The sequence below is a fragment of the Amblyomma mixtum genome, chromosome 6 (assembly GCF_055824585.1).
Source record: "Amblyomma mixtum isolate Tamu chromosome 6, ASM5582458v1, whole genome shotgun sequence".
NCBI classification, from domain to species: domain Eukaryota; kingdom Metazoa; phylum Arthropoda; class Arachnida; order Ixodida; family Ixodidae; genus Amblyomma; species Amblyomma mixtum.
In genome coordinates, this window is record NC_143017.1 from 64849662 (window position 1) to 64993840 (window position 144179).

Consider the following 144179-nt stretch of genomic DNA (forward strand, 5'->3'; position numbering starts at 1 on the left):
AGGCAAGCTTAACAGCGGGCGGCAGAAAATCAATTTGCGAGGGAGAGTAGGAACTTTCCAGGGATAAGATAGCCGGAGCTGGCACAGCGCAGGGTTATTGGAGAGATATTATTGAGGCCTTTCTTGCAGTGGGCATGGTTGGCCGAATGCTGATGACGATGCTGTTTCCTGAAAGCGGTCAGAGCATTTAGAGGAATAGGAGTTGATAGGTTCGTTTGAGGCTAAATGTATAGGGTTTCAATGCCCCCTACATCCAAACAAAAACTGACTTCGGCAGCTGTAACAAAAATCAGTGCAACACCTATTGTCTTCATGTGTAGGCGATGTGATCTCATTAGAAGCTTTTTATGCCTTTACCGTTAATGAAGTCACTTCTGGTTTCACGATTTAATTATCTTCTGCCAGGGGGCGAGTTTTATGACGACGACACATTTTATTTTCAATAAGGCTTTCAATGCTGTCGCAGCGTAACCCACCTTAGTCGAAGCATCCATTAAAAGAACCACCATAATTGCAATACCTTAGGTGGTGCTTTCCCCTGTGAACCTATGATCATCGTGGCAGGGGACCATTTCGATAAAATACCAAATTCTTCTTAGCCCGCACTTCAAGGTGAGCGGCTTCTGCTGCCTCATACAGCGCCTTCGATGATATTAATACAGACACCGTGGTGGCTCAGTGGTTATGGTGCTCGGCTGCTGACCCGAAAGACGCGGGTTCCATCCCAGCTGCGGCGGTTCAATTTCGTTGGAGGAGAAATTCTACAGGCCCGTGTACTGTGCGATGTCAGTGCACGTTAAAGAACCCCAGGTGGTCGAAATATCCGGAGCCCTCCACTACGGCGTCTCTCATAGCCTTAGTCGCTTTGGGACGTTAAACCCCATAAACTAAACCAAACCGATATTAGTACAGAGGCAATTTCTCATGGAGCCTTTATAACAGAAGGGAAATTAAAATATCGCTGGACATCTTCCGGAGATAACTGGGATAATCGTTATAGGTTGTATTTTAGGTGTTTCTTCAAAGACGTCTATAAAACGTGAGGTCCTAGATTACGATAAAGAGAAAAGAGGGACGCATGCCAACCAAATTTCGGGCGAATGTCTGACGGAACCACGCCATCGCACCATACAAATGGATGCAACGCTATTTGCTGCTCAACAACAAACACCTCTTGTGTCGTAACTAAAGATATCACCGCTTCGGCGAAGCTGTCTTTCGCGCCACTGAAGTACAACGTTTCCAAGTGATTAAGAAAGAAAATATGGACTTGAAGAATCTCATCAGGAACCTTGTTGTCTTGGTGCAAACAAGTTGCACAAACAAGGTTGTCTTGTGCAAACAAGCGCCCGCGTACAGTATTACCGAAGCTCCGTTTAGGCAGTCGTCAGACTCGCCTTTTTAAGTTGACTCCGGAAACAGGCTGGTGCACGTCAACTGGAAACAAACCCTCCTGCTCCAGTGCCTGCGCTGACAGCTTCACAAATTGAACGACGCAGCAGCTCAAGCAGCAACGTCGCTGCAGAGTCGGAGTGCTCGGTACGCCTGCTTTAAGCACGTCTTTGTACAGGCAAAATTTAGCTTCTCAAAGAATATTTGAGCGTGCGCTATAGGGACCACAAGCTAAGCTGGAAATGGGCAATGTAGTGTACGCTAGGAAACACCTCTACCTACGTTAAAAATACAGGCAAAGATTCCGGTGCAAAAATCTTCTCCAAGATGTCACAGCCTGCGTGGTGTTGGAATTTTCAACCGTTACTCAGTAAGACATGACTAAAAAGGCTGGTAACACAAGCCTTTTCTGAAAATGGTGTACTTTGTTCCTAAACCAAAACAATGCACACGTCTTCGTACACACGGCTGACGACAAGAATTAGTGCACTGGGGGAGATGCCATCTGTTACAGCTGCGCAGGAAAGAAACAAATGTGATATTTATGCACTGCTTATCGTTGAGCCTCAAAACCAAATACAGATGTTGATGCCGAAGAGGCATCGTTAAAGGAAGGTTATCTCAGGACCAGTGCCGCGTCATCAAGACACAAAAAGAAAACGATTAACCCATGTTCTCTCCTTTTTTTGTTGGCTTTCAATGCTACGTGCACTTTTATTGAGTATGCTGTAGATACCACAGTAGCGCCATCCTTTCTCGGAAGCAGCAATCTTGCAGAGAATAGCAGGGCAGTTGCGGAGACCCAAGGAATATACTAAGACAGTGTTTCGCGGTTTAAGAGCAACTCTGTGACGGCTACATTACTTGGGCCTAAGTGTACGGACAAGTTCGAACATCGTCACGTTATTCGTATTACTGAGATCAACTTTGTGCAAAAACCGACCGTTCAAGAAGTAGCCACGTTAGAGGAAAAACATTAATATACGGAGTGTCTCCGCGAGGAGAGGCTAATTTCCAGCCGCTGGTGAGCGATAAGGAACTAGATGAGGTATTTAACACGCGGTGCTGTGTAGGGAAGCCTAAAACAAGTACAATTAAATGATTACGCTGATTACTTCGGCTCGGTATATTCCTTGCAGTGCTGGTCATTTTGGCAGCGTTCGACGCATTTGTACAACGGCAATTTCTAAGCCTCCGACGCGGAAACCAAGACGAGGTTCTTCATCAGTGAGGCCTTCCCTTATCGCAATGTTAATTGAAAGGTGCAGTTTAAAAAATTTTGTATTTCACATAGTCTTCTGTTGTTTCCCTCTAATCAGAGGGGAAAAGACGAAGCGCCGGACGGCTCTATTTAGGTGCCTTCAGAATGACTTAACATCTGTTTGCTTTAAGAAAAGCTACTTAATAAGACCAGTGTTTTCACATCATATATTCCTTTCTCACCGAAAGACATTTTTATTTGCATCAGAAATTTCTAATCTCTTGTGCACTAGCCGGATCAGACAGTCATGGATTACTTTTCTGGAAAACTTCAGATTGTCTATATAAGCAAACAGTGCGCACCGACTTTCTAAACTTCCAAGATTTCGTGTAATTCTGAAATTATTGTGCGAAAACTTTGCTTCCTTAGCTTGCCACTTCTCTATTTAAAAAAAAAAACTGCGTCTGCCGAAACGATGACGCCCTCGTTATTATTTTTTTTGAACTCTCAACCCCCGAATCTTAAGCGCCGCAAATCCGCTCGTTTGCGTAGTGAAAATTGTTTACGTTTCAGTGTGTGCACTCCTTCTTAGCATATCACCGTTCGTGATTTATGTTCTTTCAGAAACCATTTCTGCAAGTCGTCGCTGCAAAGTTAATAAGGTTTTTGAAAGAAGAAGGACAAGTTTGTATATTTAGTTTTCAATATCATTCATACGCTCTTTTCGTCCAAATCAGTCTTAATAACTTCGTTACTTTTTCAAACAGAACACTCACAAACAACACATCATTCGTGATTTATAAACCTATGCACTGACTGGGGCTTAGCACGTTCGGGTTTTTTGCACAAAAAGGAATATTCTGTCATGAAAACACAAATGAGATCATTTCTGAGAGCACAAAAAGCATGAAATGATTGATGTGTTCTAGAGGTTCAATATATATTGATTAAAGAATCCTTGGTTATTCTTTTATATACTTGCAGTGCTCAAAAGAGCTCCACTGTCCTTTAAAAATCCATCAGGTAACTCAAACTTCTTGTTAGGGCGCAGTGTTGGGGCGCAAAGTGCAGAATAATTCTACTGTTGTTACGCACACCAAAGCGCAATTTTATATATCTTAGAAAAGCCAATCGATTTTATTCTTTTTTCAGAGCCCTGGTAACTATGGCGTAGAGAATTTCCATAGCCTTCTTATAGGCTCTATTGCTTTCCTATAACTATTACTTTGTTTTTTGCAGCCTGTAGACAGAAGTCTACTAAAAGTGTATGGTCATATGTCTGGCGAGCATCAACAGCTACAAAAAGTTTTATTCTCTATAGACTAGTTTAAAGAATTTGTCTATAGAACATCTATAGACTTTATTGAAAAATGTCTACGGACAGTGTCTAGAGTGTCTAAAGCGCTTTTTTTTAAGTGCAGTACGGCTAGTGTTGTGACTGATAGCCTATTACCCAAAGTTTTCGAAAAACAGATGTGAAAGCATGGCACGTGCTATCTATGGCATAGCGTAGTCTCAGTTTTTATATGCGTTCATTGAGGAAGGAAAACAAGGAGAGGTCCCGTGTATACCAAATGCATTGCGGTAGGCGTGCGGGAAGAGACGTGACATTTTTAAGCGGTATTGCCACATCTTTCGCAGAACATAGAAAATGTGCTGTTTGCTATCCATGAACAACGATCAGCGCATGACATGTTGATAACATCGTAATGCAGTGTAATAAGCTCTACGTTATTATCTATTATCGTGCTATCGTCATGTTTTCTGTTATAGAAGCTCATTGACAGCGAAGAATTTTTCAACTATGGTGTGGAAGCCACAAAGCCAAAACGCACCCTTTCCCTCTACGAAGAGGATTACAGTCCTTAGTCCCAGTGATAAGGTTCCTCTTAAGGAATCATAAAAGTATCACATCATTATGGAAGACATATTTCTACACTAACTGCACATTTTAAATGTTAGGCAATCAAGGAAAATGCATATTCTTATTACAGATATTTTTCGGGGTATGTCCGGTGGCACGAAGCTTCCACTGACATCACCACCTACACCATCGACGGAGCAGGGCAAAGGTGTAGCGAGCAATGTTCCAGACCGGCGTCCTGCAGCCGAACTGTTTGGCGGAGTTGCACAGTTACAGAACAGACGCTCCAATCTTGTCCTTTCCTCTTAAATGTTGTCGCGCAGTATAATGTCCTGATACGTGTTGGAAGGCGTGAATTTTTTCAAAAACCCAACTAACCAAATTTAAAAGTAAAATACATATAGAAAAATCATGACAGAAATTACGAGAAGGCTACTATGTGATAAATACAAACCTTACGCCTACGACCTCTTCGCCCTTCAGTCCTGGTATGAGAGGCAGAACATGTAGAATAAAAGTTCCCGAGAGGTCCTGGCGACACCAGTCTGCGATTAGCCCAATACGAAAGTATCGCTGTGTCCAAAATACATCAAATATAAGTGCCAAGCTCACTGGCATTTTCGCAAGTTTTTGGTGTGCTATGTTGCTTTATTTCATTCATTCCCGAAATTTCTTGCGATAATCTGTATATTTCTTTCCCCTTTTGCTCCTTAAGAAGAGAAGTGGTGGGCTTTAGAAAGAGGTTCACAAACCGCCAAGCTTGGCTTAAAAGTAACTCCAGGACCGTAAACGCTGTGCAGGGCATTTTTCACTTCTGTCCCCCTCTCGTTGTTTCAAGCTGCCTTCTTAGCAATGCTTAGTGTCTATTTTCACTTGCTGACTCCAACGCAGCGTCGCGTCGGTGACTCTCAGTCTTCATTGCCAGAGGAAAGCTGTTGGGAGCCAAAGTGCGCCGTATGCAGGATTCGTGTTTGTGCGCCACTTTACTTTTGTTAGCACTGATACATCTAGTATGTGGTTCAGTGATGGTAGAGAAAGCCGCTGGAAGCCCTGGATAAACAAATTTTCAAAACTAGCGAAAACACGATCTCCATTGGCTCGTGCTGTGCAAAACTCGTATGTTCGCCTTTTATCCGACGGTGCCCTTCGGATGGGCGCTGCTGCAGTCGGTAGTCACACTAACAAGAGTAGCACCAGGTTAGCCGCTCGGGTCATTATTTGAACAGTCTGTTTCAGCTGTCTTCCTCCCGTTCTCTTGTTATAACGGCGTGAACGCGGTTTTGCGTAGGTTATTTCATAGTTACAAGTTGCGATGGTAGCGCAATTAAATAAGGATACAAATAGAATCCATCTAGTGCCAAACATCCCTTCCTTCAGTGCTTCCGTGGAAGAAAATGAACAATTAGAATTCATTGTCACTCTGATAAAGAGTTTCGTGCCCTAAGACAGCAAAAGCGCCGAAATTAAAGAAGCAGCTTTAGAGGAAGAAAGAATATATATAAATCTTATTTTTTATGGGAAGACAGGCTTTATTTAAAGTGCCGAATTGAACTTCTGTGACTTTCAATTCGGCACTTTAAATAAAGCCTGTCTATTACCGCAAAAAAAAAACAGTTCCCGAAGCGATGGCAATCAGTTTCTACCCAACACAATTTTTCTTTCAGTGGTATCCACAAATTTTAACCACCATGTATAGATTTATAATTAAAAATGCTGCGACCTGTCATGGGCTACGACAAGTTCCACGACTCTTTGTTTTATTAAGCTTGAGGCTTCAAGTTTTTATCATATCAAAAAGCGGTATTAGTAAGAAATTCAGGCTCAGGTGCGTACCGTACCTACGCATATTCTAGCTTTAAATTTTCTCGCCTTGGACGGCACTGCACCATGTAAGAATCTTGGGCTTGTAATCCCTCCTTGCTTGATAACAAAGAGGGACGGCCGTGGCTACTACCATCCGGCGCTGCAAAGAAAGGCAATGCTAAGACTTCCGTACTTCTACGCTTTAGAAAATCTGAGCCCCACGTTACAATCGTAAGCTATTTCCTCAAACCCAGTATTGCTTTGATGATATACATAGGGACACAAGATGGCGTGCACGTAGCACTAAACTCGGAAACATTTCAGCTGTTATGAAGTTCAGTCACAGACACGAGACTGCAAAGTGGGCATGCAACATTTTTCCGGCAAGAGAATGTCAGCTGAAACGTTGCAAAGCGAGATAGTTACAGAGGCCTTTTGAGTAGAGTGACAGGATGAAACGTTTAACGGGGTTGTAAGCTCAAGTCTTGAATAAAAAGCGCATAACGCAATCGAAAGCTGGTTTCATACCGGGATGGCAACTTGCGCTTGGATGACAGCTGTTTTGCGAAACAATGTACATCAAGCGCTCTATGAACCATGTTTTATGTCGAGACACTTGCATTATAATTTTCAGCGACGCGGCGCAGGAAAATTTTTCCCAAACAAAGAACATTTCCACTGTACGCAATTGAGTGATTTACGTTCAGTCTGCCAACTTTATTGCTTTTTAGTAAAGAGGAAACAAAAGTATAGACACCCAAATCTGAAGTCTATGATTAACCTGTATAGGCCGATTAAAACGACGATTCTAAAAATACCTTACTACCTTTTAATGGTTTGCTGTTTGAAGGTTCCTGTGGGTAATCGTTTGCCCCAGCGGCTACAAACTCGCGCACCGATGTGTTGTTGCGGGTGTAACTTTGTGAAATTTATTTTGGCGTAAGGGTCATCTCTGGAACTGCGTTTCAGTCATGTTATTGGTTCCTCTGAGAAATCCGCCTTCTGTACATTACGTCGCTTTTCCTATTGTGACAGTAGCAAGCGACTCTTTGGAGCAACCAATATTAGTCTGCGAACTTCAAAACGTCAATTTACTAGCAGGCTTTCATAAAGAGTTACCAAAAAAGAGATACCACTCTGGCATGCATATTCGTTCTTGATTGATGATTGATGAACGCACGTTCAACTAGTGAAAAAGCACTTTTAAAAATATAAAAAAACAAACCTGACTGCTTTCAAAGACAATCGAAGTGTTATTTAGGATCTCTCAACAAATCAAGAAGGAAGGATGATGGATGATACTTCAGCGCACTAAAATTGGCTGGGAGAAATACGGCGAAAGGTGTGTCGGGATGAAAAAAGTTCTCGGCTTATGATGTGAAAAAAAAACCTTTACCCGTGAGGATATCTTTATTAATATATTTAGAGGAAGTCGGTTCGAAAAAAGGCGTGCTATTGGGAGGCAGAGTCATTTTGTAGCTGAACCTAACACCCGTCCCGCACAAGATAGACGAGCACATCAAAGAAGCTAGCAGTTCTTGGTTCACTGGAAGTGCCAGACTCGGAAGTTTTACATATAACCATCCCGGAAATTAAAGTATTTGGGATGGTTAACACTCACTCTTTCCGTTTTCAGGAAGAGAGAATTCAAAGTTCTCCTTTTGTTCTCGTTATTCGTGCCAAAAAAGATACCTTACGCTATTTTTTTCTTCTCTTCGCACCTTAAAGAGGAAGCTTTTTTTTTACCACACTTTTTTGCCATTTTTGCCTGAGTGCATGTGCATGCTGCCAGGTGCTTTTAAATATGCTTGCATGTGCATCTTTATGCGTAAACCTTGTGTTAGGCGTGAGCTGACAGCCCCTCACAGATTCCTGTACCGTGAACAAAGTATTTTATTGTTGTCATGAAAAGCACATGCCAAGTGACAGCCACGAACACAAACAGACGTCGGGTCCTTTCTAAAGGCTTTCGGAACATCGACAAACTTTTAGCAGAAAATTGCTATGATAAGGTGATTCAAGCACATTGCCCCCGACGACTAAATCATGATGTTCCAGTTTCTCCTCGAACAAGATTATCATGTTGCCTTTTCTCAATGTATTCTCAGCTCGCTCAAAACTCTCACCACATCAGCAGGCGCTGCTCGAATTAAGACACAATCGTCTTAAAAAATTTTTCGCAAAATTTCGTCCTCTTTTTTTTTCATGCCTATCTATTCACGGTAATATAGATGCTGTTTCAATATTTGTTCTTTCTTTCACCGCCGCCGCCTCGCACTATCTGCATTTCGTGACAACTGTGGCGGCATCTCTAATTCTCGACGATGAGAACAGATGACGCATTGACCTTCACTTTCCGAACTCTCCTCTTTCTTCCCCTTCTTTCTTTCCTTTTTTTCGTTCAAATAACTTCTTATAACTATCTCTTAATGCTTCTTCCGTTTTCGTTCTACCGTTTTAAGTACCTAATCTCACAAGAAGGGCGACACATCCACTGTGAACCTTTGAATGAGGGCGCTTGAGGTGTTGCTACATCTTCATTAGTACATTATCATTTTAAATACAAAGCACTCTGTAACCTCTAGGTACTGACTACAATCACGCGTCCTATGAAAGAAGTAAGCACTGAATATTCTGCTTTTAGCTGAAAAGGGAAGCGCTGAACAGAGTTCACAAACAACTCGGCCTCAAGGAGCACAAAGAATGGAATCAATAACAAACCGGAACCACCACCATCCTTCATTGATAACGTGTGGCAACAGTGACGGAAGATCAATCAATTCATATGGTTAGAGGGCAGTATTAGCCGGTGCAAACACGTCCCCATTTGCATTGTACTGAATGTTCGGTTCGAAAAAATATCAGTTTAAACTATATGCTACTGTGAATTCCCGAATATTTTCAAATGTTAGGCTGAAATAGCAGTGCCTGGTATTTAAGAAAACTCTTATCTACTGCGCATTCAAAATAAACATTTGTCTTTTATTGCACGCAGTGAATTCTAAATTAGAAAACCGATAAATTCTTCTGCCCTTGTATCGTTTTCTTGCAGTCCGAGATGTTTGTGTGCCTTCTCCTTGCACACGGGAAGCATTCACCTTCGCAACATACATGAGAAGACTCCCGCTCTGCCGGCGAGCATTCACTCACAACCGCTGTAGACTGCCGTGCCGACCAAAGCCAAAGAAATGAAAAATCAAACCAGCACATCGAGAGTACACGCTTTGTTCTTACTTCTGAGTTATTTTCTCATTTACGGCTTGGGGGAACTGCAAATCCTTGCCAAACTAAAGGAGCCTTTTCGGTATCAACGTGCGGTTGCTGAGGTGAAAATCTGGACCGTGCTCGTCGCTCATGTCACGTATAAGCTTCCAGGTCCTTGCGCGGAAATCAGTAGGAAACATTGCTATCGTTCATAGTCTAAATGAAGTTATTACCCGAAGCACACGTCATTCGACGCAAATGCACGCACTCTGCGTGCTTCTGCTAGTCGAGTCCATGGATTGTGTTCGTACGCATGCTCTCACCTCCCTCGGCGAAAGGCACGAGGAACCACTATTAAAATCTACATATTTTATGCATATGTACCCAGCACTGGCATGTTCCCTCTGAGCTGTCACTTGGTCCGCCGAAACAACTGCGTACTGCTAGTTGTCTCACGTCAGTCATGGGACAGTTAGCATGCTGGAGCACCGCAATCACTTCCATATATCACAAGCTAATTCTTATCTGTAAAAATCAAAGCTCGACCGCTGTGGCCCGCTTGCAGTATCGCGTAATTTTTCCATTGCTGCCTACAGCGTTCAAAAGCAGACTCGCCTTGGGCGTAACAAGCTACCATTAAGGATGTATCTTATTCAATATAAATGAATGGGCTTTGTCACGCCCATATTGCCGGCATGTTTTAAGTACAAAGCATTTTTCAAAGGGAGTAGAGCTTTTAATGCACACAGACAGAACTATGCTTGCCCTGACATCTCATGGTCGTCGTACGAATGAAATGACATCACATAGACTGGTCAGATGACACAGCGCCATCGGCCGTCTGACTTGGTGTTAACGGTGGTGTGAAATGACTCATTAAACTCAAAACACTTGACCGCAGTCCCCTTACACTGACATCAGCCCCTTAAACCCTTTCATGAAATGAAGCTTTCACTGGAAGACACCGCTGAAGAAGTTCCAGGTTAGTTGAACGTCGCTTAAATTTTTTATCTGTTTCATTTTTCCCAGAACCACGTGAACACAAACACACATGTGAGCGAAAGTAAGAAACTTGCCGAGAGAAGGAAGACCAGTGCGGCTATATACACCACACCACTGCGTGAAAGCGGCTGGGTTTCGCAAGACAAACGACTTTGACAAAATGTGGATGCCCTCAGTCGCACTCCTCGTCTGGAAAGCATCGAGGAAGCCTCCATCTGCATTCCCTTCGGCGAGAAAAATGATGGCTTCGTTGCCACATGGCCACGCCGTTAAAATCTGATGAATAACCTTTAATGCGGATTCAGAGATCGACCACCGAATCGACAGCAAGAGCAGCAAATGTGTCTTCAAAAACGGTACAGATCGCAACTTGAATGCTCCATTCACATGCCGTTAAGAAACATTCAGGTCAAAGGACTGCTTGAATGCGAACTTTCTCAGCTGCTTTTTACACATACCTGCCGTTCTACGCGCTCTTTCCAGTCGTGGTAGTGTGAATGTCAGGCATTAGACGACGATATTCTGCACAAATGATCTTTCCGCCATCATGCATGCACAAATGACATTGTACCGGCATGTGGCCAATCAATTCTGCTTGAAGTTTTGTAATTCACGAAAAGTCAGTGCAGTCGTCAGTGCACAAGATGACATCTTCAAATCCGGCTGCATCCCGCAAGAGCCGTAAGGAAATGCGGCTAAAAATTTCAAATTTTTGTCACCCTGTAACACTCATTTTGATGCAACATTAGTTGTATTTCTCTAGGTGGGCCCCTTGCTATGTTTGCTTTCTGCTTTTCAATTTTTTTTCCTAACGCAAAGCAGGAGAAACGTCAAATCATCACGCTTTGTAACATCGCACTGAAAAGATCTTTACTATTCATTTATCTAACCTTCCTTTAAGAGCATAATCTTTTTGTTTCCGCTGAACTTTTTAAAAGCTGGAAATCAGCAGCGTTCATTTTACCCCAGACCACGGAGTTAGACAGGAGCAGTGACTCCAGCGTGCCGCAATGAATTTTGCAGGCGGAATCTCGTTGTATGAACAGCCAGCACGAGTCCCGCGCTCAGCCTTGCGCTGTACTCTCTCCCACCGCCCCCTTTTGCTTTCCGACGTGGCTCTGTGCATGCTTTTCCTTTTCCCTATCCTCCTTGCTGAAAAAGCAACATCAATGCACCACCTACTGACGTTGCCGCCACAAGAAATGTTGCGGCGGCAACGCCACAGCAGGCGCAGAAAACTCGCCAACACCAAAAGCTAATCAGAGCGCCTCATATCGGATGCTGGGCCGAGCTTTCTCAGATTTACCAGAAGTCATCATCATCATCCGCCGGACTACGCCCACTGCAGGCAAAGCCACTCCCATGTCTCTCCAATTAACCCTGTCCTTCGCCAGCTTCTGCCACCGCATCCCCACAAACTTCTTAATCTCATCCGCACACCTAACTTCCTGTCGCCCACTGCTAAGCTGGCCTTCTCTTGGAATCCACTCCGTTACCCTTAAGGACCAGCGGTTATCTTGCCTTAGCATTACATGCCCTGCCCAAGCCCACTTCTTCCCATCCCCTCTTATCGGCGGAGTCGGCGTTCCTGTCTATCTATGTCTTGCCACAGGCACCCAAGCCAAAGTGTTTATTTTTTTCTTTATACAGAGTACATTCCCTAAGAGTAGCTTTCCGTCAGCACAAAAATTGCACCTTTCTTGCCAGCTTACCCTGCAAGTAGGATTTACCTGCAAGCCTGACTGTCGGGAAGATAAGCCTGATAACTGTAAACACATTGGTTCACGTATAGAGGAATTTGATGTACATCTGATTGAAAAAGCTGAAAGCAACACTTGTGTAGTCCTTATGCAAGCGTGCTAGCTGCCCTATGCTGGACGTGAGACGACTAGCAGTACGCAATAATTCGGCGGACCAAGGGATGGCTCAGAGTGAACATGCTTGTGCTGGGTACATACGCATAAAATATGTAGATTTTAATATTGGCTTCTAGTCCCTCTCGGCGAGGGAGGCAAGATCATGCATACTAACATGATACATGAACTTGCCGCGACAGAGGCACTTAGAGTATGTGCATTTGCGTTGATTGACGTGTTCTTCCGGGAAGAGCGTTATTTATCAGCGATAGCAACGTTTCCCACTGATTTCCGCGCAAGGACCTGCGAGCTTATCTGTGACATGAGCGACAAACACGGCCCAGATTTTCACCTCATCAACCGCACGTTGATACCGAAAAGACTCCTTCAGTGTGGCAAGGATTTGCAGTTCCCCCAAGCCGTAAATGAAAAAAATAATAATTCAGAGGAAGTAAAAACCAAGCCTGTAATGTCGATGTGCTGGTTTACTATTTCATTTCTTGCTATTTCATGTTCTTTTACTTTTATCCGCTTTAAATTCCGCGCCAAAACGCAAAAGCGCAGAAATCATGCAAATGACCCTGTATCAAATGTTCGAGCGTCTTCTATAGTTTTTGGATGAAATAGCGCTGCTTGATGGTTTACAACACGCCGCCATTTTCATTTTTAGCACGAGCCTCCAACTAATGCGAATGGCGGCTGGATCTTCAAGAGATGATGTAACGGACGGAGAAAAGTGCACCATTTCTTGCTTGTGCCGTTCAGTTGTTTTTCGGATAACAGATTTCAACATTACAGCGGAGCCATTTTTAAGCCTTGACATATTGGAAAATGAGACCTCAGCGCCATTACTGCAATGTGACCTTTATGAGTGATACGGGAATAACTCACCTCCTGACCACTTTCTAGGCTAAGAGCGCGGTAGACGAAGAGCAACAAAGAAAAATACAGGTCCGAGCGGTGCGCAGGCCGGGCAACCATTGTATAGTTTTCCACTGTTAGCTAAAGATGTAGTACATGTAGTACTAACTCGCTCGCAACGAACTCGAGTTGCTGGCGCGTACGCGAAATAGTTTTTGGTAGTTTTTTACGAGCCTAAGATAGCAGTATGCACCCTACCGGTGGATAAACCGCTTTAGCGGCGTGTCATACCACCACACAAACTAACTTGCATCTAATCTGTCTACACGTTTTAGCACGTATCCTGAATGGGCTTCAACGCGTGATATCGGGTTCGTTCCGGTCAGCGTGCTTACGCATTTTCAATTCCTCTGGTTTATAATAGCAGTGTGCCTTGCGATTTGCACAGAGATTTTTTTGGCTGTTTCATTTTTCCTGATTATTTTTTTTCCTTCTCCTCCTGCTGGCTGTTCATGAATCCAAGTTCCTCCAATCCAGTGCATTATGTTTTGCCTCCCTCAAGCTGTTATCATAAATAACAAATTCACCATCGCATTCAACAATACGTCCACGCGTTCCGCCTCGGGGTTAAAGACCTGCTTAGCCCCTAGGCTGCATTCTGAGCACGTGTCGCAGTTCAAGCAGTAGGCACCAATGACGTATACTTTGTATGACGGTCACGTGGTTACAGTCAGCTACAGGCGCTGTTTTTTTAGCCCGCCAAAGCGGAGGCCTCTGAAGTCAGAATGGTATATTTTGCCCCCGAGCGGTGACGATGTTTCGCTGCTGATCAGTTCCGAGTGACACAGAATTGAGCTAGCTCGCACAGTGAGCGCAGCAGACATATATTTTTCGTTCTGTTCGCCTGCCCAGGAAACATTCGATTTGAAAACTAAACACTTTGACAGATTTACCTGTCTGCTTGGGTTTGAAGATTTATAATACACTCCAACACAACTTCACTCAAAAACTCGAATTTGAAACTCAATGTTTCGGAACCGGATCGTATCCTTCATCTCCAAACTTTAATTTGAAACGGAACGTTTCACAACATTGGGTTGCGAATTAAAGTTCTTGGTTGGAGATGTGTTAGAGTTTATTATAAACCTTTGGTTTGGAACGAATTTCTGCTCCTTTCGAGCCAGACTCAGTGAGTGAACTTTGTAAGCCAAGTTGCGAATCTGGGAGGTTCGCGATGGTTATGAGTGCTACGCTCCTTGAACGTTTCGCATGGCACCGGCTGTAAGTGACAGGTCGGGCGCTTTCCACCCACGCTTGCCTACCTTTACCTCATCCCACTCTCTCCAGCCCCTCTCTCACACTCACCTTTTACCCACCTTGACATTCTAGCCAGTCGAATTAACGTAAAGTATTCAATCATTTATTTATTTTTTTCAAAAAGATATGCTGGAAAGTGCTCTCAAATCAACTGGCCAATTTGCCATTTACGAATGTTTTTGTTTCTACTTGTCTATACTCCAGCCTACGCTATTTTGTCTCAAATTGTCGTATCGTCAATGGCAGAAGTATCCTTCTTTCGAGTGCAACGATTCTTTTTAAAGCCTTCTTGAAATGTACGAGTAAGTGAGGATACTAGCCGGAGTGATTTTGACCATTATATATGGCGGTTTTTATGGGACACTTGGAATCACATTATTATGTCAGCTTTATTAGGGGGTTGCAAAACGAAATTAGTACTGACGGCTCATCCGGCCACACCAAGCGCTAGCTTTACATATCAGACAGCGACAGCACGATATTTATTTCGCATCAGGATTATGAGACAAAATAACGACCACTTCTGAACTGCGAATTATTGCGGCAGCCATTCAGAAGTTCTAACGAAGAGAGAACATCGGAATATTGAAATGTTCTTTCGAAGCTCCAGCCTCAATTTATTTGTTTAAATGAGTAAGTGGATATGAAACACTAGTTAAAGTTTTTATGTTTTTCTCTCTTCTAGTACGGTTCTTCTTGCGCATATTCGGATCGAATTTTTCTCAACCTAATAAACCAGACTTCCTCGCTGCTTATAAGCGCCGCCTTACATTGACGGCTTCATAAGCAGGTCTCATGCAAAGAAATGCAGATGACACGTTCCGCTTCGTGGCCCGAGAATTACATTGTCCTGCAGTTCACCTTTCGTTTGATCTTCGTGCTTTGAAGACGTTTATCGACATTACTATGTTTCTGGCGCCAAGTAAGAAAGTCAAGCGCTCAAAGAAAAATGTACCCATTGTACTTAGCACACTAGCACCTGCTGTTACAGTATGCAAGCTTCCCTTTTATAGTTTCTTCGGATTCTACTGTGAGAAGGATACTAAATAAAGTAACTACATATTGCGCCATGAAATCTCCGCTTCACTCTATAAACGCACAAAAAAGCTGTCATCTCCTTGCTTGTTTGGCCTCCAACTTCTTGCTTCTTTCGCGTATTTAAAGTTTTGCGAGACCCAACGACGAACCTTCCTACGGCTACATAAACACTTGCAAATTTACCTCGTGTTAGAGTACGCCGGCAGGAAGACATCAATAATACCAATTATATGATTCCTCCCGTCATTTAGAGCTCAATATTAAAGCAGGCTGTCTTTACGGACATCATTTCTCGGCTTCACTATGACAGGCAGTCTGAGTTCCAGGGGACAAGTCATACGCAGCTTGCCACTCGCTATCTTCGGAAACCACGTCGTTAGCTAATTATAAACGCTTGCACTCTTCCGTCATATGTGCTCGACAAACAAAACAGAGTGTATGGTCTTTCTCCACAGCATCGTAGCAATTGTGTCAGGCGGTCGGGCTGCGATATCTTCCTGCGGTCTCTATGTGTGGTGTTGACAGAAAAGGCACAGGAAGGCCGCTAGTGTGGTAGATGAGCATAGTTTGCCTAGAAGCAGCTCACTTGTAAGCTGTCTGCTCAAGGCGGAAGTTGCGAAAACAGGGAAATGGCATCCTAGACAAGGAGTAATAAGATATGTCATTCATTAAAAAAAAACACGCAGACGTTCTCTGAAGTCACGACGCGTTACAGAGGCTAGCGTCGGTATCGGCTAAGAAGGCCAAATTCAAAACTTTGTACGCATATTGATGTTAGTTCACTGCACAGCGGACTGTTGGTTTCGTATCTCACGTAGTCAATGACATCTCTCCCCCCCCCCCCCCCCCCCCCCGGAACTTACAAATTTATCATTTCTGCACAATGGTTTGTGAATTTGGAGCCGTCCTTTATGAACATATATTGCTGTGTGGAGCAGGGCGTTGGGCCAATTGGTGTAACGACGTATTCAAGAAAAGTTTGCGCACATTAATAAAAGACGGAGGGAGAAACACGTACACACACACGAGCAACGCACAGCAATATTTACGTATTGCTGTGTATTTTGACCTCCACGCAAGACTAAGAAGAGAGAGCAAAAGGTGTGTCATGAACTTAATGCCTCCAAAAGCCAGAGTTTTAGCCGGTGGGTGTAGCAACCACTCTTATTTGTAATCGGTTGTAAACAGCAGTATAAACCGACGTTGAGGCAGAATAGGCTGTTTGTTGCATCAAATTTAGAAACGGCCACGTCCTTGTGTTACATTCTCTCACTTATATCGCAGTTTTCTATACACAGTGCGATTTGAAGATTTGGAAGCTCGTATTGTCCACCTCTTACATATGTCGAGTACAGAGAAAAATATCCCCACACGTAATACTGAAAGTTATTAATGAAAATATATAATTTGCAAAAATCCCTAGGCTTACCTCGGAGCACCGTTGAAACTAGAATTTCTAAAACCTTCAGGAGATTATTTGAGCACGCACGCAAAGATTCTTTATTTTCGAGTTCACGAGCCTTAGAGTGCCGGTGCTCTATCTAGCGCTCATTTGCGTTCTACGGCCGCACACTTGCGGGCTGGCTCGCCTCGCTTTGCCTGGTAGAGCAGCCTGCGCAAGCCATGTCGTATAGAACACGTTCGCGCTTAACGACCTCCCTGTCATCTGGGGAACGATCGAAGCGTGGATGTGCTGAGCCAGAGCTACTCCACGTGGCCGCATTCGATGGGCAGGCGAGGTTGCAGTGATAAATTTGTGAGCGCAGTGAATATCTGAGAGGCGGAAGAAAAAGCTTAGCCTAAATAACTCAAGAATGCGGGTGACGCTCATGTGTTCGAAGCACCCATGTTCAACAAGGGGAAGCTTTGGGCCAGTTGGTCAGACATGTTGGGGAGGAGGGATAACCGCAAACTTGACAGGACTGAAGATCGAGAAGAGGACCGGACGAGCGGTAACTAGCAACTGAAGTTTATTGAAAAAAGACATGTTGCAGCAAAGGTTGCATCTGCGCATAGCGTACGGGAACTAAGATAGTGACACGTGTCACTATCTTAGTTCCCGTACGCTATGCGCAGATGCAACCTTTGCTGCAACATGTCTTTTTTCAATAAACTTCAGTTGCTAGTTACCGCTCGTCCTGTCCTCTTCTCGATCTTCAGTCCTGTCAGGTTTGCGGTTATCCCTCCTCCCCAACCCATGTTCAACAGCACCTCCAAACAAATATAGATTGGAGCATTGGAGGGCCTGTTACATCTGATTCGAATGCGTAAATAGTTGTGTGCTCTGGTTCTTTGATAGAAAAATCCGGATCACTAAAGAATAAATTTAGCAGGTTGAAAAAAATGCGTGCACACTTCTGCGCGTGCGCAAAAAGAAAGCATTCCTTGATATCAAAAAATAATGTGCCCGACCGGCATATTAAAATGCGAATGCGACGTCCGCGAAATTGATTAACTATAGGGACGAAGCCTGCTGCGTGGGTAGTTTCAGATTCCATTTGGTGGCATTTCATAAAAAGAGCAGGCCTAGCATTGTCTGCGTCCCAATCTTCGGTGCGCTCTAAAGAGCCGGGATCCCAGTGTTCTGATGTTTCGTGATAGACGCTCACTTCGGTTCCCTTTCAAAACGTCATCTCTACTCCGACAAGCTTTTCGTGAGTTCGAACTGAGGCAGAGTTGCACTAGTCAAAGATTAAATTAAAAACATGAATGTATTATAATTTAATGCAAAATTCTGATTGCACTACTCCGTAGAAGACGTTCTTATGGCGACCAATATGACGACACTCGTCATATAAAGAGAAGATAGAAAGTAGTAGAGACAGAGTAAAGACGTAGTAAAAACGTCTCTTTTTCGTCTAGTCATCGCAGTACGTACCGGTGACTCGTGCAGCCTTACGCACCTGTTCCCGGACGACTTCGGCCAGTGACGCAGAAGTCAGTACAATCTCATGCAGACCAACCTTTGAAGTTCATCCATCAGGACCGACCACTGAAGTTTTGCGGAAGGCATCGTTGCTGCTTAGGAGAGCAGCCGAAAGACTTTAGTCATCAACCAGTTTCCATCAAGATTTTATTCTTTAGCTCGTTACTGAAGCATTTCCTTCCTGGTTCCCGCTTCTCTGGGAAATTTTTAATCATTTTTTAGTGGAGAACCCACAAACCGCGCAGCTGTAGCAGAGCTTCTTGTAATGAGCTATGTTCGCATCCCCAGGTTTCGAACGTAGAACCAAGATTTCAGAGTACATACCAGGTGTCCCAGCTAAATGTAACCAAGTTTTTAAAAAACACGGGGTGTCCTAGCCGTCTGAAACCGAATGAGGGTTGTTTAGAGTCGCGTGGCCTATTCTGCAGTATTTTTTTCGTTCTTCAAGGTTGACTAATTAGTTAAGCTTAATTAACTAACTTTTTAATTATTGACTTGAGCAACAAAATGTCAAAGAAAAAGTTGTAGATCGCTTTGAGAAGCAGCTTACTGACACATTTGCAGCAAAGTAATATTTACGTAAAGTAGTTTTTTTACCGGCCTTTCACCATAACCCGCACAATAAGAAAAAGCTTCCACATGACAACTGTGCCACTTCAACGTCCCAAGACGCGCCTTAAAGAATAAAACCCGTTTTTTCTGAAGTCCTCTCCTCGGTGAGACTTTGGGTGCACATTGGGGCAGAGAAGTGAGCGAGCAGCTGGTCACGTGACAACTTTCTTTTAAGGCCAATAAATGAAGCTACGTAAATCGCAACTTGACGGAAACAGCAGTACTAGCGGTTTTTTGAGGTGATCTAAAACTTTTGCATTGACACTTTCTTCATGAAGTCGATAATTAAAAAGGTAGCTAATTAAACTTCACTAATTAGTTAACTTTGAAGAGCGAAAAAAATATTCAAGACTAGGCCACGCGACTATTAACAACCCTGAGTTGGTTTCACGGGACTAAGACACTTCGGCTTTTTTAAAAGTTTGGTTATATTTAGCTGGGACACCCGGGTGTATACACCTTGATTTCGACTTGGTGTCTAGAATTAAGCGCAGCTTCTCCTTTCTCGCGATACGCGTTGGGGAATGTGGCGAACAAGTTTTCCTGTATCTAAGAAAAAACGGGGTTGAAACCCTATCACTACAGCCTGAACGACTGAACATAAGGCGGCTGCAGCGCGGCTCTGAGTTTTTATACGCACGAGTGAAGAGTGTGTGCCTTTTTCCTCCCCATCGAGGCGATACTACAGAGGTGGGAGCACTGGGATACGCCACGAAAAAAGTGGAAGTAAAAGCCTGTTTCCCGAGTTCTTTTCAACAGTATGCCGCTAGCATTCCGCTCCCCGGCTGTTGCACTCTCAAATGCTCCGCCTCGAATTTGCTAACGCAGAATTATTTCGAGGTAAGCACATTATCCGGGCTAGAAGGCGTATAGATGTGCTGTGAAAACTTACACTGCCGCATAGCTTGCAATGTGTCATCACACCCTTGGATGCACAAAAATATGCTGTTTTCTGTGATACTTTGTCTGTTGAGTGCTATGATGGGTACCGGCAATCACAGAAAAGAACCCTCTTAAATGTTCACACCAAACTTTTCTTTCACCGTTGGTCGTTTTTATGAAATAATTGAGAAGCAGATCTAAAACTTGCGATAAATATAAAAGACGGACTGGCATTTATTACTTCTAGATACTCGAAACACTATAACCACCATGAATGAAAGTATCGAAATAAATTGTAGGGCCTACAAAGTATAAGCCGGTTAGAAATTATCGGTTAATAAGAAATAACATCTGGTCAGAGCAGAATTTCCGGCCATACTTTCTTTCCTGACGTGTTTTTGTCAACCGCTTCTTTATCTTAATATGTTCACTTTCGTTTTTTCTTCTTCCCTCTGCCGTCATTTTTTTTCGCTTAGGCAGTTTTTGAAATTTTAATACGCCTTTTTCTCTGTTATTGTATCCATACTTCGTTTTCCTTGTTTGTTTTCTTCGCCTTAATGTTTTCCGGTTTTGTTTATGCAGCTGTTTTTTTATGCAGGTCACTTCATCATGTATTCTTCCCTATTATTCGCACTAACAGGCTTACCAACTCAAACTGAAGTCTTCCCAAGAATAAGTGCACCACCTTGCGGCCCTCTCAACTCAAACCGTTTCGTTTTCAGCAGTTTCGAGTTCGTCACACTACACAAAGTCATTCATAACATACAAAAACGCAATCGAAAAACAAAGGCTCCCCTACGGCAGGCAGCACAAAGGAACCCTACAATAATGAAATTCATTATGAAATGCTGTCTCATCTATCTGGACCCTCTGTAGAAGTTCTACCACAATTTTTTAACAATATATAGGTGGAAGAAAAAATAACAGTGGCTTGGAAAAAAGCAATTATTGTTCCATTCCTAAAATCAGGAGAACTACCAACCTACCCTGGCAGTTACAGGCTTATAAGCCTTACAAGCTGTCTAGCCAAATCTTTAGAAAGTGTTCTCAATATTAGGTTAATATTTATTTTAGAATCCCGTGAGTTTCTTGATGTCCACCAGTGTGGTTTTAAAAAAGCATGCCCCACAGTTGAGCATCTCGTCCGCTTTGAAAACGCGGTCCGAGAGGCGTTTATACACAGACAACACTGCCTTGCTGTCTTTTTCGATATGGAGAAGGCATATGATACAGCATGGAGGTTCGGGATTCTTTGGGACTTGGCAGAGCTTGTCATCCTCGGTAGGATGCTAAAATGTTTAAGCGCTTGACCGCGGCGTTGTTCCTGGATGTAAAGGGCGCATACGACAATGTAACCCACCAGGCTATTTTGGACGCTCTGGAAACTGCCGAGCTTGGTGGCCGCGTATTCTGCTGGATACGTAGTTATTTATCCAGACAGAGGAAGGCCCAACATCTTCTCATTTCACTTCCCGTGGAGTCCCGCAGGGTGGAGTGCTCAGCCCAACGCTGTTCAACCTTACACTTGTCGGGCTTGTCGATATACTACCACAGTCAGCGCAACTCTCAATATATGCGGATGACATCTGTATGTGGGCATCTGGAGTTACGCGCCCACAAGTTCGAGCGAGACTTCAAAAGGCGTCAAGTATTCTTGCTGCCTACCTTCGCCAGCAAGGCCTACAGATTTCAACCGAAAAGTGCTCGCTGGTTGCCTTTACACGAAAGAACATGTCTCCTTATACCGTATGCATAAACGGCACGTAAAGAGCCATCGGTTTCTGGGAGTAATCATCGACCGAAATCTATCATGGACCCCTCATATCTCATACATGAAAAAGAGACTGACAGCGATTTCTCACGTTCTCGCCTTTCTTGGGGGAAAGTCGTGGGGAGCGTCGGTGCGGTCGATGATGCAGCTCTACAACGCCTTATTCATGGGATTTCTTCGCTACAGCCTCCCTGTACTTGGAAATATTCGAAAAACAAACATACGAAGTCTGCAGAGCGCTCAAGCTCAAGCTCTCCGGACTTGCCTAGGATTGCCAAAATGTGCCTCTACGGCCGCATCTGTACTTATCGCCCAGGAGCATCTAATCCCTACCTACTTAACAGTTGACGCACTGAGGGCACATTTCCGGCACATTTCCCGGGTTCCGTCTCACCATCTTGCCAGTCTTCCTATTACCAGGCCGCGCACATCGTTTACAGACGTCATTGACGCACATCCCGCCATTCTGCCGTCCCAGTTTACACCTGCCTCTAGACCGTCCTCGCCACTTTGGAGCCTGCATAATCCCCGTGTGATTCTTTCGATACCTGGCATCAGTAAGAAGATAGACTTATCGCCGACAGAACTACAACAAGTCACCCTTGAATATTTACATGAGCACCATGCAAACCGGGTGCACGTTTACACCGACGGCTCAGTGAACCCTATATCTTCTTCTGGCTCCGTCGTCATACCCGCAAGCACTACAGAAATTAGAGTTAGGACAGTTCACCGCACTTCTTCGACGGGTGCAGAACTCACCGCTCTTCGTGTCGCCATTGAATGCATCAGTCAGCAGCGCCCTCAGCGGTGGTCTATTTTCACCGATTCGAAAGCTGCCTTCCAAGCCTTACAAGCTGCTCTTCGCCGTGGAGCCCATGAACAACTGGTCGCAGAAATTCGACAGCTACATCACTCTGCCATCAACAAAGGGCATGACATTATCCACCAATGGCTACCGGGGCACAGCGCCATAGCAGGTAATCACCGCGCGGATGAGGTCGCGCGAACTGCGCACGACGACGGCGATTTTGTATCGATCCCCATTTCGAGATCGGATGCAGCGAGCAGGCTTCGCGCACTTGCGCGGGACATCACGCTTGCCGCGTGGAATTCCGGCCAATTTTGCAATTCCCATTTACAATCCTTGGACCCAGACCTGAAGCTCCGGCTACCATCAGGCCTACCACGACGAGAAGAAACTTTGCTGTGTCGCCTCTGGCTTGGTGTAGCGTTCACCAATCACTACTCATTCTTAATCGGTATGGCTGATAGTCCTGCATGTTCCATCTGCGGGCAAGACGAGACCATAACCCACATTCTTTGTGACTGCCCTGCCTACACCACCGAAAGGCAGTCTCTCAGCCGTGCGCTGGAGCGCCTAGATACACGCCCTTTCACGGAAATGAAGATTCTCGGCCCCTGGCCGCGGCGGTCGTCGGCGGAGAAGGCCTGCAAGGCACTGCTCCGCTTCTTGAGAACTTCTGGCCTGCACGATAGGCTGTGACTTTAACGAACAGTGACGTTTTATAGTGACTTCAATTTTCTGTTACTCTCCTTTCTCTTTCTTTTTTTTATCCCCTCACCCCCTTCCCCCCGTGTAGGGTAGCAAACCGATTATTATTTCGGTTAACCTCCCTGCCTTTCCTCTTCTATATCCTCCTCCTCCTCCTTGTGTCGAACCGTTAGTTCCAAGTTCGTCTCGTTGCTGCCCTCTCGATGAATTTCATCCAGGAGAGTGGTGTGCCTCAGGGATGCATTTTAAGTACTACATTGTTCATAGTAAAGATGAATTCCTTAGTCAAAATAATTCCGCAGTCTCTTATGTACTCAGTCTACGTCGATGACCTCCAGATTTCATGCACATATTCTAGCTTATCAACTTGTGTGAGACAAATACAGCTTATCATAAACAATTTAGCAATCTGGGTTGACAGAAGTGGTTTTAGGTTTTCGCCGCAAAAAACAGCTGCCGTTCTTTTCTCGCTCCAAAAAGGACTGCAGATTGATCCCACCCTCCGCTTAAATGGAGCCGTAGTTCCAGTAAAACAAGAACACAAATTTTTAGACCTAACGTTCGACGAAAAGCTCACGTTCCTACCGCACATAAACACCCTAAAAAAGAAAGCAAGCCAATCCCTGAATATACTTAAAGTGCTGTCACGAAAACGCTGGGAGTCCGATAGGGTGTGCCTATTGCACATCTATCGGTCAGCAGTGCGCTCTTCCTTAGACTATGAATGTATAGTAAACGAGTCTGCGAGGGCATCGTACCTCAAAAAGCTACATCCAGTACAGAACCTTGGTTTGAGCCTCGTAACTGGGGCGTACAGAACATCCCCTGTAAATAGTCTTCCCCTAGAAGCAAATGAGCCACCTCTCAACAACAGGAGAATAATGCTTACCTGGGCATATGTACTGAAAATAAGGTCGTTGCCAATGCATCTGTGTTACCCCTTAGTTACTAAATGCCCATCCAGAATACTCTTTACCAACAAACCTCAAGCTTTCAGACCACCTCCTCGGCTTCGAGGAAAAATGCCAAGAAATAAACATACTAGACGCAATTCCTGATGTTGCACGGATACCTGATTCGTTGCCACCTTGGTACATGTTTCCTGAGGTATGCGATTTCGCACTAACAAACATTCACAAAAGGCAAACCTCAGAGGAATACATACAGCAAGAGTTTTTTGCAGTAAGAGCAAAATACGAGAAGTATGCCGATTTCTACACGGACGGTTCTAAAACATCACTATATGTAGGGAGTTCAATAATACAATGTAAATAGCTGGAAGTAGTCAGGTTGCACCAGTGCGCTACAATTTTCACAGCAGAATGCTTCGCCATTGCTGTAGCTGTAGATAAAATAATGAAGAAAAACGCAAAGAACACTGTTATCTACACCGACGCCCTCAGTGTAATTACAGCAGTAAAGCCCAAGAATGCAGTCGAACCCATAATAGGAAGCATAATACACAATGTGTTAAACGCTGAGACAGAAGAACGTACCATAAATTCTGCTACGTTCTTAGTCACGTGGGAATCAACGGAAACGAGAGCGCTGATGCATGTGCCGCACTTGCCCGCAATCGTGAGATAAAACGAGTAAACATACCACATAGGGACTGCATGAGGTTTGTTAAAAATAAACTGAGAGGAAAATGGTAGGCTACATGGGACAACGAAGTTAACAACAAGCTGCACTTGGTAAAGCCCGTCTTGGGAGAATGGAAGACCTGCAGGCACAAGGAACGCTTTTGTGGAAGTAATTTTATGTAGTCTCCGCATTGGGCACACACACACATTACGCATAATTTCTTACTAAAAAACAAGACAAACCTCTTTGTGAAGGATGTGGAGGCGAGCTCACAATAAAAAAATATGTTACTCTCATGTTCAGACCTTGGAAAACTAAGAAAGAAACACTTTATTAAGTTTTATAATGAATGTATTCCTTTACACCCTGCGTTGCTCTTAGGTGAAAATGCCATTGGTAACCTGTCATGTGTTTTTAGCTTTTTGAGAGAAGCAGGTGTTTTTGAGAAACTAAATTTTATTCCACTGATTTGTTTTATATATAATACACTTCAGCCTTGTTCTCATCTTCGAGAAGACTGAGCTCTTATATTTGATTGGTTCGAAACCTAAATTTCCTTGCCCAGCCAAGGACCGTGCGTGAGGTTACCCGGCCTCCTTAAAAGCTTTTACTTGTAGATAGTTCAAAAATTTCTTCCCTCTCTTATTACTGGGTACAACAAACTTTAGACCCTCTACACCGTTTTTTCCCATATTAGCAAAAACCTACACAAAAGAAATATCCTATACCTTGAGCTTGGCGCATGATAGCCTTAGCTGCTTAGGCGTCATTAAACCCAACATAACACAACAACTCAAACCTTTTCGTTACCCTCGTGTCCATACCTGTCCTTCTCATCAGAGTGAGGGTGCATATACCCCGCGGCAATGATCACTGTTCTCACTCAAAAACAACAAAAAAAATGGCTGAGGCTTAGCTAAGGTTAAGCCTAGTCAGATGCGAAGCATATTGATGGCTAGGCTTGGTAAAGTTCCTCGCTTTGTTCTTCAGTGGTTGTAGAACGTTGTCGCCTAGCCGCATATTGAGCACGCCGCTTAGCCAGACGTTCATCTCGCTCTTCATCGGTGTCTGTGGCACGCTGAAGCTTTCGCTTCTCGTTCAAATCAGCCCTGCTTCTAGGCGGCATCCCAACACCTGGCCGCCTCGTAAGTGCCCGGAGAGCGAGGCAAGCTCAGCTTTATACCGCTGCTGTAGCGTCACGTGGTCAGCTGCAGCGCCTCTGATGTGGAGCCTCCACCGCCGCGGCCGACCGCGCGAGCCGGCAGCCCATCTCTCCTCTGCTTTGACGTCATGTTGTCACGTGGTCACGCTAAAGGTCAATGGTAACTCCACCGCCGCGCTCGACGGGCTGTAGTGTAGCTCTAGTAATATGCTTCGCATAAAAAAAGGGTGAGATCTTGGGAAAATGTCATTCAGAGGTCTGAGGTGTCCCTTGTGTTCGCCATTATTATTAAGGAATTGAGTTCGTAAGGAACGAAAATGACACACAAATACGAGGAGCTTGCTGGCGGTGGGTGTTTATTGACTAAAACATTGTATCTTTGCAAGTCCATCGCAACAATTAATGTTTTCGCAGTTAGTAAACAAACTAGTACTTCTAGCTTTACAGAAACACAGCATCAAGAAAGTACTGCATCTACACTGCGAACTAACAAAAGGATTTGATGAAATCGTTTCTGTGCTGTTTTCAACACGCTTGAGCAACACATCGTCATCAAGAAATGGTTATCATAAGCAAATGACGAGCTTTTAAGGGAAATTTGTAAGTAAGCGGTAACTCGATTCATGGTACCGTGCTATATGTTGGGCAAGTTAGTTTTCGGCTGCCATAACTACACCGAATTTCACGGAACACAAAAGAAGACTCACAACAGAGCACTCTGTTGTGTGTCTTCTCTGCTCTGTCAAATGCGCTGCAGTCATGAAAATCGGTTCATACATCTGCTCTTTATTGACTTGTAAATGACTATAAAGATCGCTAACTTCCTGTCAAAGCTGACAGCTAATTTGAAATCGCGTTGCAAAGGTTGATTATTACATATTCGGTTTATGTGGCACGAGAATAAAAGCTCCGCAATAACTGTACGTCACACAACACACCATCTTTTGCCTTCATCTGGTTAATGTTTGCTCATTGCTTTGTGAATGATTTACCTGCAAATAAGTATCCATAAGAACTATTAATAATTATCCTGTGGTATTCAAGATCATCACGGGTCAAAAGTCTGCAGCCGCATTGATAGCTTGAGGAGTAAAATGCAGCAATGTGTGATGATCTTTCCTCCATGGCGCAGTGGTTAAGGTGCTCGGCTGCTGACCCGAAAGACGTGGGCTCGGTTCCAGGCCGCAGGTGGTCAAATTTAGATGGAGGCGAAATTCTAGAGGCTCGTGTACTCACGACGCACGGTGTCCCTAGTAGCCTGAGTCGCTTTGGGACGTTAACCACCCACAAGCCAAGTCATTCATCAGACAGCAAACCCGCACTGCATTTATAAAATCCTTTCCTCTTGCTATACATTTCTAGCCATCGACATGAGGTTACAAAATAAGTAGACAAGAAAAAAATGTGAGAGATCACTGACGTCTAGGCAGCAAAAGCTGATCAAAACTGTTAGTGACCTTCTCCACATGACATGAAAAAAACATGATAATGTGCCAACACTAAAAAAAAAAAACTGACGAATGCGGCTATGAATGATGGCGCGATGTAACCTCCCATTACACAGACAAAAGGAAACAACGTGAATGCTACCACCGCCAGCGCCTTCCTTTCCTGTCTCTTTTCGTGCCTTCATGTCAGGCAGCAGGGTGTGTACACAGGGCATCACAGAAGGTAGTATGGCCAGTAGGCGACGCTGAACGCCAGAAAGGCCATAGGAAAGGCTACCCGACACATCTGGTCGATTCTTTTGGCCTGAACCTTGTGCTTGTTTCTGGTACCTTCGACGTCTGTCAGTGAGGGGCTCATGTCTGTGTTTCCGGAGACGGGACTGCACGGCACCTGCGGAGTTCCGGGAAAGCGTGTCAGCAGTGACTTGGCTCGACTTTCAACGGTCGCTGCGCGAAAAATTTGTCCACGTTCTAGCTAAGCTGGGTAAGTCGCGATATACAGCAAGTGCAGCAATCGTCTACATGTATTAGCATGCTCATGCGTTGCAGCATACCCGTTCGGATCAGCACGAGCCCAGCACTTGCGCTCTCCGTCGCGAGCTTGACGCTCAGCAGCGGCGCCAAGATAATTTTTTTCACATCGTGCAAAGAAAGAACTGACTCAGCCAACGTGCGTCGCTATCCGCTCCTCTTGCCACAGACTTAGCAGCGTGGATCAGACGCTAGCGCCGAGATAGTGGCGATGTACCCATCCCTAGCAGCTAAAACCGCACTTTCTCTTAAACTCCTCTGGGCTCAGGGCGGAAATATGTCGTGCACTATGTCGAGTAATCTAGCAGATGCAGCTTTAACTCTAAATTTGCGACGAGCTTCGCATTAAGTTGCGTTATCGCGACCTGCATTGAAATATTTCTTCACTCGATTCGCGTGCGTAACACATCTCCAAAAGAAAAATGCAATCTGACACCATGTTAATGCAAAAGGCCAAATAATGTGCGATTATTAGCTCTGTTGCTGCCGTTATATGAACGTAAAGACATCAATATTAAGCTCTCTGTCTTTGATCTCTATTTGTACGAAGTTTCAGAAAGAAGTTCTTCTGGAGTAGGGCAATAAATACCCTTTGTCCCGAGTGGCGCTACTTCCACCGCATCGGGGTCGATTATATTGCTATCGTAAATATAGAAATCAAATTATTAAAGCAGGATTTTTTGGCATACAGACCAGTTTTGCAACAAAATCAAAATGTTTTTGCTCTATTTACATGAAATCCCCTTTCTCACCCACTATTCTCATAACACAGAACTTACGATATTCTTCATTCTGTGTGCTGGCAAGAAGAGTAGTCCTCACTAAGCGGCACTGGGAAGCTTTGCCTGATCACTTCATATTGGCTGTGTCGTCGGCAGCGCCTCAGTTAGGTATAGTGAGCGTTACGCATATAAGGAGCACAATAATCTTTCCATGTTTGCATTCAAACACAAAAAAAAATTCTGTACGATGTTATTCATCCACCGCAGCTCCAATTACATGCTTTTTAGACCACTCTTATTAATAAACGCGTAGCGCGGCAGAGAGCAAATATAGAAACGTGTTGAGTCTTACCAAGTTTCCGTTGCAGGCTTTTCCTGGAAGCAGCTGTGTAAAACGAAAGAACACGTTTACAACACTGGCCATCTGCGGTGCCTCAGCGCAAGGAGCCAAAAACAGACCAGAATAATCTCGCCAAGCGAGCCTTCACTCGTCGCGTTACAAGGAACGGCGTAGACCACTAAGAGCACAAATCGGGGCAGTTTGTGGCTTTTGACGCAATAAACCTGGTACTGGCGTGAAGAGACTAGGGTCGAAGAAAGAGTAGATAGCCCAAACACTGTACTTTAAATAAATTTTAATCCACAAACAAATCCCTCCCACACATACAGCGGGGCCAGATGCCCGATGCTCTGGAAGCCAACGCGAAGGCCGAAAGACGACAAACACATAAAAACAATAAAAATACAAAAACAACGGGTTGTGGCATATCAAGTTACTCTATTTCAGTTTCCTCTTGCCTCTTACCTTTTCTAGGCTTTCTCACACGCGCGCCGCGCATGGATCCTCTTTAAGTTATATTTTTGAGGATAATGTAGCGGTCTTGTTAAAGAACAAGTAAATAACAAGAGGGTTCAAAAAACAGAATAGAAAGTAATAGATACTATTAGTATTATCTAGGTAGTATTATCTATGTATCTATGTATCTATGTAGTATTATCTATCTAAGCAACTATTTTTCTAGTATTATCTATGTGCACCGCAAGCCAGATTAAATTACAGGCATCTCAATAGTGACTGCACCTGTTAAACAACAACCAGGGAAAGTGTTTAGAGCGTGTGCGGGCACTCCTATGGTAGCTTCCTTAGCCGGTTGGTATCGTCCCATTATTTTTTTTCTCCGCTTTGATACAAATTCTGAGCTGGGCGTTACGAGAGAACATAGATTTGTGGTGCACTGATATTTTCTCGCCGTCCTGTTCCATCTTGGATTCCTTGAAAAGAAGCTCTCCATAGCAACGCCTGTGTTGAGTTGCAGACATCCACATTTATAAGCAGTCCGTTAACAGCCGTAATGTTCCTGGAAATGGCTGCAGTGGTCACGAAAAATTTTAATTTTTCTTTCCAGATGCGCAACCACATCTGTGCACAAGCTCTCTTTCTGTTGGCCCTAAATAGAGTAAAGTGATTTCGCCTTATATTTGTTCTTCCCGGTTGAACACGGTAAAAGCAACAAGAACTTTGCCGTAATTTCCAACTGCGACGCTTTATAGCACGTCAATGGAAGGCTCTTCAAGAGAGCCAGGCGTTTTGTGTTCGAGAGCCGTAACAAGGTACAGGGCTTTGGAGAAATCTGGCCGAAGAAAAACCTGCCACCCGGACAAGTGGATAAAGTCTACGTCTTCCGCAGGGACCGCTTATGAAGCCCTCCTCCAAATATTCCTCGACAGCAATACAAACTTTAGTTACAGGCAGCAATAGCAGCCAGGAGGATCTACGCTGCGTCCTTACGGTGTCCGGAAGTCATAAAGCTTAATGAAGGCCAGACCGTGGGACTCTTTGGCTTTGGGAGAAAACCTTTCAGCTCCGCCATAGCAGAGCAGCCTAAGCCCCTCCCGACTGTTACCAGCAAAAAAGGCTAAACATTCCCGTGCTTTACAAACGCGATAAAGCCTCGCTATATGAGTCCATGAGTGGAAAAAGGCCCAATGTAGTAAGGCTGAAAAAGTGTGCACAATGCCACTGAAGCTGAAGAGCACCAGCGTTGTAGCTGGCTAACCTTTATTACAAGCTATATCTCCTGAAACGATGTCGCAGAAAGGAAACCTTTTCCTGAATGGCGGCGAGCTAGCCTTGATAAAGTTATTACGTTACGGGGGAAAGTAGCCACACGTGGAAAGGCATTTTGTGTAGCGGTAATCCAGGAAGTTGAAAGATAGGCAGCAGCGGCAAGCTTTTAGAAAGCCCCATGGTCGAGCTCATGGTTTACAAGAAAAAAGTTTTCTCTCCTGTAATCATTTTTTCGTTTTGTTCTTTTTTGACCCAACATTGTTACTCACTGCACCACGCTGGACACGAAGTGCATGGTCCATTACCTTTAGCGAATCGTTGAGGAGATAAAAGCACCTAACACATATGTTCGTGAATCTATGCAATTTTGACTGCAGCTTCACCAATCTGAAGCGACCAAAAACACGGTTCATTATCCTCAAAGAAGGTCAAACCAGTCTTTTTAGCAAGTTGATTTAGCGCCTTGAAGCAGTCGAGGACATTATCGCAAACACCTCAGCCAAATTACATGAAGTTTAAACAAGCTTAGAGCTTTTGAAGTGAGCATGCAGATAGTTGTCCTTCCTTCTTCGTGGTGGTGCACTGTGTATTCTAGCACCGATATTTTACCGCCACAGATATCGCGACTTCGCCGACACCACTGCACAAAATTGCGGTGGGAGCATGGTTATCACAAGGGCCCGGAACTTTAGGCATTTGCCTAAACATGCCTATAAATGCCTAAACGTGAGATTTTTGCACTTGCTTGCCTTTTTGTCATTTTTTTTTAAGAATTACTGCCTATTTAAGCGCACTTGTTGCCTTTATATGCCTAAATCCGGAATTTTTGTCATAGCTGCCCTTTTTCAATTTTTAGACAACATGATGAAAGGCGAGGGTCTCACCGAACGTTTTTCTCGAAGTGTAACTGGCGCAACCAAAGAGGTTACATAATCACTGTGAGTGCAACCCGACACCCGCACCGGCGCCGTCCAGCCGGAGACCATCGCCTCAACGAGCTCGATCCAGCCGTGGACCGTCGCCTCAACGCGCGCAAGACTCGCACACTCGCGCGCTCACTGCTCGCTCGTTGCTCAGTCGACTCTCGGCCGCCTACCGCTCTTCAAACAACGGCCACTTCTTTGCCTGCCGCTTCCAGAACCCGTGACACTGACTTGAGCGGGCTCATTGCTTCATCAGCGCTCTCCATTTCATTTCGTATTGACATACCGAAACAAGCGGCATCGAGAGGAGCTCGTTGCAGGAAGTGGGTATTGCGGTTTCGAGATGCTTTTTTCTGCTGCTTTCTTGCAACACGCGCGAAACTTTAGTAACACGTGAGAAGCGATGCCATGTAGTGTAAAACGTATCTACCAACAAGCATATTGCAAACCTGAAGCGAACGAAAGAGGGGACATGACAGCTCCTATTGGCAGAGGTTTTCAGTGGTAGCTTGACAGCAAAGGAATCGTCATTTGCCGAAGTGTTGTGGCAAGCATTTTTAACGGCAGATATCCCTTGTCGGAACTAACCAACAGTGGTCTTCGGAGCTTTCAGGAAAAGTACACCAAGCAGCATGTTAAAGATGAATAAACGCTTCGTAAGAGATATGTGAAAAAGTGCTATGTGGATACTTTCACCGAAATCCGAGATGAAATTGGGGACAACTACATTTGGGTGTCAGTCGACAAAACCTCGGACGCTAGCGGACGGTATGTGGCCAACTTCATCGTCGGAACATTTAGCCTAGAGAAAGCCCGATGAGCAATCCTGCTCAACGCAGATGTTCTTGAAAAGGTGAGCCATTCGACTATTGCGCGTTTTCTCTGGAGCTTCTATGGCAAGGAAATATTCAGTACCAGAAACGTACTTTCGTTCATCAAGGATGAAGCATCCTACATGTGCACGGCAAAAAAAAAAAAAAAGGACTGACGCTTTTACTCAACAAGATGGCTCACTCGACCTGCGTTGTTCATGCAATGCATCGTGTCGCCGAATGTGTCCGGCTCTCTTTTCCCCAAGTGGACGCGTTAGTACCTAGCACAAAACAGCTGTTTCTTAAATCTCCGTCAAGAATTGCTGTTTTTCGCGCCACAGCACCTGACATTCCTCTGCCGCCAAAGCCTGTTTTGACTTGATGGGGAATATGGATAAACGCAGCAGTATATTGTGCACAGCACTTTGAAGTGGTCACACCTGTCTTTGAGGAAATCAAGGATGACGCTGCTTGTGTGATCTCGAAGACGCGAGTTTGGAACGAGACCTGACATACATCAGTGCAAACTTCTCAGCATTGACGGAAAGGATGACAAAGTTGGAAAAGGCTGTACTCTTAATCGATGAATCATTTAAGGCAGTCGAAGAAGTACAAGCAGCAGTTCAGGGACTGGAAGGAAAGGGCGCTACTGCTTCTGCGAAGAAGCAGCAATTGGTGGAAAAAATAGAGGCTTAGAAACAATTTCCCAAATCAGAGACCTTCTACGCGGAAACGGTACAGCCATATCGCCTTAAGGCCTGAACCCCTATGAACTCTCACGTTTTAGGTTCGCGCCACAAACTTCACGTGACGCCGAAAGAAGCTTTTCAAAGTACAAAGCGATGCTGCGAAAAGCGAAGGAGTTTCAAGTTCGAAAACCTGAGAATGTGCTCTATCGTGGCGTGCTTCAATTAGGACTACGTATGCTACGTGCATGACTGACAAATCGTGTACTAATAAAGAGTATTATTCAAAGCGCCTATTTTTGCTTTATAGCGCCTATTTCGATATTTTTTACAGCCTAGATGCCTGCCTATTTCGGGGTTTTTTAGTGCCTAAATTTCCGGGCCCTAGTTATTACGCAACCAGACATTGAGTAGGTTGGGGCGACATAACAGGTCCAAAATATTAAGCCTCTGCCTGAACCACAGATGCATGACAGGCAACCGAGCGAGACAGTAGTAGGCGGAGCATTTCGCTCAAAGACGGAGCTGCAAGGTGAGGGAAACGGGAGTTAGAATTCTAGTAAGAAGAAACAGTTGCAGCTAAACCCAGCGCCTCTCATTTTTCCGGTCTTATCGCTTGTGCGAAAAAACAAAAACCCATAGCAATATCTTTTCTAATCATAGTGATGGCAGACAGCGCTGCGTCTCCGGGCCCCTTGAAGACTTCCGTCAAAAAGGCTAAGCTTATGAACACCCTCATTAGTGAGCACGTGAAATAGCAGCCGACTGGGCAAGTATATTTATGTATGTGTGTATGTATGTAAGTATGTATTTTCCACAAATACAGCAGATTAGATTCCCCCACAACGCAAATGGCAGAAAATAATATCCCACTTCTTTCAGACCGCCGCAAAATAAACCGAATTTTGTTCCTCCGTAAGATTCTTTCACGCGAGGTAAACATTCCAATACCTAACTATGTTCAACCTTCTACCACCAGACGTACACGACACACTAAGGAACACACACTGCAGCCTATCTTTGCACGAACAAATAGCTTCTTCCCCCGAACCATCTCCGATTGGAACATGCTCCCAGAATCCATTTTTCAAGATAGCAATTTTAGCAACGCACTGGAAGAACATTTTCTTGGTTAAGTTGTCTCATTTTGTATTTTTTAATGTTGTTTTTATTTTCCCTTTGTTATCGCCGAATGATGCTGTGTGCTGTTTTTTCGTTTTTTTTGTGTGTTGTTATGTTGTTTGCCCCTCCTGCTTGGGCCACATAGGCCTGCAGTATTTTGAAAAAAATAAATAAATTTCCCTACTCTCGCTGAACACCTCTCATGTCGGGGTATTTTTAATCGGGGACCATACTTACCACCGCCACTTTGCTCTCAGGCAGCGTCGCGACCACCGGAGGCGGTGACTTTGAAGCCGCTGGCCGCTTCCTCCACAAGTAGTTGACGAAGGTGAACTCGAGTAGCGCGGCGAAGACGAACATGGTGCAAGCCCCCATCCAGACGTCGATGGCTTTGACGTAAGAGACGGGGGGCAGGTTGCCCTGTATACCCGCACCCTTGGATGAAATGGTCAGCAGCGTGGTAACACCCAGTGTGATGCGCGCCGGAATGGCCTCCACGTCGAGCCAGAAGGACACCCACGAGATCACCACGATCAGGATGGTGGGGAGATATGACTGGACCAGGTGGTAGCCAATGGAACGCTGCAGGTTGAACTCTGCCTTAAGGCAGCTGTACTCCCCTGCAATTTACCAGCCGAAGACATTGGTAAGTCGTTTCCAATACATGAAGGAAGATGTCTGCATCCAGATACAGATACTACAGACGGCACTGAGAGTGGTGCTATTCATCAGCTTGGCGTCGAGCGTAAAATAGGATCGATTATTTTATCACATTCGCTGGTAACCTTATGAAAGCCCCAGGTAAAACTCTGCTCGCAGATGGTGCAGCCCTACAAGCACTCGAATGAGTCAGTGTACAGAGCTAGGCATAAAAAAGCAATCTTTTGTAGACTGGGAGAGCGAGAGAGAGAGAGAGATAAAATGTTACTGTTTGAAATGCTTGAGGAGTCAGGTAGGCATACTCCTTACTTCAGGACTGCGGTGAATTGCGCTAAGTTTTGGATCCGTTGATGGTGTGATGTTGGTCCTCCTGACCATTTAGCTATGATTGCTCAAGAAACAATGCTGTCGCTAGGCCCAACACGTTTGCTTCCCTGCCGCACCTAATTTAAAGTGCTATAAGTTTACAATATGCATTAACAACATCCGTCTTAAATATTGCCCAAGCCTTTCCAGAAGAAACAGGATGGTGACATCAGGTAACAGAGCATGCAAAATAAAGAACGGATTCGTAGGTGCAAATACATGCTTAAAATATTCCTTCAATGTGAATTGCTTTGCTTCACGCAAAGTAGAATATCTAACAAGTACTGCAGTTTATAATTTACTCATATGCAGTCGTGCAACAAATGAACATTGCGCACGCCATTGGCGACCGGCCATGTTGATCTTTTCCCATACAGTCGATAATTTTCCCTGTCTACACTGATCTTCTCATCAGTTTGCACAGCCGCTGCCAAGAAACTTTTTATTCTTCAATATTTTGACCTGATACATTTCAAGAATTCAACACTGATTACCTGATTTCAAATAGCGAAGAACCACGAAATAAAGAAATCGCAGAGTCACCCCTTGAGCGAATAAACTTTAAGACGTAATAGAACTTGGAATTCACAGTGCACAAGCATATTATTTTCGTTTGGTCTGGTACACAAGACAGCCATTTTTGTTACCTGGTCCTCTTATGTTATGTTTATTTGTTGTCAATCCCTGAGGCCTTTTTGTCTGGTAACTTGGCTCAAAACTATTCGTCTCTAAAGAACTTCTGTGTTTTCGTGCTAAAAGCTTTCTCAAAAGGCTAAGAAATCTTTTTTATGCTCATAAAAATTCCAAGGTCTTATGATAAACATGACATTTATTGTTATTACCTTGTGTAGTTTCAGGCTTACTGGATACAATCGAATGTAAAATTTAACCGCTATAGAGAGTGTTGGGAACATAAGTGTTTTGAATGTTTGGCGACGCCCTCGTTTCATTTCTTTTCCACAATTTATAGAAGCCCGTTAAGAAGCTGCTTTGTATAGCCAGCTTACAGAATGCGCCTTTACGGCAGTTGATGTTTAAAATATAGATTTCTTTGGGGGGTTAAGCAAGACCGGCTGCCTTAAGGTCTGTGACTTCGGTCTGTATTGCGGCCACGCTAACTTTTCTCCGCCGATCATTTTACTGCAGTAAAACTGTCCCTGCCAATAACTCACGTTCTATGCCTTCCTTATCAAAAATATAGAAGTTATACGTACCGATGTGGAATGTCTCATTACACAAGGACGTGTTCACGTTTTGAATTTCAAATTGCGGGAGCTTCATATTTTCGTAAAGAATGACAGGATTTGTCTGGGACCAGTGTAGTTGAAGCTCGTCCGTCGTCTTTGAGACTGCGCAAACAACGAAATGGAACGTCAGTGAACCGATTTTTTCGCACTTGCATAAAACTCAGTCTTGCAGAACCACTTTGTGTGCCGTCGGCTGCATACGAATATCCACGAGACTTGTTTTACGCAAATAAAAAATACTGTGCCCTTTTAAAGTGTCATGCGGAGGAACATATTTCTAACTCGTAAGGATGAAAGTCTTATTGCTAAGCATGTGAAAATATTCTTAGTTTTTGTTGCCAGAAGCTTTGACAAACAATAGGAATCCCGTTTGCCCCAGGAGCTCAGTAGACAGTAATGACATGTTTTGAAACTGCTTCTAAAAGCCCATGATTACTTCTTCGCAAATGTAAACTAAAACCAAAGTGTCTTCAATGATGTTCTCGCAAAACATTATTAACGTCACTATCACTAACATGACTTTAAGGGACCAGATGTAAACTGTAGAAACTTACACGAAGCCAGTTCAATCGTGCAAACTTGTGCATCAAGGGGGTATCGGTAAAGGTCCATCATGCACGAAAAAGTGAGCTTCAACCTGCAAGAACAAGAAGCAGAAGGTGTTACGCAAGAAATCGTTAACCTAAGATACAAGAAACAGTATATCTGTGAACGTGTTGTGCATGACAGACCACGCAACACGTCCCTGTAGATATTCAGAGCAGCACCAGTTTGCGTCAATGACAAAGGAAAGCAAAGAGCGCAAATAAGATGGTAGCACTATTGCAATCTTTTTTCTTTTTACTCTTTCGATTCTTGTTTGCGTTCCCTTCTTTTTTCTTTTTCTCCTGGCATTAAAATGATATTATTTCTGATTCCTTGAAGTGAGAGTACAAATTTTTTTCATCTCTGTACTCAGTAAACGTAATATAATCATAAACACATTTTCGTGCCGTCGCAGTATTGACGTCCTAGATGCCCATACATAGATAAAATCACAAACCAGCCTAGAACAGTTTTTTCATGCCCTCAGTTGAACTCTGCAGTGAACCAAACCCTTTCCGACTACATGGAGCAACTACATCGTACCTTCACTAACGTCTCAGAAAAATGGGCCACGAGGCATGCGCCTGACGCGGCCGTAATTAAAATTCCACCCGCTGTCGTTCATCAGCCTCTCCTTTCGCCTACGTTAATACGTCACGAACACACACTTTCGCAAGGCATTCAAAGCGGACATCGCTCTTTGTTAAGGTTGAAGAGGCACGCCCACATCTCCGGGAGGAAACCCTGTGCGGTAGGCTGCCGTAACGAAACGCTTCTCACCGATCGAAGGTGCGTCGTGAAGTACTCCACTGCGGCCACCTTGCGCAAAGCGCAGACATTGTCAATGTTGTAAGAGTGTTACATGAGTTACAGTTAAGAAGAGCGCTTTCAGTGTAAGCACGGCTTGCTTGTTAAAGAAACATGCACGGTGAAATGCTCTCTAGCCATCTACCAGTCCGATCACAAAACATGTCAGTAGAGGAGCTTAACGGCGTTGTTGTCCGTCCTTTTTTTTTTCTTTGTGTATCGGGAGTGAGGGCGAGGGGGGCGAAGGGAGTAGAGCATTAGGTCTCTGTATTCGTGTAATTAGTTGAATATTTTTTTAATATCTCAAATGAAGTTATCCTGACCTGTGGAGTAATGTCTATTGTTCATAACTAGCAGCAGCAGCTCAAGAGGGAACGCAGCTTAAAATTATCTATCACTTGATATACAAGGAATTTCCAGGCTTCATTCTAGACATGTCCCCTTTCTGCGTATGTTCTGCTAAATCTGGCGATTAATGCAGCGGCTGCTACGTACTCATCCTGCACCGTCTCCCAACACAAACGAAACACAGGAAGCACGGCTAAACCAAAATTGGAACGCATACTGAGTGCCAATATTTAAAAAAAAGTTATTTTTCAATCACAGGACTTAATTTCCTCTGTTCATTTTTTTTTTTTCAGATTAAACACAACTAAGATTCACTCCCGTTGAATTCACTGTGAGCGTTCGCTTGCGCTTTTAAAAGCTGAGTGGGGACGTAGATTTCTCCCCAGGCCATTGTTACAAACCCTTCGCATTATCCACCTCGGTTTCTGCAACCATGCGATAAGAGCCGCTAAGACTTTTAGCTTCGGCAAACTTTCTGGGTTTGTTCTTTTCGTCAGTGCCTGTAGAGTCTATTCAACGTGTAGGTGTTCTTATCTCAGACCCTCCCCCATTTTCCTGCCCCTATTTTTCCTGCGTATCCTGTGCACTTTGTTGAAACTAGGAACCTAAGAATTATCTCTGTTGCTGTATACTTTCAATATAAAATTCCAATGCTGCGATCCTCTTAGAAATTCTTGATCACAAAGATTTTCTTTTTTTTTGCCAGACATTCCGCGGGGCTAGAATCTCGCTCATTACTTAGCCATAAGACTTTAGTCCTTAAGAGCTTTCACTTTCCTCGTCCAAGCCTGGCAAAGTCTTCTTATAAAGCCAATTTACCTAGTGTAGAGTCTCGCACATAGTGGCGAAAATAGGCAGCAATTTTTCTGGAGAAGCCACGCCTGGTGTACTGGGGACTTGAAAGCCAGATATCCGCTGTGTATAATGCGGCTATTACATTTAGCTCGGAACGTTTGATACAGGTCTTATGTAATGCCTTCGGGCCCTTAAGGAGCAAATAAATCAAATAAATGAAATGAAATGAAAAATAAAGAACAATAGCGCCCGATGCGGTGCTTCTTGTACAACACTACTGCGACCTTTTAGATGCTTTGCAGATACAAACCCGAACGTTGCAACTGTTATGCAGGAATTTTTGTAAATTTTTGTTACAAACTCCTATGAGGAATTATATTAGAAACGATAATTCCATTCGAAAACGTCAGGGGCGCTTTTATTTTTCTTTGTTCTGTTTTTGGGCATAGGTGAGAGGAGAGGGAGAGTAGATGGCCTAGCACTTCCAGTGCTACAAACGCAAACGATGGGATAACAGCGACGAGAGTAATTATGAATGCTCTGTGCAATCGTAAATCATTGCGTTTCTGAACTAAATTTAAGATGAATGTACGCAACTTGCAAAGTAAATAAAAAAAAACATAATATGGTACCGAAGGGAGAAAAATGAAGCAAGGTAAGCTGTATATTTAGGATTTTTACAATACAGGAGTCAAAAAAATTAAAATGAAAGTGAAACAAATATACAGCCCTGTAACGCTATATATCATCGCTGTATTCTTATTATTCGCAGGTATCAACAAAAAATAGCACTGTATAGGTTTTTTACCATTCTAGGTTTCCACATAGAAAGCATGAAACAGCTAGCTGAAGTGACACGAAGTAAAAAATTTGATCACGCTAAAAAGAACAAAAAGACGCATTTTGCCCTTACCCCGGGGCAAAACGACAAGCCATTTTAAAAATTAAGATAATAATCATCCTTAAAATAGGTGCACTCAAACTTGGCTCCATGGGCACTAACAAAATCTGTGTGTGGTTAGCTGCATGATGAACACTGTTGTCAGAATACGCACTCTTTCGTTTTATGTCCCCTGCAGAGTAGCACGTTTTACAGCCAGGCTCTAGGTGTGTCCTCTCTACACGACTATCTTAAATTTCCTGCATTTCTCTATGTTTTTTGTCCAGTGTCACATTATTTACTCTTTGGCTTTTATTTTTTCCAATAGGCATGGGATTTGGTTCAATTCGTTCTACGCAAACACGAGATTACAAACATTATTGTATGTCAGACTGAACAGAGCTTGCATCGTTTTCAGAATGTGTTGCACAAGTAGCCTTGCTTTCCCTCCGGAACCAGCGCGCAGCGGAGGTTACAAAGAAAATTTATGCAGTTCCTGTCCTTGAGACTCGTTTCTTTTTTTTTCTTTTTTTTTACTGCAATGTAGAGGGCGCCTTTTGGGACACGAAAGCTCTTGATGGCTCTTGCTGCGCTTGACCCTTTCCAGAGCTCTCTTCGTGCTTTTTTGTGCCAGACAGTAATAACTTTTTTTTCTTTTCTACGTTTGAACAATCCTAGAGAGCGATAAAACAAGGGCAGAGGATTTGAAGCAATCGATAAAATAATTTTTTTTTCGCTTTAGACCTCACAGAACAGCGCGATGTCGCGTTATTTCTCTAGTGTCGTCTGCTGCTAAAATAACTCTCTCGAAATCACGCGGGGCGCGAATATCCTTAAACGTTGCATAAATTTCAATAAATCAATATCTATAACAATCAGTTCAGCTTCCAAATATTTAAAGAAGTGCGCCATGCCGGAATTAGTGCCTTTTAAAACCTTCTTTTTCAATAAAGCTAAGCTGAAAATTTTTTTTCTCGGCTTGGAAAACGTCTACCTCGTCAGCCTGAAGTTCAGTTTCGGTGGACATGTGCAAAGCATGGCAGAGAGGCGTCAAGTTAATGTGATCGCACATTTAAATGTTACGGAGCACTAAGCACAAAATAGTCGCGTTTTACGAACCTATCCCATGCCTATTAGGAAGCCACTGAGTGCTGCTAGAGGAGATCAGGTGAGCGGTGGTGCTTAAATATGTGTCATTGTTGATATCCAAAGCTGATGTTTTCTTAATGAGTCCATGGTTGTAGAGGGATATGCTAATTTAAATTATAAGCACACAGCATAGGGGAAAGTGTAACTACAGCAGCGGATTCCGTTCTCTATTGCAGGATGAAAGACTATGTGCACGAAGAATAGCTCGTTGAAGTTCGGACCAAACAGTATTCCTCTCTAAGGATGATTTACAAATATGTTAGTTTACAGTTGTAAATAATATAGCATCAACTGCATAACTGAACTTGTTTTGACTCGCATAACATGTTATCCCATATCCCTATCGCAACGTAACTTTTGCTTCGTTCGTTTCCATGAAAAATTTAACTGCTAATCGGTGACAGGGACATAATTCTTATTGAACCATTGCGCTGCTTCACTGAGAATTCTGTCTGGCCTAGTCATCCACCGATTCACGTTCTACAGAAATAGGAAGTTTCTTTGAGCTAACTTACTGTATTCAGTAAGTATAATGAACTCGTTCACAAGCCTGCGAGCATTTCAGTGTCACGGAGTCGAAGTGTGGCCGACTTGGTGGCATATTATACAAATATGCAAGCGCAAGAGCTCCAGACAAAAAGATCAAGAGTAAATTTTTCTCCAAAATAGTGAAACCAAGTGTTTTCATGTCCTCTCGCGAACAACTTATTTACACTGTTCAGTTCCATATTCTTGCGAAAATGTTTATAATGGGCAAGCAAGCGGATGCGTCAACAACCAACGGCTGCGTGAACGAAGGCACAGCACTAAAAACGGCGTGATTGGACGGGCCAAAGAAGCTATAAAGACCATAAAACTGAAGAAACAGGTGGCACTCACCAACTGCCACATAGACGTTGTTCAAGACCCGAAAAGCATGAATGACAAGGTTGCAGGCTTTTCGCTCAGTACAGCGGTTAAGAAATGAGGGCGACATCTGCACCACAGCCCGTGCCACCATCCGCCCTAACACAGCCGCACTGGCCCAGTTCCAACCCAATCATACGTACAACCACAGACCCGGCGTGGTTGACAAGTCCTACCCAAAAGAAAGCAGCCACGACGCTATTTGCATACCGCAATTTCCTGACAGAGTTGTCGATGTAATCATCACTCCTTAAAGTGAAACTCCATGCATTCATGATTTTGACTGTTTCCGAACTCGTGTTTTTCCTGCTTTTAGCTCTTGCTTTTTCTGCTCTTTTGAGAATGCTTGCGCTCTTCGGAAATCGTAAGAAATTTCTATTCTATTTGCAAACAGCTGAGCAACAGTCAAGAGGAATTACAGTTGGATTGCATTCGCACGCGGAGTGCCCTGCATTTCTTATCATATTCATACCAGGCCAACAGCTGTGGCAGTTCTTGTCCACCCCGGTTCGCCGTCTTTTTTATTGCACTAATTTGCTTTTAACCATGACAAACCAACCTGCCCAGAAGGAGGCTCAGAAGCTCAAATGGAGTTCAGAAGCTCAAACACGAAGCTGTCAGCATTGTCATCAGCTTGAAGAACGGTAAATGGTAAAGTAACCCAACGTGCCCAATGCTACGAGCCACAGTACAGTCTAACTTTGCTGAATGGGCGTCTTTTGGTCAGATGTACTCCACCGCCTACATGGCGCGTAGGCTGCTCACTTCAAAGATAGGTCAGGAGACCTCAATCACTGATGTGTGCCGCCAGCTCCTTTATGCGTTCCGCATCGGACACCCCAAGAAAATCATCAGCTCCACCCTCACTCTTTCCCTCGTCCTGCCCTTCCTTGCGTTCTTTAAGACCACACGACCTCGTTGGTGGATAGGACACCGATTCTACGCGTCTCGCTTCAGTGAATAAGGAACTGAGTACTGGTAAGGCTTCCGTCAAAAGACACAACTGCACTCTGCCAAAGAACGAGAGCAAAAGACAGCACTGGGGAAAATTTCACCGCACGTCCTGGCCACAGTCATGGGTTGACGCCGCACATCTCAATGTGAGCACTGCTGCGCTTGAAAGTGTCGCGTCAACACAGGCACAGCTCAAGGCCTTCATTGGAGCATCCCGGAGAGCACGTCATACGTTCGCATCGAAAGTGGGTGCCAAACCGGAGCTCCGTGCCTACCCGGCTTCACCCCACGCATACGAAACGTGCAAACATCGAGCGGGAACCCTGTCAACCTATATCCGGGAAAAGTCGGCAATACGCTGGGCACGTTTCCCGAACTTCGAGTAAAGGTCTACATCTGCGCGACAGTTTACAAGCTGCCCACACGGCTTGGCATCGAAGGCAACAAGCAGGTTCAGTCCGAGGTGAGAGAGGCAGCCTTTATTATAACAGACGCTGCTAGGCTGCCTTCAGACGGACGGCGAGCGATATCCGGCGCTGAAACATAATAATAAAAAAACCACGCCACTATTTGAACACCAAAGCAGTTCTAAGGGGTCTTGGTGGGTAGCTTGGCTCCAGTGCATCGTGAGTAAAGGGCCCTCACAAGGAAAAACACCAAGAAAGTCGACAGGACGACAAGTATCGTGCGCCCAATCGCTTGTATTCCTGTTTTGTCCCACCTGGTGCCTTTAACCAAGAAGTTCATAGGATATAGTAAGAAGAAGCTATTCATCCTGTTAGCTTGATCTTCTGTGTCCGTATAGTATTATTATTCTCGCCCAAACTTGCCGCGCTGTAAAAATAGCCCTTGTATAATTGTTTCGCACAAACGCGAAGAAGGAACCAAATGGTGCCTCCGTAGGTCTGATAATGCTGTACGGCAAAAGAAAGCTTGCCCTTCTTTAAAGGGAGATCTGCCCGCCTCGTTTCACAACCTGTATGGTTCCCATAGCGTGAACTAGCGCGATCATCGCTGAGCTCTGGACTAAGCTTGCAGAGACTGTCTACAATTGCCCAAGTAGAAGAATTTTTATTGAAAGTGTGGCAACCATTCACTTAAGCCAGTGTAACCCAGGAGCCCGCAAGGCTGCTAACTGCAATGCCGCATTCGACAAAGACACCCCGTAAATAATGCATTAGCTATTCATTTTACGAGAAAACTGCCGCCGCGGCCGAAATTCGATCCCGGCCGCGGCGGCTGGAATTTCTTTGGAGGAGAAATTCTAGAGGCCCGTGTACTGTGCGATGTCAGTGCACGTTAAAGAACCCCAGGTGGTCGAAATTTCCGGAGCCCTCCACTACGGCGTCTCTCATAGCCTTACTCGCTTTGGGACGTTAAACCCCATAAACCAAACCTATTCTTAACGCAGTCAGTAATGACGTGTTGGAAACTGCGCAAAGGAAGGACTTTTTTACCTCCAGCCTTGATCAAAATTCTTTGGTCAGCATGCTTTCCTTTTCAGATATGTAATGGGCCACTTACGCCACCTTGAAAGCCCTACAGACGTTTAAAGCTGATTATGACACTTCCCCTTACCCTACACAGATTTTCTACCAAAGTTGTGGGAGGCATCAGTGCAACACCATGTGGCCCGCAAACTTCTGACAAAGGCTGCGCTTAGATACTGTACTTGTTATCGATCTGAAGTGAGGTATAGTCAGTAAAAATACAAGAATCTCTCGTTAGCAGCCTGCTAGAAGCGACCTGCCACTCGGCACGCAAGATGGCTCCGCAAGGCAAACCATGTCATCAGTGTTTGTGGGGTCAGGTGTCGCCCTTTCATTCTTTCACAACATGTATCTTTTATTGTCGGATAAATGCTAAACATAACATGAACTGTGTTGATATTTAGCACGAAAACTTGGTGTGCGCTGTCAACAGACTTTAAAACTTATTTCTTTTGCGTTTCCTTTATATATGGAGCCTCCAACACCGCCGCGGGAAGCGTAAAGCTAGCTTGCTTGCATTTATAAATTGTGTTCAGAGCCCCGCAGTGAACTTCATATTTATCGATGAAACGTGCAACTCGACTCGGTTAAAAGTATTCATTAGTGACCGGATGTTGATTATAATGATACCTACAGTTAAACTAGAGTTTCATTACACCAGATTTTTTGGAACACGTTCCTCATAGGAAATTTCATGCAGTGCAAATCAAGGCTTCTCCCTGTGTTTGCAGATACAGATATTAACCCTTTTAGCCAGCGCAATGACATTTGGTAGGGCACAATGATGCATTGACAGAAAACTCATTGTTCTGTTCCTTTAATGTTTTTCTTCTGGAACGTTATGGAAGAAGGGGATCCAGGCGGGATACGCAAATAGTGGTAGCGTTTTAACACAGACCAATGCGCTCCCGCTCTTGTTGAGCCGGTACGGACGGCGCCAGCAGCCGTCATTAATCAGTAATAGGCATAACTTTCAGCCTCGGGAACTCTGGTGCCTAGGACGTCTGAAACGAATAGCCTTCATCTTCTTGCTGCGTTTTTTTTTATCGAAACGATCCAAGAAAATTAGTGTTCATAATGAATAAGATGTACAGAGCGTTCCAAATATTTTTCGTTTCTTTTGCAGTTCGGTTTTTTCTTTACATCTTCGAAAGAATTTTCAACAGTGGCACAAAGGACAAACCTCTTCTTACCTGAGCATGTAGAGGATGTCCCCTGACGGACTGATCCGCACAAGTACGTTGGGTACGGTGACGTACTGGAACTCTGCGTGCTTGGCGTTGGCGAAAAAAACCTCGGGTTTCCATATCCGTTGCACTAGTTTCGGGTCGTTGAGGTCAAGAGGCCCGCTGATGCCACTCATCTCAAAACGGTCGTCATGCCATCGTTGTCGCAAGTATAGGTCCACTTCGTAATCCTAAAAAAAAATGCATCCTAATTTTTTTAACAAAACAAACGTTACCTGAAGCGTTCCTCCGCATCTCAAAGAAGGATTTTTTTTCTTCTTTTCAAGCAACTGCGACCACGAAAGAATAAATGCTAAGCACTTATTCGTCTGTACAGTCTCGAGATGTTTTTCTACTTATTTTTAACTATGAATCCACAATGCGGTACATAATTATTTCACCACGCTATGCATAACCTAAAAGAAAATCGCGTGGTTATACTGGTAAAAAGTTGCACCTGTTGCGCATACAGCCAGCATACAAAGCAACTCATTACGCATACCTGGCCAGACTAGTAGGTAAGGCGGAAATATGCAATAATCGTTTGTTAACATAAATAATGTAAAGGTCAAGACCTGCTGAATTTACATATCTAATTCAGCAGCCGGAGGCTTTCTATACAAAGGTGACGAAGGTCGTATTTACAGCCGCCTTTTAGAGACACATTCAGGGTATTTGTTATGTTCTAGGACTGGGATTTTTTTTAAAGGAAAAGACTATAATTCATCAAAAATAATACCAAACCACCAAGCCGTTCGAGAGTACCTAGCAAGAGACAGAGCACTCTCCCCAACTCTGATGCTTACCGGAGTTTCTATTATCTCGGCAAAGCTCTACACATGATTACTAGAATAATGAGAGTCTTGCCCATCACCCCACACACTAGTGTTCTCGACCACTTCTGTAACAGCTCCGGCGAGGATAAACATAGGAGCCCAGTAAAAGCCTTGAAACAAACACCATCAGTCAAGGCCGTAATCGTCGTAGAAGTGGTAGCATCAAGTGCCTGAAAGGCAATGGATGCTTTTAGCCTCTCTCAGCCTGATCACTATGCATGGCATGCCGCACAAAGTTCCTCCGGCACCCTGGCCAGGGGCGTTTGTATATCTTAGTTATACCTAATATTTCCTTGTCGTTGAACGGGAACTACTTGGTAATTGGCGTGAATTAACATTTTCTTCACTTCTGTTTACCGAATACGTTATGCGGCCCCAGCAACTAAAACAGAGGGTTCATTTTGTACTCTGGGTATTGCCTCAAGCAGTAACAGGGAAGTCAGTGGCCATGAAGGCAACTATGACTTGAGTAGAAACTTTTCTTTTTTTTTTCTCGGGGCTAGTTAATTTCATGTTGTTCGGAAGTCAAATTCTTACGTTTCTAGCTATGTTCTAGCTGACAACGTACTCTTGACTGCCTAATGTCCCCGGCAGTGCCACTAGTGGTCGAAGTAATGTACAAATATAAAGAAATTAAGTGGCAAATGTGACATAGAGCACTGCGTTCGAGCACCATTAAAAACTGTCACCAGATAGGACAGCCTCAAGATAAATTTCTCAGCTTTCTTTTGAATTGCAGTCAAAGTAGATTATCTTCCTGGAAAGCTCATAGCAGTAGCTCGTTTCTTATTCATAACGCAACGCATGTACTACAAATAGCTTTTGTTATTCTGCCTGCTCTGGAAATTTTCACAAGAAGTTTCCCAACCATAAAAACCTATACCCACTCGAGCCCAACATCAGTACAAAATTCCAAACACGCGCGCCTGCAAGTCATAGATTCTAGTTTAAGTAATTAATAAAGTATCTGGTATGGCTGTCGGCGTAACGACACTAACGTAGGCGCTCGTGCGTCGTCTAGTAGTTAAGAATAAAGGTTTCCAAACTTCCTCGCTTTCCTGTGCAAGACAGTGTTCTCTAGACCATGCACTACCGTCTGCTCGTTTATTTCAGTTATTGCCCCGTTCCTTGACCTGGATGTCTGCGCTCCCAAAGGGGGCGTGTCGTTAAAGGTTCTCTCCAGCTGACGTCAGTGCCTTGACTCTCCTTAAGTGTCTGCGCTCCCATCCCTGTGGGTAATTTAAACAGTTAGCGAAGCGCAGTTAAGCTTCGGAGACAAATCGCAGTCTTTAAGCGACATTACTGGCTGTGCAGTGCAGTGCAGTGCAGTGTAGTGAAATACCTTACGTTTATGGTCGATTTAACTGCACCTAATGTTTCAGACGTGAAGGTTTCATTGCCAACTTTCTTTAAAAAAAGCTTGAGAAGATGATTAAAAATTTTGCAAGGAGGAGGAGGAGAAGGAAAGGCAGAAAGGAAAAGTTAACAAGATCATTTAATAAGACCAGTTGGTAGTTTAACTACCAACGGGTCTTATTAAATGGTCTTGTAATTTAAGGTTTGTGAATTGAAGCTTAAGGCTTAATTTAAGGATTTTGCATAAGCTAGCCTCATATCGGCTACCCCAAGTACTCCATTGAAAATGTACCATTTACCTCGCTTCTGTTACTGAGGTTAACCAGGACTTGGGCTGGATTGAGCAACCATAAAATTACACACAGCAGTTAAATCAAGGAAGTCATAGTTTGTCATATCTACCCTCTTTTCGAGTGCATGCACTTTGTTTCAAAGACCTGCTCGCCCGTTCGTAACCATTATTACGGTATTTTAGCCTGCGCAGCAACGAATTTCAAGGTACGAAGAGTGACAAGATTAGTTTCGTCTTACCATTGTCGCCGGGTTGATGGAGCCGAAGCTTCTTATGTAGATTTCGCATGCCACCTGTGTTGGTCCGCCTAATGCAAAGACAATATTAAAAAAACTTGTCAATAAGATCAAGATTACGAAACTCTTGTCGGTAACGTACAAATAAGCCGCTCGAAAAATGTATCCCGGCTTACTCATGTGTCCTGTCGGCAGCGCCCGCCTGTCATATTTGCTGAGCAGTTTGTCCAACTTGTCCAAATCACCGACACTGCCATGCTTCCTATGAAGTGAAAAAGACGGACGACAGTAAGCCGCTTGCGTACCACCTTAATGGATTTGTGCCTTTTAAGCACGACGACATTTTTCTTCGCCAAGAGAAGAAACTCTCTGAAACTTCTCCAAAACCCTTTATCGCATCACGTTCTTTTTTCCTCTTAGAGCTTCTCTTATGCTTCAGCTATCACAACCCTTCCTTTCCTATTAGGTTTCCTCACCAAGAATGCATGCAAAATAAAGTGTGATATCCTAACCCCCACTAACGGCTTTTTTGCAGTTGACCAAGAAGCTTATACTGTCAGTCCGCTCACTTCAGTACCATTGGGAAACAGGACGACGGTGAGTGCGATAAATCCGTCGGAAAAATATTGGTTCTCCATGGCGAAGCTATACCGACGTCGAATACTTAGTCACTGCCACAACCCTCACACATCGCTTCCAGAGCATTAAGACTGTCACTCCTATGCTATCTCACACGTGTCCAATAAGTCGGGGGAATGTTGCAAGCCACTCCACGCGCTAAGGCAAATGCGTTATTCTTGTCGACAGCGCCGGGCTTCCCCAGAGCCACCTACAAAACGAAATCCAATACCCTGCTCTCGCCTCGTCTGTCACCTAGGCCACTCAGAGGTCTGCGATTAGTTCAAATCGAAACACGTTGCCATACTATGTTAAAAAAAGTGACACTAAGGCGGCGAGAATTACTGCGCGTGTCTGTCACCTGAATAAAACGCACGGTGTCGCCTAATGCTCAAGCATGGCGAACATTGCACGTGTCACACAAGTCGTGTCACTGCAGCTGCTGGCACGGAAGCAATTACGGGAGGAATGAGAATGGAAGGCTGGCAGCCAAAAATAGACAACATTGTAAAGTTGAAGCTGCACGCTGCCTGGAACAACGATCAAACGTCAAACTACCCGCCGACGCTAACCGACGCTAACCGACGCCAATGCACACAAAACAGTACCTAAACTAAACACATAAACCAGTTCCAGCGTAAGCAAAAACAAGTTTCACTACACGGTACAGGCCCACCCTCGATGTTCCCACGTATGCTTACAGACCAACAGCGTGTTTCGAAACATGGGGGAGCTTTCGGACGCCGGAGGTGGTAGATGATATTGGTGGCGCCGTAGTCTGCTACGTGGTTCGGATTGTTTATGATGTAATTTGAGTGTCGCCTTTCTTGTGAACCTGTCTAGGTTGTCTAGTTTGAGCGACTCTACTTGCGAGAAGATTGCAGCTCATATGGCAGCATGTTCGACCACACACGGTTTCTATTCTAGTTCGGCAAAACACTCAGCTTATTGCGCACCAAGGCTTTGTGGCGGGTATGTCCGGCGACGCAAAACACATTTATCGTGTTGTTTCAAAAAAATTTTGGCTCCGAAATGATGTCTCATATATTTCATGCTCTTCTTTACTTTACTAGAGAACTGTTAACGAACGACAGCCTTCCTAGACGCACTGCAAAATAAAAAAAAAACTTTTTTAATATTTTTTTTAGCTATGGTAGCAGCGCCACCTTGTCTTGCTTACGTAACAGGTGGACGTTCATCTATAGTATCTAAGGCCTGCTATCAGGCAAAGCAATGACCCCCAACAGTTCCCTAGTGCTTTTTAATGTGTGTTTTTCTTTTACAGATCTGCACTTTTTGTCTTGCCGCTTTATCACTTAACGTTTCTCTTCTTAAAATGTAGGCATAAGCGTTGAGAGATGATAGGCCTTTAAAATCATGTAGGTGACACCTTCGAGTGAGACAAAGTTTTACAAACTATGCGTGTTTCCTCATAGCTGTGCATAAAGCCACGCTAGCAGAATAAAACACTCCAGATCGTGTCGAACAGCGTCACTTCAAGTATGCTCATTTCAAGCATGGTTCCACAGAAGCTCCTAAAAGAGGTAAGGCTCCCTTGGTGGACATTTATTTTGTGCCGCTGTTTTTGATGCACTGCGAAAGCTGCGTCAATGAAAATGTCTATAGAAGTAAGCTGCTAACAGCAAACGACGAAGAGGATATTATAGTGAACGCGGAAAGCAATCATGTGTTGATATTAAAGAACATTTTCCTATAACTTTCTCTTTTCTAGTGTTTCACACGAAGTACGTTTGAGCGCCATTTTTTGAGACGGCAATTTCAGTTACTTTTTTATACTGAGAACATATATTTATTGCATTTACTTTTCAAACGTCTAAAAGAAACAATGCAATACATTCTTGCCTTGATGTCCTGAAATAACAATTCCTTGATTGATATATCTCGTTACATTGCGGTCAACTCGGCTCCTAGGTCTCGAACTCTTATCCTTCACATTCTCTGCAGGAAAAATATATGACGCATGAAGGTAACAACTGCCAGCTACGATGCCCTCTATAGCACGAACTCATTTGCGGATCCAATTTTCCAACCTGTCCTAAGAAGACCCCGCAGCTTATCTGACGGCGGGAACCAGCTGCGACTCCGCGAGTCCTCGCTATCAATGTTTCTTCTATTTCTACCTGCTCGCTTTGCGCCAAGTTCTGTGCTTCGAAAGAAGTTCCATTCCCTGGGTTTGAAGAAAGTGACAACGACTTGCACCCGTCAAACGAGCGTAGTGGCAAACATACAAAGCATAAAAATTCCCTGCGTGCGCCTCGGGGTTACACAGACAAGTTTTGTGCAGAACTAGAAATCTGGGACAGCGAGTGTATAGGAGAGCACTTTGTAGACGACTCAAAAAAAAACTAGCGAAGAAATGGATCCAGCCATATACCGCAGATTGAAGTAATTTAGGGCTCTGAATCTGAGGCGATGGGCTAGCAGCTCAAAGTTTTGTTTCTTGTTTCTTTCTGGTGTTTTTACGCAATGCGACTGCCGCTGATTGTCGCTAGTGTGGAGCGAAGAGGGTCTGCGGGAACGTGAGAACGTCGTTCGTAAAATGAGGCGGTGCATCGAGCGATGCCAGCCTTTTCCCGCACATAGCTGTCTGCCACACCGTGAGGGCTAAACTTGCGGTGTGTTGGAATGATGAGTACGACTTCGCGGGTTCGTTCCCGGCCGCAGCAGCCGCATTTCTTTAGGAGCGATATAGAGAATGCCATGTACTGGGATTGGGCGTGCGTTTTAGAACCGTGGATCACTTAAATTAACGCAGGCCCTCCTCTACAGGGCACCTCGATATTAGTCCATGGTATTCTCATGGTGGAGAAAAATCGATTGCTCATCGCAGTGTTGTCGCCTGAAATTCGAATCGAACTGCGCATGCTAACAAATAGACTCAGCGAAATTGACCTTGGAGTGAAAGAAAATCAATTCGAGGGAATTTGTTGATATTGTATTGGCCTTTCTACAGTCTATAAAAAATTAATACGTTTTAGTAACGCGTTATTTGCATGTTTTGCATAGCGTTGTATTAAAAATGCTCTGTCAAATGTGGTTCTTCCTTCCCTTTTAACTTATGCTCATATAGTGCTGTAGATATGCAGATAAGTGGCCTTTGTTGAAAATCTAGGGGTCTTGATCTTGTGTAAAAAAGGGGGTTTAGGCAGAGACCACAAAGCTCATTTTTTTTTAAAAGATAATTTAGGCATTCCAGCCTGCATACGCCTTCTAAACAATGTAAGTACATTCTATACTTCAAAGCGTATATTAGCTTGATACAAATGGTCTGATGTGTGGCCGTAGTAAAACTGGCAGAACGAAAATTTGTTTCCCTATCACCTTCGCCAGCAACGAAAGAAAATGTAATGACGGCAGCTCACATTATATTGCTGCCTTGTTTTGATTAATTTTGTGTAGAGCTCTTTTAATATTTTTATCAATGCCTGCTTTTGTCCGTTTAGTTTCAGTGAATGGAGCACGCTACGACTTTTAAAACGAAAAGGCTCCGTACCTTGCGAGAGTCGCACCGCAACATTACAAATTGCTTTTCCTTGGGGTGTACGATATTCTCTCCAGAACAGTCACTTCCGACATCAAATGATACTGTAGTTAAAGACGCGGGTTCGATCCCGGCCGCGACGGCTAGAATTTCTTTGGAGGAGAAATTCTAGAGGTCCGTGTACTGTGCGATGTCAGTGCACGTTAAAGAACCCCAGGTGGTCGAAATTTCCGGAGCCCTCCACTACGGCGTCTCTCATAGCCTTAGTCGCTTTGGGACGTTAAACCCCATAAAACCTAAACCTAACCTAGTTAAATCCTAGAGGAGACCAACTATATTACGCAGCTAAAAGCATCCTTGCAATTACATATCGGCCATTCTGGTTAATGAATACTTCTAAATTAGTCCCATTAGCTTTGAGGGCTATTCAGTGCAAAAGAATACCCTTTTTTAAATAATTCGCTCAGAAGAACACTAAATCAACTGAACTGCGCTATGAGTAGAGGAAACGCCGCACTCGAAGTCAGGTTTATCTGATTATTTCATTCCCGCCTATATCAGATGCGTTTAAAAAGCTACGAACATTTTTCCCTCGAAGCCGTTTCTTCCTCTCCGCAATCTGTTGATGGCTGCCATGCTTAAAAAGCAGTTACAAAGTTAATGCCTCAGGAAAAGTCGAGCTTACAGCCACGTACGTTCACTATTGCTACCTGCACTGCGCAGCTACCAAATGGGAGGGCGGTAGGGAAGCGCGCGAGCTGCGCTGTCATCGCCAATATAGCCACGTCGGGCTTCTAAAATTTGATTTGCCTTTAAATACTGCTAGTGTGATATCGCCCGCCCAACAGCGTTAGCGTCAAACCAACACTCTGCCAGTATAATCATGACAGGGAAATATCATAAGCGTTTTGAAATATAATAAGTGTTCTAACCGTGGTATGGCAGAGTTAGTGCAGCCACAGCAGCTGTCCGCTGCACTCACAGTTTGCAGCGGCGCGGCGCGAATACACAGTCGTAAACGGGTGTCCGCCATAAGCTTGTCATTCCTGACGCATTAGCTTGACGGGACTTTGGGTGCCCTTTGACAGCCCAATTTTGCAATCGAATGCGAGAACTTAGTATAAGGACATTTTAATAACTACGCTTACTGCTCTTTCCTAGGTTCTGCAAAGGTTTTCAAGATTGAGACTGTAGTGCGCATCACAACACCAAGCGTTAAAAATTCACTATTTTTGTCTTATTATTAAGACAACCGTGACTGCTATCTCTTGTTCTTGCACCTATCACGCTCACACAGACCTAGTGAATGTGTTAACCTTACCAACGCTATCATTTTATTAAATCAGTAAAGGTTACAAACGTGCCAGTGAAACACTGCCAGTGAAACATTTTTATTCTGATTACCATCGAAATTCTCGCGGTAATACAAGCCTTCATGCACCCACCGCTATGGACGAGAGCGGCGCTGATAAACACTCTCAAATTTCGGTTGCACTACACTTAAATATCCCCGACAGCAGAAAATTAAAACAGTCGTCGCCGTAGTTCAGTTGGTAGAGCAGCGGATGCCAAGTTCGGAGGTCATGGCTTCTGATCCGAGCAGCGGAATGGGATTGTTTTTTCTCCTGCTTTAATCAATTATCATCAAATAATTACTCTAATAATATTTCATTGATTAACATGACAAATTAATACAAAACATCCCCTATGCTCCTTGGTTTCGGTGACTGCTGGTTTGCTTCATGTATATCATAACGGGCCCCTCTTTTCCCTTCCTGAGTGCATGTCATTTTATAGAGTATTGCTGATTGCTTTGCGAATTTCTTTCATCTTCATTACATGAAATATATTTCAGAGTTTTGCTGGTAATATAAGAAGTGAGCAGAACGCAGAGAAACTAAGGATAGCAAAGAATATACTAGCAGCAGCTTTGTTAAATATACGATAAAAATGCGCAGAATAAGAGCATATACCCGTGGCGTACATGCTATGATAGCGCGCGTTAAAAGATAATCACAAATCCTTCATATGAACAGCCATGTGACAAGTTAAGAATATTTTTGTCCAAATGTGGAATAAGAGATCCTTGTGGCAACTCGTCAACAGATTTTTTATTTAGCACAGTGGCTGAATTTTAGTGAATGCAAAGATTAAATTTTAACCTTGTATTAGATTTTCTCATCACGAGCTTCGACTTACTCTATCGTGAAGAAATATTAAAGAACAGTTATTGTGCTGGTAGTACGGCAAGATTTCTCTATTTAGCAAAAAAAATAAAAAAATTTGCTTCGGCAGTTAGTGCTCTCAACTATGAAACATTGAAATCGTAGCATCTCGGAATGGTTTTCTTTTCTCAGCTGGTGTAACCGCCAAAGTGAATCTTTTTATCTTATTTCAGCTAGACAGCCGCAAAATGGTTACTAACTCCACCGCACTACCACCCGATGTCATGGTAGACGAGGCATCACAGTGGCGTTTTTACGTCCAGCCAGAGGTGAATGTTGACGGTGGTTTAATGTGATAGATACGTGATTTATAAGGGTTGGCCGATTTAAGACTATGGGACCCAATGTATAAGCAGGGTTGCAGTGTATAGCTTTTGGCAGTCGTCTCATGATCTTACAAAAATTGGTGTTCCTGTTGCGGTGGTGAAAGAAAGGAGAAGTATGTGATTACCAGCTACTAGCTCTGCTCGAGTTTTTTATGGTGCTAATCTCGTCCTTTATGTCCAGTAGTAACCACACCCACTCCCCGCGAACGCGAATATGCTTCGACTACATTTTTCTACGACCAGGAAAGCATGCAACTATATTAAGCACATGCGAAATGAGCAGTAGAAATTAGTATTTTAGGAGGTAAACTATGAATAAAACTTCCAGACAAACCTCCTACAGAGACGAAGAAAAGAATGACTTCAGCATGGCATACAGAGAGCAAAACTGTAAAACTGTAAATACCCTGCCGCAGCACTTTCGTCATACGTGGAACCGTTTCACCGGCGGTATATGTTCTCTTAAATCAATCCTCGCCTAACAACTGCAGCCTGCATTTCAGAGAGCAATGTATTTATTGTATATCGAAAAAAATATCATGTGTGTTTGTTTTCTTCTGCAAACAATTGTTGCATAAAATTACCTGCTATCATCATCAGACTGTTTGGTTTTACTGCAATACAAGAGCTACATCATTGACCCCCTTTCCAAAATTTATCAACCTCACCTCCTCATGTAACAGTGTGCCGTCTTCTTCTACGTTTTCTTCCTCTAAGAGCGAGAGAGAGGGAACATTATTAAATTTATGAAATCCTTCCCTGCATATTCACTGCGGAATTATGTGTCATGAAGATTGACCAATGGATTACCCCGCTTTAGAAGTGTTCTTTCAGCAAACTTTCTTAGCATAAATGACAGAGTGACAAAATGTGAACACAGCGACACATCGTCCCACTTCAACTAATCTGCCGAAAATGGTGTTTCATTCATCAACCGCTGGTGTTTTTTTATCTTCCTTAATCTGTTCAGACTACAATTTTGATCACCGCATCGCGTGATGGAAACTTCGTGCCACGCAGTGCAACGCTGACTGTTGACTTCGTCTTGTTATATGCAGCAACACATTTTAAACAGCACCAGTAGTAACTATGGATTTGGCGTAAGCATGGCATAGATGTTTCTTTTTTTTTTTTAATCTTTCGAGTTTACAAAGAGTACAACGCACTCAGGAATGCTCATGCCTAGTTTTTCTTTCTCGGTTCCTATTTTAGCAATATGAACTTATGAAACTTTTCAGCCTCCATGAAGGTTGAGGCAGTCACCCATCCTCTTTTTTTTTGCGAAAAAGGGATCTTGAGCCTGCATAAAAGCAAGCGATCAGCGACCTACTGCATTATTCTGAAAGGTCAACAATGCCCTGTGGCCATCCTCTACCGCTGTTGCGCAGTTCCAGCACCAGCATCGGCGGGCACCAAGCGACACCCACAGCGTTTCCGCATGCCGGAAAATGTGCTTTGAGGGAATTTAATATTAAACCCCCTTTCCGGCTCATTTTCGCGGAATGAAGGAGTCTAGACGCGTGAAAAACGAGACCAGCAACGCTGGAGCCCGCAGAGCACATCCAACCGACCGCACAATGTCCTGTAACAGAGAATTCCCCAAACTGCGTCGGGGCGGTAAATGTTTTCGCTGACGCAACAGACCGCATTGTCCACCGCGGAGCGGTATAGTTTAATATACACAGCCTTAGTAAACGGGACCTCTTTTTCAATTACATACTTCACGCAGCCTGAACTGAAAGGTAGGCATGTTGGCCCCCTTATTTGGTTAGGAAGGAGGAGTGGAATTAGGGAATGTCAGCGAGGCTTTGCCAAGGTAAAAGTTGGGTAAACTAAAAAGCAGTAAAAGAGAGATTGAAATAAAAAACGCATATAAAATGACTTCTGCACTTAAACCTTCGAACTGCTGTTAAGATGTGGCGACTACGCTGACGCAGACAGTGGTGCCCCTTACTCCTGGTAAAGCCCGCCAGCATGCGACGTTAAATAAGGCAGGTGTCGACTAATGGTTTTGTGGTGCTGTTCCTTCTTGTAGCTGTCGTGTATGAGTAAATTTATTCGATTCAAACGGTGCTGGTGCTGTAGGATTCTGTAACTGGAATATACAGCGTTCGCCAGGTACAAGACAATGTTGCCTAGGCGAGTGCGAACCAGAAGAGACACGTGGGCCTAATAGCAGGCGCTATAGTCAATGTTCTACCTGCGCTCCTGTGAACTAAAATTTTTTTACTTGATTTGGTGCAGCCAGAAAATATCGCAGGAGCGGTAGATGATGACAGACGGCCATCTGGGTTTGCTGACGGAAAAAAAAAAACTCACGTGGAGCCGTCGTACACTTCTGGGCCTTTTGGATGGACTGGAAAATTTCTAGCTCTCGTGGATGTCTGCCCAGTGTGCATCGAGAAGTGGGAAAGTGAGTGTCTTTGTTACTGCAGCGAGGGAGTGGTACAGGAGATATTTTATCCGCTTAGAATTTTTTATGCGTTTCACGAAGTAGCGTTACAGTACCCTCTGGAAAGCATTCGTTGTTCCTAGAGTTCAGGGTGAAAGTATATGCAGAAAAGAAGCGCTGCTGGGAGTGCAAACGAGGATAAAGTTGAAGCCGTAGAAAAAGCAAAGCATTGACACCATTGAGAAGAGTGATTTATGTCCGATTGATTGCTTCTAGATAAGGAAACTTCGGTAGCGCGTGAACTATCGAACGTCTTAGAAAAAGCTGTGCATAGGCTACTTCATTCATCATAGCGAGAGCTATGTGCGATGTTCTGTCGCGACGTCTTTCATGCGTGAGGAAGTCTCCGAGCAAGATAGAAGGCCCCTTCGAGCGTCTGTTCTCTAGCCTTGGATGAGAGCAAGCAAAAATATTCGCGAACGAAAATAACGGACTCGCCGCTGTTGGTATTGCAAAACTTGGAACGTGCGACTAGCCCAAAGAAGTTTTCTACTCCCCTGAAGCCGTTTTTTTTTTTTTGGTTGCGTCGATTCTCCATCGTCACAGCCAATCTTCTAGTTTCACCGCAAAGGGAGAGTTAGTGAGTGGCTTTTTTTTGAGAGAGACTGCCTTGAGTGACAGACTGTGATTATTTCCCTTCACTTCTCTCTTTCCTCTTTAATTCCCCTCATTCCCTTCCCCTGTGCAGGGTAGCCAACCGGAATCCTTTCTGGTTAACATCCCTGCCTTTCCCTCTCTCTCTCTCTCTTTTCTTGCAACGCATGTGGAATTTTTTTTCTTTTGCGAAAAATAGCACTTTTCTAGGAAACTACGTAAGATACTGAGAAGCGTTCCTGATTTTGCTATCTGTGCGGAAATTACAAGTCATGCTGAAATAAGGCATGGCAAAAAAACATACGCCAGTCGAAGTGCATCACTGCCCACCATGCGCTCTCTTAACACCGCTGCTTATGTGTGCAGGAGCACAAGTACGGCAGCTTTGTTCTCCCCTTTTTTTTTTTCATGCACTACCACTTGTAACTGACGGATACGAGAAGGCGTAGTATTTTCAGTGTGTGGTGTGGAGCATGTCTCGAATAAAGTGTACGATCCTCTTCTCTTAAGCGTGAAAATTTGTTTATTGTGAATTGAATATGTATTTATCTGTTTCTAGGGCAACACACGCATACACACAGATGGCTAAAAAGCATTCTCCTAGTTGCCTTGGACTCTTTACTACTCTGTGGAGTGAAGAGTAGCTCTACAGACCCCTTTTGTGCCACCAATCAGTTAAAAACGTGTGGCGTCACTGTCGAATATGTAAAACTGTGAAAAGCAGTGCTTTAAGAAAAATTTAGCTCTGAGTGGAAGAACATTTCTTGTTCTCGACACATCGAAAGCAATAATGGTTCTTTTCATAATGAAAAAATTTCGCTGATGGTGCGAAATGCTAGAATGGGACAATGGGACAAGCTAGAATGGGACAAGAGACAAAAACCGTTCGCTTTATCTGAAATATAGAGAATCGCACACTTCTGATAGCATTTCTTACGAAGATCATAGAACCAGAAAGTGTGCCTTCCAAAACGGATAACAGGTAGCTTTATAGCTACCTTTATTGATGTTGAGCTTGCTTCTCGCTATTATGAAATTTCAAAGAATGATGCTGACGAAAAACGTTCGACATGTCACGGGTGCGGCGCTTGGTAAGGGGCGCAGGTGAGCTCGAATTGTCCTAAGAGCGTCTGTGCGAAAACGTGCGGTCGTTAATGTCACTCCATATAAGCGAGAACGTAACCTTCCAGGTGCACAGCACCAATGAGTTGCAAGAGTAGAGCGAATCCTCAGGAGAAGTCGGTCCAACATTGCAAGGCTGGATATCATCTGTTGACACGCAGGCGATTTTTTATTGGGAGTTTTGTTCCCATCGAACCGAATTTGAGAGTTTCTGTTTTGTTCTCTCCTCAGTTTTATCCCGTTTGCTCACAGTTACATTTATGTTCTTTTGTCAGCCGAAACACGTCCCCGCAAAGCACAATCGCACGTGCGAAGCAGACCGCAGCAGAAGTCCAAGGCGGTAAGACACCCTTCAGACGTGACTTTTTTTCTCTCGAGGCTTACGCGCCAAAACACTCTGTGGACGTACGCTGTTCGTTGCACCTTCCAAATTGCACTTACGACGGGCAAAGGAAACGGAAACCTTTTTTCTATACCGAGGGAGTATGGTGGCATTCCGACAGCCGTACCCATGGCCCTCCTGCTTTCATTACGTTACCTGACGCCCCAGAGAGTCCCAGGAGGCAACAAATACCCCGAAGGCCCAGCTTGGGCCTGATGGCGAAACTTCGTTTTTTTTCCTCTCTCTCTCTTCCCTTCGGCACTTAGATGAGGATACGGCCGGTTCGGCAGCCATTTCTGCTCCGGGAGTGACCACATGGCTGGCTGACGGCCTGGCTCCAAATGACTTCCAGCGGTGTTTTCCTTGGCTCAGCTCTATCGCTTGGTTTCTTCCTTTGTCTTCGCCCTTCGCCGCGTTGTGTGGGAGGGAGTTGCTCGTTCTGGTATCTGACAGCAGATGCGCCTTGGGTAGAGGGTAAACTGCATTGCGAGAGCCTTTGGGCCCGAAGCACGCATGTAGAGGCGTTTCCGGGAGTTCCTGCTAGCTACGTGAAATATTGCGAAGGGTGTCGAAACTTCACCCGTCCATGTACAAACAGGACAGGTAAAATTCTTTGCTTTTTAGTTGTTCACCCATGCCAATGGTATTGTTTGCTGTTACAATTTTGTTTTCCAGTACAAATGTTGCTGTGCAACATATGGCGTAGCAGATGGCTTTAGATGCTGGCTGAATTAGTGCACTGAAATTGTCGCTGCGTGGGAGACTGACTACGTCAATTAACTCAAACGCATAAGAGGCGCTAAAAAAGCATGTCTTTCTTCCGCATATTTTTGTCTAAAAAATCACTAATAATGTTCCTGAATGCTTCCTTGTTTAGGAAAATCATCGATGCGCTCTAAAGGTTTGAGCAACGAAAGCTGGAGACGCAGACACGAACGAATGAAATCTACGCCGGCAGCCTACCTCTTTTTTATGCGGACTTTAATGCGCTTATAAGGGAGCCTTTTAGAGCAGCTTTTACAGAAGCCAGAAAGTGATTAAAGTTTTCGAAGCGACGTTTTTTGTTATCGACGTTCAAGGCGCAGAGGCAGCTGTAAAAAAAAAGAAACTAAATTTTCTAGACTGAAGACACTTCAGTTTTATTGAAAGAGCACTCGCCTGTGAGGCTGTGCGTTTTTTTAATGGGCGACATCGTCAAGGCTTGTGCCGGGATTTCAATGAGATTATCCAGTCGGAAGGCGGTCTGCTTTGCTCCTTTATGCGTGAACCGCGGGGCCCAAATCTTCTGACATCGAGGAATGTGATTTTTTTTTTACATATATATATATTTACGCAAATGGAGAGGTGCTTGGATTTTCAAAGCTGACACGCTTGTAACAGATGCCGATGCCGCAGTTTTTCGGACCGAATAATTGGTTTTCCTAGTTTTACCAACTGATATCAGTTTCATTCGAATGACAGACTACTTGAACTGAGTTAGTTGCATGACGCAATATGGTGTCATTGAGATACTTAAAAATACCACATACCGTTCTCTGTGGCTGCGAGTATGAGATGCTATATCTTTTAATAAAATGGAGGCAAAATTAGACGATTTAAGCATTTATAAAATATATTATTGTGCTGCATTAGTACCTAAAAGCCCACAAAAGTTATGGGCCTCCAGAATACATGAATGAGGATTCATGAAGTCCACTAGGAATGTAAGATCCGTTTTTATGCAACTAAGATGAAAATGAACTGGAATATTCTCACCAAACCGTAATTACAGAAAAAAAAGGGTACTTCAAAGATATCGATAGAAATTCCTCCACTTAAGTCTGTCTTATCTTCTCTCAGAAAGTTGCAAGAATCATTCTTTCAATGAAACTAGTTCTTGTCTAATATACGCTGGTCATTCTGTATTCCCTTTCTCCGTCGTAGAAGCGATATTACTTGTCGAAGGAAGGATCTGAATTCTGTCCAGAATTCACAACTAATATTATTTTTTTTCTTGAATAAACAGCGCGAACGAAGACGAGCACAAAAGACAAGAAAACGGACGACAACGACAGCGCCGTGTCGTCCGTTTTCTTGTGTTTCGTGCTCGTCTTCGTTCGCGCTGTTTATTCAAGATGTTTAACTAGCCCGCCAAAACGTGTTAACACAACTAATATTAAGCAACGTTGACTTGTTTTTTTTTAATTTTGATTATGCCGTTCACTCCATCATCAGACCGCGGGAAAATAATTCCCATCTAACCGCACTCATTTGACGCCTGCAACCAGGGCACCTAAATCAGCGAAAGACTGCTGTGGATTCTGATAAGCTATATTAGCAGGATCTGTTTGTGGTGGTAAACACGAACTAATACGAACTGAAAGTAAAGATAACAACAATAATGCGCTCTCTTTTACGAAACGTAAGATCCGTTTGAGATACGCGGTTTCTCACTTCTCTTTTTTGAGACATTTCAGGAATACTTCTTAAGTAGGATACATTTCTTATTTGTCTTAAACCAGCTTCACGTGCATCAAGGCGGAGCGACCTACATGTTAAGGCGGAAACTTAGGCTAGTTGGAAAGCGTTTAGAAGTTTCACTAAAACCTGCGCCAAAATCGGTAGAATAGATCCCAAGTTTCAGATATAGCACTACACATAAACAGCAACGCAGTCGTCTTGCCTACGCTTTCGCTTGAAAGCTAAAAGAATGTCATGTTCGATCCTAAACGGTAGCTAGAAGTTGGTTTTGTACGTCACGCCTGTATTGTGCCCAAACTCATATCCCAGACGCAATGTGAAGAATATACTAGGCGGTGCCCTACGATTTCCCATCTGTAATTTACTTTCAGCTAACTTTTTTTTTAGATGCAGTAAAAGGTAACAATCAAAAACTCATCAAACCTAACAAAACCCTGATTATTGAACATACTTCTTGATTCTCGCGAGCTGAACTAGCCAGTAGAAATAATGAAAAACTGAGCAAAACATTTAGGCTTCTAGCTGCGGTACAGCTGGCTAAGAATTATTTTTTATTTCATAACATGAAAGCGGAAGGATTTTTTACAGTGATATTCTTCCTTTCGCAAGTTGTCATGTGCAGCTTAACCCACATGCAAACACCATAACCACGAGTGTTCCGCGATGTGAACATTCTTTCAGTGAACAGTCGCTAAACACTTTTTTAGCCTTCACGCATCTCGTTTTATCAAGTAACCCGCTTCATTATTTTGCGCTTCCTTACTCAGCTGGTATCATTTTCTTACGGCCGTTATTAATACTTTTTTACTTTTAGGTGTTTTAAACCTCTTTGTCAGAACTTGTCTCTCCATGTGACGTCTTCGACAGCTAGGCCTTACTTCTTCTTGGCATATGTGGGCGTCTGATGAGAACTAGCGCAAAAAAGGCCAGCTGTTTGAAATGAGACTAGGTTACAATTTTTTTCCTCCTGTATGTCTCCGGAGCTGAACAACGTGCGATCCAATGACAGATTAAGGAAACAAGTAATACCATTCTTCTCCCACGCGACAAAAACTTCAAACTTAAACCTCAAAGGTTATTTCGATAACGGCCTTCATGACGCCGTTCTTGCTGCTCTTGACGACCCAGGTGATTGCAGGCGGAATTTCTTTTGCAATGTCTGGCGCAGCAGTGGCCGCTCATTTCACGTGTTGACGGCTGATGGTGCATGTTACTCGCCGTCACCAGGATAACTGTGCTTCCCTATACGGAGGAGTCCTGAGTTTCTGCCCACTTCAACAGTTTCCTAATTGATTAGATCTGCTGGTGAACTTCCAGATTACACTGACGACGAAAGAGAAAGAAGCAATGTGGGATGGAGCCACGAAAGTCTTTGAGCAAAGCACGTCGGATATTTTTCTTTAGTTACTATGGACACTTGTGGACATTTAGTCACCCGCAAATTTACCCTATTGAGTTAAGCAAGAAACTTTTATTTCAGCTTAGCCTTTCGACCGCAATAAACGAAGGACATCAAATAAAATCACTCACGCCAGTGAGAGTGCTGAGTGTCCCAGAGTGTTCATTCAAAGAGTTCTCTCCGTCATAAAGGTTAGAGCATGTACACCATGTACACTTAGGTTATTCGGTCATTTTACTGCTTCGTCAGCATGGCTAAGCATTGTTTTAGCATGATAATTTAGAGAACACGGTAGGATTCAGTGGTTTATACAGACAGCCGACAAGTCTGCAGGTAGCGCTGTATGCATGTAATCACCATCTTTTTTTATTACAACATGCAATGCGATGGGCGTCAAATAACGATGACAAGCACGCAAGCAGGACTGATATCTGAAGGCTAACAGCTGGGTTTATAGATGAAAGTTCAGCGAAAAAGTTTTGCTTCAGATGAAGCTAATTCGCAAAAGGAAAAGAAATGTAAACCACTTTAAAGCAGTGATATAGGATATGAGAGAGGCCTCCAAACTCGAAAAAAGGCGCCGCAGCAGTTTGAAAGACATCAGATTGAGCGGCACAGAGTAGACTGTTCTGGCAAGAAAGTCAGAACAGTTTTAAACTTCCCCGATATCTCCCAGGGAAACTGCCGCGGTGAATAATTAGTATGAATAGCACTCCAAGTTTGCTTCCTGGAAAACTAAATTTCAAATGTAGGCCGTATCCGCGAGACAGAAATGGTTCGCTTACGCACGTTCCACTTTGAGACATTTCGAACAGGACGAAGAGCTAATTGGTCCCCCGTGGAAAACGTTTTGCTGAAAGATACTTGGACCTGAAGATTCTATTCGCCTCTTTAAGGAAGACATATGGCACCCGATAAAAGTATTCAGACGGAGCACAAACGTAGCCTTCTTAATGATCGAAATACGGAGTGGAGAGCACAGAGGGCGCGACGAACGCAGTCAGTCAAACGATAGATATGAAAAAGAGTACTAAAAAAAAGCAAAGGACTCAGTTCTGACTTTCCTTTTCTGCACTCATAAATCACAATTTCCTCAATATTTTTTGTACGGTAACGAGCTTGGTATTAACACAGCTCCCATTCGCTTGTATTTTGTGCGCTAAAAAGTTTCAGGCATGCTTTTTGTCGCCATTTTTACAAAGTTTATTCGTAGTTCCTAAACTGGCATAATTGAAAGCTAAGCAAACTTTGTTAGCGATGACATAAAACGAGTTTATTCACCGCCGCGTATTTCAAAAGTGGATATAGTAATTAAAAAACTGTTCTGCACACCATCAAGACAGATCCGGTTCTAGCAAAAGGCAAAAGGCGCTAATCATGCTATAAATTATGGCTCAAGAGCTTTTCCCGTGTGCGTTTTATCTACATCTTTGGCTTAAGGAAAATTTTTCATTGAATTATTTTCCTTCGGAGAGAATGAATTAGGTATGGCAGTCTTAGAGAATCATTAGTCTTCGCGCTCATCACCGTGTATTAGTGCACAATAACGCAGATTAATAGGTTTGCCATAAAAGGCAGGAAATATCAGTGCATATTTTGATGCTTTTTCAGCGTTATTACTTATGTTTGTCTCTGAGAAATGCACTAGGGCAGAGAAAAGCGAATGGCAGAAATGTCGTTGAAGTAAAGTGCAGTTCATTGTGGATGGCACCACGCGAAACAGACGACGCAAAAAAGACGACACAGATTAGAGCTCTATTTTGTTCTGCACCACCAGGAATGAACTATTACCAACTGTTCAAGCTATCCATCCTTCTTAAGTAATTTATTATAGCTTGTTTATGCGAAACGCGGCTCTCTTTTCTGCAAACAAGTATCAAATTAAACAATATTACCAGGTGTACCCCGTAGGAAAACAAAGATAAGAAAAACGAATAATCTTTTTTACTAAGACACAAAAAAATTGTAGAAGCGTTTTTCTTTCATTGCGTTCTTGCTTAAGAACCTGGTATCTGTTTGGAATTTATTATACGAAAACATAGCGTACTCCGAACCATCATGCATATCCTGCGGCTGAGACATCTTTCAAGAAATGAGAGTTTTTGTGGCAACGTCCAGTGTACGATACTATTCTTGTCCTAGGGAAGGCACATCTTTTGTTTGTTATAATGATAGCAGAAGCAGGGATTAGGGCTCAATCAACGCATCCAGGTTGAGGTCAGGAATGATTAACACACTGTTGCCCTACAAGAGGTAGATTCCAATTTGGGGTGGCCTTTTACCTAGTAAGAGTAAACACTGCACCGGACGAGCGCTTTCTTGGGAAAAGAAAAGAAGATGGGTCTTAGGAAAAATTCATCTATATTTCTTATAGTCAACGTAGAATCCCTACTTACTCGTCTCCTCTATTTTTGTTTGTACCAACTTTTTCGTTCATTTGTGCAAAAAACATTGGTGCAAAATTAAAAAGCCCTACTTCAAAGCGATTAGCAATCTTTCGGCTTCGTTTATTTATTCTCTGCTGACAATTCACATTCTATTTTCACCAGGTTATAAATGTAGCATCAAGGCATAAACTTTGACCTTCAAGATATGACTGCCAATTGCAAACAGTGTAACATGACGCAAAGAAAAAGCGAATTTGCATATTTGATGGCGAAATATTCTCCCAACGCGGTAAAACACCCAAACATACGTCTTTCTGTCCTATGAGGCATGAACGAAGTCGATGTAAAAGATATAACTAATGTTGCTGTACACCGTAAGTTCACAGCGAACAAATGCTAAAGATCGTCGCCTCCTTCCTTCTTCATTAGGTATGTTATCATTAGCACATAACTTATAGGTTTTCCAAACCATGGCTTATCGAATTCTTTCATAGAGGTTACGTAGTGACGTCAAGGAAACAAAAAGATGTCACGTTTCGAACCATGATAAGTTTATCGCCCTCAAACAATTTCGATACGGTCGCAAGGGGTGCTGGCGCGTACTAGTGCGAATAGAACAAACGCCATATTAATCACAACGCTTTAGTTTAAACAAGCAGCACAAAGGTTGTATGATTTTACTGTTAGTTATCATTAACGATGCAGTTATTCCCCTTCTACAGTGAGAACACAAAGCTATGAAAACTGTGGCTTCATTTATCCTACAAAAACCACAGTCATCTTTGTCCCGCTATCGCAATACTTTTTGTTTGCGTTTTGTGTTATATGACAGTGTAGACGCGGTTGTGTGGAAAAGCACCATACATTCTGAACACGTGGAATCGTCTCAGCACTTTCATACATCACCCCTTTCGCAATGTCAGTGTGGGAACGTGCTGTCCAGTGACGGCAGTGCTAGGCACAATAAGTTCCACTTCGCGTGCCACCGAGTATTGTAATTTTTTTCTTCAGGTCGCGAATATGTAAGCACGTTCTCAGCGGTTCAACATTATGCTCTGAATATTGAAGGCGGCCATTAGTTATATCGAAGGAACAAAAAGTGCCCCGTGAAGCTGTAAGTACATTAATCCAGTTGCGCTGTCCCACATAAAGGAACCAAATATTCCACAAAACAGCAGAAACAAGTGGTCGCGTACGCGTCTTCCCGGAGAAAGTTCTCCACTTGTCCGCGTCGACGCACTAGCCTTTTGTAGGACGTCGCGTTCGTGAAGAACTTGTCCTACGCACGCAGCGCGTGCGCGACCAACCGCTGTTTTTCTAAGCGCCCGGGACTAAACTCTCGGACTACCAAGCTGCTCTTCCGGTAAACACGTCCCCTAGAAACGAGGCTAATGGGTGACACGAAAAGCATCCGGCCACAAACGAGAAGGGACGAGACGATAGAGGGCACCGGCCAGATCGTATCTCACGGGGCCCTGAGAAGATTCTTTTTCCACGCGCGCACAGCCTTTGCAGAGAAGCTCGCTTTGCGCTAATGGAGCTACGCACGCAGGAGGAAGAAACGAAGGAAAAAGGAAGGAAGAGGTTCAACCCACTTATGCAAATCTCGCACACGGAGCTGCGAGATGAGCGTTGTCCTTCATTCTCAGTTTTCCCTACCTTCTTTTCATCCTTGTTCGCAATCTGTTTTTTTTTTGTTTTTTCCTTGTGTGCTTTTCGGGTGATATAAGATTTCTCAAAGGGCGTCTACTTTATCTTTGCACGAGTTTCACCTTTTCACTGAGTTTTTTTTTTCTTGTTTACATAAAGGAGCATCCAAGAAAAAGTTAGCGATGGAAATGAGCCCGAAGCGATAGCGACAAAATTTGCTCTTTAAACTGCGTTCAAGGGGCGCAAGAAAACAGGAAAGCCGTATGAGCACGTGCAGCGGTAAACGAGAACGAGGGGAAATAAGAAATACCGCTTTCCACAGGCGTATCACGCGTTAAAAAAAAAAAAGGCTTGAGTAGTCTTAACAACAGCCTACCGAGCACAGGAAGAGCAGAAAGACGGGGAGCTATTGCGCTCAAAGCTGCTTTCGAATATCCGCTACGATCGGAAAAGGCTGCACCGACAGGCGCGTGGATTCACAAAGAATCCTTCGCGGGCTAATGGACCCTTAGGAAATTCGACACGCCGTTTCCTTTTAACGAGGCCTGTGCGTAAAAAATAAAGAGTGCCCTTAATGCTATGGGGTGGCTGGTTACTCAGGCTGGCGTTGTCTGCGGGAACAAAAGATATTTCTGGCTATCCTTTTTCCTTACCATAAAGCGACGAGGCGGTGCGTATTTCCTGCTTAATTTTAATGATTTAAGAGATGAAGGCGGGTCTTTTATAAAAAGTCACTTTGATTGATTGCGTAAAAGGCTTTCTGAGCCTTAAACTATACTGTGGATAGATTAAAAGATAACAGCGGCCCTGTTAATTGGAAGACACCACTTCAGTTTATAATACAAAATATTTTCTAAACCTTCCGGTTCTTTAGCATGTGAATTAACGGGACGATCATTCTTTTCGCTCAAAAGCTAATTTGTTTACCGCCTCGAACAGAGGATAGCAGAGGAAAATTTTTAGTTTATTTCTTTTGAACACAAATTTACCACAACAAAAATAAGGTCTCTTATAGCGTTTTATCGCTGTTCTCGATGAGCTGTACTGTGCCAGTAAGCTCCCACCTCCGTCCCGTTTTTATATGACCGTATGCCTTTATCACCAGCGTTTCGACACGCTGTAGCACTAGGCGACTTATAACGGCCGGCCGCCCTAAAACATATTTGGGCTCGTAATTGTGAACAACTTCTTATCGCGTGAACACAGGTTGCGCGCAGGATTTCTGGCAACAGTGACCAGTATTGTGACGCAATAAAATAGTTGCAGGAGGGAGCGGGTCGCTCCTTAGTGTCATCGCCTGCGCTGGGTGGTGCAAAAATTACGACACTGCAAAGCCCTTCAGAGGTCCCCATCACTTCCCATCCTTCGCTGCGCGTAGCCGTCTAGTACGCTGATCCAGCCTGTTCGTTGGTTGTGCATGCTGTTTTTCTCACCCAGACCTTTTATCGACGCTTTCTTTTCGTTTTTTTTTTTACAGATATGCCCGCCTTGGCTTAGATAATTAGAGTACTGGGAAGCTTTGCGAATAACGGGCTTAATACCAGAGTGGAAAATGATCCACTGATGATGTTTGTTGCAACGCCATGCATACGTCACTTAGGTAGCTCTTTGATGTAAATAATTTTTCAATTTCGTAGAGAAGTGGGCAAAAAGAAAAATAATATTCAACAGCAACACCTTATTTGAAGGTCAGCTTTGTTTTACGTAGAATTTAGCATAGCAGGAGCTCAGAAATGTTTTTATTCAATGAAAGTGCTCTTTGATGCGGCGCTGACGAGCAAGCGCTATCAACCAGCCGGTCGGTTCCTCAAAAACCCATTCTTCGTCCCTGAGTGCACACCTTGAGTGCGGTATAACAGGAACGTTTGCTCGGGCTGGAACCTCTGTGTTCTGTGTATATGCATTCTGTCGGCCTATTTCTCATATACCACGAAGCAGAAAAGTTTCGTAAGCTTCGATTCACAGTTTCACTTTAACTATGCGTTCATCACTTTTCAGTTGTAGACGACAACGTGTTTTGCTCAGCTTCATATACATTAGCGTAAAGCATTTCACGAATCTAGTCACATAGCCGCCGCGGTGGCTCAGTGATTATGGCGCTCGGCTACTGACCTGAAAGGCGCGGGTTTTGATCCCGGCCGCGGCGGTCAAATTTCGATGGAGGCGAAATTCTAAAGGCCGTGTACTGTGCGATGTCAGTGCACGTCAAAGAACTCCAAGTGGTAGAAACATCGGGAGCCCTTAACTACGGCGTTCCTCATAGCCTGAGTCACTTTGGGACGTTAAACCCCCATAAACTATAAACCATAAACCTAGAAACTAGTCACAGAATTTTCGCAAAGAGCGCTGCTAAGTAAGCGCGCCAGATCTAAGCATTCCCTATTGTTGCTTCGATGGTTGCGATGAACTTCCCAAAAGATCGCAAGAATAGACAGGTAGCGGCCCATGCGGGTAGTTTTGCGAGTTTTTTCTTCCTCACACTTAGTTCACGCACCGTTGAGGACACGTACGCAGGGAAAGCTCACAGAAGCAGTACAGGTTTTTCAAAACTCCAGTACCACGCATGCGGGTTCATTTTCGATCTATCCCAAATGTAGCGGCGTAGTGCGTGCGCAGTTTATTCGGCAAGCGGTGCAAACAACCGTTAAGACGCTGTCCAATTACTTTTCTTTAAGTGCCCTTTGCTGCCGTCATTCAATAACAAAAACCGAAGAAGCTCCGGCTGTAAGAACAAACACAGCGCTCGTCAGTATAGGCTCCACAAAATAAGCAGTCTTCATTGTTTACTGAAGGAGGTTTAACGTCCTCCAGTGGAACCTCCTTCAGTAGACTCTTCGGCTAAGCCTTGGTGTAGCCAAGAGAGCTTCTTTTTAACGAACCAGTTTAGGCCTAGGCCTAGTCAACAGCTCTGCTTTCTATTTGAGGTGAATTAAAAATGACACGGCACACTCATGGCTATAACACATGCAGAGGCGGAACTATTTGTCAGGTTTTATTGAATTTCATAGTCTTAATGGTGGGGTAAAGTGTCTCAATTGCGCTGAACGCAAAGGTGGTTGAAGCCCGCGGGCTTACATCGTAGCAGAATACAAATAAGTTGCAGTATCATGCTGCCGATGTGTGGATGAAAATTCTGTGCTGATAAGGAGAGAGAAAACATGCCGCTAAACTCTGAGCTTTGAAGAAACAAGAATCGGTGCGGTGGAGGCAGACCTTCGCCAGATGAACTTCTCTAGAGCCTGAAAAAACATTGCTGCAGCGATAGTTATAACTCAGCGCTTTTCCTTGGAGCTCAGAAATATACCTTAGTCTCGAATTTATGCAGCCGTGCCACTTATTGACCAGAGAATTTGAGCCCTGAGAAGGTTCTTTGTGCTGTTCTGGCTGAGATCCTACGTTTTGGTTTTTATTTCATTACGAGCCGACCTACGGGAACTATTTCTCCGGCTTTATTGAATTGCATAATCTTAATGGTGGGGTAAAGGGTCTCAATTGCGCCGAACGCGAAGGCGGTTGAAGCCCGCAAGATTAGACCGTAGCAGAATACAAATAAGTTGCAGTATCGTGCTGGCGATGTTTGGATGAAAATTCCCTGTTGATTAGGAGACTGAAAACATACGGCTAAACTCAGAGCTTTGAAGAAAGAGAAAATGGCGCAGTCGAGGCAGAGCTTTGCCAGATCAACTACTCTAGAGCCTGAAAAAACCACGCTGCAGCGATAGTTATCACTCAGCGCTATTCCTTGGAGCTCAGAAGGATACCTTAGTCTCGAATTTATGCAGCCGTGCCACTTATTCAGCAGAGAATTTTGAGCGCTAAGAAGGTTCTTGGCGCTGTTTTGGCAGATATTCGACGTCTTTGCTTTTTGTGATTTCTGCACGAGCCGACCTCCGACTAAAAGAGCAAAAGAATTCAGCCAGGCGACACACCAAAATATCGCTTATGCCTGCACCAACAGATACGGGACGTTAATCAGAAAAACCTTATCTGAATTGAGTCTGTCTTCTTGCTTCTTCTCTTCACATTCTGCGAAAGCGGCAAAGCTTCCCTTAGAAGGTTGAGAAATTCTAGGCAATTATTCACACTAGAGCATGGCATTGTATTCACGGTAAAAATTGTGTTATTTTGCACAAAATTTTCCTGCATTACACAACACAAAAAATACCCATCTATGTAAAGGCACATGTCCAAGATAGCAAAGTACGTTTTTTGCCAAAATTAAACTGACAGCGAGGTTCAATTTTTTTCAGCCATATATTACTGATTCAACTCTTAATTATCGCCCCATTTCATTAACAAGTGTACCGTGTAAAATCATGGAACATGTCATTTACTCCCAAATCATGCCATTTTTGGATTCAAATAATTTCTTCCATCCATCACAGCATGGATTTCGCAAGGGGTTCTCCTGCGAAACTCAACTAGCCATTTTTCTAAATGATATTCACGCCAACCTTGATACTAACCTACAGACTGACTCCATTTTCCTAGATTTCGCTAAGGCATTCGACGAAGTACCTCATCAACGCTTGCTTCTTAAACTCTCCCAGTTGAACCTACATCCGAATATAATTGCATAGATTAAAGCTTTCCTCACGCATCGCTCTCAGTCCGTCGTCATTAATAACCAACTTTCCAACCCACTACCATGGTATCCTCTGGCGTCCCACAGGGTTCTGTTCTCGGTCCTTTGTTATTCCTCATATACATTAATGATTTACCCCAGCATGTCTCTTGTCACATCCGCTTGTTCGCCGATGATTGCATCATTTATCGCTCAGTGACCAACCATTCTGACCAAGAATCCCTTCAGGCAGATCTGCGCCATGCACAAGACTGGCGCTCCAAGTGGATGATGATGCTCAACTCTAACAAATGTAAATGCATGTCCTATCACCGCCGTCGCAATCCAAAAACTCCCCAATTGACCTCGTCCAGTCATATAAATACTTAGGTGTCACCATTTCTAATGATTTAGCTTGGCGTTTGCACGTGACTAACCTGATATCATCTGCTAATAAAACACTAGGTTTCTTAAAACGTCACCTACGGGAAGCCCCACAGCACGTAAGACTACAAGTGTACATCTCATTCGTTAGAACTAAATTTGAATACGCATCACCCATCTGGAGCCTTCATCAAGAATATTTAACACACGCCATCGAAGCTGTTCAAAACAGGGCTATCAGATTCATTCACTCCTCATACTCGTACGACGTGAGCATATCGTCCCTCAAATCGCAGTCAGGTCTAGCTAATCTTTCTATTCGCCGTGGCATAGCCAGTCTTGTCCTGTTTCACAAGTTCTTTTATTCACCACTAAAACAAGAACCATACATTTGGGAACTTCCACAACGCAGGTCCCATCGCATCGGTCATTCATTCTCTTCAAGTTTTGCGTCCACGTGCCCGTACCACTGTTTTTGCCAACTCATTTTTTTCTCGTGCAGCAGCTGACTGGAACGGCCTTCCCCATAATATTGCTGCCATAACATGTTCATCATCATTTTCAAGCACTGTTGATTCCTGCATTTTGTAAACCCCACCCCTTATGTAACACCCTGGAAAGGGGTCTTTAAGGAAAATAAAATAAAGTGAAGTGAAGTGAAGTGAAGTGAAGCAGCTCTTACGGCATCCCTAACTACAAAAAGGTCTCGAAAGGTGCGAACAAGGTCTCTCCTCACATTATTTTAAGGCTTGCCATAACTGCTCCACCACACGGCTGGAAAACAAACCCTGTAGCCAGGCTACATTCATCAAAGACGGTACACAGAAAGGTGTTTCGTTTTCAGATTTTCATATTTAATTTGCCGAAAAAAACATAACGGGCCAGAAACCGTAGGTTGTTTGCGTAAGTTAATTAAATATTGCAGCAGTCTTGTCCCGAAGTCCACCCCAAATTTACTGACGAAGGCTTGCGACGCGATGAGCGGTGGCGGCCAGCTGAAATTATGTCGGCTCTGCCCGAGTACCGTTAATGTTCCACTCCGCGCATGCGCCGCGCTTCGCATTCTTTCCAAGTGCCAGCGCATGTAACGGCGCTGCAACTTATTCTTTACTAGTGGTGCGTTTTCTTTTTATTCAGATTAAAGAGAGTGTTATGGTTTGCTGTCGCGTTCAGCCGTGTCCACCCACCGTCAAAAGCGGCTGAAATCCCTGCATACCTGGAACGTTTTGCGTTTCCACTGATGATTCGCTTCCTTTTTTTTCCACCATTAACTGAGCGTGAGAAAATGCCCAGGCTGTTTACTTCGGACCCTTTTCATAACGCCAGACCGGGGCACCGCTGAACAAAACGCAAAGTTTTTTAGAGTGCGTGCCCAAGTAATCTCATGGCAACAAGCAGTCACGCGTGAATTATACAGAGACTAAAGAGAGATACGGACAGGTTTTATAGTAAAATGGTCTTTCCTTTTTCTTCCTTCTTTATATTTATGTTCAGCAAATTGCCCTTTTGGCACCATCTCTTCTTTAGAATCACTCCGCGAGCATGCGACTATAACGGCTCCTGATATAGTCTAAATTAAGGGAGCCAAAGAGAAGAACGACCGTCAAAAGGTTCACTCACGCATGTTTTTTTTAGTTTGTGATGTCCGCCCGTTAAAACACTCGCCGCTGCTCTCAAAGGCCATTTGGAACCTCTGAATGCTACTTACAAGACGTGATCAATATAATGTCAGCGTATCTCGAGACCAGCATTAAGAGGCTCTTAGCATAAGCAGTGCATTCTTGAAGCTTTTAACGAACCGGGCGGTGGCTCGTATGTAGTTGCCGTCTTTGGCGTAAATGAAGGAAATATATTTACCCGAAACGGCAAAGTACGTGCACAGAGGAACGCTTTCAGTTGTAGTTTTGTTTAGTTTTTTTTTTTTTACCTCTTTCTGAGCTGCAGAAACTTCAGCGTTGCTGGCAGAATCCGCCGCTGTACTCCAAAGTACATGTCGCATGAAAGAAGCAAACTTTAAGGACACTGCGACCAAGAGACTATGAGTGGCAGTGGAATTCGCAGCAAAGCGAGGAGTCAAGAGCGCCAGTCAATCCCAGCAGCTTCAAGCAGCGGCGCTTAGCGGCGGATATGCGCACCATCTATCCAAAGCCGCTTCTGATGACCCCTGGCACTCTTCAAGCGCTGCGCATCATTAACTCTCGCCCAAGAAACCCAAGCTCACCGCGCTACCCACTACGAGGCGAATCTGGAATTAATTAGGTCCCGGCGATTTTTATTTTGGTGCTGTTGTTGGTAATGACTTTAGCCTCGACGCCCATCTGCATGCATTTATTAAGAAGCGGCTCTGAGATGGCTTTATTTTCTCTCGTTCTTCACTGCGGTCTGTCTTTCACGTCAGCGTGTTAATTTTATATATTTAGTTTGTTTCCTTTTCCTAAGTGGGGTCGGGGCGAAGCTATTTACTGTTAACCCTTGTTTATTCTCTCAAGAATGATGCAAACAACGTTTTCGGTGGTTTCTTCTTTCAGCCTTCTGTTTTGTTTTGCGTTATGAGCTTTCTGAACCAATGTTAAACCCTACAAAAAGCACAAAAGAAAGCTAAACAGGCTGTTTTATCTATGAACAGTTCCCTCCTATGTCATCTATATAGGGGTCATATCTTAGAGTCATCTTAAACCAGGGAGACGAAGCTTTCTTTACTAATTTTAGAATTTATTCTTATTTTTCTCTTAACGATGTGGAACAAATCGGCCTCTCGAGGGAAGCTGCACATCAACAGTGACTGTAATGGCCTGTTCACAGATGGGAAAGCTTTACCGTGAGGAGTTTTTCATATTCGTCATCCCATGCAGGAAGGTGGAAAAATGAGCAAAACAAGAATAAGATCGCTGCTTTGCACAAATTGGTTCGGCACAAAAAGAAAGAAAACTGACTTAAAACACACGTTTGCAAAACAAGGCTACTCTGAAAATACAGAACTGCCATTAGGAGAACTGCAAAACTTTCATTTTCAATGTTCAAAGCAGATCAAGTCGCTGAAATACAATACGAAAAAAAATACTGAAAAATGCATACGGCTCACTGACTGTAGTGGTTGTTTTCACGTACTCCATCACTGCCAAGTTATTTACTGGAGGCCAAATACTTCCACCCAAAGAAGTAATGCGCACTTAAGTATGCAAGCCTTGCCACATGCTTTATTAACCAGCACTGCGTGCCTTTTACTTGTAGCCGAGCTTATCATACGCAGGCGGGCCGTCCTTGTACTTTGTATACAAAAATGTAAAAGGTGTAGTGTTCAGTCAAATGATCTAATAAGGTTTCCTGTACCTTTTTTTTTTATCATGCAACCGTCATAAGGTGTATTATGTCACATTTAAGAGCATCCAATCGAAAACATAGCTAACTGGAATTGTCGGAAAAGAGAACCGCGAGCCCTTTTCATACAAGGAAGACGATGTCAATTTATGCCTTTTTTTCAACCGGACGACACAAAATCTCTCAGCTAACGCTCCCAATCCTCAGTTCTTCTACTTGAACCAGCAGCTAAACCTCCTTATTTTTTTTATTCCAGGCAATACTCCTGCAAAGCGAGCCGATATTCTGGGCCAGGCGAGCAACACTCACGGAGCAAAATAAAGGAAAGATAACGGATGTGAAAGTAAAACTACAGCCGCATGGCTTGCGAAATGCAGAGAGACATAAGTCTGGAACGTCACTCCAACTTTTTACGGCTTTCTCCTCAATACATGCACACGATGGACCGCCCGTCACTGTGCCTCAGCTTCTATGCCTTTCTGCTGCTCAGTCACAGGTCGTGGGTTCTGATGCCACTTCACTTCAGCACTGCTCTTTAATGGAGGCGAAATTAAAAGTACTCAGACATCCAGCTGTTCAAAATTATTCTGGCGACCCCCAGTGCAGCATGCCTCCTTATACAATGCACTGCTTTGTACCTGTATATAAATCAATTATTTTCATTCATTCATTCATTGTTCATTGTTCAAGCAACCAAGCAAATGAACTAGCACTAGATAAAAAGGGCCAGCATCCTTTTACCTTCAAAAATGTTTCGACTAAGTACCATACAAAAGTTTTCGCCATCTGATACATACGCGGCAAAGTTCTGAAGGAGAGTCGTTACCGAAACGGGCGCATTAGAACGTGAAATGAAAACGTGTGGTATTTCCTCTTTCTAAAAAGCAGAAAAAAAATCAAATCGATGCAGTGTTCCTAGAAGGATTTTGCCGAGTAGAGTTTCCAAAACTCGGCGAACCACGAGTGTCGCGCCTCATTTAGTCTGGCACAAGTTTTCATTGAGTAAACACGCACGGTATGTCTATCACGTGCCCTTCCCACCCGCGGGTATCTTGAATTTGGCACGACCGAAAGGGTGTGATGGAGTGGCACCTCCGACACGCCCCGAGGGCAAGGTACTGGCGTCCCTGGGCGTCAACATCAGCCCGAGGCGTAACCAGGTTCTCATGGGGCGCACGTGAAGCCGTCGGATCGATAGCATCTGTGCAGCGAAGCTTGCTTTGATAGGAAGAACAAACTTAACTTCGGTGTTTGTCTTCTCCCGGGTAAAGATGCTTGCGAGTACTTTTACAGATCACCCGTCCTAGTAGCACGGATATGACTTCTGTTATAGAATAAGCAAATTAGATAAAGCGTTTGAGCGCTGTATTCAGCTGGAACTTCTGACGCTGTGTGCCTTGGCAATCTGCGACTGTCGACAACGAAAAGGCGCCGACTCGATGAGCGCGCGTTTAAATTGAGCCCGGAGCGAAGCTATAGACGAATTCGAGCGTTTTTCTTCTGGGATATGTCCGTCTCTCCGATTATTCGGTGTCGTCGGTATTTGTTGTTTCAATACGTACGACTCCGATCAACAATAAGCGCACAAAATGAGGTCGCAGTACTCAATTCATTGTCTCAAAAAAAAGCAAAATATAGTTTCCACAAATGCATGAAATGGTATTTTCATTTTGTATGTTGTTAATATTGTTCATTACGCGAATAAACCATCTTTTCAGCCAGAATGTGAGCACACAGGCACAATTTTTGTTATGTTTGTCGGTGATTGTGGCCCTTACATTGTTTACAACTTGATCAGGTGCCGAGGCTGAGCCTCCTGTTCACACCTCTGTCGCATTACCTCCCCTTCACGTTGTCTGAACTCCGGGCCGTTTTTACGAAGCTGCAGAGTCGCCTGCACTTCACAATCTTCCAACTCCGGATGTGTTTCACGACGTTGCCGAATCACCTCCGCTTCACCTAGTCTCAACTCCGGATCTTTTTCTCGAAGCTGCAGAATCAATTTCACTGCACGATGTTGCAGCTCCGGATTGTTTTAGCGGCGTTGCCCAATCACCTCCCCTTCACGTTGTCTGAACTCCGGACCGTTTTCACGAAGCTGCAGAGTCGCCTGCGCTTCACAATCTTGCAACTCCGGATCTGTTTCACGACGTTGCCGAATCAACTCCGCTTCACGTAGTCTCAACTCCGGATCTTTTTCTCGAAGCTGCAGAATCGGCTGCACTGCACGATGTTGCAGCTCCGGATTGTTTTCGCGGCGTTGCCCAATCACCTCCCCTTCACGTTGTCGGAACTCCGGACCGTTTTCACGAAGCTGCAGAGTCGCCTGCACTTCACAATCTTGCAACTCCGGATCAGTTTCACGACGTTGCCGAATCAACTCCGCTTCACGTAGTCTCAACTCCGGATCTTTTTCTCGAAGCTGCAGAATTGGCTCTACTGCACGATGTTGCAGCTCCGTATTGTTTTCACGACGTTGCCAAATCACCTCCGCTTCACGTTATCTGAACTCCGGATCGTTTTCACGAAGCCGCAGAGTAGTCTCCACTTCACGTTGTCGCAACTCCGGATTATTTTTACGACGCTTTACGTTTTCGCAACTCGACCTCGGCCGCATGCTTCTGCCTCTGCATGTCCGCTTCTCGCTTGTGGAGTACAATGTCTCTTTAACGCTTTTAAACCGATTCAGACTAGTTTACCGCACTCGTACCGTAGCGGTGGTCGTCGATGATGCTGCCCGCCTCTGCAACCGTCGCGCAGCATTTCTCTGCTCCCTTGCCTCGGCTGCCGTGGCGTACTTTCGTGGGCTTCCTTGTCTTCCTAGTGACGTACATGCGGTCGCCTCGCAGGCCACAAACGTTGACGTCAACGCCCTTTCATCACACTCCATCGCACACACACCGCCGACAAGGGAGAATGAAGAGACAATGACGAGTGCGCTGCCGCGAAGCCGTTCACAGGTGCACTTAAAAGGGGACCCATGTGGAGTGATTTTCCTGCCCAAAATTGGCGAGCGGCTTCCCGGTGGCATTTGACCGGCGGCCCATGGCTGTTCGCCGTCGACCAAGTCGGGCTAGATATGTTCGCTGGGTGGTCAGCCGCTCGTCGGGCGCGGCTACTGGGTGGGCGTTGTCAGCGTGGACCAATTGGGGCACGACCGCGTTTTACTTCCGCCTGACTCTACATGCCACCCTACGTTTCCCACAACATGTCGGCGCCCGTCGAAGTCGGTCCTCTCGCTTCACCACTACTTCGTGGTTGCTGCTACACTGTGCCTCACGTTCACGACAAATGAAGGGGCTAGGAACCTTTCGCTTCGTCTCAAGATGGCCGCGCCTCAAAATTTTACCAATGAAACACGCCATATTTTCTCAGCGGTTCTGGATTTTCAAAGCTGCTAGTCTGTACATATTGTTTGACGTTAGAAAGCGTGGAAGGTTAAAGGAGGTTAACCATTTTGGACCAGAAAAGGGTTACAAAGAATAATCTGCCCCCTTTGTCGCCATAAAATCAATAACGGCTTCATTTTAAAAAGAAAGCTCTTCTTTTCACCATTTTACGGAGCTTATAGAATCACGCTGTTTCTAGCACGAGGCGCAGTTCATTCATTTGTGAAAACAGTGTGCAGGAAAGCGACCTCAGTGTTCTGACTTTAAACCTATACAAACGAATAAAAATCTATATTTGTATTTTAAATAGAACGAGGTGAATAAAACTCATCACCTTAATAAACAGAAAAGAGTGCACTTTTATCAGTTTACACTTTCATCACTTTAATATTGAAGAATTCGATGTGCGTGACAAAGTTTCCAACTTTTGCCGAGTGACTCTTTGAGAGCAAACAATGGCGCTCCGTAAAAAAAACGCACAGGTCGCAGCAAGGGAAGAAAAAAAGTTTTGTAAGAAACGCGTGCCTCGCACCTTGTTTGTCCTTGGCATTTACAACAGGAGCAGAGGAGCCCGTGTCATCTCTGAGCCAACCCGAATAAAAGCCGAATTGGACACACAAACAGAGGCTAACCAAGAGCAGTCACAAAAAAAGGAATCCAACCAACGGGTTTTCAGTCCCGCTTCAAACACGCGCCTCCAGTAATAGAACCTAAATGCTGAATTCTTCGAGCAGCTCAGGGCTTTGCAGAGAAGGAACAGCACCACAGCCCGCGGGAGTCTTCGTTGTTCGGCGGCTAGGGAGCTCTAAAGCAGGCTCCAGAGCGGAAAATAAACAGCGTCCTCTTTCCTTCGCCTGGGACGTACGCAGGCCGAAGACAAAATACGGCTTAAAGCAGGTTCTCACCGAAGGTACCAGACACATCATGAAAGGCGGCTGCGAGCTTGCTTCCATGAAACTCGGCTCCAAGCTTACGAAAGGTTCTGAATCAATGTGTTCTTCAGAGTTGTCTTTTGTTCGAATATTTATACTCAGTCTTGGCAAATCCTGCGAACAGCTGCCGTCCCAGGTAGGCTTTCCCTCGCACCTGATGTGGAATGTTAGGTGGCACTGTAGTCTTTGGAATAAAGCACACTTTGCATCCTGATAGAGTAGATTAGAGTTCCTAATCTGCCTTGATGCACTCGTCCTTTGCGAACCTTGCCAACGCCAAATTCTTTTAGTGTTTTAGCTTTAGAAAACGACAGACGTTTAAAGATTCACAAAATCCGTTCTTTTCCAAAAACAGCCTCGCGGAAAGACCTACACAAGACGCACGAATATTTTACGATACCTAAACGTGTTACCAACCACCCAAATATTCAATCTCGGAACATAACCAGTAGTTCGGACTCAATCATACCTCGTGATCTTCACGAGCTATAACCAAAGGAGAGAGTAAGAAGAGTGAAAAAGGTGTATTAGTTGTGGGCTCCGGAATAACTTCGACCACCTGGGATCTTTATCGTGCACTGAAATTGCATGGTACATGAGCGCCTTTTGCGTTTCGCCTCCATCGAAACGCGGATGCCGCGGGCACCTAGACTGTGCCGTCAAGGAAAACAGGAAGTAAAAGGAGCAAACCATGAATGCAGAACTGCGCTATAAATCAGACGCGTGTCTCTTCCAGTGCGCAGTGCTTTCTTGTCCGCGGCAGCCGCGTTTCGATGGAGGCGAAACGCGTAAGGCGCTAGGTGGTCAACATTATTCCCGAACTTCCCATCCCTCACAGCGCGGCCGGGGTGTCTACCGGGAACTGAGACACTCGCTTCGCAATTAATTTCCTCTCAATCGATTTTCGTGTTCATGATGGTAAAACATATATAAACGCGGAGTACAACAAAATCGATCTACATCACTGCCTCCTTCACATAAAAGCCAGGACAGCCTCTGTTCCTCGAAAACAATATGTAGCAGCTTGAGTCTGAAAACGCTGATGGCGCAAGCCAGGAATGCAGCTAAAGGCTAAGTGCAAATATGTGCTCGGTGTCCTGTCAGTGGAGGCTAACGACAAGTCAACGGCATTAACTATCCATGCAATGAGATAGGCTGCAAGTCTGCAGTCGCACCGCAGTATACGTTTTATATAACAAGTACTTGCTCTTATATCGTAAATTACTCAAACCGCTCCGCTGTAAGGAGGCCCTGACATAGAGCACGATATGGTGAACTTTAGTTCTATGTGTGCTATAGGCTCTGATTAAGCACTGAGAGTAATAAAACCACTCTGACTTGAAAACAAGGAGCGCTATGAATGTAACACCTTTCTACACGGAAAAATAAACCAAGCTATCGAGCTTTGGTTAAGTGTTTTAAAAAGAAATGGAAGAGATTCACGGTTCGTAGCTTTAGAGCAAACTGTTTTTCGCGACACGAATGGCTCCCAGCTATAACAACCATTCGAAAGACGGAGCAGACGAGGCAAGCTGCTCGCCATCTCAGCCTAAAAAAAAAAATAAGATAAGCTAAGTATGATCATTGCTAGCTACTCGTCCTGGGGAAGCAACAGATAACAGCTTGAGTACTTTCCAAGATAAACTTGGACTGTCGTCCATTATGATCGACCTAACTCCTTTCACTAACTGATTCATGTCATTTTATTAGTTCGCGCTTGAGTACTCATGTCTGCCAGAAGAATTAAAATTTTTCACTCGAACAGCCGTTAACCACCTTTTCAAATTTCGTTATGTAATGAACAGAGTTTAAAAATTAGTCGCTAAAAAAGTACCTCTCTTAAATCTTATATGTAGGAACATGTTTGCCGCAAAAAGGCGCCACTTCGAAGTTTTCATCTTAGGTCGAGCTGACGCGTTGCTGCATGTGACTAGTGCACTTGAGACAAATATATCTCAAACTGGCAATATTACTTATTTATTTATTTGCTTGCTTGTTTTCGCACATACTATCTACCCGATGGTCGCACGCAAATGAGCGAGGTTAATTATTGGTTTGGTTTGGTTTGTTGGTGTTTAACGTTCCAAAGCAACTGAATCTATGAGGGCCGCCGTAGGGAAGGGCTCCGAAAATTTCGACCACCTGGGGTTTAACGTGCACTGACATCGCACAGTACATGCGCCTCTAGAATTTCACCTTCATCGAAATTCAGCCGCCGCGGCCGGTGTCGAACCCGCGTCTTTCGGGTCAGCAGCCGCGAGGTTAAATATTGCTGGAAACATTAGCTAAAAAGAATGAAGTAAGAAGCACAAGATGTTTCCTGTCGGCCATTCTTGAAATGCGAGTCGGCCGAGGTGGCAGAGGTGAGATATATGACTCCCTAAGCCTCTCAAGAGCCATCGCAACAAAGTGTATGCGGACAGCGCTCCACCCAAATACTCATGTAGCATGCATTACACCTATTTCGTGTTTCCAACTCCTTTTCAGTATCGTGTATTGCTCCCAGAGCGACCATTTCCGCGGAACGCCGGAGAATTCGCTGCAATATGCAACGACCGCTTGAAGACACTTGCATAGATGTTGTACGATAAGACGCAGAGATGCCGCTCTGCAGAGGTCAAAACACTGCCATTGCTGAAACGAGTTGAAGAGAGGAAATTGTAGGGCTCATATAAATACGCGTCTTGGCATTCAAAGTTCCTGCCTCTGATAAATGCTCTCTAGAAACACGCACCCAAAACAGAAAACACCATACCTATTTTATAACATAGGACGCGAACTCTGTGAACAGAACATTTCGTGGTAAAAGACCTGAAACATTGGTGCCGAATAAACCGCGGAAGAGGTGTGTGGACATTAAGCTTAGAAGAGGAACTATTGTTTTGGGGAGGAAATTTAAATTTACCATATATGATGAGAATTAAAATATCATCTATATTCTGAACTGCTCATTGAAGCACTATATTGTTACGTGGCGGCCAGCCGAAGAATGAGGCGTGGTGAACGATGGCTATGAGATGATTTAATGGCCGCTGGCCTAGCGCGGGCGCTCCGTCCCGCGCCACTGCCAGCTTCGTCTTCGTCACACTACCCGGGGCCTCCGAGCGATCGTCCCGATCGGTGACGAACAGACGGAGAAATGGCGATGGTCTTGAGTGAAGGATCGAACAGTATGTGGAAGATGGTGCAGTGCTGGCCGCCACGATGAGAAAGATGAGAGAATGAGTCCCGGTCCACGAAGCATCCGGGCCAAAGGGTGCCAGGAGCTGACGGCCGAGGTCCGTGGACGCACCGGACGGCAGGGGCAGGGGAGCGGTGTATTCACGTGTGGGTCTTGGGTCTTGGGTCGGTCGAGTCTCGGGTCGATCGGGTCTCGGGTCGGTGGGGTCTCGGGTCGGTGAGGTCTCGGGTCGGTGGGGTCTTGGGTCGTCGTGTCTTGTGGTCCGGGCGGGGGACGAGGCTGGGGTGAGCGGCGAGGTCGGCTCAGGTCGGGCAGGCTGGGGCACGCCGTGCGGCGCTGACCAGGTACTCACGGCCGACGTCCACGGCAGGCCCAGGACGCCGAAGCTCCGTGACCAGGATGGCGATGAAGGGACCCCAGCACCTCACACCAAATGTTACGTGGCGGCCAGCCGAAGAATGAGGCGTGGTGAACGATGGCTATGAGATGATTTAATGGCCGCTGGCCTAGCGCGGGCGCTCCGTCCCGCGCCACTGCCAGCTTCGTCTTCGTCACAATATATAGTAAATTTAAGAGAGAAGATTTTTCGACGTACGTGAAGACTTTCCAATCCAGAAATTGTTGGCTTAGATTTTCCTTCTACAATTAAAAAAGTGAGAAAATGTTACAAAATACTTATCTTTGTGGATTCAGATATCTGCTTAAGTAGACATTTTTACTGCATGGCATTCAGCGAGGTAAGCAGTGGATGTGTAATGAACCATTCAGTCAAGCGTAATACGTATAGAGATGTCAATCAGTAATTACTCCCTTAGTACAACTCTACTCCACCTTGGGGGATTCCCCTAAACATTTGATGAACACTGTTCCCACTTCGAGTTATTGATCAGTTCGCTCTCTTCCTACCATAGCCTACCATCCAGGTTAGCTCATTTCGTAGAGCAACTGCTCCGGCGAGGTGATGGTCCCGAGTTCGAATCCCTGGCCAGGATGAATTACTCTTTGCCTACGAAGTTTCTGTACAATCTGTATAGCATTGCTTTGTAGCCGTATGACTGCGCTTGGGTGAATGCCAATTAGTAATTACTCCCTTATTGCAAATCTACTCCACTTTGGAGGATTCTTCTAAACATTTGACCAATTAAAAACATCTCTCACCAAAGCAACTTCCGCACGTGGCAATGCCCCCATGTTTAAGACGCCCATCAGTATTTATTGATTCTTAAACAGAGAGTATTAGAGCCTGCTGAGGGAAGCATATTTCATGAGGCACATTTTCTCTCTTATTTAATAAGGAGGCAACTTCGCTGCTGAAAACTTCTGGTGCCAAGTATAAGAAATAAAACATAACAAAGCATGTAGTCAGGAACCTAGCGAACACAACAAAGTTACCTCTCTGCGAACTTTCATGAACATTTGTTCGCTTTCTTCCTTCCAAATGACACCAAAAACGCCGGACTGGGCGCGCGATGGTCCTTATTTTTATGCGTGCGAGTACACATTACCGCCATGTGTCTGGACCAATAACGCCTTTCGTTCATTGTTATGTTTTCGCTGTTTTTACGCTTACTTGTCGTCTTTCTCTGTGGTGTCTCTGGACATTTAATCGATCGGGAAATGGAAGTGATAAAGTACCACATGGTCCCGATCACGGCAGGCACAGGAAACCGCGCGTTGATAAATGAAGACGCCGGCGACCAGGCGCTGTGCAAAACGAACGTGGCAGCCCGCGCGTTTGCTTTACCATCAACTTTCCGGAAACGAGCGCGCAGAGCTTATAGTCAGCGGTGGAAGGAAACAGCCGGTGTAAACCGTGTTTGCTTAGAGCTTCTGCGGTGAAAGGCTGTTTCATAAAAGCCTCTGATTCATACAGGCTCCGACAACAGCTTGATGGCATGATCGTTTCGGCTGTTTGCGAAGCATCAACACTAAGGCGCGGTTTACAAATGTGTGAATGGCTAATCCTCTTTTTAAGGTGCATTCATTGTTTAATTCTCGCCAGAGTCTTGCAAAGCATGTCTGTCCACTACGTTTTTCGACGAGACTCATTTGATAACAAACTTCTCATACAGCCTTGCAGAAGTGAGAAACCATTGTTAAAGCATATGAAAATAAACAAAAGGGGGTTTCGTAAGGTACACGTCTATGCATACGGCACGGATTCAACGAGTCGTTGGTGCAAAGCAGACATTGCCTAGCAGATCCGCAAAAAGAACGACTGTGTCAGCCGTCTTTGCTAGTTGAACTGCAGGAAAGAAACACACGTTTCTTATTGCTGGAGCTTAATGTGCTCGCACCGTCTTGATCAACTTAGTTTCCTAAGTCGCGCAAAAAAGCAATCAGGCGCCGCTTAAAAGCAGCAACGCGATGTTTGTTTCTAATTGAAAAAAAAAACGTTCACTAATCAGTTCCTTAGTTTTGAACAAATTTCTGCTATTTTTACGTACCTCTGTAACACTGCCTTCCTTCTCCCGCCCCATCGACAGCTGTACAACTCGAGTAGAGTCGTTGTGGAGGTTTTTTTTTTTTTTTTTTGCTTCCAAGATGACCTTCGCATCTTGTTCCCTACGGCTTGGATTAGGAGTACATCCGAAGGAGATACCCCTGGGATGTGCGTCCGGCGTGCTCAATGTGACGCGATCCAATTACGAACTTCATCCATCACAGAGCCTGGTCCGCCTCCACCAATTCCCTGCACTTTGGAGCAGCATGGCATTCCTCGTATTACCATGGAAAGCTATTGCGTTAAGACTGAACGATACGTCACTGAAAGGTTATGAGGACTTATTAGTCACTAGTGCAACGCGAGAATAACTGATGTAGTTTAACTTGTCCCTGACAGCTGTTTATGTGACGTGATGACCGTTACCAGCTGCAAGAAGAGCCTTGATCCTCTCGCCCTAGCGATTAAAAGTCGCATCCGACGGAGCAGTTTAGCGAATGCCGTTGGCGCAAAAAGAGGTGCCCGATCTGCTAGGTGTTCATATGGCTGTTATTTGCCGGCTTGTTCGGATGCGTGCCATCAGAGATACAAAAATTATGTATTATGCAGTCACTGTGTGTCTAGGCGAGTACTAGGTGCAGAATTCAAAAGAAAATACTTTTTCCCGAGGAAATCTGTCAGGCCCGATACAACATGTCAGAAAAAAAATACAGCGCTAAACAGACAGCGGCCAGTCTGGCTCTCTCTCTCCCAGCTCTTCAGTGCAATTATTTTGTTTGTCATAATGAATAGATCAATCTCCTTCAGGTGTCGTCTTATTCGTCAGTTTATAAATTTGTTGCAGCTTTTTACTTCATTGCTGCCTGAAATATCAACTTACAGAGAAAACTGTTTTTATACCTGTCGTAACACTGCCATGTTAAGAAGAGAATGGATTGGTGGCTAAGCATTTGCAGATGAGTGAGTGAGTGAGTGAGTGAGTGAGTGAGTGAGTGAGTGAGTGAGTGAGTGAGTGAGTGAGTGAGTGAGTGAGTGAGTGAGTGAGTGAGTGAGTGAGTGAGTGAGTGAGTGAGTGAGTGAGTGAGTGAGTGAGTGAGTGAGTGAGTGAGTGAGTGAGTGAGTGAGTGAGTGAGTGAGTGAGTGAGTGAGTGAGTGAGTGAGTGAGTGAGTGAGTGAGTGAGTGAGTGAGTGAGTGAGTGAGCGAGCGAAAGTAAGCGAGTGAGAGTGAGCGAGCGAGAGTGAGCGAATCAGTGAGAGATCGAGTGAGTGAAAGGAAGCGAGTGAGAGTGAGGGAGTGAAAGTCAGTGAGAGAGACTGAGCGAGTAAGTGTGAACTAGTCACCGATTTAGCAAGCGTGGTATGCCGCGATGGAATTACCGAAGGAGTCAATAAGTCAGTAAGCAGACGAGTGAAAGCACGAGTCGATCATAGAACGAACGTGAAAAGGTTTCTCCAGCCATAATTTTCATTCAGTGTGCATGCCTCTATAACGAAATTACATTACTTTATGCCTTGGAGGCCAGCAAGACGGTTACAGCTTAATAATAATCTTGAAATGCAGAATAACCTTGACAAGTTCACAACATAAAAAATCACAGGAAGACCTAATACCATTATGTATTGGCAATGCGAAAGCATTGGGAGGCCCTATTTGCAGTCTCGACTTTTGGGCCTCCTCATGTATATACCCCATAAACCATGTACTGTAAATATGAAATAAACTTGATTTGATTTGATTTGAATTAGCAGCAGCTGATGCTTTTACCGAAAGCGACCTCATGTTCGATCTGGTGACGTCACATCCCTCCATGCAATGGCGATCTTTCCATTTGGTGATGTCACATTCTTGTAACCAATGAAAATGCTCCGGTTCGGGGCCGTCACTCCTGTCCAGCCAATGCGAATGCTCCCCTCTGGTGATGGGATTTCATTCAAGCCAATTTGCTAATTTTATGACCGACGACGAATCTGGACTTCTTGGACTTCTAATGCTATAGCATTAATGTGAACTTTAGGCAGTATACAACTGTGCACAAAGCGAATATGTACAGCTTCCATGGAACAACACTCAAAAAAGAACGGAAACAAATAAAAGGGACAAATACAGAAAACACTCACAACGGACAAGTAAACTCAGTGACCTTAAAAATGCTTAGTAAAATTATTGACGGTTAGATGTAGAAGTGATTTATTAAGAGAGATCATTCCAGAGTATGGTTGTTGAGCTAACTAAGTTGAATTGAACGCTTTCGTTTTGCTGAAGATAAACTTGAAACTGAAAGTATTATGAAGTCGTCTCGTTCAAGTGGTCAGGGGTGCGACTCTTTGTCATGGGGATATTCGAAAGAGAGCTAAATAGACGACAATACGGCACTTGTCTAACGACTCAAGCCAATTTTTTTTTGTTTGATTTGAATTACGGTAAAGGTTATGCTATAGATTCGAGTAATAAACTGTGCAGTAGCCTATGCCTATTCTGGACCTGTGTACTTTATGATGGCTTCATGCCAGAGCCATTAAACTTTTCGGAGTTCGTTTATCCTCATCCAAGAAAAAGATTACGGCACCCATGAAGATAGGAAACCCACTTTCGCTGATTGCCTTGCCCAGTTACGTTAGCAGCTCGGACACTTCAGATTTAATCTCGACGAGTGGAACACGTTCGAGCCTCACACTCAGTTACTGTTTAATATTCCTCTATGGTATATCCCCTAGTGTTCGCTCGTGCCTTCGAACTTTGAATGCGCTCCCTCATTTTCAATAACGTTTCAATTGTTGCCTTCGATTCCTCTTTATCGCCTCACTCTTTCTGGCTATTGTATTCCATATAATGATTCGATTTGATTTTTTTTTTCCACAAAAAAGGAGGTACAAGGTTGTGGCGGAAAACTAGGGAAAAAAGCTTCAGAGAAGGCAAAGTGCGTCGTCAGTCATAAACTCGCCCATTGGCTGGAGAAAAGTGACGTCACCAGAACGGAAGTGACGTCACTTTATCGCATTGCCAACGCATAAAGAAATTAGGTGTCGCTGTTTTTCTCCTTCTCCGGCTCCTCTGCTGATTAATCACGCTAAAAAAATTGATGGAAGGCGGAAAACTGCATGTCATTTCCGGTTCACGCCGTTAATTACTGCGCAATCATCGCGCATGCACCGCCCGCATTTTGTCGATTGCTCCCATTTTGTTCGCCTTTCTTTTTTCTTTCGTCAACATCTTTCTAAGTTGGCTTAGATTGCATCACTAAGAATTGGTCCGCGCACAGCTGCATTTTCGTCAGACTTCATGCAGAAGAGGCAGGGGACCTGAGTAGGGGCCTTCGTTATAATTTCAGCTCAATTCTGATCGGAAGTGTTCCTGGCCTCATTAATGCGCTTCGGGGATACGCAGTCAACGAAAGTAGAAAAACCCGGTAAACTGAACTTCCATACTCCGAGTGGAGGCCTGTGGAGATAGCGGATCATACATAGAAATAGGAAGGTGCCAGAAATAAAAAATAACAAAGAGCATCAGCGAGCGGAAATAAAGAGCGACTGTGAACAAAGCGATGCAACCCACCCAAACCAAGAGCTACTATGCCACTACGGGTAACGAGCAGCACGGACTCCCTTTTCGCTTCATAGACCACTTTCTATCCAGGGTATCGAAGCAAGTGGATGCGAAGTAACGCCTCCCCGTGGTGCGTTACATACAACGGCACGAAAAAGATCACAGAAGATCGGCCGCCATGACACAGGCACTGAATCATTATCTGCTTTCCGGCGCGGGTGCGCAGAGACTACGGTACTCGCCATTCATCATAGTAAGCAATCATGTCAGCATTTTCGTTGCATCACGTCTTTGTGTCCGGTTCCTCCCATTGCAGTCATGTCCATGCCGGCATTTCTTATCCTTCGGAACTGATTTCTGCTCTCTCTGGCAATCCCCGTTTTTGTTTCTTTTTCTGGCTTCATAGCTTTCATAGGTGCTGATATCACATATCTTGTATCACGTAAAGGAAGAATTATTTACGTCCTCCCGTGTATTGGCTGTGCGAAGACTTGTACTGAACCGTAGACGTCGTCGTGTCAGCGTGCCGGTTATGCTTGTGCACACTCGCACGTGCGCTTCTAGCAAGCCGCTTAAGGGCTTTCTGTGGCTGCTCTTAGCAACAGCAGTTTTCCCACATTTTTTTTTTCCGAATCATGCAGCTACATTACCAACACTTTGAAGGAGAACATTTCTTGCTCTCCATTGGTATTTACTTTTCTTTCTTCCAGTTATTTAAACGGTTTCCATCCTGTCCAAATTGCAGTTCGGGCGCACTAGTGAAGAAAAGTTGTACACAAGGATTTCCGCACACATAAGAGATACACTTCACAGTTTGGACTTGCAAATAGTGATTTCATAGTTTCCTGCGCCGGATATTTGAGGCACGGCATGCCAAGGTAATCAATCATATGCTATGGGCTAGTCTCTTCCTTCTGAGTTCCCCATTCAGTATCCATGTAGGTAACGTACGGGCTGCGGAAATGAAACTTACGCTCGCGTCTACTCTGACAGCTAAGTAGGCCCCCAAAGAACGCATTCATCATGAAGCCTTTTAACGAAAACCACTAGCATCAGGAGAAGAGAGTACTTGCCTATGGAATATGACAAGTAAATAGTACATGAAAAACCACAGCATCCATGACAACGAGAACGTTAATCATACAGTATTTAGATACATTTAAGTTAAAGCCGTTGAAATGTGTCATAAATACTTATTCTCTCAGGTGTGTAAATACATACAAACTTTTCACGCTCACATGTACTAGCCGACAATAAAATTGGTAATAAATTTATATTTTTGGCGGCCATACATTGTTTTCTCCACTTCCGCGTTGAGTAGTGCAACAGGTGCCTGTGAACTCAATTTTTTCTACTCAAATTAGCCTGCACTGTGTTACCCCCCTCCATCCCTCATTGTGTCTCTACTCTAATGCCGGAATACACGGAGGAAATTTCAGGCACCGTTAAATAATTCAGCGCGTATTGTTTTTTCCACGCATAACAGATCGGAATCAGCTAGTTAAACCAGTCCCATGAGTTTTAACTAATTTTTACTATATTGTGTTCTCTTTTGAAATGTTGCGTTTTTTTTTGTCTCTTGATTGACTTGTTTGCCCACCCTGCTTGGACTCAGTGTCAGCAGTATTTTGTAAATAAATAAAAATTAGTGTCCCGAGCCGCTAGAAAATGCTGCGGAAGAATTCTGCGACAAAACTGTCTGTAGCATTGTCTTCTTCCGAATAGTGATCTGTCTGGCTTAAGCCATTACGTTTGTCATGTGTAATTTACAACAAAAACATTTTTCCCGCGATGACTTACAGCACTACGACCCAAAGTATATAGCAACGGGGCTGCGCCATTTGAGAGGCTTCAGTGGGAAGCTTTCTCTGCACTCTACCCGGAATATTTGACGGCGTACTAAACTGCTGCCCCGTAGGTAGGCGGGGCAGCAGTTGCATGGGTATCCGTGTGTATGCGTGTTAGGGAGAGGGACGCAACGCAATGCTTTCACAGTTTTTCCGCGTAGTTTTCGCCTTTGTTCTGCAGAGCAGTTAGAGAGGTTGTCCGCTCTTTCCCAGGCTGCTAGGCTGTGGAAGAAAGTTTACGTATCTTAGTGTGAAATTTAATGTGAGTGCAGTCCCTGAGATAAAGGCTACCTTGAATGAAGGGAGTTAGCCTTTCCCGTGTGAGATGGGTATAAGAGCCCCCAGTTATACTGACAGGGAGATAGCTACCATACCAGGGCTTCACCACAAGGCCCCTCCCATCCCGCAAAAAAATAAAGAAAGCAACAACCAGTGGACCTATGTTTATGTGGGTCAAATGGCGGCTAATGCCACATTCTCGAAAGCACCCGCATTCCGACCCTCGAGGCCCTCCTGACCTAGGCCGACCTGGGTCACATTCCAAATGGCCGGAAAAGAAACGGGCGAGGTTCCAGCCATGCAACACTGCGAAAGGGACTCCGTTTTCCCCGATACATCTCCGACACGGAGCTGTTGCAGAAATGTGGAGCCAGCATTATTAATGAGAACAGCGCAAACTTGAAGGCTCGAGGACAGGTTAATATCGGTATAGGAAACAACACGAAGGGTAATGTATGCCTGCAGTTGTAACCCGTTGGTCAAAATTAAGCTCCCATGGTTAAGCTACTGAAAAGGCGGAATATCGATCTTTGCAATTTCAGAGCGTGGGGTCCGGTGCGGCACGCTTCAGCCGCGTAGAAGGGGAAGCATGACTCGTTAAGGACTGTAGTTGGCGTTTTACAGGCGCTGATAGAAGGTAAGAATTAATGACAGGGAATATTCTCACCTTGTTCGGTTACTCTCCCGCGATTCATTTACTATGGTGACATGTTTCTCCGCGGGAGCACTCACGACCTGAACGTTCCATGAGCCTCTTCTAATAAAGTCAAGTAATAAGTGAGTATGGAGTCAGAACTGACGCTACATTTAAGTGACACTGAGAACAAAAGAAGTTGTTAGCTTGTGTCACCAGATTACCGCGTTGACAAGAAATGCGCTACTTTCTCTGAAAACGGAGCTGCTATAAGGCATAAAGGACCAAAAACTTAAATACAGGTGTCGTAGTCAATGACGGATTCCACAAGTAACAGTGGCACGTCGACACAAAATTTTTTACGTAGATCTCAGAGGCGAGGCTACATCACCATGCACTTCATAACGGCGATCACGGAGTCTATTCCCGTATAGACGTTACTAGTTTGAACTCAGGGACGGGAAAAATTTTAAACACAATTTCCTCAGTGACAAATGTGTCGTGTGCTGCCGGACAAAACATCAACGTAATACCCAGAGAGAGCCACAAAATCAAGTTTTAGGAAGAAGAAAATTTTATGACTTTTTCCTTAATTTTCTCTTAGATGCTTATACTAATTACACAAATTTTAAAATTCAGACACAATTTAAAGCTGGAACTGATAACAGACCCCGAGATTTCAAGTGCCACAGGTTAGTAAAATCGTCTGGATTAGTGCAAAAGCATAGTAGAAATGCGTGATGGCCATTCGCAAGCTCTTAATGATGCTGAAGGAATTATAACGTTCCAGCAAGATCTGATAAGCGAAGGTCATTAAATAACTCGAGCCAACATGAGGTACAGCGTAAAACCCGCCTTTCATGAACTCCCGCAGGAGTCTAATGGCTAGTTAACCAACCAGAAACGTTTGTATAACGGACGCTCTTGCCAGACCGGAGTAATTTCCATTTGAGTATATGAACAGTTACGGCTCCCTAACACGTGGTTGCAGCCGCAGGTCTGACGTACTGTACTTGAGGAGAAAACTATTAACTGCAGCTAAGGGGAGCATGTGGCCGGAACTATTAGTGTATAACAAGACATAAAACCGTATAGTAGTGCCCTGTAGATGCGTCTGCTCCTAATTCCTTTCCTCTAGAGAGAAAGCGCGCTCTTTCGTCGGCAGGGAGGCTGTAGTAGATGCATTTCATATGAACCGACTGCCTCACGCTCAGCACAAAATTGTACATGCCAGGCACTTCAAAGCACGTCGCGCCGCCCACAACGCCAAGTTGAAACGTCGGGAAATTAATGCAACTGCAAAAAACCATTTTACATTCCAATTTTTTTTTCCCTTACGCGTCTCCGCACTCAGGCGGTGAGCTCGTCCAAATGGCTCGGGGAAATGCAATTGCGTGGGCATGCAGGTTGCGATGTGTTACAAAGGCCTTTCGGACTGCGTACACGATGGACGGGGCTCATGAAATATTACACTGTGCTGGAACGTTCGCATACTTCTCTTCAGAGATGCTACTTTGTCAAGAGCGCTTCCAAAATTGCTCAAAAAGCGAGCGTGCCTCGCGGAACGAAACTACTTCGCCCAGTTGCCAAATGCAGGGTGGTCTATGTGCGGCTTCCATAAAGAAGTGCTGCGGAAAATATTCTCCGAAACGACCCCCATAAATGTTGAAAGGCAGGCAACATTGACGTAAAATGGTGTAAAAAAATATGTTCGGCATATTTCTGAACGCGGAGTACATTTGTCAAGCGCCAGGCATTAAACAGCGCCAGCAAAAACGGACACGCGACTGGGGCACAAAACTGGTCCACCTCTTTTCTTTGCAGGTGTTTTCCTTGAGAATATATATGCTTGAAGCTCGCTTTTGGACACTATTAAACGCTCAAAACTAGTTTCAAACAACAAGCACAGGAAAGCCCAACGCTTTTTGTAACCAAAGTGTCTGAAAACGAACTCACTGTATATGAAGTGACGGAGGGCTACGCAGAACGTGTGAAAGTGCCTCAACACTTTTTCTGAGCTGGCACTCCTGTTTATCTGTTTTGTTTATCGCATCTGAACAAACTAACACCACACGCTAAGAAAAGGAGCTGCCACCTTTTTCATCATGAAGCAGAAAAGTTCGAGATTCCTGCTCTTCATCGGGTAATTTTCGGCGTTGTCACTTTTTTGGCGCGAGCACCAGTAACTTGTTCTACGGAGCTAATCTCATCGCTTTGTCTGCAGCTTCTCTGCACATTCTTTCTGCATAAAACTGAAGCGTGGAGAAATCTTCGGTGTTCTTAGATCCGGAAGCAACAAGCTTGCTTTACATTGTTCACTTTTGTAATAGCGTTCGGTTTTGGTTTATAAAACATTACACGCAAAAAAGAAACAACGTGCATCCAGTGAGAGTGCAACTCTCGTCGCCAGTCTCACCTCTGAGCCAGAGAAGCATGCACGGCGAGCAGCAGCAGCAGCAGGCAGCGAACCACGAGTGGTCCCAGCAGTGTCATGCACCTGTCCCCACCACGCAGCAGCCGCTCAGCGGGAGGACGCATGGAATGAATGGAACGCGACACCGCCACCGCTAGTCAGGATACCACGTGACCACGGCGCACCATGGGAGAGGAGAGCGAAAGTACGGCGACACACGTGGGATGCAGTCGGAAGCAGAGGGTGGTCCTGTGAGAAGGTGAGAAGCAGGGCAGAAGGGTCGGGCAATGCACACCGAGCCCACCGCCGATGTACAGAGAGAGCGATGACGCAGGGCCGGAGCGCAGGCCGCGTGTTCGCACCACGACAAGTACGGACCGGTGGCCGCCGCTCCTCGGCACCCTGCGAGTTTGAGCGCCGCACGCCGCCACCACCACGCGAAAACGCACACACACACGCGCGCGCGCACACGCACGCGCTGTCATCCTCCTCGGCATCCTCATCCTTTCTCCCAACCTCTTCCACGCTCTTCCGGCACGGCTCTCTCCCACTCCTACCACTCGCCACGTCATTCTCTCACCCTCCCCTCTTCTCCGAGCGCATGCGCCCTGGGCTTCTATCGCCGGAGCGGCAGGCCGCTGTAGTAGTAGCAGTGTTCCAAAAAGCGAACCAAAAAGGCGGGGCCCTCGCCGAAGGAGAACGCAAACCGCCAAAGCGGTACCCACTGTTTAGGTTCCTTCTTTTTCTTGTTTCTCTTTTCCACTGGCCGCTTCTTTCGCGCGCTTTCCAGCGCGTCGTTCTCTGGAACGCGCCTCTCTCGCGCCCGCGACTTATTCCTCATCTGCCATCTATTTTATATATATACTTTTTTTTTTCATTTACACCTGCCTTCCCGAAATCTCGTCCAGTGTCATGCTCCCACGCCGCTGACGCAAACTCGGTACCCTAGTTCTTTACCGCGGCGTTCCCCACTACGTTTCCTCTCGCGCGCTCTGGGTGCCGCATTCTGGTTTTTGCAAGTCGGGAAAAAAGGATGATGATTACGGCTCTCCCGCAACACACGCGACGCGTTCCCACTGCGTTTCGCGACTACAGCTGCCACTGTTACTCTCGGGTGCGCTGTGTCGTGAAGTCGTGGTCTCGCTTTTTGTCCCGCTCGAGTTTTATATCTCGGCGCTTCACGGGGCGCCCACTTGGCCACTGGCGTTAGTGCGTGGGCAAAAGTTTTATCTAGGCCCCTCTGCGCATGGCTGACAGTGTGTCCGTTATCCGGCCTCAACGTGTGCTCGTGGGACATCGGCATGTGTCCGCTAGCGTGTCTCCCGGGTTGAGAGGAGGTGGCCACGCGAGGCAACACTGCCCCGTTATTCATCGCTTGCTCGGAAACTGCGCTCAGCACGAGCCAGCTTCCGTTTGCGTCGTAAAGTGAAAAAAAAAGCGGCTGGCTTAGCAGCTGTGAGCCAGATGAGGGAGTTCACGAGTGCCTTTTTTTTTTTTTTTGAGCTATCTCGTCAAAAGTATGAGGGCCCACTCTCCGGCCGATCACAGCGGCGTAACACTGTGTTAAAGCAGCTTCATCAAGAGGCTGAAGAAGTTTCTACTGTTAGCTATTGTTTTGCAGGAAAACAAAACGGCTTGTAAAATTTTGTATATGGAAGCATAAATACTACATAGAAACTAGTTATAGAAACTACTAGAACAATAGAAACTATTTATTTCTTGAAATATGCAACAATTTTTTTTCTATAAAAATCACTGAAGATTTGGCTTCCTCTTTGAAAATGCAAACAATTTTTACTTACTTTTTGCGAAACTTCCAGATTGTTCGAGGTAAAAAAGGCACTACTGGCAGGTTTGCCGTTTCATCCACTTGATGAAGTAGAGTATAAGAAATGACATTGGTTAAAATACATGCGTGAGAGCTTCTGCTCAATGAAAAATGCTTCCCAGCACAAAATCATGGCTTAAAGAAATGAACACCTCCTTAGATGACGTAAACAGATGTGAGGTATTGTAAGCATAACAACTCCAACAAAACCTTTGTCCGAAATATCACCCACATTTTTAATGTAATAGCGAGTTCACCACAGAAATGAAGACAGAAGTGGAATGATAAAAATAAATTTGAATATTATTCACTCCCCTCAGAACTATACCGCTATCTCTATTGTCTTCAAGCACAATATTTTCCGTTGAATCGCACAAACGCTTCTTAAGACAGTAATAACCAACAAACGCAGTTACGCAAGCTTGGAAGCTTTAAACACCTGCGCGAAAGAATTTGCCAGTTTCAGGCTAAGTGAAGCCGGCTTCGGTCTAGAGGGAGTTGTGGTTAGGAAAACTTCCTTATTTATAACTTTTATTGTAAAGCAAATTGGAGAAATTACAAGTAGGTGCTGAGACGGCGCCATGCTAGGGACGGCAGCCTGTCTCCGAGCGGATTTTTTTCTTTAGTATTTACTCCCTCTTTCCGATTGGCGAAATACAAAGAAAATGATTGACGTTTCACATTTATAGTCGCCGCTATAGCCGCTTTAAAGTGCTCTGAGAGGGTTGGTGGCTTCTCTGCCACGCTATTGTTGCTATCGTTTAGGTTTTTGTCCTTTTTCTCTTCTCTCCAACCATTTTTGTCTTTTTGTGCCGTGTCGCGTCGAGCTGTTTCCCCGCTTCCATGCTACGGTATCGTTTTGTTACTACCGCTAGAAAACACTTCTTTTTGTTTCAAAGATGAATGTGTCTTGATTTCCTTTCTACCAAAAAAATTTATTGCGCCTTTTAAAAACCGCTCAATACAGGCATTGAACAAAAGTAAACAGGGACACGCTTCTTCATTAAAGTGAGTTGAGTTAAAAATCATTTGCCCGTCTTCCTTTCTACTCCCTCTCTCAATCTGTCGGCATTCAAACTGGTTGATTTTGATTGCCATTGATTTTACCTTCACTGCGCAAGGATACAGTGTTAGGAAAACGAGCGGAACAAGAGTACAAAATCGCAGAAATAGGGGAAACAGCCGTGTTTATTTGGTTTTTCTTCGAAAACGTTTTGAACTCCAACATCAGCGAAGTTTTCTAGTGGGCTGCTGTGTGTGAAAGCAAATAATTAAGCGCGTAGCATAGTTAGCCTGAGGCACTACAGCACAAAATGTCATCCGTATGATCAAATGTTTGCTAACCAAATGTTTATTTTTGTATAAATTCAATTCAAAATAGCCAGCTAGCTTAACAAACGAACCCTGTATTCTATGCTGCTGTTGTTGTCGTTGCCTCGGAAAGAAAGCTTGGTACTTCCTTTCTCTTTCCTTCTTTTATTTGCTCTTTATTTTGAGCAGAAAGCCAAACTTCGCTTTTTCCTGCTGCATGGGTTTGGGAGTTTTTATTACGGCGCCTAACACTAGCTTTATTGAACGTACAGGGAACAGGAAATCCCGAATAAGCTCCCTTTGTTTTATTTTGTTCGCCTTTCAGCTTAACTCTGTGCAAAACAAATCTAGCGGAGTTTAAAGAGTGATCTCATTGTTTAAGCTCATTATTTCTGAGCACTCATGCGTTCCCCTTAAGCACCTTGTCTAATGCACAGATGGAGCTTAATTATGCTGAATAGAAAAGAACCCTGAGCCATTATCTCTGGTTTAATTTTTCTTGAAAGACTAACGCCCACGGAGCCAATTTGCCTGGTTTTAGACTGGAACAGCGTAGAGACATTCAGGAGCTAGCAAAGGACTTAAGTGATTGTGTGCAGGTTTAGAAGGTTAGCGTTCCCTCGTGGAATTTCTTCTGGCGATCTTTGAAAGCACCGACTTAATTAGGTCCACTTTACACATTGCACCGACTTTTTTAATGAAATGGGATTAGAACAAATGTTAGAAGTGCATAAGCAGAAATTCAATAGGCGCGACATATTGAGACTTGACGTGGAACCATTCGCTTTATTGTTGTTAAAATGCTTAGACTAGGTATCCGCCAGTTTTATGGACTTGGCTAATGAGCACGAACACTGCATGAAGTTTTTGCGTCGACACTTTTGTGATTAGGAGATTTGCGCAAAATTTGAGGTATATCGAAAAGTCTAGATCTGTCCGTGATAGAAATGAACAGTGGTCTCAATCTGCTCATAAGTGTGGTTTCATGTGGCCTCTTTCTAAGTCATTTGGAAAGTCTTAAATTAAAAAATAGCAGTGGTTCAGCTACATTTCGTGCTTCTTCGTGTAAGAAAAGTTACACTGCCAAAGCCTTCTCTACCACTTGAGGATGTTCAAAGTGGTGCATCGAACACAGTCGCTGTTTTTTACTTCTAAGTATAGTCCATGTTCAAAAAAAACTATGCGACGACCTCTGAACGGTACAGGGCTCAATATGTCAAATTAAAAACTGAATAAAGCATTCTTGACATCAACAAAACCTGAAGAAATGCTCACTATGGTGGCTATGTCTGCAATTTCAAAATTAGAACGCTATGAGCACATACTAATAGCAAAGCTTAAGTCCGAACTTTTCTCAAATTTTATTTAAATAAATTGTTTTCGCTTCAAAAGCTGATGCCCTACAGATTTATGTATCACTGTTTCTTATTTATTCACGCGGAGCCCAACAGAAAAACAAAATATTCGCGAATGCTCCATTCCAGCACTATAGGTACTTGAATTTTTGCTTTTAAGTTCTTCCCTTATTGTAGAGGATCACACCACAATACTTCTGATGACGCTAAATACGTTCTGAGAAAGGCAAATTGTAGTTCGCTGGAAATGCAATCATACTACTTTTGAACAAGGCTTGGATTGAAGTTTGAAGCCATTCAGAAGCGAATTTTCAATCAGCACTAAGCAGCCGAAATTCTTTATTTGTGTCTTTCCCGTTTCTAGCAGCGCTACGATTTCTGCTCATTTATTTGACCGCTTGTTCAAAATTCCTTCTGGTTTTTAACTACTTCATGCATCGTCGCTGATGCAGTCAGCCTGTTAGTACGATTCATGGAATGTGAGAAATCTTAACAGGTTTAGTAAAGAAACGTAGCATTACCGTATTACTTCTTGGGGTACTCACCATATGCCAAATTTGGTTAACCAATAATATTTTATGAAAGCCAGTTTTCTCCCATTACGATCGGCCGGCAGAGCATTGCTGATACAGTCCAGAGGTCTCATATCAAGTTGCCTTTTCTACGTCTGATAATCGAATTCACGGGGCCTTCTAAACGCTTCAGAAGGAAGCCTTACGTTGTGCACCTCCCATAAAGCGGCTCGGCAGCTGCGACAGCTCAAGTACCAGGAGTTAATGCAGACATTGCGCATATTATAAAGGCGGATATTAACGCCGCGAGTGAGTGCGCTTGCCTAAGAAATTACAATAAGCGCCATCGTTCCGCGCCGCGAGAAATGCGACATGAGCCGTGAGCGGCTGAACTGCTTATCGTCAAGATATGCAACATGTAACAAACAACAAACTGAAACAAATTCTTTGTACATAGTTGCATCTACAATGGTAGATGGGTTCAATTTCGTTTGCAAGGACTAGCAGAAAAGACCCCCTTACTGCGCAGAAAGCAGGGAAGAGATGAGACAGTTTAATAAACATGAAATCTGGGCTTGTGAGTGTCTATGAAGCCGCAGTGAAGCGCCATCGTCAATGGAAAAAAGCAGCCGAAAATACCTTACATGTTATTAGAACCTAAGAACATCTTAAAGATGTGCTTTGGTTTTAGTGACACGTTAAAAACGCCCAATACTCTGTAAACATGTACGTACAGATGCGGCCATAAGTAAACTGAGACATCTGTTCTCTTCAAAATGTAATTGCACATCTTCCCTAGCAGAAATAAAGAAACATTGTTTATCGATGATGAATTGCACTAGCATCCCCTACTAGCGCGCACATACCATAGCACTATAGCTGGCATTTTGAATTAGGCAACGCGTGAAAAATATTAGAAGCCAATAGCTTGCTCCGTTTTCTTTCGTCCGCACCTGTGCATGCTCATAGTTATACTTACCGGACCCCCCAGTGCTGTGCTCCAAATAAAGACATCTCTTGAAGGTTCCGCTTCGAGAGGAGCGATGTCAGGCGGGCACAAAGGACTACTTGGGGCAAACCTCGTTTAGGTACTTTTTCTTGAACGCCTTTGAGTTCAAATAGGCTCACTGAGAACCACTCTAATACGTTTCCTGAACAGCGTTGCAAGAAGGTTTGAATTCAGCGGCACTTTAGAGGTTCTTAAATGATTTTAAAAAGAGGAACTCACCGAAATAAGACGAGGTGGACGGGGTTCAAGCGCTAGAAAAAAAATAACGAAGGTACAAAGTGTTGGTACTTCTTACAAGACAAAGGATGTAATATACATGTGCTTCTCGCTCCTTCTAATCGCTTCACTTTAAGTAGCGGTAAAATTTGGAACTTTCCATTTTGCCAGTATAAACAAACAGGCACTGCTAATTTTGTTTTCTTCTTGCGCCGCATGTGTTCTTGCGTCCCTCCGCTTTGTGTTCGGAAGGTACTAATTGAATTTCTTTGAATTTCTTTGAATTTGAATTCTTTGGTTGAATTTCTTTGGAGGAGAAATTCGAGGCCCGTGTACTGTGCGATGTCAGTGCACGTTAAAGAACCCCAGGTGGTCGAAATTTCCGGAGCCCTCCACTACGGCGTCTCTCATAGCCTTAGTCGCTTTGGGACGTTAAACCTCTTAAACCAACCAACCACTAACAAAGACAGCAGGAGAAACTGGAATTATCTTTCCTCGAAATGGTGGCATAACAGTAGAGCGTTATATATTACACAGAACTTTTGATGGCTTGTATTTTCTTCTCCAGAACAACTCATATGAAAAAGTTTGACCTCCTAGAAATGCCAGTGAGAGCGTAATGCCCACTACACGTTCAACGTCCGAGTTCAGCGCCAAGCACCCTTAAAGTGTACACTCGTGAAGGGAATGTGAAGGCTGCCTAAAAACATAGGAGGATATATTTGGAGTCTAGCTGAAGAGGTTGCGTATTAGAGATGTCAGATCTGCAGATATCACTAAAAAGTTGATTATGTTAAGATACTATGCTAAACCACAGACACCGTAGAATACTCAGTATTGGTTTTGCCTTTTCGGCACTGCGAATACTGAAATACTGGCAATACTAAAGTAAGTAATGTCACTGACAGAGCCTCGCAACTCCCCGTAGAGAATGAAAGCATTTTGATCATAAAAAACACTATTACGGCCTTAGGCTGTTTTTTGAGTTAGCTATGAACAAAATGTAGCAAGGGAACAAAAAAGCACTAGCAATGATGTAAAAAAATTGACACAGGCCTCTATAAGGCTCTAATAAGCCTTCTAATAAGGCTCAGAGTTTAGTAAAAGCACGTTTAGTGATAGCATTCCTCCTGGCAGTTGCGCTTAGTACGACTCCATCTTAAGTTTTTTGTACAAAGCAGTATCTTCATTTCCGAGCTAACGAACTCTGTAGCTAGAAAAGCGTGCTGTGCACGCCGTTCTTAATCAAGCCTTAATGAAAGTGTTTTAAGGCCTCAGGAAAGTTACCAGCTACACGCTTTATTGCGCATTGTGAAAGACTGCACCAACGAAGTCGAAAAAATATCAGTTGTTTTCATCAAGTAATGACCATTTGAGCCGGGCTACTCAGACTGCCGTCGCATGCTCAGGAAAGCAAAATATTACTGAAACGGACAAACAAAAATGTCCACAAGCGCTCAAGTTACCATCATGACTGAAAGTGGAAGCTATCGCTTAACATCGGCTTCTGCTTTATATGCATGTTTAGATTTGGCTTCTCAGTAATTAACGACGAAGGATTCCGGGCAGAAAGCCATCTCAAGCCGAATGGGCTTCGAAAGTAATGAGACGGAACGCCAGCGTCTATATTTTCAGGGACAGCTAAAGTAACGAGGTTCGCAGCAGCAGTACCGAAGCTAGATTCGGCTCATCGAACCGTCAACACAGCGTAACTCTGCGGTCAAGTATCGAGTTCCGGCCGACTGTCTACATATATAAAGGTTAGTGGCTCCTCCACGGAAACAAATTTATTCTCATAGCTGGCAGCCCAGGAAGGGAGACTTTTTTGGTTATTGCGGCCGCTATGCTTGAGAAATAAAAGAAAATCACAGGCATGCCTTATCTGCATTTATTTCTTCTTAATGCAGCACAACTCAAATAAAGTGAACAAGGGAGGGAGCAGCCTTAGCCTGCTTAGCCAATAGGACTTGTCCTCGTCAGGGCCCAGACGGACATAAGTCCTCTTGTCGTAACGTTGGCTATGCACCCTGCGGCTCCCCTTTCCCCTGTTCACTTCGTTTGTGTTGTGCAGAAGCCGATCTACCTGCCATATTAGTGCAGTACTAGACAGTTTTAGTCTCGTATCCTATGAGTGAACAGCCGCCGCGGTGGCTCAGTGGTTACGGTGCTCGGCTGCTGACCCGAAAGACGCGGGTTTGATCCCGGCCGCGGCGGTCGAATATCAATGGAGGCCAAAATGCTAGAGGCCTGTGTACTGTGCGATGTCAGTGCACGTTAAAGAACCCTACGTAGTCTAAATTTCCGGAGCCCTCCACTACAGCGTACCTCATAACCTGAGTCGCTTTGGGACGTTCAACTCCCCTAAATCAACCAAACCTATGAGTGAGCAGTATAAGTTCAGATTTAGGCAGTGGCGAGCTTTAAGAACCTCTGAACACATAAGCTCGGAGTAAATCAACGCCTTACTTATCCGCCTCCTCCTTCGCCATGCTGTCTTCTTCCAGAAACTCACTCCTTCACCCGACACTCGACTCCTCTGAAGCGGCTCAGAATTCATTACGAGTTCGTTTCGACGGTCAAAGTAATTAGCGCGCAAGATGGACCGCACCCGAGCTCACGATAGCGTGCGCTTCTAATTTATTTCGCTGTTCCGCTTAATCTCTTGACTCCTGGCAGCTCCAAAACTGTCGCGGGACTACTCCGGACTTAGCACGCCAGCCTGGAAAACCATATGCGCTGCCGCTAAGAGGGCTCAGTCTCCGCAGCCTCTGACGCTAAGGAGAGGGGACCGGCGGCCGTGAAGAATTCCTCGCCGTGTTATAGCAGCTTAGCGAAGCGCTAATGGCCGCGTATAAAAATTTCTTGTCGTCCCAGATTCGTTTTATTTGTCTGTAGTTGAAAAGGTTAATTAAAATTTCCTCACAATCGTCGCCGGCACCTCGTTGTTGCGACAACCGCGCAACCTACCAAGGCGTTAATTTGGGGTGCCTCGTTGGCTAACGGAGTTTTGGAAAACACAGGTTTGCAGCTGGGTTGACCGGGGTAACATTTTCTCAACGCACTAGGCAGTGATTACGTGCGCGTCGCCTGAAACTCTTTACGTAAATATGCAACGTTTCCAAACCAAACTCGGGTTACTAAGCTTTAACGAACAACGTAATCTTTCGGATGCAGCCGGCACCGTAGTTCAACGGAGCAAACATGATGGCGGAGGCAAGAATAGTTGCTCTCGCGGCAAGTGGTGAAGAAGCAGACGTGTAGTTCTACATTTAGGGGGCCATGTCAGAATTGGGCTCCCACAATGAAAATATAATAGTAAACAAGCAGTAATAGCGCGCCCTCCAGGAAACCAGTGATTGTTTAGTCGCTCCAGTCTCTCGCTTTGGGAACCAACTGTCAGAGAACACATGTTGTCGCCTCTCTCGGCTTTTGTCCTTAATGACTTGCGACATTAGAATAGATTGATTCTCACGCACCAAATGAGCAATGCGTAACACTTGTCTTTTTCTCTTTTTCGGAGCAAGTTTTAGCATTATGGTGTCTTCAGAGCAGCTCCCTGTGTCTGCCACGAGAAATAAGAGAGATGCGGAATAAGGTTATTAAACGTAAAGAAAATATTTTTTTCGGCTTCAGCACGAGCGTTTATGTTGTAGAGGCGCCACATTCAGCTCTTTTTATTTCGTTTCTGTTAATGTGCCGTTGCTTTTACTTGCTGCTTGGGAAGGAGCAGCACACCATGCTTCCGTTGCAACCGGGATGGTCGAAAGCCCTGTTCATGAGGCCTGTAGATCTTGTTGTACAGTTGTCAGTGTACCTTCTTTGTGGCCTCGTATTAACGAGGAAGAAACAAGAAAGAGCCGCACAGCACTGGGCTGCCTTAATGGGCGCCCACTAGCCGGCTATCAAAGGCACTCGGAACAATGATCCCCGCGGTAGTTAGCCCAGAAGGTTTCGCTTCTTAAGACCGTCGCGGTTTGGGCAATAGGCAGTGCGTTCTTCTCTCACTTGTGCAATGCACTTATCCTCTATTCCGTTTCCATCGTATCTTATACCTTTTTCCCTTCGACCATTGCCGTGTAGCCAGTCGAGATCTACAATGTTTGACCTCCTCGCCTCTTTTTAATTTCTTTGCGCTTTTTTTCTCTCTAAATGCTAGTATCTCCGCTTCATGCCGAATATTGGGCCTAATTCCTGTCAAAGCCTCGAGACGACGGTATCTTCGTCACCTTAGTAGCTGCCAGACCTACTGTGCAGGCCTTAAGTTTTGTCTAGTGCCGGGGATGGAAGACGTTGACTTTGCTCGTAACTAAAGTGCTTAGCAGGCCGTTTTATTCCTATGCTTAACAACGAGGCGTCCTAGGACAAAGAAGCATAATGGGACCATTTTAACTACTAGAAACTTGTATATGGCACCGGAAATCATGGCGTTACTTCATTTTAAATAAAACCACTCTCTGCGGAAATGATAAAACAACCTATCTAGGGGCAACTTTAAACAAAAATTACGTGTTAAGAGGCAAAGTATGGTCCTGATCCGAAACCGAGAAAAGACAAATAACACGCCAAATGGCTCCCTGCTGTAGCCGTGAAGCCGCAGAAAATCAACCTGTCTTTAAAATGCCCTCAATTCGTTAAGCAGCGCATTGATAGAAAGTAAAACTTATAAACTCTGTTTAACATCCTTTAAGGGTTTTTATATCGCTTTGGTCTGACACAACACTTCACATTAGGAAGTTTTAAAAGATCTTTACACAATTCGGTCTTCTGAAGTAATCGTGATCCGACTTTCCATTGCATCTCCAACGTAAGTTCAATGGCAGCAGCAAATTTGCAGACATCAGATTTGCTGCAAAGTGGGACGGGTGATCATTACGCTGTCCAGGGGTCTTGCGGGTGGTATGTTTTAAGTTTTGCTATTCACGACGCATGATTACTGCAGAGTCGGGTTACCTTCTCTTGCTACCCAACGTAGCCGTCTTCTTTAAATCTCTACACACGCTCGCCGGTGGAAACTGGACTAACGTGCAACTGTAAGGTGAAGTAGGTTGGTTTATTTCGCCACAATGAAGCTCTTGCACCATTTATAACAACAACCCCTACACACCAGCGAGGGCTTTATGAGTTCCTAAATAACTATTCATTTAGTTAGGGCTTATTGGACCGCCGTGTTGGCTCAGTGTTTACGGTGCTCGGCTGCTGACCCGAAAGACGCTGATTCGACCCGGCTGCGGAGGCCGAATTCCCATGGAGGCAAAATTCTGGAGGCTCGTGTACTGTGCGATGTCAGTGCACGTTAAAGAACTCCTGGTGGTCAAAATTACCGGAGCCCTTCAATCTGTCGTCCCTCATAGCCTAAGTCGCTTGGAGACGTTAAACCCCCAGAAACCAGAAACCAGTAGGCTTTAAGTCGCTTTGGGACGTTAAACCCCCAGAAACCAATAGGGTTTATTAATTAACTTCCAAATTCATGGCAATTAGCGAGAGTTTACGGTTTCAAGCTTCTTCACATAGCTAGAGTGCACAATGTATCTGAATATTAGAAACAGGGGCTTTGTCGTGAACATTGCGCTGATGAAGCGCGCTAAACTGCAGGTGCCCGAAATTGCAGCCGTTCGTGGGCACAGATGGGGACGGCGACTACGTGAACTTAATTGTATCAAAAGTTTTTCCAAGTGTTTCAAAGGCCCATTATCACGGCATCTTTTAGGCCTCTTTTCGAAACGAACACGTATCTGTGTGTGTGTGACTTTTCTTGACTCATTTGTCAAGTAAACACATGAAATCAAGCAATATAAACAAGCTAGTAAACTTTATACCTACCGCAGGCATCCTTATTTTGGCTTTTTGTAAAAAGTTCCATTCCTTCTGAGCACTTTTCCTCAGGCTGCGTGAAATACATCGTTTGGTTTAATCTGTCTCCCAAGTGCGGCGGAAAGGTACAAACATACGGCCCAGCTAAAATGATCTTTCTTTTCGTAAAAGTCTGTAGAAGAACGCTTATGCTCCTTGTACGGAAGTCTTCCACCCCATTGTTTTGGTGAAGTGAAATTCTGATCGTGACTACTGCGCCATTATTGCGAGGCCTCCATTTTCGCTAGGCACGGAAATCACTTCAGAGCCGCTAAAGCGGCTAAGACCAATAAGCGTTGAAAATATCACTGATCAGTGCACTGTGACGCTCGCCTACAACGTTACTGATCACGAAGCACGACGCACCATAGCATCTGGGGTATATTCGATGGCCGTTCGCCTCACCAGTAATGCGTCCCTATAACAAACAAAACGGTATTGTGTTCTTCAGGACAAAAGACATACGTTTGTGGCAGCATATGCAAAAATTGGCGTTCTTTTTGTATACATGCGCATCCTACACCCTTTAACTCCTTCCATACCAGCCTTTCATAAAATAAATTGCGGACGATATAGCGTGGTTAGACCAAAGGCGACTTACGTTCGCTAGCAGTTAAGTTTCAGTTCAATTTCGGTTCGAGGCTTTGTTTTCAAAGACAAGCAGGCTTAAGGCAAAAATCGCCGAAATGTGACTTAAGCTCCCCCTTAACGGTATGACACGATAGCGTAGGTGGGTTAATGCTCATATCTGCGGAATTGGTCATTCTTTAATATTCATAGATCCCAAGGAGTCCTCCTACCACTTCCGGCGCAGTAATGGAGCGGTTAAGCGATGCGCCACTGGCTACATTCGGAGACCTAGGTTTTCTTTTCTTTTAGAGCGCAGCTCTTTGGCGTCCGTTCCTGGGTTTCGCGTCGTCGTCGGCGTTGTCGTCGGCCTCGTAACCAGCTCCGCCCCCCTTTCATCCCCCCAGCGCTAGCAGCGACCGACTGATACCGCTGGATGCCGCTGACGCCGCTAGAGAGTCAAGATAACGTGACTGCATAGAACACCGTCGCCGCCATGCAGAAAGAGGAGGAAAGGGTCCCCCCCCCCCTGTTCTTGTGTGGCGGATAGGGTGCTCTTCAGTTGCCGACGCGCCGGTTATTTCACGTAGGCCCCGGCACGTCGACGAATACGTGACCACCTTCCCACGGCTAGACCTGGTTCTTAGCGCTGCGGAAGCGAGGGTATCATATTGTTTGTGTCGGCATTGGCGGCGTTGTCCCTGAAACCAACTCCGCAGCTGGGGTTGACTCACTATCGAAAAGGTGAAACAGCTTATTTGCTGCGCTCAAATTTCGCATTAGGAAGTAACGTAATCGTCAGTAATTTAAAAAAAAAAAAACAACTTCAAGGTCATGAGACCAAGGTTTATATTACCAACCAACCTCAAGGACACAGATAGAGCCTTCAGAAAGTGAAACATCATCGATATCACAGTTCGGGGGTTTTAGCGCTCGCGCACTAAAAATAAAACATTGCAGTCGTGGAGCCCAGGTCCCTAAATAAGCAAATAACAACCTCGCTGACAGCCCTGCCTCTATGCGTTTTGATCTTTCTGTCATGGTCCGACTCATGCCAATCGAAGCTGCTCTTCATTCCTCCAGTGTGATAAGCGTCTCAATTGTACCCTACGTTTTTATTCCCGTCTTTACTTTTCAGATTCAAAACTTGTCTCGAAAGTTAGTCTTTTACTAAGAGTGGTCGAAATCCTTTCACAGCACGGCTGAGTATGCGGTTCTCGTAAGTATATTTAACAGCACTGTCGGACAGTAGCTTTGTATGACTAGCGCTTACTCAGCAGAGGGTTGTGTGCAGCTTTGTGTTGTAAGATAGAGCATGCTACCGCTCTACGATAGCGCTCTTTAGACTATGCATTTTCCTTTGACAGTGTTTGAACGTGTTTTTGTTCCGTTTCTTCTCGCTTTTTTTTTTCTCAAACGTAGCTATTCATGTCCTTATATGCCCAGGATATTTTTTCATATGTAAAGTGTTCTTTATTCTGAGGCGATGGAATAATTTAGGATATTTGCCAATGACACAACTTAAATTCTGCAAACGGCTTGCGATCTCGCAAAAGAGCTTTTCTTTTTTCAGTTGAGCCTGTACGCTTCAGCAGAAAGCATCAACATAAACTTTTTAGTTTTGCGGTTACCAACACATTGTCACGACAAACTTGCCAACTTACTGCAAAATCAAGCGCTGACAAAGGCAACAGAATCTCTCGTTAACTTTCAAGCAGTCACAAAAATTTGCATTCAAGAAGTATACACAAAGGGAAGAACTATATTGAAACAAATTAACAATAGGTGTGTGCACTATTGATTGATTGATTGATTGATTGATTGATTGATTGATTGATTGATTGATTGATTGATTGATTGATTGATTGATTGATTGATTGAGCGCTTACTGGTGGTCTACAGATTTATTTCGGCTAACTGGAGCTCTTTAACTTCTTCTGATTTATAAATAGACGGGCATTTTTGCATACTTCCTCCATCAAAGTGCAGCTGCCGCCGAAGGCATCGAACGCATGACATTAGGCTCAGCAGCCGGATTCTATCCACTGAATTGGCACGGAGAGTGAGCCATCAATCCCAATTTTGCCGAAAGACAAGGACAAAAAAAAAGGTGTTTGAAAACGAGAAAGAGATGTCGAAGTGTTCTGTGTGATAAAAAGTCAGACGATGCAGCAGCTCGAAACTTTCACAATAGTCTTGCATTCCCTTTGACTTCAGTAGCAAAGCGGGGCTTTTGTTCCCTCGTTAATCAATGACTGGCGAGGTCATCGTCCGAGGATTTCGTGTTCCGAAATCGATTGCTTTTTTATACCGTCACTGATGAGATGCCGAACCGTCGTCAATCTCTGCAGAACCGAGGACAACTGCACGAATGACCTCCGTCGTCTCCACATGTCCCCATACGTGGTGGGGAGCACGGCAGGTTCCATAGATAAGAAAACATTGGTGCTTGTGAAACCCACGTTCTGCTGGTTCGAAAAGAGAACTGTCGTTTTGCACAGATTGTGGGAATTATCAATGACTTAGATACTGACAGTCAATAATTTCACGAGTGTGATTATCAAGTTCAAACTAAACTAGTTACTGACGACTGTCTTCTCTGCACAATGGTTACCTCAACTGCGGATGAAAAAAAAAATTAAACAATCTATATAAAATCTCGAACTGGTGTCAACAATTGTGCACGTTTTTTTTTTATATTGAGAAGTGTTTGGTACTGTAATATGTAAATATGTAAAAAGAAGACTTTTCTGCCACATCTATACTGTATAGTATGAGTACACTCCGATAATCAGCACTTGTAAAATATCTTGGGATTGAAATCAGAGATACCTTGAAATGGGATACGCATATCGACTATACTTGCACGAGTGTTCTTAAGTCCCTGTGGGGTTTGAGACAAATTGCCAAAAGCCCCGATGCAGGTGAGTTGGCAGCACATAAGACTTTGGCAAGGTAGATGTATAGTGGTAGAGCTACTTCCATAGATGTTCATACGTTTAAAACATGGCGTCCTAAAGTGCGGAGCCAGCGCCCTCTTCGAAATGTGCGGACATCTAAGTTAGAGGTCATAATTACAAAAAACAAAAACGGGACGTCATAGCCACGTGATTTTTGGCGGGAGAAGTATATCTTCCTACGTCTCGAGGTTCAACGTGACACACGAGATAAAGGCGAAGAAAGAAGACGTGACGAGCGCAGTCTACCGATGATATTTCCGTAGCCCGCGCTCTTTGCGCATTCTTCCTTCGTCTTGGGCTCCTTGAATAAAGGTATGAATGTACCAAAATGCTCAATTATTTGTCGTTTTCCGCGAGAGGTACAGCTACAGGAATGGTTGCATCTCCTCGTTTGAGAGCCGTTCTTGAGCGCCCGAGTTTGCGAGCAGTGGGTTTTGACAGGATTGTACCTATGGAGTTTGGCTCGCATAACAAGAAACAGCAGTGCAAATTTTTAACCACACACAACTCGAAATAGTAACGCAACAAGAGGTTTTTGAACGAACCCACAGCACAAGTTTAAACATTGCACGAGCAGAGAATGAACTAGTTGCCTCCTGCGCATAAGTGGCATAAGACCGCTTTATATTGCACTGAATTCCCCGATTAAATTAAGGCTTATTTTTAGAACACCTGGAGTACAGACATTTTTGGCTAGTACAGGCACTCAGTGAAAACGGAACTCCTTAGTATACCAAAGAAACCTTGCAACTCTACCGTTACAGTGTGGCACCAGCACAGCCGTTCTCCCTATCACATTTTCCTACGGAGCACCAGTTCTCCGCGTGCTCTGCGCTCTTCGTCGCGAACCACATCGTGTTTCCAATGGCAGCAGCGTCAAAACTGTGCAATAAAACTGTGGCTGGTATGGCAAAAAACAAGCGAACACATAACCGAAAAGAACGTAACACACGGACAAAGAGTAACCAAGCGCTTGAAATCAACGCTGGTAAAGCGCGAGCAGCAGCACGTAACGAAGTCAAGAAATGACGACATACATCGGCGCTGTCGGCGCTAGCGAGAATCAAGCCGCAGAATATTCAAGGTTGGATGGCATTGAGCCGCTATCATAAGACCTGTTATGAGGGAACACGGACATACATGTATTTAAAAAAAAGCGCTGTACTTTCCAACAAAATGCACACAATTAAAACAGTTTTAAACGAGTAATTAAAATTGCGTTTCAGATCCTTATATATTACAAGTATGCAATCAATTATTAATGCGAAAGCATTTTATGGCTCTGTCGAATCAGCAAAAATGTCTGCTAAACGTTTCCTTAAATTTTGTCTGCACGATTACGTTGTTGTCTTAAGATAAATGTGTGCAACTGTGATTGTGACAGATAGTGTGTGATAAAACGTTCTAGTGGGAAAAATTTGGTTGATAAGGTTGAATTAGTTCATTAATTAAACGCGATAAAACGCTAAAAAAAATTACACTTAGATGTAAAAATAGCTAAGGACGTCGATTAGTACATGGACGTCAGAACAGCCACGCACGTCGATGTATTATTATGTGGGCGTTTCGCTTTCGCATTGCTCCAGTGCGGGTCGCCGCAGTGATCTCAAAGCTTTTCTTTTTCTCTTATTTGTGTTTGACTGCACACTTCGTTTTGGCGCTCCAGTTCCGCAGCCTTACTGATGTCGCTGGCGCTTAGCTCTAGACAGCATTCGAGCTCTAGCTTCGCGACCTACGTAAACTGGTGCGCTCTCGTCTTGAGGATGCATCCTGTTTATGGGACCAATTCACTGCAACAAACGTCAAAAAATGGAAAGAGTGCAGAGAATCGCAGCTCAATTTATTTGTAATAAATATTTCTTTATAGTAAGTATAAAAAACAGACAGGTTATCATCAATGAATAATTTCCTTGGCTTAGAATCGCTCCAGACGAGACGCGCGGAAGCCAGGCTGATTTTTTTCTATTTAAGAAATAATAATTTAATCAAGATCAAGATAAATAATTATGAGCACACTTCTCCTCTTTCCCGCACAAGTGCACGTTGAAATAATGGAAAAATGGTTAAAGAATATCGAGCGCAGAGTAAACACATTTAAATTCTCATCAGTCTTTTGCCAAAGCAATTAGAGATTGGAATGACTATCCAAAGTCTGTTGCGGTTAGCCCCTATACGGAAATGTTCGTTGCTAGCCTAAGAGCTTCGCGAGTGTGATCTGCTCTGTTGTATTCATACCACGTCTGTCACTGTACGGAGTTCATGTAGGATGGGTTTACTTATTACGCTGTTTTTCGTTTATTTTCTGCTCACCTCTGCTCGGAGTAGGCCACTTCGCAGTATTGATAAATAAATAACAAAAATAAAGTGAAGCTTGCTATCATTTCTGCAAAAAAAAGAACAAAACTAAATGGGACGAGTATCAAGTTTTGTGAATTTTATGGAGATGCATAATTACATGAAGTTCTCATTAAGAGTTCGCCAAGTTTGTTTCTGAAGCGTTCTTCGTCCAGGATGAGCCAGGAGACGTTTCATTCATCAATTATTTTAAGGCAACAATGTTAAGACTCCTTCTCAGCGGAAAACAGCGTCGTTCCGGTGGCGTCATTGTGTTAAGAACCCTCTCGTTGTCCCGGCGACGTTGTAGTGTCGGGAAACAAACGCCATGCCAACGAAAATAATTTAAGAGGACTTGTAATCTGATCAGAAGGCCGGCGCGTGTCTCTAATGACCTGACTTGATAAAGGAAATGATTTTACCTAAAGATTAATTTCTTCAACTTTTAGTTTTATTTTGAACCCATAGCCATTGTGTCGCCAGCCAAGCATGCTACCAACTAGGCCATATAGGCACGTTAATTTGGTTGAGGTACGAAGGGAGGGGGGGGGGGGGGGCTTAGTTTGAAGCTTGGTAATGCGGTCTCTAGAGGAGTGAGCTAGAGAAGTGCTAATTAGTGCGATATTTATAGAGTAACTTTGTCCGTAAACTACATTTTGGAAGAGTTCAAAGACAAGAATGTGCAAACTGTGCTGGGATAACTGCGCGAATTTGAACAAAGAACTGTGAGTCTGTGTGAAGAGCGACCGCTGACAGGACCTACCAGTGCTGTGGCTTCACGCCCTTACAGGCGGAACTTATGTGTCCCCCTAATTTATTTTCATCAGCGCTTCTGCTGCGAATGTTTTTCATGTATTTATCAAGAACTAAATCACTTACAACGACTACAGCGGCTTTTGCTCTTTGCCTTTCGATGTACGATCAAATTATATCGTAAAAATATATTTTATCAGACGGCCCTGAATTTAAGAACTTGTGTGGGTATTTTAAGTTACTTTTAAGGCAAGGAAAAACAGCACTCTCTCACTTCACGGTTGACACCCGAAACGGGCTGCGAGGTAAGGGATCAACGAAGAGAAAAACAGGTGCCATGGTGGAGGTTTCCATTATAATTTAAACTAACTGGGGACCTTTAACATGCGCTAACATCGCAGAGCCCACCTACATACGTCTTCTTTTGCGTTTCGCCCCCGTTGAAACGCGGCCGCAGTGGCCGGGGCTGAAACCGCGCTAAGGTGGCTCTTAATTTGAAAAAGGACATTACTGCGCCTTTTACTTCGCCTTCACTTTCAGCTAGATTACATCTCTTTCTTTTTTATTTTTTTCAGCCTGCTAGTGGATTACTCCTGCTGTGCATTTGCGTCAGTGGTTCCACAGTTTTGTGTGCCTTCTTTTTTGTTGTTTTTTCTTGCACCATAAGAAAAAAGAATCATCTGGGAGCGTGCTGGTCGATCTCCATGTGCGAGACCTGCATATTGAATTACGAATAACAGGGCCCTACCAGTATTATAATTAGAACCCGGAAGTCTAGAAACCACAGCAAGCACCCCGCAAAATGCACTAATACTTAAGAACGAACCCAAGACGCTTGCTTAAGAACTGAACATACACGTCTTTAGTAAGCGTTTTGAATGTCAAATGGAATGACATTATCGATCTGAAATTTTTGGGAGTCAACCTCTTCTATTGCTAGTGTCAAAACTAATTTACTCTACAATTGCCCTTCTGATAATGCGATTATCTGCCACGACTGGGATGGTTTAAATGGTGATGCCAGTCGGAGTGTCTACTAACCTACTAAGTCTGTGTAAGGGTACACGTTAGGCGTGTGCCATGTGCGGTCGCTTAGACATCCATATAGTGGGATATGGAGGGCAGCGTCCTCTCATGATTCCACGGACGATAAAGATAATATGATTTCGCCGAACATCGCCCATACAGGTGTCAGCGTGAAACATTGCGCGACTGACCATTTAGTCGATAAAGGAGAGCTCGCAATGCTGCAACCGCGCCACATTTAATTACAACGTCTGTCACTAAGACTTGAAGCACCCTCTGTTCTCCCCAAGCACTGTTATCGACATTAAAAACGCCTTTTTACACAATGCAAAACTAAGGTCAACCGAGGCACGCGAAGGAGTGCGCATCGGCCTGGTTTCCGGATCTCCCGACTACTGCGCAAAGCTAGCCTCAATGCGTTGTTGTAAGGCAGCGGCTGATTGCTTCCGAATCCTCAGCGCACTTGTCTCTTAATTTGGATCAATTACGCGGGCCACCTTTTTTTGTAGCGAAAGCTACATTGGCCACGCACTTGCGATTTCGCTGTGGCGGTTCTCCGAGGAGGCACAGAGACCGACCTTGAGCCGTTGCCTAGCAACTGCAGAAGCCGGTGGATGCCGCGTGCTCGCCGCGCCATCTGGCATGACGTCACACCACGCGCCTCACCGCAGAGCCGCTGCCGCCGTTTGGCATAGACGCTTTACAGCGGCGTATCATGGGGGCTGCCATCTTTGATCACGTGATCACGTCGCCATTACTCGCCTCCTGACCGCTCGGCGTGCGCCTCATCGCGACGGCTGCTGCGTCTGATTTTTCGGTTCCGACAGGCAGTGTTTCGGCTGATACGGTTGTAAAGGAGCGGGAAGACGGCACTGTGGTTGGTCCGAAGCTTCGAAGGACATGTGAAAACCCTAATTTCATCACTTTAGGCGTGAAAACGCGATCAAGCTTCATGTCGCGAAGAGCCGCTGAGCTCTCCGCCTCTTCGAGGCAACGGGTGGATCACCTGAATGCCGCTGAAGGCTTTGCTTAATATTTTTTTATTGTTATTATCTAAAACAGCAAGGTTTAATGACCCTGCGGCTGCGCAGGTCGTTGTATTGTGTACATGCATGAGGAGGCTGCTCTAAAACGCGCACATGCACATCGTACTCATATTTGTTTACAACCTGTTAAAGGTGCTTAGGAAGCCTAAAATATTTTCTGTTGGTTTGCCAAACAAAGGAAGGCTACAAGAATAAATAAACAAACAAATGTTACCCAATCACGTAAGCAGTACCATGCATCAAGCAGCCTTCACAAGCTTGCATGCAATCGTTTGCAAGGATTCCGCGATATAATTGTTATAACGCGCGCATGGCAGAGCGTTCACTACAAGAATTTCACAATTATGTCAGTCTCACATAGTATAAAATTGTGGTACGCTCCATGCTCGATATGCGGTCATAAAAATGCTCGAGGTCTCGTTGGTTGTAAGTAATCAGCCGCAGTCACTTCTAGTGACTGTCTCGCATGGATCGCGAGGAAGTGACTACCACAGAGCACAGCAGCCGTAACACAAATGCTTTATTCCGATTGTGGTCCACGAAAACCGCGCTACTTGGAGCGAAGTTCAACAGTAGCACCAGGACGGTGTGTAATACACGAACTGACAGTAAGCGTTGTCCGCTCGCATGGCTATGCACTGCACAATATGCAGTAGCGGTATAGGAGCGTAAGTCGTCTTTTTTTATGCGAAGCATACTACTTTAGCTACCACTTCAGCCCTTCACCGTGGTTATGCGCATCCAAATCACGTGATACATGACGTCACGACAGTAGAGAAACGGGGGCCCACCTCGCGCCGTCGCTGTGGTTGTGCGCCTCCAAATCACGTGATACATGTCGTCACACCACGTGACACGATGACGTCACGACAGTGGAGAAACGGGGGCCCACCTCGCGCCGTGGCTGTGGTTGTGCGCCTCCAAATCACGTGACACGATGATGCCACACCACGTGACTTATTGACGTCACGGCAGTGGAGAAACGGGGGCCCACCTCGCGCCGTCACTGTGGTTGTGCGCCTCCAAATTACGCGACACGATGATGCTTCGCATTCTCCAGGCTTAACCAAGTTAAGCCTCAGCCATTTTTTTTTGTCACGTTTCGGTGGCGGGACAGCTTGTTCATGCGACTATGTTGAGCACTTACCCTCGCAGATCTTCCAAGATCGAGACCTTTCCTTCTATATTCGCTGTCTAGCGCTGGCGAACATGTGTGTTGCGTTCGCCCGTTCGGAAAGGGTGGATGTCCAACGGGCGCGAACAGGGGCAGTACGTCCTTGTGCAGTTCGGTTCCGTGAAGCTCGGAAACGACCAAATCCCGCCCCTTTAACTCTTTGTCGCAATTCTTGCAATCCGCAACAGAGTATGTATTTTCTCTTTCCACATTTCCACTGCTGCGTCGAGGCATACACGCCGCCGACTTACGAGGCAAGTAATGGTGCCGTGTTCCGAGCGCACGTGGGGCGCCATCCGGTCTCAAACGGAAGAACTGCGCGCTGTAAACGGTCTATAACGTCACACCGCTTGCCTCGTCATTGCGCTCGCCTCCTTTCGCTTCTCCCGCTGTGTCGCATGCCTAATAACATGTCATTGAGGGGCTCTAACAAGCACAGCTTCCGCGCCGCCTCAAAACTAGGCGAGAAAGGCTAAGCGGGCGGCCCAGATGACCGAAGAACGACAGGAACGTCTCGCGAGCAGACGACTTCCAAGCTGCTGAATGACACCGACGGCGTGTCGCTACCGAAATGTCGGTAGAGGAAACTGCTTTCACTAGATATATCCTGGCCTAGCTGAACTAAGCCACTGCCAATTTTTTGCCAGGAATGCTCTTTAGTCGCTGCAGAAACAAGACACACTTTTTTTTTTTTTGCAAAATTCGGCACGAAAAGAAAACATCGCAGAAAGCCGGAAAAAAGGCTAGGAAATGAAAGAATGTCGCATTTCGCCGTGCAATGAATATTTATAGGGAAATATCCAAACGTTCGTGGCACTGACAGTGATATAGCTGGTGCTGGAGCGCTATTCATGCATGCAATTGCGGTGAAAAAAAAGCAGTTCTAGTCTCCGTAAAAAACTCAGCACTTTGGAACAGTAAACAATCATCCATCTTCAGGAAAAGTTTTGCACCAAACTCCTAACGCGAGTTCTGCTCAAAGCAAGTGCACATAGACATGTTATGAAGGATCGTCCAAAAAAGACAGGGCTGGTTCTTTCAAATATATTCAGCTTCGAAGGGGCGCCAAAATGCGCATGCATTAGGTGTGTTGGAACAGAACGGTTCCGACAACAAGCAGTTTGCACCCACACATTCCCGCCAGAAACCGTGCGTGGTGCCCATCTCTTTTTTTTTTTTGTCAGTCCGCTCACCCTTATCCTCATTCGTTCCTTTTCCACACAGTGTCCGCTCTAAATCAGGCAGTTGCAACGCTTTCCCTTTCTTGGCAACTTCTTGTTCCACTTCTTCTTGGTTTTATTAAAAATTGGTACTGGTACGGTTATTCTCAATACCCGCCTCGACGGCTCAAAGGTTAGTGTGCTCACCTACTGATCCCGAGAACGCGGGTTAAATCCCGGCTGCAGCGGCCGCGAAACTCAAAGGCGACCCGTGTGCTGTATGTCAGTGCGGGATAATGAACTACAGTTCGTCGGAATTTATTGCGAAGCTCTCAACCACATGCCTGTACTGCTCTTAGTTCTTTCACTTCCTCCTTCCTTGTTGATGCAGCTACTGCACCTCTCTTTTCTGTGTAGTTATATTTTTTCTCTAAATGCTACAGCCGTAAAACTTTAGTATTCCACTTCAAAACAACCACGGGATGTACCTACTTTCGCAAGCAATATGGTAGCCACATGGCGTTAAGGAAAATGAAGTGAAACAACCTGTGATCCAAGCAGACTAAACAATATATTAACAAGCACGTTTGGCCTGCAGGAACAAACAACAACTGTTCTACTCTTAGCCACCGTAATTTCTTCCTAACAATTCTGAATACTAATAAGGAAAAGACGGAACATTGCGTAGTGCACTCCTTTCTTCGATGAATTCTGAAACACTTCTTGATATACAAATTCACAGATATATCTTCTTTCACTGCTAACCTTCTAAGAGATCGCTTCTGTATTGTGAAACTCATATTATTTAGTCCAAGAGATGCAAGAATGAGTGCCACAACTATGGGCACATTACCCACATTGCTCGTCAAAGAATGTTAACCTTCTAGCGTACACATCTCTTGTGTGGTAGTGTTGGCGTTTACGGCACATAGGCCACTAAGGTCATCGTGCGCCATGCTCAAACTCCCTTGTTTTACCTCTTCTGGAATATGTTAATATATGGGATTCATTTACTTCTGTCAATGCCAATAAAATGAAAATGGTGGAAAAGAAAGCAGCCACGTTTCTCTCTTATCGGTATGGCATTACGTCCGCTATTGAACTCAGGGATACAGCATGTTTAAGGGCATTATAAGCCATAAATAATATTTTCCGCTTGCATTTCCTGTTTAATGTTGTAAAAGCTTATGTAAAAGGTAACGTTCATGAACATGTCACGTTTTCTACTGCCTACGCTACGAGCCGCAGAAACAGTTTTACTCTGCTGCCTTCTCAAACAAAACCAATACTTTCGAATATTCATTCTTTCCACCATGGTAGTCGAGTGGAGCGGCCTTGACAGTATGCGGTTTGAAGGGGATGACGCGTATAAATTTAAGCGTTGATTGTACTTCGCATGAGAAACTGTTCCTTATAATTTACTGCTTTCGAATGATCTCTTCTTCCATTCAAGCGTTCAATATTTCATGTCTCTTCCAATAATTTTTGTAGAACAACAGCTCTAACTCTCAAGGTCGTTCAAGGTTGGCGGATGACCTTGAAACCAGGAGCAGCGGAGGCGTGCCTCTGACGTCATCGCGCGTGACTCTGATCAGCGCCTCGCCGCTCGCCACAGCCTCGCTCGCTATAGCCGCGTTTACATGAATGCGACAGAAGTCGACTCCAACCCACTTTTTGAGAGAAAGAGCAGGTTTTGAGAAGCAAAGGCTTGACTCGTCCTCTACTCTCTTCCCCAACGTCTTTGCACTTGCCCTCAAAAAGTGGGCCGGAGTCGACTTCTGTCGCATTCATGTAAACGTGGCTTATGACTCGGAGTCTTACAGGTTCGCTCGACGCCGCGTGGTCACCGCATCACTGCCCGCCGCAGCTGCGTCACTGGTACCACGTGACTCTACGCAGCGCCGCAGCGCTGTCTCTTCAGTTGCTTCGCCTTCTGCATGCCGACGCTCACACTCAGTCTCGCCGTGAACGATGTACCGAGCTCTGCTCTGGAGCAAAACCAGTATATGGCCATGCTTATTTATTTATTTATTTTATTTATTTAGGACATACTGCAGGCCCAGTGAAGGGCCCTTGCAAGAGGGGCACAATAAACACAATACAAAAAAGCACAAAACAAAAAGTACAAGGCAAGTAAAAAAAATCAATGATCGGCCTGTTCAATGGCATCAATGTCAACTGTTGATGATGGTGGCAACTGATTCCACTCGTTAATGGTGCGGGGAAAAAAAGAGAATTTGAATATGTTAGTTCTGGCAAAGTAAGGTTTTAACGATTCAGTGTGCCTGTTTCTGGATGACCTGGACGTTATCGGTTGGAGATACAAATCGGGGGCCATTGACAGTTTGTTAGTTTTCAATAGAAAGAGAAATCTTAACCTTAGTATTCTACGCCGAGTTTCAAGGGACTGTATATTATGTTGAAGCAACAGAGCAGATGGTGAGTCAGTGGTGCGATATTTAGAAAATATAAACCGAACTGCTTTGCGCTGAATTCTTTCAAGGGCATAAATGTTAGTCTTTGTGTGAGGATCCCAAACAGTGCATGCATACTCAAGTTTTGGCCTGATCATGGTGTAATATGCCAATTGCTTAACGTTAGGGGGAGCTTGTTTTAACTTGTGCCTAAGAAAACAGAGATTGCGAAATGAAGAAGAGCATACGGTTTCAATATGTTTATTCCAACTAAGATTATTCGTTAGTGTTACACCTAGGTACTTGTACTCTTTGACTTCTGAAAGGTGCCGAGTGGGAAGATTATATGAAAAGGAATGACTGTTTCTTTTATTAGTGATCCGCATAAATACTGTCTTGTCAGCGTTTAGTTCCATCCCCCATTTAACGCACCATTCACTAACATTCTGTAGGTTATGATTAAGTAAAATCTGGTCGCCTGGAACTTTAACTTCATTAAACAAAACACAATCGTCGGCAAACAACCTAATTTGAACAGGATGAGAGATGATGTCTGTAATGTCATTAATATAGATAAGAAACAGTAATGGCCCAAGGACACTGCCCTGCGGGACACCAGAAGTGACTGGAAGTTTGTTAGAACAATGACCATCGACACTAACATATTGAAATCGGTTAGATAAATAAGCCGCAACCCAATTAACAATAAAAGAAGGAAGACCTACAGTTTCAAGTTTATGGATAAGTTTATTGTGCGGAACTAAATCAAAAGCTTTCTTAAAATCTAGAAATATGACATCTATTTGGCCGGAATTGTCCAGAACTTGAGCGAAATTGTGAATTACGGATGTAAGTTGGGTGACCGTAGAAAAGCCTTTGCGAAAACCATGCTGGAAAGCCGATAATTTGTTGTTGTCATCGAGAAATGTTTTAATGTAATTGGCTACGATATGTTCAAGAAGTTTGCAGCATGAAGAGGTCAACGATATGGGGCGGTAATTATTAAACAATGAGGCATCACCTGTTTTGTGTATGGGAACGAGACGGGCCACCATCCAATCGGCTGGTAGACTTGAAGACAGAGCTTCGCTCATATATCTAGGTTTAACTGGGATAAACCTCAGCCAACTTTTTTCTTTAATTGCGTACTATTTTGGCGTCTACTGATGCATTTCCCACCGTGCCTAGGGCCACACCTTAGGGCTAGCTGCTTTGTAAAAAATAAATTAATTATAAGTAAATAAAATCAGGTCCTATCTTCATTACTAGAGACTGGGAACAATCTCTTAGTTCCAGACGAGATCAGACCAAAATTCGGAGCATGCTAGGCGCTTTTAGGTGGGAAATGTTCGGTGAAGCTTGAGTCATAAAATTTCTAGGCCAACTTGGCTTCCTCAACATTCCGGCTCTTTTGCATACATATTAAGCTTCTACCCAGCCGCAACTCCCTAGGTCCTGAGTAGAAATAAACCTTACCTGGGGGGATCGATGATAAGGCTAGTGAACTTTGGGTCGTGCCATGATGAAACGAAAAGAAGCTAAACAAGCCTCTTCGTGGGCAAATGACTTCATTCCTGAACACATGAATCTGGACGCTTCCGATCGTCAGCCTCTCATGCCTATATTTCTTTTTTCTTGCATTTAAAGTGTATTCACCACTTTTGTCTCTTCTGCCTTTACTTGATCCTCTTTCCTGCCTATATATTACTCTGCCGCTCAAAGGCAAACACATGAACAGTCTGTATATGCAGACGAAAGGCGACCCGACGCGTGGGAGAAGGCTTCGGGCGATAATTCTAAACAGTGCTTTTTATCTTTCTTAAAGAAAGCTGAAACGATTTTCTGAGTATTCGACGAGATTTAAGGCTGCAAATATATTTCGGTTTTAGGTTAAACATACCAAGTTGTTTTGGGCTAGCGTTTAAAGTGATGGCGTAATAGCAGATTAAAGGCACAACTATTGTTAAGCTTCTCCTCAAAGCAATGTAGTAGTGTGGAGAAACTCTTCATTGTTTGTGACGTTTCTGATTTCCGGAGTCTTCGCCCACATCCTGCCACGCGTCGTCCGATGCCACCAAATAACGCTTAGAGGCCTTTATCTTGGGTGGCATTGGTTTTCTTCCTCCGAGCAAAAGTTTGTAACTTGGAAATGCACCGCCGCTGTAGATGACGTCATCATCGGGCTCCCTGTCCACCTCTGAGCGCGACGAAGGAGCCTGAACGCCGCCATAGCTTTATTCAGTGATTACGTCATAATTTTAAAATGCTAGCGCTGAAGGACATGGAATGGCTTACCTGCAGCTTTCAAACACTTGGCACCATCATGATCGCTGAATTCTAAATCCTCTTCAGTTCCATTTTAATGAACGCTCCGAGCTTCACAGCCACGTGGACTAATATTGTATGCAGACCACCAGCATATGAAAGGCGCAAGCTAGCGGTATACAATAAAACAAAGAATAACAATGAAAGCTTGTTGTAAATATCTTTTCTCCCTAAAGCATATGTTGTCGACACACCCTGTGAGCCGATCCACCATATCCGCAGAAATGGTAGAATAATGAATGGAATCTCAGCATTAGAGATGCTTTTCGGAAAACCTAGAACTCCCTCAGTCGGTCTCCTCGCATTTGAAACGATGCTGCTGGGGGACGTGTCGGGCTGGTTACTGGCGGACCGTCGCTGAATTTGTCGGGAAGTGAGCATTAGAAACTGTGCGGTTGCCACTTACACAGCTCAGCATTTCAAGCAGCATGAAGATGATTCCACTCACTGGACAGAGCTTGCGATCGTAACGTGGTTTACCTTCCAAGATTCCTTTTGATATAATCTTTCTCTCACGAAGCTGCGCCCAGACAGTACGAAAATGAACGCGCAGCAATCTTCTCGTTCCCTGTGTGCTGTCTTGCCGTGCACCATATTTCATGATGATATATCAACAAGCCCTACGTCCAGCGCTCCTTAAACTCTCTCTCTACTTCTTCTCTATAATCGCTGTAAGGAGCATGGAGGGAAATACTCGATCGTTAATGTCATGAACATCACAAGCCAGTTTTAGCGGAGACGACGACGAGGAGACGGCAACACTTCGCGCCCGGAAACCCTATCTGCCAATTCTTTTCTATATTTATTTGGCGATCGGTTCATATATCTGGCAGTAGACATCCCTTGTATTTCTTTGAGAACCAATGGCAAACTATAGAAATTCCTTATTGTATGTGCCATTTCAACAAAGGACGCCAATAATAACAGACCGTTGGTGCCAAAAACATGCGGCATTATGGCTTACGTGTAATAGCTGTCGCGAAAGCGTAACAATTTCGGTCAACATGGTATGCTCCGGTCGTCCATCTGAGAGCTGTCGCTGCAAAAGACCTTCCCCCGTTATCGAGACTGACTTATTCTTATGTTATCAGGGATGGTATCTTCTCCTTTCACTCCTGTCAGTACGTTGCAACGGGCGCTCAGAAAGAACCTTAGGGCTTTCTTCTCTTTGGTGTAACTCAACTCGCTCTCATGGTCGAAAACTTTCCTCAGTAAAACTTTCGACAGCACTCGCCAGTGAAAAATCTCTCTTCGAGCTCGTCGTTTCAGAGGTATGTTCACAAGATTTTCGTACAAAGTCCAATGAACAAAGCGCCGGCACAATGCCGCCGGAAACCGGAAGGATGTGACCAACAATAAGAGGGTGCGTTCCAAGAGCATTCCTTCTCTAAAATTTTTTTCTCATGTTTCCTATAGACAGTATATGTATATCTTCCAGCGGGCGAAGACGGAAAGCGTTCATCAGCAAGATATCTTCAGATACACGAGACGTTTCGCTTCAGAAAACTTGGGAGCAGAGCGGAAGTATAACAAGAGAGCACAAGGTTTAACAGAAAAAAGAAAAAAGTGGAACAAAGCGCACAGTAAAGCAAGAACGACGACCTTGTTGTTTTATTTCTCATGAAATGAATCCGTGTTTTTGTTCAGAGTAGTCTTGTTCACAAAGCAGTCTCAAAAGCATCCAGTCGACGCCTTTCCACCTCTTCACGCCTCTCACGCCGAGTCTAGCAGCGAGATTTTACTCGAGCCGTCACGCAGGAAGCGGAAACAATACTTCTTGCCGGGGCAGGCATCCTCCACTTACCCTTGGGCGTCGTAAGCAACTCGCTTTCAGTGCTCCCGTCATTTTTTTTATTCTTGGTTGATCTAAGCGCGGCATGGATCGCTGCTGTCCTTTGTTCACAAGAGATCTCCCAAGAGCGATGCGGACGATGAAGATATGTGAAAGAAAAAAAAAACTACGGTTCCACGTGTACCGTCAACTGGGGGTGTCGTAAAAACAGAACACTTACTTCCTGATTATCCAGCTGAACACATTACCCTCGCAGCTCGTTGTACGCTGGTTCTGCAAGGCTGTTAGCGGAGAGAAAGGCCGAAGGCTGAAGCTTCCGTCGCCGACACTTAACCCAGTTTTAGGAGCCTAAATATTGGCCGTCGTACGACGTTTAAGCGATAAAGCATGTCTAATTTGCGGGTAGTCTTTGGCTCCCGGCAAGTCACAACATACACATAAAAAGTGAATAGAAAAACGCGCGTTTTCAGCAACATACAAATTACCAACTTCAAATATAAAGCGGTGATAATAATCCTTCTAAAATTAAGCCTAATTTTTGGCACCTGATATGCCTACACACGACAGCGTCCGTTTTGCATCCTTCTGAACTACATTAGCACAAGCGACGCACCATCTTATGCACTTATCATTGCGCTCCTGCGGATATCAGTGCCCCTGCACTGCTTGAAATAGAAGCATAGTGATTGGCTAAAACATGTCATTATCTTCTCATTGCAAACTTCTAGGTATTCATCGCCAATGTAAATATGACTGGCAATTCGTAGCGTACTTTTTAAGAGTGCCCCGTAGCTGGCGCCTGTTTTGACGCTTTCCGTCCACAAAGTATTCCACGAAGCACGCCAGTGGTCCTGTCAGTATTATAACCAAAAGAGTGAGGAGAGCAATCAAGAATACTACATGATGTGGAAAAGATCAAAATAAAAGACTGAAAACTTTGCTGCACTGGAACGCTGGAAAAAGTTTTAAGTAAAGCAAAAGTGATTGCGATTATTGCACACTTGGCGTTCTTGCACGAACCGCTGAGGCTCAAACGTCTTTGACCTAGCTCTTGTCTATGTGGGTCATCGCCTCCATCATGAAGGTGCTGAGGGAAGCCACTAGGCGCTGATGTTTCTTATCGTTTTCTTTTCTTTGTCTCAACCGCCGTTCACACACAGCAGTCGATAAGGACTGCAGTAGATTTTGGAAGAGCCTATAAAGGCAGGTCGATTCTGCTCTTCAAACTGGGTCAGATTTCATGCTCGCAAACATTCCAAAGCTTAATCGCAGTGCACTGCTAAACATTTCAGCTTGGCAGCCAAGTTTGTTTTTCTTTTGTACCACCCCAAAGCAGACGCCATTTTGGGCAGATAGGGGAGTGATTGTGCATCATTACCTTCTATGAATGCTGCTTCCGTTATTCGGGAAAGGACCTGAAGGCACGACGGGCTGGTACTCTCAGCTTGTCACAAGGGGTCTGCTTAGTCTTCTGTACGTTTTCAATCTGTACTTCCTTGTTTGCATCATTCAAAATCATCTCGGCGAAAAAAAAAAGTGATGCCCAGCCACACACGAGCTATACAGCATTCTGAAAATAGTTTTCGGGAACCAGAATTTGTTCACTGATACAAAGTGAGTGACTTCGTTTATGGGTTAAACTAAAACATTGCACGCACAACTCTACTGATTACAGAAGAGCATTGGAAGTTTTCCCAAAAGGACGAAAGATTGCAAAAAATTGTAGACCTGAGCTTGGCGGCTTAGCGCATTAACTAGCGAGAGCTGTTTCACAGGTTACTCGGCTTAGATTGGCTTACTAGAATTTTCTGCTTACCGCAACTACAAGTGTCGCTTGTTGCTCATAGTTATAAATACAAGCTATCCGCAGTGGCTATGACCACAACATTTCTTTTTATTGGCTCTCGCAAAGCAGCACTACTGCGTGCAACTACAAACAATCGTTTTGTTGGGCATCCACCGGTGATACTTTGGATAGATTTTTCCTGCCCTTGTCATTGGTTTATGTGAGCTGAAATGCCTCTAAAAAGGAGTTTTTGACCCCAACTAGAGTTTTCTCTGGTCTGACGTTAGGCTTCTCTGAGGTGAAGTGATTGGAAAATGCGCCTTTCACCCAACCATAACAAAAGGTGGCCTCAAAGTCCCATTTTCTATTTTGCACAGCAGAGAAGCCGATCACCAGGCCAGAGAAAAGCTTGTACTCATTGTATCACAGGAAGGTACCCGGCGGGATTGAGGATCGAACCACGCACCGTGTCATGAGCAACGGTGCAAGTCTGGAACAACAGATCAGTACTCAGTACACATATCTCACACTGCGGTGGGGTTCATTTCATTCGAGATTAGCTGCACTCCTAATTGACGCATGTCTGCGATGAAGAGCGCACAGGCGGGTTCTGTGGTGACGTCCATCACAAGTTGTAGCTGGTCGGCCAGATACGACTGGAAATAGGCCCAGAAAAAGCACTTTGTTTACGCTTCTCCATTCTCATACGTTTTTCTCTGCGTGACCCACCATATGCACCACAGTGAGAGATGCCTTATTAGCGCAAATGGCCACGCTGGTCGCCTTATTCTGAGGGCTGCTCACTGCACACGTATTTGTATCCCGCTCCTTAAAGGGACTATGCAGTAAATTAGTTGAGACAGGAGAGAGGTAGGCAATCCATCACTCGTCACCCCAGCGCAAGAATTTCTGAGCTAGCATCAATAACAACGAAGTTATAGGCGATTAAAAATCACGCTCCTCCTCTCCCCCCTCAACTCGTACGCGCGGGGCACCATAAAAAAAAATAAAGAAAACAGCTCCGGGACTGGGCTGCGCCCATCAATACGTCATTCGCTGACGTATGGTTTACGACTTGCGGTTGTCGCACTACCGAGGAGCAGCGTGCGTCGGCAGCGTCTCTCCAGTCTCTGCGCTTTCTTGGATTGCGGCGCGCGTCGGGTTTCTTTGCTAGTTAATAGAATGGACCCGGACCTCGAGGCGCGATTGCTCGCTGTTACGGCCGCGATGGGCATCGAGCCCTATGCATTCACGTCGAACGAGCGCTGGGTTATAGAAGTAAGCGTCAGGTGCGAAGTGTCGACCGCAAACGCCGAGTCTTCGGCGGGCGTGCGACGCTGGCAGTCCGATGCGCTCCATCCAGGCTGCTCGCACGCACGTCTCTAGGAATAGCATGCCTGAGTTCAACACATCGCCAGTCACTGGGTTTGCAGCCGACGACACAGCAAGGCGTATTCATCTTGGGCAGTCGAAAAAGGCACTGCGAGTGGCTCCCGAACTCGCGACAGATAGAGGCGGCAGAGGCAAATTAAAACCATATGCGCGAAGGCAATGCCCTGGCTCGCGCTTGCCCGAGGGGGTCGCACGGCCATTGAGTTTCTTACTATTACCTAGAGGGAAAGCTGGCAACCCGTCTATTTGAGTTTGCATGGAGACCCCTCGAGACAACTTCAGCCACCATGGGCGCTCAAAGCATCATGGGGCGGTGAGCTACCGACTGCAGAACTACAAATTTTGGCCAAAAATAATAGAAAAATAAAGCTGTTCGATAACTACAAATGTCCTCACATTCAATATCTTGTCTGAAGATTGCAACAAACCAGCAGAAAAGCATTTAAGTGCAAATTTTGCCCAAAATAAGCGATGGCTAGCTTTCCGATTGGACAATTAATGAACACTACAAAAACTAATATTTCGAAATTAACGGGCGAACTTTTAAAAGTAAATATGTTTTCAAAATAAATGTTGCTGCTTAGATACATTAAGAGGTTTTTTAACGGCATTTTTTTTAACGGCCCGTGACGTCGTAGCTGCCGCGGCTCGAGCGAATGACAGCGTGTGGTGGCCTGCCGACGTCATGGGACTAGTGACGTCTGTTTTCCCGATTTTAGTTTCGAAATGGGTCCCTACAAAGACACCAAACGGCGTGCGAAATTTAAAAAACACGATTTTTAAAAATTCATAATAAATTTCCGGCTCAGTTCTGAAGACTCACTCTTGGTGTGAATGCTTCTGAGGATCACTTCTAACATTTACAAACGGCTTTTAATTCTTTGCATAGTCCTTTTAAGCCCGCATTTTGGCATGCATCCAAGTGACAGCAGTAGAAAGGTGCACGGGAGCATAGTCACATCTCTGAAGAAGTGGTGAGATGCGATAACCATAGGAACTAATTACCCGAGAGTAAGAAAAGCGCGCCGAAGCGCGGAATCACGCAAGCAGCAGCGCGGCTGAATTAGCAGCCTCGCCAGAAGAGCGTGCTTCGGCTACTCACAATCTATGAGTAACCGCACGGGAAAGACCGCGTAAAATGGCGGTCACTGTAAAAGCTCCAGATATGCGTGCTTCGACCTTAGCTAAGAAATGACAGCGCTGCCTGTGCAGTGGCAGCTCATCTACCCCCACCCCTCTCCTCTGCGATGTGCGCCCGATCCCTGGCCTACATAAGTTAGGACAAACTAGATTACATGACCACAAGTGGCGTATCCCATACAGGGAAAGCTCCTCGACCTACAAAGCCCAACCGAATAATATTTTCTTGTCAAGTAACAGAATAGGTAGTTTGCGGATGCGACTTGCTACACTGGCGACTCCCATAACGAAGGCAATGAAAACACAAGAAAGTCACTAGAATTTCTTCAGCATTAGGGTCTCTTCCCGCCGGTCGAGGCTGCCTGACTATCGGTCATTGCTCTTCACCAGGGGTAAACGAGAAACATCGATAACTATGCAACCGCATACCTCGCCACACTTGAGGTGTGTGCCATACCCAACCAACGCTGCAAAACTCCTAAAAATGTTGTGCGTCGCTAAGGCGAATAGTTCACTGAACCGCAGCATGGCGTAGCATTCTCGTTGCAAAGGCGATGAAAATCTCGATCGTATTTGTTCTTTCACGGGTAACGTCGTTGAATTTTCGATTACGCCAGGCATACGCCAACGACGGCAGCAAAGTCGGGAACATTGACCGTTTCTGTTATTGGAGTATAATAATGCCAGTAAATCTCATGCCATTCCTTGCAGCTATCATGTGTTTTCTACAAGCACTCGAAAAATTAAACCTGCTTACCCATCCAGGTACCATATCTTCCGCCTAGACTGAAGGGAGCACGCCTGTGTCGCGATGTGTACTGAAAGGCTCGACACGCCAAGCTCCACTCAAGCAGTGCTTCCATATCGCTCAGGGCCCACAACTCGGCCGCTGCTACAGCAAAAGAAGCAACGCAGAACATAGCATGGTCAGCCTCCAATGCGCGAACTTTTCCGAATGTTACACCACCTTTCAAACTCCTCTGCAGAGGACATCTTGAAATGCAGACTGTGAACTACCGACAAGCATTTCGCCGTCAAAAAGAGCCCTAGGGTCTGCCGTATCGACTGCTCCTCGAACAAACGAGCGTATTGCCGGAATGCTGGTATGGGCTACCAAAAGCGGACGTAGCTTGTCTTCTCTTATAGGTAGCCCAGACAGGACGTAAATGCGCTTCTGTCTAGTGACCCCTTTCTGCTTGCGAATGCGTTCAAAGGATGCTGATCGCTGGGCACGAGATCCAGACCCAGTTTTTGATATACAGGGTGTCTCAGCGAATACTTCGCACAATTTGTAAAAATAGTATTTTTGATTTCAAAGAGCACTTTTATTTCCCAGGGGTGCAGTACACCAGAATGTAGCTAAGCGTGCTAACTAGGAGGCTGTATCGCGCCAAAATACATTCGCTTTCGAGAAGCTTGCAAGCAAATCACCCTCTCCAGTGCACGCAATTCGTCGAAATAGCCAAAATTTGCCGGGCCACAGCGCCGAGGGCAACCGTGTTTTCGAAATTCTAAAAACTGGCATGGATGTTACTTACAGTGGGCTACACGGCTCTCAGTAATTTAGGAGCCTAAAAATAATAGTTCATAAGTTAACTATTTAATCTTTGTTAACCAGCCAGCTAGTTAGCACATCTTAGCTGTATGCTGATGTACTACACCGCTGAGAACGCCATGCAGAAAAAGCGGTCTTCTAATTCAAGAGCCTATCGTTAAAATATGTGTGCAGTATTAGGAGAAACACTCCGTACACTGTATACATTCATCGTAGAGCAGCACTTTTTTTTGCGTGATTTTGACGGGCTGCAGTCCCTACACGAAAGCCACATTTCTCAGTTTGGTTTGGTTTATAGGGTTCTCAGTTCAAATTGCCAACTATATTCCGAAGAACTTAATTTACTCAAACCAAACAGCCTGACACTCCATATGTCGCCTAGTTGTCGTTATTTTTCAGGTTCTTCATCGCTATCGCTCTCCCCGCTGCTCGGACCTGGCTTCTCACCCCTCTCGTAATTGAAGTCATCTTCGGTTTCATCTATTGCGCTCGAATTTTTTTTTTACTTTCAACTTTTAACAACACTGTCGTTGACATCACACGTCATCCACTCAAAATAATGATAAGCAAGCCAGCTGAAATGATATTCTTCAAATTGCCATTTTCGCGAAATCGACGCCACGCTACGGCTGCGCCGCGAACTATTCTAAAGCTTTGCAAGCTTGGAGCGCTTTTTGCACGTGCTCCTTGCGCTTTTTGTGCACGTCATAGTGCAAGTGCGCTGGCGTGCTCGCGTGCCTATCACGCGAGGCGCTTTTCCGTACGCGAAGAACGCTCCATGCGTGTCAGTGTTAAGAAGGATCGCCGCGCTGTACTGCTCTGTCTTCTCAAATGCGTGAGTGGTTCGCAGGTACTGAACTGCAAACAATACAACTTAGGAGCCCTGTGCATTTTGAAATAAAGACAAGATACAAGAGGGCTTAAGATTCATTGCGCTAGTTTTCTTGTGCCAGTCATGCAGAGATAGAGTGACCTTTTATCCTCTCTTTCTATTACTGGCACAAGAATAGTTAGTAATAAAGAGCGTAATGGGACAGGAAGTTTACAGACTGTGTAGTGAAGCCCTTGTAGTGTCATGACAGCGCAGTTCTTAACGGGTACCGAGCTTCTACTTCAAGAGAGATCACTTGCGTGCGCCTATGCAAATACGAGACTATTCGTTAGCAATTATCGCTGAGTACACAGGACTACCTGAAACGCATGGAGTTAATTGCATGAATGCTCTTGCGATGGCAGGCCTTATAACGGAGTGTGTGCATGGTTATTTGTTACCCGCTGAAAAAGGGGAAGGGGTACAGGTGCTCATGCAAGGATTTACTCGAACTCCATTTCGTTACAATTCATTTTCCGCTTCGTTGTGACTGGAAAAGTTCATTCAGACGGTCGGATCGCAAGAACCGAAAAGAATAATGGCCTGAGGGGCGAGATGATGCATAATGAAATGAATGGCGGCGAAACAAAGACACTAACAAGAAAGGGACACAACATGCGCACAACCAGAACATAATCGCGGAATGCGCACCGAACAGAATCAGGCGATATCATTTTATCATAGTGTCTTGCTCCACAGATTTTGTCCCCGACCGTACGTACCTAGGTACATACGTCGGGTTGTGAGTACCTGCCAGGTGTGTACCCCTGGCAGGCCTTCACCTAAGTGCAGGCCCCTAGACATTTACCCTGGTCCTTACCCAAAGTAATTTAGGTGAAGGCCGTCGTGATGAATGATGAAGACTCCCGAGTAAAGACCTTTACATCAAAAGCCTTTATGGCAAAGGACTTTAGGTCAAATGCCCTTAGCACGTAGAGACCTTAAGTGCCCACCCAAACTTAGCCATGCTAAAGCATCTTCTTTTCTTTTGTGTGCTGTTTTTATTCGAAGCTTATTACCAGCTTTGCACTATTGATTTATTTTTATTTATCTATTTACTGTGCTCTTGAGCAGCAACAGCCTACGTGTAGTACTCAAACACAACAATCACAAATGCAACGAGAGCTTCATGCATCAAGAGAGGAGACAAATATATCAATAGCATGAACACCACTGCGGTTAGCTAAACTATCAAATAAAAAGTACGCCCATACTACAATGTTAGAATCGCAAGGTGTTTTAACAGAAAGAAAAAAGGCATATATGCGCCGGAGCAGTTTTCACTGGGCTCTTTGGTGTTTATGAATACGCGCGTCGGAGGACAATGAGTTGTGAAGAACTTAATGACAGATTTCATGCGGGTAATAACACCAAGCTTAATCGTAAAGTTCTTCAGGAATGGTATTAAAAACTAAAGCAGTTCGCACCTCTTAACGTCATCCGGTGAGTATTGATGAAAAAAATCAAGCAGAACAATTTTAACCTTTGGTTTACAGTGCTTATTGACGTATCAATAGAGTTAGCAACTCAGATTAGCAATCCTTGGGCTCTCTCTTAATTTTCAAGGTAGGTAAAAGTGGCAAGCGCAAGTTGTTATGAAATCAACCAGCTTAGAAGTGATAAAGCGGAGGCGAGAGTGCGTAACTAGTGCAGTGACTCAAGCAACAACAAAAATATCCATAACATTCATGAAAAGAAAAACTTTTTCGAAGTTCTGACTCATTGCTTCCCCGCCTAAGTTCTTGAACGACAGCGATACTACATTAACTAAGTGAGCAATGCATACATCTTTTTCTTGTTATAACTTGATGGCTGTATCTCACGCGTGTCGACCACAAATTACACCAGGAACGCGTACAACGCAAATACGACGGCAGTTTCCCCACAGGACAGATCTCGTGTCCCTGCGAGCGCTGCATTTCTTGACTAAAACTTCTCCCTTCGCCTCTTGCGGAGACAAGTGCCCTTCCACGGCACCCAACTGTTCCGCATAAATTAAGACCAAGGTAGGACTCTGCCAAATTACAGGTCTCTCGGCAGTACGCCAAACCGCTTAGCCATACTGTCTGAGCAGTGTTGCTAGGCAATTCGTGCGCCTAAACGACCTTTCGTGGGCGCACACGGCACGCCTGGCAAAGTCGTTTTAGCCGTGCCGAGTGCGTTTCAACATTTAAGCGGCCGCAGTGTGTAGATATGCACGACGACGAGTTGGATGTAGGCAGTAATCCCACGCTCCTGCGTCGGCTACGCTCTTCTTCGTTCAAGCGCTGGGGGAAATTGGGCGTGCATTCTCCAGAATAAGAAAAGAGTGAAGGGTGGCGGCGAAGGTTGCACCACAACTCTGACATCACAAGGCATACAAATCAGCGACGTTCGATATTTGGAAATTTCCACATCTGAGCAGCGAACGACTCTGACCCCCTCTCGAGCGGTTGCAGTTGCGCGTGATTATTGCGTGAGGAAGATTTCTTTGGAGTGCGAAACTTCTGTCCTGCTCTACTATATCTCCGACACTAGCGAGAGGTTTGGCAAGAAGCTAAAGTGTTGTTTAACATTTTATGCTGTAAAAGTGTCCTAGGCATTATGGTAAGTGCGTAGTGAAACGGTTCGACTGTTTTAGTCTGAAAGAAGTCTTTATGGGTATAACCGCCTCTAGAAAGTATCTGTAATGAATTCAATACGAACTGAAGAGAAGCATATTTTTCTCTGAACTGGCTTATAGACATGCACTATTTTTGTTCATATTTTTTGCAACGGTGAAGGACACTCACTCGATTTGGTGTTGATTACATTTTAATGAGAAAGCAGTATAATCCCATTAGCACAAAAGCCGGCGTCCGTCGTAGCCCATGGCACCAAATTTCTCAGTGACGTCACCATGCCCTCGCATGACATTGGCAATAGACCATAAGATAGTGACGTCTACAGCAAAGAAGAAAACGTAAGATTCTTGGGACGGTGCGTGGAGTTGAACCAAAGACATTCAGATTGCAAGGCGAGAAAGCAATCTATAGGCAACAAGACTTTTTTCTTCAACACGGTGTTTATTTCAGTGATGCTATAGTTATGCATATGGACTACGTACAAACATTAAGAAAACAGTGGCAAATCAACGTGATTCATAATACAACGCAACATACCAAAGCAACCAAACACGAGGAGGAGGTACTGCAGAGAACATGACTAAAATATCATAATACTACACACCTAAACCACAAAGCGCTAGAAAAAAGGCAATCAAGAGCACAGCAATAAGAGCGAGTGCCACTCCTGTTTGAACTCGGTCTGGGAATACACTTCCTTCAGGTGAACAGTCATTCTACAGAAGTGGTCTTTTGCTCAAACAAGAGATTCGCAATGTCGGTCCGTCATGCGTCTTTTCCGGCGGCAGTATAATCCAGTTTAGAAAGAACAATTCTAAGAGTTCATCAACAAATGCCAGTGCAGTGAGATATCGTACAGAAGGCGGTGCTAAATTAAGTTTTCTTTTAATGTTTGTTGTATGATGTCAAAGAAGTTTGTCCCATCTTTTCAATGAATGAAAAAATGCTCAATCGTGTCGGGAGCATTAAAAAAGCAGCATTTCACCGTAGACACAAAAAGTACCCTTTTCTATAACCGTGTTTCAACGGGTTCTGTAACGGTGTGTAGCTTATAGAAAAATGTCTTTGTACACAGCGAGAGAAGCATTTTACTTACTCTCTTGTGTACGTCGTCTCCCAGTAAACCAACATGCACAGTGCTGAACGTGGGAACAGGGAAGAGCATGCAAATGAAATTCTTGAACAAACATTTCCTCGACACTGAAAACAGGAACTCATGGGAAAACGAACAAACGGAAAGCGAACAGACATAATGAGGCTTGGTAAATAATGAAATAAATTGACGCAAGAATGCACGCGCTATTGGGAGTGTACTGTCCAGGAAAAACTTCAAACTTGGGATTACCTCTAGGAAATACAGGTGATCAAATCCAATGCCGCCAGCGCTTACAGGCCACGCTCTCAGAGATTTAAAAGACGAATCCCACACAAACCGAATTCCTTCTTGATTAATTAAGGGAAACCCAGTGTATGGGTTTCTTTGCGACTGTTTGCTAATAATTGGTATGCCATTAGAAAAGAATCTTTAATTAACCTCCCAACAGCTACAGCTCAGCATGATACAATGCTTTCGAATTCAGATCACATACGCAGTCTTAAGGGCATTGCGTAGTTTTTTTTTTTTATTATCCTTACTGCACTCAGATTTAGAGGTCAAAGTGGAGGCTGGGAATATAAACAAAGAAGGAAAGAAAATAGACAAGCGGGGGTATTTGAAAGCAACGGAACTTTCAACAATACGAATTGCGAAAAAAAAAAGCAAGCAAGAGCGACTGCTCCGGTGTAACGGTGGTCCCGGATTCGAACCCCGGACCTGGACGAACTTTTGTTTAACTGCCAAGTTTCTGAGAAAGCTGTTAGCTTTCCTTTGTAGCCGTATGGCTGCGCTTGGGTGGACGTCGATGAGCAATTACTCTCTTATTACAAATCTACTCCACCATGGGGGATTACCTAAACATTTTACCAATAAAACATCAGACAGCAAAAATACAGACGAATTACGGGCAGTACAAGCAAGAAAAGAAAAGAAGTTTACAAATGGTAAAAATATTTCTACTGATGGCTATAACACTTCATTAATTGTAAGTCGGTTCCAGTCAGTAACCATACCTGGAAACCATAAGTACCTAAAGGTTTTATTATTCATCACAAAAGGGGCTATTGTCAGGTTTGGAAGCTGCCTTGTGCCATACGCAGAACAACAAGATGTGATGTCAGCAAAGTCCGCCTCGTTATGACGGTTAATTACATTATATAAAAATTTAAGACTCAGCGCACGTTTCTCAGCTGATGACATAAATCACCTATACTTACTAATGCACTAACAGATGTTTCTCGGAAAGCGTTGTATGTGATACAACCGTTTTTTCTTGCTATAATTGTTGCAAAAACTTGGCCCTCGTGCAGACAACTCTTTCAGCGCTACTATTATATGCAGTGAATAGGTTTTCTGCGCTACATTTGTTTTAGTATTGAACCGTATGTTTGTTACTCCTTCAGTCTATCGTTCATTGTACTCATTCATTGTATCATTGTGGTGTATTATTGAACTTAGTTTCTTTCCATTCAGCACCATTGCATTTATGCATTTGCCATGTTGAATAGCGCCTCATTTCTCTAAGGGTTGCAGGCCCGGTCAAGCCAATTTCGTTTGTCTGTTTGCACTCCTGCCTTGTGGGCATGTATAGATGCAAACGAACCTTAAAAGCCTAAGGGTAGAAATCAGTGAGAGGTTGCAAAGAATGTGCTGATGTTGCTGCTGACTAGTATTGATAAAATATTTTGACACTTTGATAACAAAGATCAGGAAAGTAAAGACTTACTGCCCTCTGACTCAGGATGGACACCCTAACCGCGCTGTGAGGAAAATCATGAACGAGGAAGTAAAAGAAGGGAGAGATAAAGTCACGACCGTGGTGAGTTCCGAGAGTAATTTCGACCACCCGGGGCTCCTTAATCGTTCACGGAAATTGCGCAGCACGCTGGCACTTTTTGCGTTAAACCTCCATCGAAATGCCCTCGCTACAGCCCGGATAACGTCATATCCACTCAGCAACCACGGCGGGTTCAGTTTTCAAGAGCCGGCTTAACACGGAGGGTTCGCATAGCGGCGTTCTCGAGTCCCAGGTGACCAAAACACAAAACCCTGGGGACACCGCATGTGGAACCTGAAAAGGGCTTCTTCGTTTTTCTTTCTTTTTTTGCCGCTCAGCATGCGGCACACTAAGTGCGAATAAGAGGTCGCCTGTTTCCCATGTTCCGCACAAAATAGAAACAAATTGCGCGGCAGCAATTAAGGAGTTCCTGATGCATCGCCGTCCGGCGCGCCGAACTTTCGGGAGCGGGAGGCGGTTGCACGGGCGGCAGCTGGTTGCTGATGCGAGAAACTCAGGAACGGCCAAACCGTGTTACCTGCTTAGCGCGAGAAAGTGGCGCGTCGTAAGTGCGCTCCGGATGCCACGGAATGTGGCCTAATTGGGGCAAGATACGAGCAGTCGTGGGCTCACTTGAATGGCTAAGCTCCGAAAGAGTGTGCCTGGTGCCTATTATTATCATGCTAATGACATCAGTGCGACAGCTCTACAGCCCCTTCCGACTAACAGGTAACGATCCAAATAAAAAGGAGCGTGGTGATTATTTTTAACTCTCCTGACTAGTTCCAAAGAAAGTGACAGGTGTGACGTGCTGTTAGTGCAGCAACGTAATACCCGCACGAACAGCTACGAAAAAAAAATGGCAGAGTTTAAACGTAACTTAGCAGTGTAGACATGAGAAAGAATGTGTTTAGCCAGCTTGGCTCGTGGTATTTCTTTGCCGGGTCGTCGGCACGTCTGACGACGATAATGGACTCAGGTCAACGTCTGGTCGAGGTTAAGCTGGTCTAATCTGTTCGAGCCTCAAATGTGAGTTGACGAAGACGACTATGTGCAATGCACAACGCCAGAATGTGTTGCAGTTTACCACAAGGCGTCGCCGGCTGCGACGATAGCAATGTGCCCTCGTTCAGTTGTCGGCGAAGCTGATCCGTTCGCGTAGCCACGCTTTCCAGACCAATTCGCGGCGATATTGTTTCCTATTTCTGCACCCTCAAGGTCAGGGACACCACAAGAATCTTGGTTAGGTATGACGCCGTGAAGTAGTGCTTTCGCACTTTGAAATGTCCACGGGACGCGGGTTCTGCTTTGCTTGGCAACCCAGTGAGCATGTAGTCTTTCCAGGTGATGTAGCATGCATGCACCATGGCTTCTCAGCGAATTATTTTCGGCGACAACGCAGGAGTATGTTTTCTTTTTCTTAAGGCCACATCTCGTGATTTTTTTATTTCAATACTTTACAAAGCATGGCTCAATACTTGTTTTGTTTTCGGAACATGCGTTAGAGCCGTGTAGCCTGCTGCGATAATTTTTTTCTCCGTACCTTCCAGTCAAACCACGCATGTCGAATGCCAGACTACCTGCGATATTCTTGGATCACTGAAAGTTGTTATTCAAGTTGCTTTGAAAAAAATAATGAATATTATAGCTATCGAGACACCGGTCTGTTTTTTGTGCCACCTTGCACATCTTAAGTTCACTTTCCTAGCCAAACCAACAACCGAAGCTCATTTTGTTCACGCCACCAGTCAATCTCCTACACATTGCACGGCACAAGTGCGTCGAACAGTTCTTCCTCTCCCTTTCTGCCTCCCAAGAAAACAGCCGTTCCCGTAATTCAGGAAGCGTATACTGCAAATAACCTAAGCTCAGATGTAAACAAGCAACACCTTCGAAAGTCCGAGCTCAGCCGGACGCACCTGCAACCGAACAAAAAAAAAATAATGCGGAAAATAGAGCCGCAGATTATTATCCATGCCAAGTCCAATATATCCAACACCAGCCGTCACCCGCAAGCTCAAGTCCGGCGGCTGGATGTGACACCTGATATTGAGCTATGGCTCCTTTGCCGAGCAATTTCTCACCACGCAGACCGCCTCTGTGTTTTTTCTTCTTTTCTTTCTTGTTCACGAAACAGGTCGCTGGCACCGCGGCGTCGCAGATAAGCGCGCGAGCAAAGGCAGCCCGCAGCACTGACGCGAAGGGCGCATAGCGCGGCAGCGTCTGGACCGGCCAGCGAAAGCGATCACCATTTCTCTCGGCAGGCGTCTTCCGATGGCCGGACGCTCCGAATTCGCGCCGATCGATCGATAGCTGCTTTCTGGCTACGCGCCGCGATATCTGCGAGAGCGCGAAGCCGGTGGTGATCGGGACAGAGAAGAATGGAGGAGGTAAGGTTGGCGTTCCTCTTGCATTACGCCCTGGAGGCTGTGACTTTCCCGAGGCACGCTGGCGGCCATCTAAGACTATGCGATCCCCCGTACTCTCCCAGCTTCCCCTTCTACCTCCCCTGAGGCTTCCACGCATCCACCCTTCACATTCCACTGCCATCGTCGCGGGGGAAAGTTTATTGTTGCGAAAAGCGGAATGGGGCTACAGACGCCAGCAGATGTGAATGCGAGGTCATTTTCGTTCGGAAGGGTACCTAAGGGATAATTATTTCTCTTCCTTTTGGAGTCCCCTTAACTTTATTTGCTGTTTATCTGCTCTATCTTTGGTAAGCAAGATAACAGATCCGTGCGTGGCTGATATGTAGCTGTTAGTAGAACGTGAACGTTGACAGGATTTACTGCAGTCCGCTTTATGAAAGGGAACGTGCCAGAGTGTGGCCGATAATCTCGGACCCTACTTGTGGCGACACGCAGCGGCTTGTTTTCGCAACATGGCGGAAAAAGTTTTCCTGCCTTGCCTACTTCTGACAACGATGGATCGCCCCTCCCTCTCAACTGTGTTTCTTAAGGCAGCCACCATATATCCCTTACATAAAGCCGACATCACTATGTGTTCATGAAAAAAAGAACAAAATTTTAAATTCCGTTAGCAAAACAGAGGCAACATTTTTGGCTTTGAGCAAAATATATAAGGAGTAGGGTTTAAATAATAGCATACACCTAATTATCGCATTGGTATTCTTGTTCCGGCCACTAGAAATAGTGCATAGCTTCAGTTCAACTGTTAAGCTGGCTCCTACACGCTCATGGTCTAAAACATAAACCAAACTAGTTATGGCGTCGCTCTTGCAGCGCTTTATTGACGACGTATCCTCCATGCTGAGAAAACGTGTGATTGTTGGCTGTGGGAGTTCATGTCATCAGCATCCCCCCCCCCCCCCCCCCGAATGGTGGCGCTCTGCAATGAGGACTGTTAGCATCGTGCTCCTAAACGAGCATATCCGTCATCTTCTTGAGCGCGTGCTGTCCACAGTAATTTTGAAACACACAATGTTTACGCTCAGCCGACGTTTCGCGCACGGTGAAATTTAAATGTTGAACGGTGGCTAACTAGTGTAAGATTACGTCGGTAAAAAAATGTGTTCTAGCGTCTCCTTTTTTATGCTGTCCTGTGAATTTTTAAGCAGCGGACAAACTTCGCTACTAACGTAATTGAAATGTTTTGTGCATATTCGATGTGTTAATGTGACTAAATAATTTCATGTTTTATATTAATGTTCCTGTGCAGTACGGAAAGCGCCTCTTTGCAGTAAGCGGCAATATATTGTAATTCGTTTCGGGAAGATGGGAATTTTTACTTCGATACCTGATGCCTAATGTTCTCTGAGACACCCTGTATGACGTCGAATCTCGAGGTTCTTACTTTGACTGTTGTTTCTCTCATGTGCACTTCGTCCGCATGATGCAGTGCGCCTTATCTGCGCTCGTGTGTCGTATAGGCAGCTTGTAATAATTGTTTTGTGAAAGCTAATGATAGCATATTTCATATTTTTTGATGAACATTAGATATTCAACGACGGTGGTCTGCAGATACAATCAAGCGCAGGATTTAGCTCAAAAAAAAAACATTTGTCTGCCGAGCAAGTTTTTCTAAATGAATTAGCTGAACCTTCTGCTTTCCCAACAGTTTGTTTTTCCGAAACTGGAAATGAAATGCTCGTCTCAGCTAATCACATTATAACCAGCACACCCACCTTAGAGAGGTGAAACAGGCCGCAATTTACTTTTTAAAAATTACGCATCAAACGTGCGTTTGTAAAATAATACAACATTTTGAAAATGAACTCTTAGGCCGCGCTTCTCTCTGCAGATGGTCTGCCGTTAGCACTGCAAGTGTCACTGTCCTATTCCGGATGGCTGAAGTTGTTTTAGCCCCATCACTGGGCAGCATCATTCTGATTGTGTTCCCAGAGGAGTTAGGAATTGAGAAGCACGTGGTAGCTCCGCCACTCTTGGCATTTTTCCAGCACATTGGAGGTGGAAAGCTGCAACGGGAGGTATTTTTCGTTTTGCAGATTACGATTAACGGCTAGACTAGTTGCCGAACTAAATAAAAATCTAACATTAGCCATTTCTGTGCATCATTAACATTTGTTGGCAGCAGCTGTAGCTCCACGCTAGCATCGGTTCTATGCAGTCAGTGCGGTGGTAGTGGTGGTGAAAACTTTTAATTGCTGAGAGTTTGGGAGTCACAGAGTGGCCCCGCTACATGTTCGGCGTCCCTAGTCCGGGACACCGCATGACAATGCCCCTTCTCTCGCCCGTTTCACCAGAGCCCTTTGGGACTCAAGCGAGGAGCAGTTGAGGAGGGCAGTCTCCCATGCCTCTCTGGAAGGGGTAGGGGAAGGGGGGAGGTGGGGATTTTGAGTACATGCCCACACCATGTGGAAGATATCACAGGTCTCCCCACAGTGCGGGCATCGCCCATCCGCGTTAGGATCGTAATGCTTTAAGATTGCAGGACAGAGTAGAGTACCTGTCTGCAGGCGCCTTAAAGTTCGCTCCATCGTAATGCTTTAAGATTGCAGGACAGAGTAGAGTACCTGTCTGCAGGCGCCTTAAAGTTCGCTCCTCCGTCTTACTCAGCCCCTTTGCAGGGGCCGGAAAAAGTCGGTGGTTGTCGCTATAATGCGTTATTATTTCCCTGAATCGCAGCAGCGGCTGGTTAGTCTCCGAGCCAGAAGAGCTGGGATGAGGAGCCCGGTGAATAAGCGCTCGGGCAGCCGCGTCAGCGGCCTCATTACCTCGTAAGCCCTGATGGCCAGGAGCCCAAATGATTCTTTTCGGTGTTGGATCAGTGGCAGTCCGTCTTAGAATGCAAGCAGCTAAGGGGGAGATCTCCCCTGCCAAGTAATGGTCACATGCTTTCCGGGAGTCCGTAATGATGATTCTCGAATTGGCGTGGGCGGCAGCAAGCGCTATCGCTATTTCCTCGGCTCGCATTGAATTCGGGGCTCGAAAAGAGAGTCCATCAACATGCATTTCCTGGTGAACGACAGCGGCCGTGTAAAATCCCGTGGGCGATGGCCCTGCTACGTCTACATAATATACACCGGGTCGGGAGCCGTGTTGTCTCTCAAGAGCCCGAGCCCGCGCTTGTCGTCTGTTTTCGTGCATGTCGGTGTCCATATTACGGGGGAGCGGGGAGACCCAGAGCATATGGCGCCACAGTAGTGGGATACGCTCCGCCTCCTCTGGAGTGCAGTGCGGCAGCAGGTGTCGATAACCTGCCCCTCTCTCTCCCAGTGGATGATTACTGAAAACATGTTCTGCCTCAGGCGCCACAAGGTTATATACGTTTCCGCATGCACGTAAACTCAGAGAGTGTGCCTCACATACCTACCGTTGCGCACCGTACCACCACGCGCTATTTCCACTTAGCACTTGTAGCGCTGCGTTTAATGAACATTACTTTTATGAAATCCATGATACTCGAAGAAAAATTTCTTGGATGGTGTATGTTTAGGAGAGTTATGCAGGTGTTCAGGGCGACCGGGTTAGTCAGTAATAGTTCGAAATCATCATCCAGATCAGTTAAAGTACGATTATATTCTCTTTCACGAGGGGTCTATGTCTCCCGTTTTCAATAGAGACTGCTGTTTGTAAAACTGGGAAGTCTCGCAATAGCAGCGTTCAATAGCGCTCATTGCTAACTTTACACGCTTCAAAATGTGTTCGACAAACCAGGTCCGGCTTTCTTTTATTTCACACAAAACAAAATCTTACACCACTGTGAACGATCCTCAAGTTCAAAATGAAATAGGACTTGGAAGCAAATGCTTCAGTCAACAGCTTTTTTTCTCCGAGGAGATTGTGCTAGGATTTATATGTCAACATCGTGCGGCAGTCGTTCCAGTTATTAAACTTGTTCCATTGTGTACACAAGCGCCGCACCGGAGGGCAGCAACCTAACGAAGAAACCTTCGTGTCCATTTCACTTCTCTCGTTCATCTGTTGTCCTCCATTTCAGCGCTGGTGGCTACAATATATACGACAGTGCAAGCGTAGCTACAAAAACTATGCAGCCATAGATCCAGCAGTCTGATATCAGCATTCACTCTCAAAGATAAAAGAATTCGAAATTTGAAATTAGTAATTTCCTGTCAGAAAGATGCTTTGGTTTTTTATGACGAAATTCTAGTCATTGGGAAATTTCGCAACATAGACACATCACCAAGCAGTGCCGTGCATGCGATGTCGTTACAATACATCTCGCAATATGTTATTTATGAACCTTAATGTGGAAAGTGTTTTTTTTTTTATGAACCTGGATCTTTCTCAGTGATGACAAATCAGAATCGTCGTTTTGCATAAGAAAAGGTTTCTTGTGGCATCAAATTATTCCTTATTATATTAAAGCTCTGTGATGGTAGCTCTCATTACTCGATAATCATGGTGAGCATGCACTGCCGAGCATGTTCATATACGTGGTCTAAATAAGAAATGTTGCTTATATTTCTTCTCACCCATAGAGAAATGATGGAACATCACTAGAGGTGGCTGTAGTAAAAAATTGGCTGGTGGTTAACTCTGGTTAACCAAATGGTGTTGCGAAAGCTTAAGTCTAGCTGTCTCGCCGCTCTCCAAAGGAAACCAAAGTTCAAGTTTGGGATCGCGATGACAGCGCCGCAGCGGCGAACCGAGGAAAGTCGGGGCGCCGCCGGAGCAGACGCTCTGCTAGCTTTGTGTGCACGAGCGACGGGAGAGTCGCGCGAGGCGCAATCTTCGCGCTGGCAGACGCGGTGTCGGCGAAGAAAATATGCGCGGCTAGTGCGCATGCACACCTGGCGAGAGGGGCGGCGGCACCTCTGAGTCACCCGCGCAGCGACGGCGGCGGCGCGCCAGCTGTGCGCCGTGTGACATCACTGCTCCTCGCGCATGCGCAGTATGGCTTTTCCTTAGCTCCGCGAAATGCCTCGGCGACTAGCGTAGGGTTGCTCTCGCAACAAAAATGTTAGCCACTATGCAACCAAACATGCACCTACAAATTTAATCCCCTTCACGATTATGGCTTAAGTATATTAAATTTAATTTAAACTATTGAAGAATAACAAGCCTACCAGAACCCCCCCCCCCCCCCCTTAGTGATAACGGTAGTAGCCACCACGGTTGTCTAAACGACAATGAACGCCTGAGATGACGGATATTTTTTTCCTGAGACACGGTAACAGCCGACATGCGTAACTGAGATAAAAGACATACGGCACAACAAAAAAGTTGTGCGCATTGTATAAGTTTCTTGATAATCATACTGGAACAAAGATGTCATAGAGTCATTTCGTTATTGTATCGCTGTTTATACTGTTATGCAAAAGCAAAATCAGAATTCAGGTGCTCAGCAGTGAATCAGCACAGTCTCGTCGAAAACACAAAAAGATAACCGGGTAAAAGCAGAC

At 44.6% G+C, this 144179-nt stretch overlaps 1 protein-coding gene across 1 annotated transcript; it reads right to left on the bottom strand.

The window, feature by feature from the left end:
- Nucleotides 1-26351: 26351 nt before the first annotated feature.
- LOC149339246 (glycine receptor subunit alpha-2-like) lies at nt 26352-94906 on the bottom strand. Its single transcript, XM_089550434.1, has 9 exons — nt 94485-94906; nt 48613-48698; nt 48440-48507; nt 45684-45907; nt 37131-37213; nt 36544-36678; nt 34541-34923; nt 29045-29077; nt 26352-27830 (listed from the first exon to the last, which is right to left on the bottom strand). Exons 1-9 carry the CDS (start codon nt 94604-94606, stop codon nt 27654-27656), a joined length of 1311 nt encoding a protein of 436 aa, XP_089406560.1. The 5' UTR covers nt 94607-94906; the 3' UTR covers nt 26352-27653.
- Nucleotides 94907-144179: the final 49273 nt, after the last annotated feature.

Bases quoted from the DNA above. Each gene is read 5' to 3' on its own strand.
- LOC149339246 (XM_089550434.1), bottom strand. From the start codon at position 94,606: ATGCGTCCTCCCGCTGAGCGGCTGCTGCGTGGTGGGGACAGGTGCATG. The intron at 36,679-37,130 runs GTAAGTTTCTAC...TTGTTTGCGCAG, and splicing joins CACGATTGAACTGGCTTCGT to TCTCAAAGACGACGGACGAG. The intron at 29,078-34,540 runs GTAAGTATGGTC...CGTTTTACACAG, and splicing joins CTGAGAGCAAAGTGGCGGTG to CTGCTTCCAGGAAAAGCCTG.